Source organism: Hibiscus syriacus, unplaced genomic scaffold, assembly GCF_006381635.1.
Source record: "Hibiscus syriacus cultivar Baekdansim isolate YM2019G1 unplaced genomic scaffold, ASM638163v2 tig00111238_pilon, whole genome shotgun sequence".
NCBI lineage: Eukaryota > Viridiplantae > Streptophyta > Magnoliopsida > Malvales > Malvaceae > Hibiscus > Hibiscus syriacus.
This window is the reverse complement of record NW_024063030.1, coordinates 2,223,292-2,365,297: the sequence shown is the minus strand read 5'-3', so window position 1 is coordinate 2,365,297 and position 142,006 is coordinate 2,223,292. Positions and strand designations below refer to the sequence as shown.

The 142,006-nt window shown below is 35.2% G+C and overlaps 16 protein-coding genes, 3 long non-coding RNA genes, 1 other non-coding gene and 6 pseudogenes across 22 annotated transcripts in view; 11 read left to right on the top strand and 15 right to left on the bottom strand.

The window, feature by feature from the left end:
- LOC120157259 (WAG22 antigen-like) overlaps positions 1-88 on the bottom strand; it is a 429-nt gene extending 341 nt beyond the window's left edge. Inside the window, exon 1 of the mRNA XM_039168453.1 lies at positions 1-88. This exon is cut by the window's left edge and continues 341 nt beyond it. Within this exon, the coding sequence (XP_039024384.1) occupies positions 1-88 (88 nt within the window).
- Positions 89-724: 636 nt separating this feature from the next.
- On the bottom strand, positions 725-2,764 carry LOC120157258 (nuclear pore complex protein NUP43-like). The gene is made up of 5 exons (XM_039168452.1): positions 2,758-2,764; positions 2,027-2,096; positions 1,072-1,319; positions 873-946; positions 725-778 (listed from the first exon to the last, which is right to left on the bottom strand). The coding sequence occupies exons 1-5, from the start codon at positions 2,762-2,764 to the stop codon at positions 725-727; spliced, it is 453 nt and encodes a 150-aa protein (XP_039024383.1).
- An 815-nt stretch (positions 2,765-3,579) lies between these two features.
- Positions 3,580-4,335, top strand: LOC120156838. The gene is made up of 2 exons (XR_005519090.1): positions 3,580-3,791; positions 3,906-4,335. It is a non-coding gene; the product is annotated as an uncharacterized LOC120156838 (long non-coding RNA).
- Positions 4,336-7,588: 3,253 nt separating this feature from the next.
- LOC120157061 (putative GDP-L-fucose synthase 2) lies at positions 7,589-9,032 on the bottom strand. The gene is made up of 2 exons (XM_039168319.1): positions 8,936-9,032; positions 7,589-8,837 (listed from the first exon to the last, which is right to left on the bottom strand). Exons 1-2 carry the CDS (start codon positions 8,946-8,948, stop codon positions 7,894-7,896), a joined length of 957 nt encoding a protein of 318 aa, XP_039024250.1. The 5' UTR covers positions 8,949-9,032; the 3' UTR covers positions 7,589-7,893.
- A 3,096-nt stretch (positions 9,033-12,128) lies between these two features.
- On the top strand, positions 12,129-18,986 carry LOC120157060 (5'-nucleotidase domain-containing protein DDB_G0275467-like). 2 transcript variants are annotated; one of them, XM_039168318.1, is made up of 14 exons: positions 12,129-12,312; positions 12,409-12,442; positions 12,661-12,852; positions 12,964-13,100; positions 13,204-13,353; positions 13,713-13,814; positions 14,330-14,494; positions 14,632-14,742; positions 15,609-15,706; positions 16,357-16,480; positions 16,608-16,697; positions 16,794-16,838; positions 17,284-17,604; positions 18,341-18,986. In XM_039168318.1, the coding sequence occupies exons 1-14, from the start codon at positions 12,268-12,270 to the stop codon at positions 18,368-18,370; spliced, it is 1,644 nt and encodes a 547-aa protein (XP_039024249.1). In that variant the 5' UTR covers positions 12,129-12,267; the 3' UTR covers positions 18,371-18,986. The 2 variants fall into 2 exon arrangements, with proteins under 2 accessions (XP_039024249.1, XP_039024248.1); XM_039168317.1 differs by having other exon boundaries at positions 12,655-12,852.
- A 2,112-nt stretch (positions 18,987-21,098) lies between these two features.
- Positions 21,099-22,501, top strand: LOC120156821 (tetraspanin-8-like). Its single transcript, XM_039168079.1, has 2 exons — positions 21,099-21,683; positions 22,071-22,501. The coding sequence occupies exons 1-2, from the start codon at positions 21,174-21,176 to the stop codon at positions 22,374-22,376; spliced, it is 816 nt and encodes a 271-aa protein (XP_039024010.1). The 5' UTR covers positions 21,099-21,173; the 3' UTR covers positions 22,377-22,501.
- Positions 22,502-23,671: 1,170 nt separating this feature from the next.
- Positions 23,672-32,393, bottom strand: LOC120157257 (annotated as a pseudogene).
- Positions 32,394-35,669: 3,276 nt separating this feature from the next.
- Positions 35,670-38,138, bottom strand: LOC120157256 (annotated as a pseudogene).
- A 2,988-nt stretch (positions 38,139-41,126) lies between these two features.
- On the bottom strand, positions 41,127-43,623 carry LOC120157255 (annotated as a pseudogene).
- A 1,999-nt stretch (positions 43,624-45,622) lies between these two features.
- On the bottom strand, positions 45,623-48,077 carry LOC120157253 (annotated as a pseudogene).
- A 1,260-nt stretch (positions 48,078-49,337) lies between these two features.
- On the top strand, positions 49,338-50,609 carry LOC120156819. Its single transcript, XR_005519087.1, has 2 exons — positions 49,338-49,478; positions 50,137-50,609. It is a non-coding gene; the product is annotated as an uncharacterized LOC120156819 (long non-coding RNA).
- A 5,506-nt stretch (positions 50,610-56,115) lies between these two features.
- LOC120156820 lies at positions 56,116-57,257 on the top strand. The gene is made up of 2 exons (XR_005519088.1): positions 56,116-56,947; positions 57,032-57,257. It is a non-coding gene; the product is annotated as an uncharacterized LOC120156820 (long non-coding RNA).
- A 4,892-nt stretch (positions 57,258-62,149) lies between these two features.
- On the bottom strand, positions 62,150-66,207 carry LOC120156818 (annotated as a pseudogene).
- Positions 66,208-73,024: 6,817 nt separating this feature from the next.
- On the bottom strand, positions 73,025-76,991 carry LOC120156981 (ADP-ribosylation factor 1-like). Its single transcript, XM_039168249.1, has 8 exons — positions 76,578-76,991; positions 76,434-76,472; positions 76,200-76,262; positions 75,503-75,521; positions 74,643-74,754; positions 74,050-74,097; positions 73,433-73,563; positions 73,025-73,279 (listed from the first exon to the last, which is right to left on the bottom strand). Exons 1-8 carry the CDS (start codon positions 76,678-76,680, stop codon positions 73,246-73,248), a joined length of 549 nt encoding a protein of 182 aa, XP_039024180.1. The 5' UTR covers positions 76,681-76,991; the 3' UTR covers positions 73,025-73,245.
- Positions 76,992-79,690: 2,699 nt separating this feature from the next.
- On the top strand, positions 79,691-79,763 carry TRNAF-GAA. Its single transcript has one exon. It is a non-coding gene; the product is annotated as a tRNA-Phe (tRNA).
- Positions 79,764-80,775: 1,012 nt separating this feature from the next.
- LOC120156986 (transcription factor MYB36-like) lies at positions 80,776-82,369 on the bottom strand. Its single transcript, XM_039168254.1, has 3 exons — positions 82,141-82,369; positions 81,831-81,960; positions 80,776-81,600 (listed from the first exon to the last, which is right to left on the bottom strand). The coding sequence occupies exons 1-3, from the start codon at positions 82,274-82,276 to the stop codon at positions 80,796-80,798; spliced, it is 1,071 nt and encodes a 356-aa protein (XP_039024185.1). The 5' UTR covers positions 82,277-82,369; the 3' UTR covers positions 80,776-80,795.
- A 2,966-nt stretch (positions 82,370-85,335) lies between these two features.
- On the bottom strand, positions 85,336-92,786 carry LOC120157071. Its single transcript, XM_039168330.1, has 9 exons — positions 90,228-92,786; positions 89,979-90,083; positions 88,956-89,108; positions 87,880-88,043; positions 87,568-87,715; positions 87,148-87,270; positions 86,928-87,015; positions 85,728-86,139; positions 85,336-85,647 (listed from the first exon to the last, which is right to left on the bottom strand). The coding sequence occupies exons 1-8, from the start codon at positions 92,616-92,618 to the stop codon at positions 85,973-85,975; spliced, it is 3,339 nt and encodes a 1,112-aa protein (XP_039024261.1). The 5' UTR covers positions 92,619-92,786; the 3' UTR covers positions 85,336-85,647; positions 85,728-85,972.
- Positions 92,787-98,378: 5,592 nt separating this feature from the next.
- On the bottom strand, positions 98,379-99,461 carry LOC120157067 (xyloglucan endotransglucosylase/hydrolase protein 22-like). The gene is made up of 2 exons (XM_039168325.1): positions 99,119-99,461; positions 98,379-99,001 (listed from the first exon to the last, which is right to left on the bottom strand). Exons 1-2 carry the CDS (start codon positions 99,389-99,391, stop codon positions 98,414-98,416), a joined length of 861 nt encoding a protein of 286 aa, XP_039024256.1. The 5' UTR covers positions 99,392-99,461; the 3' UTR covers positions 98,379-98,413.
- Positions 99,462-100,917: 1,456 nt separating this feature from the next.
- LOC120157068 (xyloglucan endotransglucosylase/hydrolase protein 22-like) lies at positions 100,918-102,085 on the top strand. The gene is made up of 2 exons (XM_039168327.1): positions 100,918-101,265; positions 101,383-102,085. The coding sequence occupies exons 1-2, from the start codon at positions 100,993-100,995 to the stop codon at positions 101,968-101,970; spliced, it is 861 nt and encodes a 286-aa protein (XP_039024258.1). The 5' UTR covers positions 100,918-100,992; the 3' UTR covers positions 101,971-102,085.
- A 1,466-nt stretch (positions 102,086-103,551) lies between these two features.
- On the top strand, positions 103,552-104,592 carry LOC120157070 (xyloglucan endotransglucosylase/hydrolase protein 22-like). The gene is made up of 3 exons (XM_039168329.1): positions 103,552-103,861; positions 103,945-104,122; positions 104,202-104,592. The coding sequence occupies exons 1-3, from the start codon at positions 103,570-103,572 to the stop codon at positions 104,590-104,592; spliced, it is 861 nt and encodes a 286-aa protein (XP_039024260.1). The 5' UTR covers positions 103,552-103,569.
- Positions 104,593-105,091: 499 nt separating this feature from the next.
- Positions 105,092-105,989, bottom strand: LOC120157069 (nicotianamine synthase-like). The gene has a single exon (XM_039168328.1). It carries the CDS (start codon positions 105,947-105,949, stop codon positions 105,092-105,094), a length of 858 nt encoding a protein of 285 aa, XP_039024259.1. The 5' UTR covers positions 105,950-105,989.
- Positions 105,990-108,385: 2,396 nt separating this feature from the next.
- On the top strand, positions 108,386-109,179 carry LOC120156871 (CASP-like protein XL3). The gene is made up of 3 exons (XM_039168137.1): positions 108,386-108,578; positions 108,658-108,796; positions 108,911-109,179. The coding sequence occupies exons 1-3, from the start codon at positions 108,424-108,426 to the stop codon at positions 109,163-109,165; spliced, it is 549 nt and encodes a 182-aa protein (XP_039024068.1). The 5' UTR covers positions 108,386-108,423; the 3' UTR covers positions 109,166-109,179.
- Positions 109,180-110,389: 1,210 nt separating this feature from the next.
- LOC120157125 (4-coumarate--CoA ligase 2-like) lies at positions 110,390-114,658 on the bottom strand. Of its 2 annotated transcripts, XM_039168375.1 has the most exons (6): positions 113,554-114,658; positions 112,711-112,909; positions 111,028-111,241; positions 110,843-110,945; positions 110,648-110,750; positions 110,390-110,603 (listed from the first exon to the last, which is right to left on the bottom strand). In XM_039168375.1, the coding sequence occupies exons 1-6, from the start codon at positions 114,544-114,546 to the stop codon at positions 110,596-110,598; spliced, it is 1,620 nt and encodes a 539-aa protein (XP_039024306.1). In that variant the 5' UTR covers positions 114,547-114,658; the 3' UTR covers positions 110,390-110,595. The 2 variants fall into 2 exon arrangements, with proteins under 2 accessions (XP_039024306.1, XP_039024305.1); XM_039168374.1 differs by lacking the exon at positions 110,390-110,603 and having other exon boundaries at positions 110,612-110,750.
- Positions 114,659-118,213: 3,555 nt separating this feature from the next.
- Positions 118,214-120,609, top strand: LOC120157006 (annotated as a pseudogene).
- Positions 120,610-133,859: 13,250 nt separating this feature from the next.
- Positions 133,860-138,588, top strand: LOC120157014 (NADPH--cytochrome P450 reductase 1-like). The gene is made up of 17 exons (XM_039168276.1): positions 133,860-134,304; positions 134,401-134,460; positions 134,546-134,622; positions 134,742-134,799; positions 134,927-135,047; positions 135,392-135,461; positions 135,552-135,746; positions 135,833-135,925; positions 136,102-136,327; positions 136,416-136,499; positions 136,585-136,736; positions 137,037-137,133; positions 137,297-137,446; positions 137,529-137,606; positions 137,713-137,835; positions 137,973-138,086; positions 138,493-138,588. Exons 1-17 carry the CDS (start codon positions 133,945-133,947, stop codon positions 138,571-138,573), a joined length of 2,139 nt encoding a protein of 712 aa, XP_039024207.1. The 5' UTR covers positions 133,860-133,944; the 3' UTR covers positions 138,574-138,588.
- Positions 138,589-139,891: 1,303 nt separating this feature from the next.
- LOC120157016 ((DL)-glycerol-3-phosphatase 2-like) overlaps positions 139,892-142,006 on the bottom strand; it is a 4,710-nt gene continuing 2,595 nt past the window's right edge. The window contains exons 5-6 of the mRNA XM_039168278.1: positions 141,297-141,376; positions 139,892-140,286 (exon numbers count right to left, since the gene is read on the bottom strand). Of these exons, the coding sequence (XP_039024209.1) occupies positions 140,160-140,286; positions 141,297-141,376 (207 nt within the window). The 3' untranslated portion in view covers positions 139,892-140,159. The remainder of the gene's footprint in view (positions 140,287-141,296; positions 141,377-142,006) is intronic.

Below are 142,006 nucleotides of genomic sequence, written 5' to 3'. Positions count from 1 at the left end.
CAATCCCCACTATACCATCTACCCTCCCATCCTTTCCATTCTTCTCGCCACCTCCTTCAAAAACTAGCCCTTGATCATGCTCAGTCATACAGAGAGTTTGGACTATGTATCTTGGCTTTGTCGTGGTCGTGTTCCTTTAAACATTAATATTGTATCATCGAGGGATTACATCGAGCGTTTTTAGTCATTTGTTTCATTCCAATTCCATTACGTAAAGGGTTTTATTTGTTTGGGTTTGAGGATATTGATGTACTTCTAGTGTGTTGCTCTTGTATGATCACAAATCATTTTGATTTTTATGTATCTATACTATAATAACAGTATACCGATAATTTCCACTTATTTATTTTGTCCTGGCATATACGCATTGGACTGTTCATAACCTCTGGCTGCTTAGCGAGTGCCGCCTATCAAGTAGTCTAAGACACTCGAGTCAAACCAATTGATTAAAGTTTCTGAAGTCAAAATCAACGGAACCAACTTAGTTTGGTGTAGGTTGGTCTCAGGATTGATTCGAGTGCTTGCTTACTAAAAATTTTAATAATTCCACGTACACAGGTCAACAGAAAACGAGCCGTTTCATTTTGAGAACCCCCAAGTCATTAGTTGTTCTATTTCTACATAAAGAAAACCCTGAAGAATTGCTTAATGAAATTCAACATCCTCAGCTTTACTGATCACGGCTTAATGTTGCATCTCTTACCGTTGTGTTCGTTTCTACCAATCAAGACCTTGTCAAGATGGCTATAGATTCCCATTCCGAGCTACATATGACATCCTGCACGGTATCATTGAATTGTACCTGTTGTAAGGAACTCACTATTTATACTTCAGTGGTAAAAAGTTAGTGAGATTGTGAAGTTTCTATTTACAGAGGGATTCTGCTGATCAATGTCAAAGCATTTAACTGCACAGGGCTCGGCTAGCAGCTCCAAGGGTTCTTCACCTATTCAATTGGTAAAATATTTTATATTTCAGTCATGAGATCTTTTGATGTAAGTCTCAACCTTAACCATTGTTCTGCCCCATATATCACAATTCAACAATACTTGTTGCTTAAGAACTGCTTACCTTGTTTAATAACCGCGAGGATCCCATCTTCGGAGCAGATCATTATAGGTAGAATCCGTGTGGAAGAGATGTTGCTGGTGTTTGAAGACCTTGTGTAGCGATCATACTGAACTTCCCAAACTTCACTTTCAGATAACAAAGAAATTGGAGCCTCACCTGTCCCGGCACCCGAAAGGACAATAGGCTGTTGTTGTGCTCTAAGATCCCAAGCAAATACAGTGCCTGAAGAGCCTCCTGCCTGTGAAACGCTAGAAAAAGTAAAATTCAACAAAAGATCTCAAGCAAATAGAATTTGTTAAAGTATTCTAGCATGGAAGACCAGTAATCACCAAAGAATCAATAAACACAAATTTCAATTCAACAAAACACAAATTGAAGCTTCTTTCCAACATTGTTTAAATGGAGGAAAACTGATCAGATTAGACCTTTCTTGAAGCTTTTTCCAACATCAACCTTTCCTATTGCTTGGATAGGTAAGAAAAAATTAAAAAGCTACGACATAAATAAGTAGTAAAAAAAATTGAATTGGAAGCACAGAATCCCCTGCAAGTAAAACATTGAAGAAAGAACCATTTTACATTATGGGTAGGAATGTTAACCGACATCTGCAAAAGCCATCAGCCATATCCATAAAAGTATTCCACTAATTACAAGATTGTCCTATACATCCTAGAACGAGCTAGCATTAAATCTTGCTATCATTTAGGTTCTGCATAGTCCGAAGCCAGAACTATGTCTGCAAAACCACTACCAAATTAACAGAAGATTTAGAAAATAAGAAAGTGGAAAAAAGAAATGCTATTTTTTTCTATTTTTCGCCTTATTCTTTTTACTTTACGTCTTATGATGATTTCTCATGGTAGCAAAAGAACAGTTGGTTGATCTCAAATGTAACCAGCACTGGCATGATTGAAATGAAAAAGCATAACAATGAGAAAGCAGGCAGCAATCTTACCAGAAAAGTGTGTTTCCGTGATGGGTGAATATCAATTGAGTGAATAATTCCAGATGTTTTTTCTTGGCACCTGCAAGTTAACCATTAAAAAAGGGGATTAGAATAACATCATTTGAAATGATGGCAGGGTGGAATGTTTAATCTATAAATTATAATCAGCGCTATCACCGTTAATGAATCAAAACCGAACAAACGAAATGAACCATATTTAATCGACTTTGTATTGACCCTATTATCAACATTCTGATGTAAATAGGCTAATCACATGAACAAATCTCGCGTTCAGGGAGGAAGAACATGGAGAAATTGAGAAGATGAACAGTAAAAGAATGGTGACAAAAAATATATTAACCTTTAAACTACGCATGAAAAGTTATAATATTGAAATAAGTCACGTAATCACATTGTTAATGAAAAATGATTGAGTGGTAAAAAAATTAATATATAAAATTTAGTGAATAAGTTAAAAGAATAAAAAATAGTGAATAAAAGAAAAGAAAAAATAAAATTCAATACGTAAATTTATAATTTATCAAAAAAAAAGTTACAAAATTGTTTTCTCTTTCTGCTTGTCTGAAATCTGACATTTCCTCAGACATTCTGACTCATCTTGTTCTCTATTATGATAGTCTACTTCTCGGGCTTTGCTTTGATATTGGCACTTGGTATCCCATTTTATAAATATACAACAAACGAAACTCAAACATTAACTTTCAATAAATGCATCCTACTTCCCATCACCGTACACGTGCTATTCATTTTGATTAATAATAAGCCCGTCTCGCTCCCCTCCCACATTAGCTGCCTAAACAAGAAGAATAAGCAGAGATTTTGGGCATGATAAACTAGACACAATGAGAAAGACAAGCGAAGCAAAGACTGGAAAGGGAAAAGGAAATCAACAACGCTTGCGCTTTCTGTTAAACATGGATACGTGAAATCCGTGGTACACATTTATTTTCTATCTTTAAATTTGTTCAACCTCCGTGGAGCTGAATGGCCGAACAACCCCGTTGGTAGGGCATTGGTCCCAGAAAGAGGGCCCCTGGGAGGGGCTAGTCCCACGATAAAAAGATGTAAGTAGGCATTGTTGACCGGAGAGGACCCCAAAGACAGAGACTGGAGTGGATGTAGGTTCATGTGGCTTTAGCCACTTACACCCCTAGAATCCATAAAAACTAATGTCCCTGTTGGGTGGTGGGGGCTTAGGGTTGGCCGTCTCCATAAATCTCACCTCGGCTTTGCTGCTGCTTTGAACAGTACAGTCAGAATGAAGAAGCAAATAAAAAAAAACTTGCACATGATTTTTTTGAACGTTAATTAAGAAAATTAAATTATATTTAAGAGATATATTTATAGTACGAAACATGGGGTAAGGAAGGGATTTTGGGAAATGATAAAGGGTAGGCAAGGAAACAACAAAAGGACAAAGGTTGCTTGCGCAAATCTAGCTAATCTGGGGCTTCTGGGGCAAGTAAAGTGAAACTTTGGGGGTTGAAACAGCTGAAGCTGAGTTGTGGTGAAGGCAAAGCCATTCCCTTTCCCCCTCCAAACCGTACCAACAACACTATCCGCCCTCCCTCCTTTCTTTTGCCCACATTTACTTGGCCTCGTTATGTTTTTAGTGTACATACATATGCGAGCAACCTCATTTCTTCTTCCTCTTCCTTAAAAATGCTATCTTTCTTCCTCTTCACCCTTTGCTTTATAATTTAGGACAGCAAGACCCCGTCCGAGGGAAGCAGATGAAAACAGCAATCAAAACGTACAGACACCAACCTCATGTATTTTTTTTCTCTTTCATTTTTGAACTCTCCGACTAGTTCTTTTGCTGCTTTTCTTTTCACCCTGTGTTTTTTGTGTTATAATGATGATACAGGCTTGTGGTGGTGAGGGGGCGAAAGCTCTCTTCAAGACCGGTGGAATATGGTGACTACTGTTGTAAATCCATCTACAAAGAAATTTGAAGCAAGGTTGAGCTTTTCCATGAAAATTTATGTGAAGCAAATGGGTCCCGGATGCTCATATGAAGAAGCATGGGGCAACTATAAAAGGGATATCATTTTCCTCAAACTCCAATCTTTGCAGCGAGCTCTCTTCTTATTCAGCCTCCGCTGATGGGAGATGGTGGATGTGATGGCGGTGGTGGTGATATTGGCGGGATCGGCTCAATCTCTTACATTGTTCATTTATGAATACACTAAAAAAAATTTTGTTGCCTTATTTTGCTACTTAGTGCTTACATTGTTGCTCCATAATGTTGGTAAAAGGAATGGGTATGTTGCTGCTCTCTTTTCTGATCATTTCCACTATATTTTTACTCTGTTTTTTTTAAAATTTGAGTGACTCTTTTAGCTTTAGTTAGTGTTTGTGCTTTGCTTCATGAAAAAGAAAAATCATGAGAAAGGAGGTTAAAAAATAGAGCAGTAAATAAGTAGGAAGATAATTATGAGGTAATTTTTTGGAGGTACCATTCAACAATGAGAACTTCAATTTGAAAGCTCAATTTTGGTTGTAATTTATCGTGCAGCTCTAAGTAGGAAGATAATTATGAGGTAATTTTTTGGAGGTACCAGTCAACAATGAGAACTTCAATTTGAAAGCTCAATTTTGGTTGTAATTTATTGTGCAGCTCCTGGGGAAATGTGTTGGTCTTTTTTACTGTCTTATACCCATTTCTGTAATGAATTTGTAATTTTCTACTGCATTTATTCTATAGCGAGCACTCTAATGCTTTATCTTTTTGTGATTTTGGTGTGGGGGAAACTGCTGGCCTAGAGAGCACCTAGACTTGGCTGTAGGGCAGGGGAGGACAGTACCCATGGAAGTCTAAACAATGTATTTCAAAAATAAGTTTGATAATTTTAAGCAAAAGGTGAAAAGAAAGACGGGGAAAGACGAGAGAGTAGAGGTAATGAGTGGTGACGACGAAGGATGGGGTTTGGGATTCATGGAAGTGTCCTATCATGTCTACACTGCTCTGCAAATTTTGGGTTTTGCTTCCTTTTTCGGTTTTTGGCATGCACGTGAATCTGGGTTGTGTCTTTTTTGCTTATGTTTAGATTAGGTTAGGCTTGTTTTATCTCATCATTTTTAATAAAGCTCATATGTGATTATATATATATTTGTTTCAATGTTAGTGGTTAGTGTAATCTTTGGTGGATGAGGCTTTTCATTGATGGTAATTCCCAGGAAAGTGATTTCTCGATGATGATTTGATTTATAATTAATCAGAATCATAGTAATGTGTTTATCAGAATGTTTATGGAGATTTATTAATTTGTCTGTGTCAGGTGGGTTCATGTTTTTCTAGAATATTTCAACATCCAAGCATATATTTAGTTTTTCTTCTAAGTTGTGTACCTATTTCATGCTTATTTACATTTTTGGATGATAGTTCTTTCCTTTTTCATATACTTCATACATAATGCATGATAACATAATTCTTTTATAATTTCAGTCAAATAAATAGTTAAAATTATAAAAGAAATAAATAAATTTGACTCAGCATTGAGTCAGGTGGCCGTCCATATCAAAAGAACAGTGTGACACATGTCAGCAAATTTATGATCTTGTCTTATGAGGGGTAGCTGAAGACAGATTTTTAGCAAAGAAATGATTCAATTCCAAACAGTGATTTGATGACACAAATTTCCAAATTTTGCATGCCAAATTGTAATGCAAACAAACCCAGTACTGAGCTGAGCACTTGGTTGTAGGTAAAATGTTGTCTCAGGCTACGTATCCTAGTGCCTATGCTTTGTTTGTTATCCTGAACCAGCTGTGCTATCTTATTTATTTTCTGTACCACTTTTTGCTTGATGTAGTCATGTTTTCCATTATAGCTTAACTACCGTGTTTACAAGTTTAGTTTCTAAACCAATCCAAATATGGAAGCCTATAACCTACTGCTGGATGAATGAAAGGTAGACGCAATGCAAGCATTTATGAGATGAGTAGTAATTAATGAAGAGGGACCCCCTTGCATTTATGCTCATTGACTTTTTTAACTGCTAGGATGAAGATCTATTCATGCTGTTTCTTCTTCATTCAATTGGCGTCGTCACCAATGGTACTTTCGGGACCTCAAGATCTAAATGACCACTGGCTTCTGTAAATTGATTAAAGACAGTTGGATTGGACAGATTATTGATGTTTGTATCATAATTGATCGGCAATTACGGCCAACCATGCGGGTTGTGAGTTTTCCTGCGTGCACATATCAACCGTGTTTAATGTTGAAGATTCCTTTAAATCACACACATCATATTCATGAATATGATTAGTGTTTAAGATTTTAACGTATTGAAAAATGTGTTGCAAACATGAAACACAAGACATTTGATGCTCTCTCAGTCATGATATTCTCTTTCACACATTAGATGAACACAATGCCTCAACAAATTTCAAACAGTGTATGAACCAAATTTAAATCTGTTGCAGTCTAACAAAAATTTCAATTCATCGACAGCAAAAGAAATTCAACAAAATAACCCTTAAATGGAAGTAGAACAGATAACAATAATTCGATGTACTGTTTCACTGCAGGTATTCACAGTTAGATGACTAAAGGTAACTCAGTATACTACAAATACCTACTTCACATTATCCAATTACCACACCAACAGCATTTCACAGTTCAAACAGAACTAGCACGTACTGAAGCGGTAAACTAGAAGAGGGACGCTTAGATTGCCATAGTGAAGGGTGCTAAAGCATCAAATTCATTCTGATCAAAATATAATCCGGAATCCACTTTGGTTGAATCTAGTTGTAGGAAACTCTCTGATGACGATTTAAATGTTTAACGTCTAGCGCTTCAGTCAACAAAATGAAATTTACACTGCAGCAATGAGTGTTTTGACACAATTCCAAAATGGCAAATGCTAAACCACAGCCATGGATGTCCTTGGGGGGGGGGCACCCTGGCAGTTAGATATTCAGACTATATCTTGGATGTTTAGAGTTCAAATTCTAGAATGAGAAGGGTGGAATTTACAGGGTGTTACATATAAAAAGTGTAATGGCATAATAACATAACAGAGAAGGAATCACGGACATGATTATGCATAGATGAAATAAAGTTAGCAAGATTGCATATGTCCCTCTCCCATTCTACACTTTGTGTATCCTACTAGACATACTTTTTTGCGCAACAACAGATGAAACATGAATGTAGTAACATAACGCATACATAAAAGTCTGTAAGAATAAATAAATCATGAAAAGAAAAAAAAATTAGAAAAGCAATGGCTTGTCTCTGAATAATTACCATTCAAGTTGATATATATATCATAGGAAGTATCAAGTGCCAAAGACCCAACAGGGGTGAGGTTTTTATCAACCAACATTTCTCATACATGAAAGTAGTGCTACTACAAAGGCTCAACTACCCCTGGCAGCTTAAAACCATAATTATAATATCATCCCCACATTTCAAAGATTACAAAAGATGTCTTCAGTAATCCTAGTAACATAACTAACGACAGCAAAAACAATTAATTACATGCCTACCAAATTTTACCAGAAACCTAGTTCCCAGTTGTTTCATGGATTCCCTTCAAACAAAGATAAGTATATTAAATCAAAACCATAATAGAACATAACTTATCCAGTTCAAAACTAAAACAAAAAATTAAAGTCAATTCCTCGATAGAAAGTTCAGTCCAATATATCGGAAAGGGATTCCATATGCTCAACTTGGATGCCAGATAATTGGTACACAACTAACCTCAAATTATTCAATGGCACATCCAAACATAGCTTATAGCAGCAACAATAATAATGGAGTAATTGACAACATCACAAAACAACAAATACCCCGATCAAAAAACTCATCAGGGAAAAAACCACCAATATCACCTGCATCATTGCTTGACGTTCTCTAAGTACCATTTGTAAGTATCGACAAGCCCGTCTTTCAATGAGATCTTGGCATTCCAGCCCAATGAAGCAAGCTTCGAGCTATCCATGAGCTTCCTAGGAGTCCCATCAGGCTTCGAAGTATCCCAAACAAGCTCACCTTCAAAGCCAACAACTTCCTTCACCAACTCAGCTAATTCCTTAATAGTAACCTCTTTTCCACTACCTACATTCACATGGTCCAATCCACTGTAATTCCCCATCAAGAAAACCACAGCATCAGCCAGATCATCCACGTGCAAAAATTCCCTTAACGGACTCCCGGTCCCCCAAACAACAACTTCTTTCGCTCCGTCCACTTTGGCTTTATGGAATCTCCGCATCAAAGCGGGTAAAACGTGGGAATTCTCCGGGTGGAAATTATCATTGGGGCCGTATAAATTCGTCGGCATAGCGGAAATAGCATTGAACCCGTGCTGGATTCTGTAAGCTTGGCACATTTTGATCCCCGCGATCTTGGCAACCGCATACCATTCGTTGGTGGGCTCCAGGGGCCCGGATAAGAGCGCGTTTTCAGGGATGGGATGCGGCGCGAATTTGGGATAAATGCAGGAGGATCCGAGGAAGAGGATTTTCTTGACGCCGTGGCGGTAAGAGGAATCGATGACATTGGTCTGGATTTGGAGATTGATGGAGATAAAATCAGCCGGGTAGGTGTTGTTGGCGTGGATTCCGCCAACTTTCGCGGCTGCTAGTACCACGTACTGAGGCTTCTCAGCGGCGAAGAAGGATTCGACGTCGGATTGGCGGGTGAGGTCCAGATCGGCGTGGGTGCGGACAACGATGTTGGTGAAGTCCAGAGATTGGAGTTTGCGGACTATGGCTGAACCAACCAGGCCTCGGTGGCCTGCTACGAAGATCTTCGCAGATTTGTTCGAGAAGAAAGAATCTACGGAGAAGAACATACAGAACAAAAGAAAACAGAGTTATAACTAAGTTGAGATCTGTTGAGGGATCCCATGAAGAAAGACGCGGAGAGGGAATTACCGGTTTCACCCATTGCTGGAGACTCGGGGATGTGAACTGTGAAGAAGGAAGGAGACGCGTGGGATTGAATTTTCAACACCCAGATTTCACAATCTTTATACTTCGATACTGATAACAAGTAAAAGATACGTAATCCGGTCCTCTATGTGATATTTCGTTTTTTTGTAAATCTTAGTGGGCTCAGGGAAGCTTCATTTGCCAATTTTGAGGAAGAGCTGACAAAACAGTTGCGCCCATTAGCTGTATAAAGTATAACGCCAAATTGATTGGGCCAATTTAGAACTTTCTTCCTATAGAAAATGAAACAATTAAAGGATTGGGCCTTAATAAACTAATTAGTTATAAAAGAAGGATGAAGTTTAATAATAAACAATAATTTTGTATAAACATGTAATAAAGAACTTCTTGTTTCGTGGTGGAATACACACAGTGGAGGTATTGATAATTATAAGCAGAGAATTGAATGATCCATATGAGGTGTTGAACAACTCGGTTGATCCTTGTAGCTGGACTATGATCACTTGCTCTTCTGAAAACCTTGTAACGGCCCTGTCACTTCATTTTGTGTGTATGTTTTGGAAAATATCGCACATTTAGGTTGTAATAATGTCATTTGTTTTCTTTTTTCAGGGAAGCTCATGTCGGTCTTCATCAGAATGATAGTAAATTTCAACAATCTTTATCAAAAACTTTGTCTGGGGCGATATAAATCAAGTGGTTTCATTTCATTTTATTTTATTTTTGCAAATTCTGTTTGCTCAGAGGTTTGCACAAAAACATAAACAGGTTTTAAAAGAAAAAAAATATTGTCATTGAATTTGGAGATTATATTTTTTTACCGTAATTTAGCACGGCTCATGTAAATGAAATGGGGTTTGGCAGGAAACCAACGCTAGACTGGAATACAAGAGAATTGCCATTGGAGCAGCAAGGGGGCTTCTGTATCTACGATGAACAATGTGACCCAAAGATGATTCACAGGGACGTGAAGGCAGCTAATAGTCTTCTAGATGATTACCGCGAAGCCATTCATTGTTGATGACTTTGGCCTTGTAAAGCTCCTTGATCATGCTGATTTCCGTGTGACCACTGCACTGTTGGGCATATTGCACCGTTGGGCATATTGCACCAGAGTACCTCTCAACAGGTTAGTCTTTGGAGAAAACTAATGTGTTTGGATTCGGCGTTCTCTTCAGTCTTGATAGAGCTCATTACTGGAATATGGGAAAGTTTTACTTTTTTTTTTTGGTGTTTTGATTTATCTGTCTGCCATATGGGAAAGTTGCGAAAAGCACAATAGGAGCTGTATAGTGTTTTACAACATCAGATGCTCTGCACTCTGGTCCCAGTGAGAGACTGACTCAAAACACAAAGATTTTGCCTTTCCCTGTTAAAAATAGCATTATATTGCAAGAGTTTTTGTGGTGGGAAAGTGAAAGGTAATTAATTGTTAAAAAAATATCTCTTCCACTTCTTTTTTACCTTCCCATGTTCCTTGCATAAAAAATGTCTGATGATGAAATATAGAAAATGTAAAAATTCGCTAAATCACATTCGTCCAATTATGATAAAAAAACAATTATGTAACATAAGATAGAATTATAATTGTAGTTAATATATTTATATGAGAGTAAATTACAAATTTACTTATTGAACTTTACTCTTCCTTCTTTTATTCACTATATTTTTAATTCATTTAATTTACTCATCGAATTTTATAAATTGGATTCTTTTAGTCATTCCACCGTTAAACCTTGTAACAATGCTATAATGTGGATTAGATAATGATTTTTTAATAATTAAAAATAAGGTAAGAGATACATCAGAAAATAAAATACAATAATTAGAAAATAAGATAAATTACACCATAATCACTTAATTCTCTGACTCACCTCTTCCTTTTCGGTCACTCTCCGTCCATCGGTGTCACGCCTCCTTAATTCTTTGTGTATAACCCCTAAATCCTAAAACCCCAATCAATTAAAAAAAACCATGAAAACAATCCTAAAATTTCATCCTTCATTTAATTGTAAGCCTACATTTTTTTAGAAAAATTACAAGGAACAATTTGAAATTCTCAAGTTGTCCAATACATTTCAGGTAATCATGCATTGAAACAAATATAAAACCCTATAACAACAACAAAGAGTGTATCTTTATCAAACTTTTAACCCTAAAAACATTAAAGAAAATAACTCAAAAAATAGGAATTACCGTGACTTTGTTAACAACAAAAAAAACATATTGAGAAATAGCTATATGAGAATACCCGCACTTAATTATTATCTTGATTCTTCGAATTGGAAACTTATACAATACCGCTTCTTTTTCTCCATTTTCTTCCACTTTTTCCTTATGTTTCTTCTTATTGTTGAGTATAAATGGTCCTTCATCAACAACACGGTTAAAAAGCTTATTCAGACAGAGTACAAAGCAATGAGGGTGGACGAAAGGTTGGGGAGACGTGACATCGGTGGACGGATGATGGTCGAAAAGAGAAGGGCGGGTGAAAAAACCTGTAAAGGTAGAGAGGTGAGAGCGTGAGGATGGGGTGGAGTCGTGGAGAGTTTATGGTTCAGGATTGAGTATAATTTTTGGATATGGAGTTTGAATATCATTTTGATTTTCTTTTTTATTCTGCATATTAATAAAACAATAATAATAATGATAAATGTCAAATCATATAAAATATCAATAAAATAGGTTAAAGTGATGGTTTAATATTAAATTATTTCACATTATCTATATGCTAGAGAGAAAACGGCCAAATAAAAAATTTAATTTATAAAATATAATAATAAATTAAAAAATTGAAAGTACAATGAATAAAATAAGAGAGAGTAAAATTTAATGAATAAATTTATAATTGACCCTTTATATAATTATATTGATATTTAATTATCATAATATATAAAGGTCAATATTTAAACTTAAATATTGATAATAATTTTTTTTTCTTGATAATAAAAAATTAGAATAAATACAAACGGAAGATTCACTAGCATATAAATTTAAGAATTGTTTTTTCGCGCAGTTAAAAAAAGAAATCAGCAAATTTAAAAGGTAGTGGAAATATGTTAATAAAATTTTCTATTTTTGGCTTAGGATTTACCACTAGAAGAAGAAATTGAACTAGTAGTATTTATCAAACGAAATAAGCGCAACCCAGAAAAGGCGGATTTGGAGTTGGAACTTGAAATGCTCCTTCAGCCACCGTATTCAAGTTTCCCGTATTTTTCTTCACAGGACTGAAGTTCAAAACAAAAAATAATAAATCTGCTATTTTCCATTTTCCAATCTCGTCGTAAGCTCAGTTGTGTTCCTTTCCTTTCATGGCTTCCTTTCGCAGGCTTCTTCCCCTTTGCTCTTCTCTCAACGTATGTTCATCTCTCGCTCTCTCTCTATTTTTTCTCTCATATTTTTTTAAAACTATTAGCAGCAATGATCTCACTTTTCATGTATCTTTCTTGCAGAGAACGAGATTTTCTTCTTCTGGTGTTCTTTTAGGTTTTCCCCTCCTTTTTATTCTTTTGTTTACTGTTTGTTTGTTTTTTTTAAAAAATCTGTAAATTTGGACTTATATATTTTTGTTTTTGTAAATGTTTCAAATAGGCATGTTTCGATTGCAATCTTATTTTTCTAACTTTTAAATTTATTATGTTCTCTTGGTACAAGTTGTGAGTTGTTGAATTATTTGAGATTTATATTATTGTAAAAAAAAAAAGGATTTGGCGCAAATGTCCGTGGCTACAAGCAAACAGTATCCAAGTTCGAGGAACGAATAAAGCGTGCAGAAGCAGAAACTTCGGAGGCTAATGATGACATTGACAGGATTCGGACGGAGTTTCATGCTGCCAAACGGAGTTTCCTCGAGATTCCAGAAGCACTCAAGGCAATGCCGAAGATGAATCCTGAAGGTTCGATTATGTTCTGTTCCTTTATGTTTAATTTGAATCTGTTTTAGCAGATTTGCGGATCCTATATACCCTGTAGTATTCAAAATGTTTTTCTGTTTGATGTTAATGTAGGTATATATGTGAATAGGGGTATTAGACTGGATCTTATTCAGGTATACGGATTTGATTATGATTTTACATTGGTACATTACTCTGCGAACTTGCAAAGTTTGATATATGATCTCGCAAAGGAACATATGGTGAATGAGGTTAGCATTTATGTGATATTATAATGCAGCTATGTAATTGATCTTTTTTACTGTGTGGCTTATTGTTGGTGTTGACATATTGTTATCTATCGCATTCTTGCAGTTTAGGTATCCAGAGGTTTGTTTGAGTTTTAAATATGATCCTTCCTTTCCCATTAGAGGATTGTACTTTGATAGGCAGCATGGATGTCTCTTGAAGTTGGATTTTTTTGGTTCCATAGAGCTAGAGGGATGCTTCTATGGTCGTCGCCAGGTACTATTAATTATTTCTGGTGACCTGGCTGTTCTGCTTATTGTGCAATGCTGGAACTAGGTTTGCCTTGATGATTAGTATGGGTTATTTATTACCAAACTATAGTGGTGTATGATTGGCAATAAAGGGAGAGAGGAAAATATTAGATAAAACCTGCCATGTTTAATATGAATGGTTTTGACACCTGGGAAGATGTGAGTTTAAAGTTTCTTAAAACTTGTAACAACTCGTCATTTTTATTAATGATCACTAGCAATAGCTTGAGGCTTCTTATCAGTTTGTATCATGTGCATGTGTTGGGAAATTCTTACATGACTATATGAAATATCCTGCTTCTCATTTTGCAACTTATGATGCAGCTTAGTGAGAAGGAAATAGTAGAGACATATGGAAAAAGACATATTGGCCATGACCAGGCACGCCGTCTTGTGGGCTTGATGGACTTTTTCTGCTTTAGTGAGGTTGGTTTCAGTAATTGCATTGTTTGTATGTATAACAATGTTGTACATGTATGTCTAAATAATAGCATATGTAGGCTTTCACATTTTTAAGACGCATCTATGAGTGTTTGTCAGAGCATTATAATCAGATGGTGCTATTTGGGCTAGGGGATTCCAACAAATGCTTACACATGCATGCTAATGTCTCATAATACCTTTTGATTGACTGTAATCTTAGTACTTCTTTTAGTCATTGCTGCTGCTGCCTTTTTCTTCTTCTTCATTCCAATGTTATTGATGAAATAAGATAACAAGTTCACTTTTCAATATATCTAATAAATGTCAAAATATCCTGTCAATTTGAAAATCCACTTGTGGACATTGATATGGATAGTACATATTTCAGGCTTGCCAAATTGTATTATCAGGTTTTGTAAGTATTTTTTGCCTTTTCTTGGACTATTTGCCTTTATGATAAGCACATGTTTTGTTCTATTTTCAAGTTCCTGATTTTTTCCCTTCCATAATCTTTTTAGGCATGTCTCATTGCCGATATTGTGCAATATTTCGTTGATGCTAAACTAGAATTTGATGCCTGCTATGTATATGAAGATGTTAATCGTGCAATTCAGCATGTTCATCGAAGTGGTTTGATGCATAGAGGAATTCTTTCTGATCCTCATCGATATCTAGTAAAAAATGTAAGTATTAATTATTTATGTTTTAGTTATTTTTGAGTGCCTTTTAGTTTCAAAGAAAGACTTCTGTAAAGTTTGCCCTGCCCTCTGTGAAATATGTTCTTTCCTCCTGGGAATGCTAATTTTGGATTATGTTTCAGGGCCAATTATTACACTTTCTTAGGACGTTAAAGGAGAAGGGGAAGAAAATTTTCTTGCTAACAAACTCACCGTATTACTTTGTGGATGGAGGGATGCAGTTTTTGTTGGAGGTATAAATTGCAGTAGCACTGATGCCTTCTTATTTCATAGTTGTTAATCTTAATGGATGATTAATATTTATTGCTTGTAAATTCTGTATTGCCTGTGGTCCATTTTTGAAGCAATACAGAATATTCTTTCTAAAGGTAGAGAAGATATAGTTGATGGAAATATTCTTCAAATACATTTAATCATATCATTGTGGAAGTCGCTCGATGGTGATTGATGATTCTGATTTCTGCCCTCATATTTTACATTGGTTTCATGAACTTCTTGTTGTTGTTGTTTCATCATCGTTATTATTACTATTATCATTATAGAAACATTCAAACAATTTTTTATCAAATTGTAAGGAGGACCTTTTAAATTACATGATATGTTTAGTCAAAATAACTTGGGTGAATTGCACTAAACATCTCCAAACTATGCCCAGATTCTAATTGAGTTATCAAACTATCCATGGGGTTTCAATCAGGTCCTTCTGTCTTTCTAGCCATTTGCTTGAGCATTAAATGTTAGCTCGGGTTTGACATGGAGCATATTCAAAATACATGGATCAAGTTTTAAACACTGCAAATGTTGCATGGACAATTTAGACTTGACATGTTAAAAAACAATGTCATTAAAATTTATTATGACTATTGCGTTCTTTTCTTTTAAGACATCAAATTCTAGCTGCCCATGCCACGTGTACACTATTTAAAATTTGATCCACATGTTTTAAATATTCTCTCTGCCATATCTAAACTAGCATGCCCAAGTAATGTGGATTGCCTGTTAATATTTAATAATGTTTTGGCATGCTCATGTTCTTTCAATTGGTAAAGTTCAGAACTCAGAAGTGTCTAATTTGCTCTAAGTTTGACACATATTTTAGGATTCGACTGATAACAAACATTCATGGAGAGAGCTTTTTGATGTTGTAATTGCAAAAGCCAATAAGCCGGATTTCTATACTTCTGAGCATCCTTTCCGGTTTGTATCTTCAATTTTTTTATATTCTCCACCTATTTCTTTAACATGGTTAGTGATTGAGGATAATTTTTATTTTATTTTTTCTTTTCTGCTCTAATGACATGAGATAGCATAATTGAACTAATTTGGCGACCTCTGCTACAATGGATATGAATTGGTAAAGCACGTGATAAAAATTAGATTATCATGTGAAAATTTGGTGTGAATTGAAGATTTAGTTTGCCATCTGGTGCCAAGTAGACGAGGGAGTGTCTATCAAAATAGACTCGTAAATGTTTTTTTAACCTATCCAATTAATTATTCCCAGTGAAACCTAGCTTTTAAAAACGTAAATAACCCACATAAACTTGGAGTCTTGGACACAAACCTGATCTACAATCTCATGGGGAAATTTGATCAGGTGGCTTTAAAATTTAGAGTGCAGAGGTTCAAAAAAGAGTTCTGCTGCTGAAGAAGAGAATTCTGTGAAATGCTTAAAAATAGAAACGTGGAAGCAGAATTAGGGAAGTTCAATTTTCTTTTCTGCATTAGGTTGTTCTTGTCTTTTACTTTAGTTTTATCCCTTGGCCTTTGTTGTGCACTTGCTAATAACAATTGCATCCTTTTCGGATTCATATTTATTGATCAGTCTCCTGGAACTTAAATTGCAGCTGCTATGACACAGAGAAGGATACTCTAACTTTTACAAAAGTGGATAAATTCCTCAAGAATAAAATATATTACCATGGATCCCTGAAATCTTTTCTCCAAATTACTAAATGGAATGGCCCAGAGGTATATCATATTTTATGTTCTGTAGCATTTTATATGATCTTGTACAAGATTGTTCAATCATGTGTAGCTAGATTGTGGTAAGTTCTTGCTGGTGGGAGTATTTCACTGCTCTGGTTTTCTTTATTAGGTGATGTACTTCGGTGATCACCTATTTAGTGACTTGAGGGGCCCTTCAAAGGCTGGTTGGCGGACTGCTGCTATCATCCATGAACTAGAAGTATGCCTCTTTTCATTCTTAGCTCTCGTCTCTGTGTGTGTTTGTGATGTCTTATAAGACAAACTCTTCATGTCTTTGGGTTGTGTTTGATTGCAGAATGAAATACGCATACAGAATGAAGATAGCTATCGATTTGAACAGGTAAATATTTCTGCCTCTGGGATATATGATATTGTATAATGGGGTTGACTTCCTTATTTGGTTATTTGGCAACTCAAAGGTTGGTTGAGTTGAATGGATTACAATGTCGATTACTTACATCTATTGACTATTTTTTTAATTATTATTATTTTGAATGAAACTTTAGTCGAGCTTTAATAAATCATATAATGCATGACCGTTTGTTCAATACATGGGGATACTATTCAATCCAGTATAAGTTGTCTTCAATATTCATTCTGAGTTGAACCAGCTCATGGGCTGCTTTGTTGCCACCTCTCCTAGTGTGCTGAATTTTGATGCTTCGGACCCCTGAATTCTGTTGACCATTCTATTATTTGCTGAATTCCATTGCTTTTGTCTTCAACGTGAGAATTCAAAAATAGAATTTTGACTTTATCCTTTTAAAAATGTTCCTTCGATGCAGGCAAAATTTCATATACTACAGGAACTGCTTGGGAGGTTACATGCAACTGTACCTAGTAGTAAGAGAAGTGAAGCATACAACTTACTTATGAGCGAATTAAATGAAGAGAGGCAGAAAGCACGCTGTATGATGAAAAGAATGTTCAATACATCTTTTGGGGCCACCTTCCTCACTGACAAAGGTCAAGAATCTGCTTTTGCTTATCACATCCATCAATATGCCGATGTGTACACCAGTAGACCTGAGAACTTTTTGTTCTACTCACCTGAGATGTGGCTTCATGCACCGTATGATATCAAGATCATGCCTCATCATGTGAAGGTATTTCATTAACCTTCTTTAACTATCTACTTAAAACGAACCAACAATCTCTTTGTTTATTTTCTCATTTATGAAAATGATACATGGTATATTTTCTTGTTTTATGCTCTTGCTTTCTGCCATTGTTCTTATGCAGCTAATTAGAAAGATCACATTCCTTAATAAGAGCAAGGAGTCATATAAAAAAAATTAGCTTCCCTTAATAAGAAAAAGGAGCCAATTTTATACCAAAAAAATCCAATAATTATAAACATTACTCTGACAAAATTAAAAATTTAACTTAAAATAACGCCTAGGGTCCTTTTACAAACATGAGGGGAGGGACTCCTATTTCATTGTAGTGTCGTTTTTACGATTAGGCCCATAAAATGTAGCTACAGTGTGGTGGGAGGACTCTTTACACATTCCCAAAGCATCCCCTACCTACACAGAACCTCCCATTGAACTCTGTATCTGAAATATCTGCTTAAAGAAACATAAGCTGAACTCAGAGATACCCAATAATGCATTTTTAAGCTCCTGACTAATTCTCTAATTACTGCACATGGTACATGACCGACTTAAGATTGATCACACACAACCTACAATTTCAACCATATATTTATGTTGATGCCGAGCAAAGATGTTCTACTTACCAACATTTAATGTATCCCATCTTGAAATTTTAATATAGTCAATTTATTGTTGTGATCTCTGATGCTGAATTGTGATCAACATCCCCTCTTCTTTCTTTCAGATTCCCTCGAGTTTGTTCAAAAACCAGTAGTTGTTATTCCTTAATGCCGTAGAAGATGGGCGGACCATTTTGTTCAGCTCCAAATCTGTTAGGTTTATTGATGTTTCTGTCATTAGAGATACCAGGGTATAAAGCTCATTTCCATGATTGGTTGGAAACTAATTCATTTCCATCCTGCATCGTGCAAAGAGATGAACCTGTTGCTCCGAATTTGGTGGAATTTTGAATTTTTACTTGGAAAGATCAGGAGTAGGGAGCCGTTATTGACTAGTTTTACGACGAATTGCCGTTCGGAATCACCGTTGATTTTGTTCCCAAGGTGATTTCTTGTTCTTGAGTTATAGCTAAATTGTTGCATTTGAAGTTCCATCAGCAGCACGAGTGCTGTAGATGTGGCATTGGATCTAGTCTACTGATAGATGATTGCCAAAGCATATTCTAAATTCTTCGACACTTATCCAGCTATTCCATTTTCATCCGTCTGTAACATTCATGGAACATCAATCCAAAGCTGTTTTAACCAACTAGATGTAGTTATAAAAGCATGTCCTGCGCTGCCATATTTGTTAAAGTAGTTGTTATAATCAGTTTCGCTTTTCTGCAATTACGCAAGAATAAGAGGAAGCTCTTACACACTAAAACTTGGAATAAAGGGAAATGTAATCAGGCCAGATTTAGATATTGTATCGAAATGAAAACGTGTTATATTAAATTTTAATCATTCACTTTTAATGTAATTTTGTTCACTTCTAATCATTCATATCATTCCAAAGTTGATGTGGTGGCTACTCACTAGCTATATTTTATTTGGTGATGAATGTGAAGCCTACCTCCTTCCCAGTTTTCTTTCCCGGATATGGTTTTGCAAGTAAACTGGGAGCATTAAGAGGTTCTTGTAACGACGGAGTGGTTTATTGAAATGGAGTAGTAATAGCAGTAGTTGGCTCACTGGAATCGACTATTCTGCTACCATTCTTTGGCTGTTATGGATAGCTTATGTAATAAAGCAAAGGACAAACTACTTATTTGGTACCTATCTATTCATGAGTTTATGTTTTGTTCACTTAATTATTTTTAATTTAAAAAGTATGAGAAATTTTGATATGGTATAAAAACAAAATAAATCCTATACGTTGAATATTAATTTTCAGTGTACTTGATAAAAACCATACATTCGTATATATTGATAAATTGAGGGAAGGATGGGATTACAATGATTTGAATCTAGTTGTGTACTAGTGGAGGTGGATATTATTTGATTATTTAACTTCAATTAATATCTTACAAAAAAATAAAAGTTTTAATTATTTTTTAAAAGAGTAACTTCGTTTTTGGTAGCATGTGAGATGCCTGCTTCTAGGAAGGGCGGAATGAATGGTTGAACAAATCGGGGGGTCACATGTCCTGTCGTGTGAATTAGAAGGTTGGGCAAACAAAGTCATCGGTTCATTGATTATAATCGCCATTTTATTTCAATTTCAACATTCATCTTAATTTAACGTTTGACTTACAGCTTAAGGGTTTTTTTTTTCCAATAAGAAGTTTAATATGGAAGGGAAAAAAATAACCTTTCTTTAAAAAAGATCGCTTAGTTGTTTATATTTTAGTTTGTGTATTTGATTTAATTAATTTTGATATTTTTCTAGTAATTTAATATGGATTTATGATCATATTTTTTTATTTTAATAAATAATATTATTCAAACTTAAAATATTTAGAAGAAACATATCATCTTTTATAATTGAAACCATTCTTTGAATTCTGTATAACTGAATTTCATAAATTTGAGCAAACACAAAGTGAAGCGTGGTTTGGTTGCATATTGCTATTATAGGTTGCGTGCAGCGGATTACTCGGAAGCGATGGAGGTCACGCACGCAGAGCTGATGGAAAAAGTGGGCTTTGAGAAATGCTAGCGTCGACACCCAATAAGCAACTACTATTATTTGCATTTATTACTCGGACCAAATCGTATTTGTTTTTTAAAACTAAATCACAATATTATTTTTTTACGGGTAAAATTTCAAAGTTATAAACATAATAATAAATAGAATCAAAGTTTAGTGTTTGGTGATGGTATAACAAATACAATAATTAAATTAAATTAAATTCACTTATACAAAAACTCTACCGTGATTCCGTATTTATTATAGTATATTTTTATACCAATTTTGCTATAATCGTACTAAATTATACCACATTCGTACTGATGGGTAAAAGAAAAATATCAAGTAAACATGATCAAGGAAATCATCCATAACTTCTACAAAATATTATTTTAATAAACAATATTTTAAGAATATTAATTTTATGAATAATTTTAAAAAGATATATATGAATAATAAAACTCTCATAACATAATATTCTAATCAATATATAATTTTTTTTTCTATAACATGAAGATAAAAAAAAGATATTAATGTAAAAAAACAAAGGTGTTAAAATTAATACAATATATTACTTGACGTAACAATAAAACTTCAATTTTTGAAAAATTCAAAAAGGCCACGTTGGGTGTCGTTTAAAAAATAACAATTTGAATTAAATAAGATTAGTTCCCGTTGATGGACGTGGTGTTAAATCCAAAATAAGGTCACATATCCCACGCGCTTGCATGTGTGAAACGTGTACAGCGCTTGACAATGATTTTGCAGGAGTAACCTCTCCAATAAACCGCAGAGAATTTTCTCACTAACTTCTTCAGAAACTCCCAACTCCTCGTTCCATATATAATCCCCCACGCCACTCTAATGTTTCTACAATTTCATGTTTCCTCTCTTTAGCCAAACGAACAGCAAATCCAGTGAATAGAACCTACCGGGATACTGAAACGATGGCGTTTCGCTTGAGCAACAACCTTGTCGGTATCCTCAACTTGATCACGTTCATCCTCTCGATCCCCATCCTCGGAGCCGGCATCTGGCTGAGCCGAGAAGGCGTGACCGAGTGCGAACGGTTCTTGGACAGGCCCGTTATCGTAATCGGGGTCTTCCTCATGTTGGTCTCCCTCGCCGGACTGATCGGCGCTTGCTGTCGCGTGACGTGGCTGCTCTGGGTTTACTTGGTCGTCATGTTCCTCCTCATCGTGCTGGGGATCGTCTTCACGATCTTTGCTTTCGCGGTGACGAATAAAGGGGCGGGAGAAGTGTTGTCCGGGAAAGGTTATAAGGAATACCGGCTCGGGGATTACTCCGACTGGTTGCAGAAAAGAGTTACTAATCAGAAGAACTGGAATAAGATTAAGAGCTGCTTGGCAGACAGTAAAGTTTGTAGTGATTTCCATGATAAATATCTTAATACCTCTCTCACGGAGTTTTACCAGGCTCACTTGTCAGCCATTCAGGTATCTTAATATATATTATATTGTTTTTCTGAGATGTGAGTTTTCTTCTTCTTCTTCTTCTTAACATAAAAATTGAATCAGAGATATATTACAATTCATATAAAGCTTTATGCTTAAAGGGATCTGGAATGAATACTTTTTGTTAGTTATATTCTTTATGTAATCTATTGACTTTATGTTGATTCTAACTTTAGGAGGATAAAGGTTCTCAACTTTTCTAAAGTGCATATTCATATAAAATATTCTGTTTTCTAAGATTTCTATTTCCTGTAAGATTACGATTCCAAGTGGTTCTCGCAAAATAGATAGTTTAGGGGATCGATTAGCAGAGTGTTCCGTCACAAATTAGACGTATCTTATTTGTTTTTGTTTTGTGTGATTGCACAGTCTGGTTGCTGTAAGCCATCCGATGACTGTCAGTTCACATACGTTGGCCCGACTAACTGGACAAGAGGGAATGTGGCGCCGGCCAATCCAGACTGCAATCTGTGGGATAATAACCTCAATACTCTATGCTTCAACTGCCAATCATGCAAAGCTGGGTTCATAGACAACCTCAAGCGTTCATGGAAGAAAGTGGCGGTTGTCAACATCGTTTTCCTCATCTTCCTTATTGTTGTATACTCTGTTGGCTGCTGTGCTTTCAGAAACAACAGGAGAGACAACGCTTATCATCAAGGCTGGAAGCCTTAACCCTCTTTCTCTGCTTACTTAGCTTCTGATGATTTTGCTTGTTCTGTTTCTATATTTGCATTTGGACCTTTTATTGTATATCTTTTATTTCCTTGCGTGGTTGTTTGCAATTTAGATCGTTCATATATATATGTATAAAAGCTCCAGATATTTGTTTTGTAATTGATGTTGAAAGCTTTCATGTTCCATCTATTGAATGTTTACATACTATGTTTGGTTTGGGGACTCCTAAAGCAAGAGGAGGAATGGGATTTAGGGACCTTCAAACTTTGAATCTTGCCCTTAAGTATTTTCCAATGAAAATTTCCTCTCATCTCAACCAAGTCACAAGTCTTGATATAACTAACCACTTCTTTTGTTCAAACCTTCACATCACTGACTTTAAAGGCTTAAGAGTCTAATGTTTTACGTGGAGACACTATTAGGGCCCAATGGAAATCCCACATTTGCAAATGTGATTCAAAACTAACGTACCAAAAAAAATCTCACATTTCTTCGATTCGAAATTATCTAAAAAAATCTCATTAAATAATGATAAAATAAAATATTATTTTTTAATAATGGATGTAAATAAGATTTAAGATAAATATGTGTCCATCTTAAAATATAAATTTTTTCAATTAATTATCTCACATTTCTTCGATTCGAAATTATCGTTCTCTCTAAAAAAACTAAGTTTAAATAATCATATTTATAAAATATATACGTTATTGGTAGATTAAAAATATTCTAAACATAAGATTCGTTTAAAGCTCTTTTTAAGAGAGTTGTGCACCCTTCCTAAACATTTATTTTTGTAATAACCTATAAAAATTTTGAACCAAAAACTTGAACCGATTCGCATAAATACATATTAAATACATATTAAAGAGTTAATATAATTTATTTATTAAATTTAAATCAAATATATAAGTTATATATTAAAATATAATATCACATTGAACATGATAATAATAAAATTAAATACATATTAAAGATAAGTTTGGACGAACACAGTAAACACATCAAATATGAAAAAAATGAAAGTAAGTCTAATATTGTAATTTAAATTCAAAAGCTGAAAGCATCAAAATCACAGCTTCTACGTTTCACTGCAAAATCACTTATCCAACGCAATTTGTAAGACAAATACATAGTGTTTACCGTTTGGTCTTGCTTTTGAATAAAAAAAGCAGTGCATTTGACGCCGGATAAGCAATAAAAGCTTATTGGTGGAGTTTCTGTGAGCCTCCGATGAGTTCCCTCGGCTCTCATCTCTTGCATTAGAATGAATGGAATTCACAAAATTTCAGCTTTCAATCAACAGTATTGAAATGGTTTACAAAATCTGTGGGTGAAATTGAAATTGTAGCGGAACCAGGTTTATGCATAATTTTCATCGGTATTAGTATATTTATCAGACAAAAGGGGTTGTTGGATCGGACTGGTCTCGTGGTGGATATCTGCCCATTCAATGACTCTAGATCTGTTTCTTTCACTTGGTAGTCTTCGGCTTTTCCCCACAGAACAATATATAAACCACCAATAACGCCAACTGCACCTATTAGGCTGAAATGAAACACACAATGAGACTGCATGCAACTCATATGTCCAAGGAATTTTTTTGCACGAAATGTTACCTGCCCATATAAAGTTTCTCATGCAAGAGCGGCGGAGCCAGTATGGACACAATGACTGTACACAAAGGATTAAACATGGCAGAAAACAGGGGTCCCCTTTGCGCTATACACCAAGCTTGAACGAAGAATGACAGCCCGGATCCGAATATGCCCTATACGGATCATGTGGTTATGTTAGGATGTGATTTTCATGGTATATAAGTGAAAAGAATTCACTTTGCTTTTTGTACATACTACAACGAGACAACAAACAAGCTCAAAACTGGAATGAAGGGTCCAATCAGACCCGGCCCAATAAATGTGCCAGATGGGCCTTGGCCCAGGGCAACATATATTTGAGGGGCATCAGTTTATAAGCCCATATATACATTATATATATATTTGACCCAAAAAATTAGCCTAAAATCCAGTGAAGCAAGCTGCCAGCACCATACACCAACTCAAGCCATCCTTGCCGTAATCACCAAATCTACAAGCAGTAACCCAAATCATCAAAATTCAATATCTACTGAATCATCCCCAAAGTCAAAGAAGAAAAAGCAACCTAAATCCTTAAATTTTTGAGAAAAATCAACAAGAGGACAAACAGGATTCGGTGGAAAAAATAGAAAAAGAGATCCATTTCGAGCACAAAAAAGGGGAAGAAATAGGATTTGAAAAAACCATTCAAGAAAAGGACCATTAGCAAGCGAAATACACGAAAATGGAGTGAGCAAAGGCAACCATTCGATTAAAAATCCTCATCCTATATGAAACACTTGTAACAGAGAGGGTAGGGTTAATTATTTACAGAGATATGAATTTTCCTTAAACAATATCATGCAACCATTTTCTGTTTTTTATTGTTTTTGAATCAAAATAAAAAAGTAAAATAAGGTTAGATGTTTACCGAGGTTATTTGAGTCATCGGAGTCCAAGACCGAAGCTTTGGATTTCTTTCGAGAGGCTGGTCTCATGGCTTTCGATCTGGGAAGACGAAGTGAGTGGAGAGAAGAGAGAGGGCCGAGCGGCTAAGGGTTCTTTGCGTGAGTGGAGTTTAGGGTGTAAATTAATCTGTGACTCACCTTTACATGACAATAGAAGACACGTTTTGTCTGGTAATACGACAATGGTAGCATGGAATTAGACACCTACTCATCTCCATGATTCATTGGTCATTTCGATTTTGTGTTTTGAACATTGCAATTTCCAGATCAATTGATTGTGAGAAAGAACAAGTCAACAACATTAACTTTGGTTACCGGCCAGGTTGTATCTTTCCCTACTAATATATTTGTTTTATTGTTTACATGCTGCTATATTTGTTTTATTGATTACTTTTAAATATGTTACCTCGAAAACAACCATCGGGTACCCAAAATAGAAAACGAAAAAAACAAGAACAAGAAATGGCTAATTCTTTACATAGGTCTTTAGATAGATTTATTATTAGACCGGTTAAACCTTCTAATAATCCGATTGGAAATTCCAATGATTTACCTAATACTTCTAATAATCCTATTGTAAATTTATGGGCATAAAATTATTATTTCGCCTAGGACATTAAAATTCATTGGTCCGGCCCTGGGTCCAGGCTTTGAGGTCTGGTTCGAAAAACAGTGTAACTACTGCCGACTGCAATGCTCCGAAGAAACACATCCAGGCGGATAAGGAAACGTGCTCGGGGTAGCTGGCTGAAGCTGGAACCTGTCGGTAAATATGTAACGATATTATTATTATTAGTGACTGAAATGTTGGACAAGTATTGGATCCAAATACCTGCAAAATGAGCCAAATGGACCAGCAACAAGCGCTTCCAAAGAGAAATAAACAACCCACCAACCAGTGCTCGCCATCCGCTCCATACAATGATTTTACCGGTAAAGCTGCTTCATTCAATAGTTTTTGGTCCCCTCAGCAGCGCCATGAAAATGGCTCCAGTGACGCAGATCAACGTGCCGACTATTTTGCCAATACTTCTCAAGCTTCGAATGTTCACCTTTTCTAATCTATAGACAAACAGTAAATAAACGGTCTGTATGTTTATTTATAACATATTGAAGAGATACCTGTTGGTAAAATAGATTGCTGCAAAACGAGGCGTTAGCACTGACTGGAAAATATTAAATAAAATAATCAATCAGAATGATAACCGTGTCGTGGTAATCCACTGCCTTAGAAGCAAATTCGCCCCGATGTGTGTAATCGCTACAATGGACGAACAACCCCCTGAGGTTAACACGGCTCTCCAAGAATTCGTACACCCGAAAAACTGGAGTGAACTTGGTGGTATTGCTCTTCTCTCAACTCAAACAACACTCAAAAGATAGGAGTGTTTCAAAGCAAATGTTTGCTTGGGATATCTCAAAGTGAATGAAATTGCCCTCTATTTATAGGCTAAATAGTGAGGGCAAAATAGTCACTTCCAAATCACAATTTAATTCTATTAATCATAGAATTAAAAACCTTTAAAAAACTGTTACAAATTGAGCATTACCAACATTCCCCCACTAATGCGAAAGAATTCTTTCGTAAAGATGAGAGCAATGAAGTAAAAACATGAGAAGAGCAATAGCGAGATTAGTTGCTTAAGCACTAGTGAACGTATCTGGAACTAGTACATAGTGATGATGAGCAATCCTTCTCTTAGATAAGTGAAACTAGTCTGGAACTTTCTAAGATTGGGGTAAACTCATAACACACAACTAACCCCTTCATCCACCAAAGTTCTCGATGTGTCTACAAAGAATATATACAAAAGCGTATATATGTTTAGCCCTCTTTCCTCAGGATTCTAATAAGTGTACTAGAAAAACGGCCCAACGTTTTTCATAGAAGGTGGCTAATCCTTCTCACTTACGTAGGTTATTTCATCAAGTTTATATCAACATAAACCACTCAAACTGAGCTATGAAATAATTAAGAGCTTTTATAATAGCTCAACCTCACAAAGAGTATGGTGACTTTCTTCAAGTTCATTATTAATGAACCACCCAAACTCTGGGATAAGAAGTCATTAAGAATAAATATTCAGCCTCATAATTCGGTGAATTCAATATGTCCTTCTCACTAGGAACTCCCATTCAATATGTCCTTCTCACTAGGAACCTCTTGGGTTTGAATTCATTAAGAGTTTAATAAAACTCATCCTCTCAAACGGTAAGTTCATCTAGTCCTTCGCGATTAGAACTACCCACTCAACTCTGGGTTATGAACTTATTAAGAATAGATATTCAACCAAAATCGGTAAATTCATCAAGTCTTTCTCACTAAGACCACCCAAAGCCTGGGCTATGAATTTATTAAGAGCAATTAAGCTCATCCTGGGCATGCACATTATTCATCATAGGGATAGGTAGTAGGAATGTGCACTATGAGTCTTTCCATGGTTTCGTTTGACCACATGGAACTTAGATAACTAAGTTGGGTATCCACCATGAATTCCTCAACCAATGGGCTTTAGGCCCATCCCCCTCGACGAATCTAGGACCAGCTTCCGACTTAACCCTTTGGTAAGCGGATCTGCTAGGTTCCTTTCCGACTTCACATACTCTAAAGAGAGCACTCCATTCTTTATTAAGTGTCTAACTGATTCATGTCTTATGCGAATGTGTCTTTTCTTACCATTGTAAGCTTGGTTCTTAGCCACACATATCGCAGCTTGTGAATCACACAACAATGAAACTGAAGGAGTCGGTCTTCCCACAACGGAATATCTGCTAACAATCTTCTGAGCCACTCGGCTTCTTGCCCAGCTAGGTCAAGAGCTATAAACTCTGTCTCCATGGTAGAACGAGCAATACAAGTCTGCTTTGATGATTTCCATGAGATTGCTGCTCCACCCAAAGTAAAAACATACCCGTCGTAGAGCTTACCTCATCATTATCAGAAACCCAGTTGGCATCACAATATCCTTCTAGTACCGCAGGAAAGCCAACAAATTCAAGTTTCCAATCCAAAGTACCCTTAAGATACTTCAGTAAGCGTTTAAGAGCAATCCAGTGCTCACCACTCGGATTATGAGTATATCTACTTAGTCTACTCACAGCATAAGCAATATCAGGCCGAGTATAGTTCTTTAAGAACATTAAATTCTGATTAATTTAGCATATTATGTTTGGGAAACGCTACTTCCTTTATTCTTAAAGAGATATATGCTAGTGTCACAAGAGTTCGAACAGGGACGACGTCAAAACTGTCAAATTTCTTTAACACTTTCTCAAGATAGTGTGCTTGACATAAAGAAAATCCCTTTCCAGTAATTTTGACTCCTAAGATTACATCAACTTCTCCCAGATCCATCATCTCAAATTTAGTGGACAAGAAACCGTTTGTTTTGTTAATGGACTCAATGTTAGAACTGAAAATCAACATGTCATCAACATACAAAACTTATGATGATGCAATCAGTATCAAACATCATCGAATACACGCAAGCATCCGAACCATTCACAACAAAACCAAAACTAAGTATAGTTTTATGAAATTTCTTGTACCATTGTTCTCATATAGATCTCCTCATCTAGATCTCCATTCAAAAATGCAGTCTTAACATCCATTTGATGTACTTGCAACTTATGAATGGAGGCTAGTGCAAATAATGCACGGATCGTTGAGATGTTCATAATGGGAGAGTAAGAATCAAAGTAGTTTAAAACAAACTTTTGAGTGAACCCTTTGACAACTAGCCTTGCCTTGTACCACTGGATTAAATCATCTTGTCTCATTTTCTTCCGGAAGATTCATTGCTACAGATTGGTTTAAATCCTCTAGGCAAGTCAACTAATTCCCAAGTATGATTAGACATTATCGATTCTAGTTCATCATTAATAGTGCTTTTCTAGAACTAGTATCGATAGATCTTATAGCCTTTTTAGGATCCTTATATAATATTTAAGCTATATGATCAGAAAGAGAGTCTAAATCATTTATCTCAGAAATAAAGGAAGTGATAAAATTTGGTCCAAATAGCCTTTTACTTCTTCTAGTCTCGAAATCAATTTCTTGAGAAGACCTAGCAGAAATACTAGAAGAAGTGGATATAATATTTTCTATTTGAGTTTATGCATTTAATCTACATTTTAAGACACCCCCACATTTCTAACATTTTAGGATATCCATAAGTGTCTTGTAAAACATGTAAACAAATACTCACTCATACTAGAGTAAAGTTTGTTATGAGTTTTAGCCATAAAACTATATTTTTAACAAACTCAAGTTTTGTTTACACATAATTCTCAAAGTTTTGAGAAGTTACAAATCATTAAAATGCATAAACCATTATAAAATAGATAATCTCTTTTCTTTCCTCTACTTAGGAAAATCACTTAGAGATTTAATAGCTACAACACACTTTTAGTAGCAATAGAGTCTATCATATACTCATTCATGATATTCATATTAGCCTTAAAGAGATCATCATATATTTTATTTACTATGACTAAATTTGGTATTCCACTCAACCAAATTAATCTCTACTCTTTTAACTTCTGCACTAAGTTTTAAGAGTTTTTATCTTGTCATAGTATTTTATAAATTGGAATAGTGAGCATAGTAATGAACAATGCACCAGGTAGGTTTCTATGAAAGAGAGGTGGTGCACTAGGCACGCTTAAGTACCAAGTCTTCATAGAACCAATCCTAGACATGCACTTTCATACTCATCACACTATTTTCCAATAAATTATTTATAGATTTTCTCTTTCTTAAGGCTTTCTTAAAGAATTATGCTTGACACTATCTTATTAAGCATATATATTTTTGGGCTCACACTACCACCTTAGCCTTAGTAGTACTATCTTAGTCTTTACTAGTGGTTTTATCTCATTTCATAGTATCCACCGAGTTTTAAAGACTATCTTAAAGGCTCATGCAATCTAATTAATGTATTTAAAAGGCATGAATTAACAGGCAACAAGTCTAAATAATTTGACCTCGCAGGTAGAATCACAATTCCAAATAGACTTGTTCACCATACATACACCATCATTCTTTGCATTATCACTTTTAATCAGCATGATCCCAAAATCCATCGTGACAATCACTTCATCTAAACCAAAGTCAAATGAAGAATATACATGGTTAGTCGCGAAATTAATTTACTAACAATAATTTTTAAAAAAATATTATTGATAGTGACAAGATCCTTATCTTTAGGATTTTGGTTCCTTATCTTCAAGAGATTGTGGAAATCAAACTCAAATTTAACAACTATTCAATTTGGAGAATCTCCTCGTTCAACATCATCACCTCACATGAAAATAAATAGTTGCATCTCCACATGAACCAAAGGTTGTTATTCTCCAAGAGAATCAATTTCCATTATAATGGAGTCATTAAATCATACTCTTTATTGCACAAATATTAGCAATATATACCCATGTATAATAGCAATATATATTCATTAAAATGAGAAATAGCTAATTCACCAATATAGCTATGTAAACACGTTAAAAGCAATAAATGCTTTTTAAAGCAGTGAGCACAAAGAATGCTAATATAGTATAAAGCTAATTGATTTATACATGAAAGGAACCGAAATAATATTCATACCAACATTTCATGCATTATTATGCATTAAAATCCCCAATGAATTATCAATAAATATTGCTTTATTATACTATTTGACTAGTATATATTGATAATAGCCTAATACCATTCGAAAGCAATAAACACACGTCTCCATTATCTTTTCAGTTTTGCAATATAAAGACAATTCATTAAAAAATTATTTGAAAACTAAAACGTTTCCTTGCTTTAAACTCATAAAGTAATGACTAATTAAACGTTTTTTCCGTTCCTTTTGTCCATAAGACCTTATAATACCATTGATGCTTATTATGAAATCATAATACTATTAATGCTTATTATAATATAAAATTTATAAATATTCAAATATTAATGGATTATAAACGACTGTTAAGAAGTATTTAACAGCTATAATACTAATGTTTCCAATTCCATGCATTTTCTCAACTTTAATTCATGCTTTAAAGTTTCCAATATTTAAATGCAGGAAAACAACCTTGTCATGCATGTTTACTGTTTGCTCTTAATAATTATAAATGAATCATGAAATTAAAGCATGACAAATTTCTAAACATTAGCAACCACAAGTTTGTTACCATATTTCTGATCATGGCACTATCAAAGTCCTTTTGATTGCAAGATTATTGAGAAAACATGGTAAATCAACAGACTAACCGAAATCGATAGCCTCAATTTCCTTCTTTAGATATTTTGGTAATCGATGCAAAAACATGTGCCTATCAGATTGTACTGTTGTCGTTTGTAGCAGCAGTATAGTATTTGCTTCTAAATTGTTGGTAAAATAGATTGCTGCAAAACGAGGCGTTAGCACTGACTGGAAAATATTAAATAAAATAATCAATCAGAATGATAACCGTGTCGTGGTAATCCACTGCCTTAGAAGCAAATTCGCCCCGATGTGTGTAATCGCTACAATGGACGAACAACCCCCTGAGGTTAACACGGCTCTCCAAGAATTCGTACACCCGAAAACTGGAGTGAACTTGGTGGTATTGCTCTTCTCTCAACTCAAACAACACTCAAAAGATAGGAGTGTTTCAAAGCAAATGTTTGCTTGGGATATCTCAAAGTGAATGAAATTGCCCTCTATTTATAGGCTAAATAGTGAGGGCAAAATAGTCACTTCCAAATCACAATTTAATTCTATTAATCATAGAATTAAAAACCTTTAAAAAACTGTTACAAATTGAGCATTACCAACAATACCATTATCACGTACCCAACAATGGATGCCATAACAAAAGTGATGGCCGGGACTAGATTTGCCATTGCACTTGCCGTTGCTGAAGTGGCCAAGTATAGACCCTCATAATAGATATTCTGATTGATTGCAATCCTGTATAAACATTCTGACCTTAAGAAAATGGACTCAAAACATATACAAATGAAAGAGAGAAAAAAAAGGTACCCAATAAGTGAGGCTATGAATATCGAAGAAAATCTATTTAGTATTTTAGTCCCATTGAAGGGCAGCCTGATTTCCTCCTGTAGACCAAGGTGATTAATTAATGCTACAAAACATCACGGACAGATGCACGTTTGAGAGCATAGTATTATGCTTGACAACATAGTACTAAAAATATACTTATTTTTAAGAAATAAATCGCTATATCAACCTTGATATGCTTGAGAGAGAGAGAGAGAGAGAGAGTGAAATGCACCTGCATAGATAAGCGACGGGTGCCACCGCCAAAGTAGCGACTGCTTGCCGGTAAACGACGAGGACACGAGGACTCATGCCTTGCAACATAGCTGCTCTGGTGACGAGTGCAACAGCTGCATAGCCCATCTGTAATCCCACCATAGCCATTGCATGCTTGTAATCTCCCCACACACCCATCTCTCCCGATACTAAACACAGGGAAAGACCTAAGAGCAGCAGACCAACGAAAGTGTCGGAAAAATGTTGCGATTATTCTAGATATATAAGCACCGCCAGATAAGCTTCAATTTCTAAATTATATATATATATACGCTTAATATTGAAATAAGTGATTAAATTATGTCTCGAAAAATGTTTTAATTATTAAAGATTTTTTGCTAAAATTAAGTGCTAACGTTTTCTCCGTTACTATTTTAGGTGCTCGAACGTTAAATGTTAAGTGACACATGCCACGTTTTGATAATTTTGAGAATTTTTATTTAAAATAAAATATATTTAAAAAGAAACTTAATTTTTTTTCAAATCTTAAAAAAAACCCAAATTTTTTAAAACTTTAATTTTAATCCTGTTGTAACCACTGGCTGCCACCAACGCCGTTAATCGACCGAACACTCAACAACGTGTGACCGATCAGCCACCCACGACCAAAATCTCCATACTTTCGCCACCGATCGAACACCAAAAAACGGTGTAAATGAAAGATTTTATTTTAAGGTTTTGAAGGATTTATATTTAGGAATTTATAGATTTAGGGAGATTTTTGTTCAATTGGTTGCGAAAATATGGGGGTTTTCGTCGTGGGTGGTTGATCGGTCACACGTCGTTGGGTGTTCGGTTGATTGACGGCGTTGGTGGCGGCAGTAAAGGGATTAAAATTAAAGTTTTAAAAGCTTTGGTTTTTTAAGATTACTTAATAGAGATTTTTAACGGTGGTAACGCCAAACACCTAAAATATTTTTGGAGGCATAATTTGAGCACTTTTTTTGTGTTAAGCCACATGTATATATATATATATATATATATATATATATATATATATGGAACTATATGACAATACATACATTATGAACGTATTTCCATACTTATCAGCTCAAAGGGTGTTTCAAAATTTGATATTTTCCTTTTTTTTTATAAGAAAGTGCTAATAACGCGATTTGTTTTTATTCCATATTACGTAGACTAAACAAAATTAAAGATCATTAAAGATAAATATTACTATTCCTTTGCCAAAATAAACCTTGCTATTTTCATTTTAAGATCTTACATGCACCGCGTGCATGAGTGATATTTTGCAAATCACAAACCAAATTACTATTTATTATTGACCAAGCCATATTCTTGGGCCTACCAGCTGCAATCAAAAGAGTTTTTTTGGACTCTTTTTCCATTAATATATTGTGGTGATAATTTGGTTTGGTTAGCAAAAAAAAAAAGTAAACTATGAGTTTAATATTTAAACTATCAGTTTTGGTTCATTTTAGTACTTAAACTTTCATTTTTTTTTCAAAATCAGACCTAACATTTTGTTTTTATTTTATTTTAATATCTCATTATTAAAAACTTAACTCATTTAGTACCTAAACTATCAGTTTTGCTACGCTTTAGTACCTAAACTTTCAAAAAAAAAATCAAACTTAACGTTAAGTTTTTAACGGTGGTACGAAAATGAAACAAAAACTAAATGTTATATATGACTTTGAAAAAATTGAAAGTTTAAGTACTAAAATAGATCAAAACTAATAGTTTAGATACTAAATGCATTGTTTACCCTAAAAAGTAAAAAAAAAACAAATATCTTGGTTATGGATCAAAACATACAGACAGACCAAAGCCAAGCCCTTCAAGGTGATGTTTGCATGTGGCAATTTGACCTGACAAAGATGAAACGTGGCTTTGCACGTGGTCTTTGTTGGCTACGTGGACTCATGCTCCTCCTGCCTTGCCCTGGCCTGGACATTGGATATAACAATAATAATAATAATTTATATAAATTATAATGTTTAAATTAATTATAAATTCTTATTTTTATATTAAATATGATTATAGTTTAAAATATTTGAAACATACAGTCTCTTAAATATAATTATTATAATAAGTATTATTTTTTTGAAAAGAAACAATAAATATTAAGATAAATTACACATTTAGTATCTTATTATTACTATTGTTTCATTTTAATCATTAAATTATTATTTTTATTTCAAAATTCCATTAAATATTACATTTTAGTTTTATTTTGGTCACTTACTGTTAAAAAATTAATGGTGATATTGATATGGCACCATCAGGTATTAACATATCATCATTGGAAAATATTAAAAAAATACTATATCGATAATTCTATTAATTTTTCAACGATATGTGACAAAAATGAAATCAAAACATAATGTTATAGATGACCAAAATAGAAAAAAATTGATAGTTTAAATACTAAACATATAGTTTACTCTAAATAATATTAAGGCAGTAGAAAGTAGACTTGAAATAGACTAGTTCCTCCTCGTTGTAACCGGCATGTACCCGCTGTGTCATTGACAGCTCGTTCATTCATAGATAGGATTACATTAATGTGACGTTAACATATACGATTTTTATGTAAATTATGCTGTGTAACTAGTTTGTTAGTAAAAGTTAATTAATTATTAGAAACATTATTGTGTCGTAAATTTGACCACCATTAATCACATGATTTATGCTTATCTTTCCACTTCTATCACATATAATGCAATTCTACAAAACCTAGAATTAACTTTGTTTTAGTGACGTTCTTCATCATTTGGGTATTAATAACAGTGCTGTATTTACCAATAGGGTTGGCTCATATTAATTAAATTGGAGTGTTAACCATTTATATTATATTAATCATCTTTATAATATTTATATACATGTAACTAGTTATATAGATAGTTATTTATATATTAAAATGAGATTAGTAATTAATATAATAACATAATTACTTATTTAATTAATTATATATATGGACGAACATATTATTTTATACTAAGATTAAGCTTTTAAAATTTTAGGTGGATGAGAACTTATAAAATTTTCGAGAGCTAAAACAAATTATCAATAGAAAATATAAAAATATTTAAAATATATGATAATTTGAAATTTGTATGAAAACAACTGCCCTGGTCTACCCTCGATCCATCCCTAATTACATGTATAATATTAAATAAATAAGAATTATAAATTAAATTCATAACATTTATATACATAATATCATTAATAAATAATATTTTTATATATAATGTAGTTTTTATTAGTCATATGCTATAGTATAATATCGTTATAGTTTATAAAGTTTCAGAAATATTTAAATATGTTTAAATTTTCCTAATTTAAACTGATTCTATATTAACAAAGTCTGAATATAAAAACATCTAAATTGAAAACACAGAATTATAGGTGGACACCATGCTATTGGGTGACATGAACACAGAGTTACACCAATGAATCATCCTAACATGGTCTTAGGGTTTAATCAATCCATTGTTGTTTTTGTACAACCAGCACAGAATTGTTGCCACCAAAATCAGCAGACGAAAGTAGGTCCCCGATAATTCCAATCTCTTGAAATTCTGTCCATTCATGGAGACCCATGGTCTGGGGATCTTCACGTTTATATCGTCTCCCAACAATGAAAAGCTGGTAATTATCCACAATGGATCGAAGAAAATCTAAAGTTTCAGGTCCATCACTTACCTGTTTCTCAATGTGTGTTATGTATGAACAAACTTCTTTAACATTTCTCAGCATTATCTCATCCTGCATTGTCTCAGTATCATCAGCTAGAATCCTATTTCCAGACGTGAGATGAATTACTGTCAGTTGAACGTTTTTGTTTTCGGACATGCGTATACCTAAAGCAAGAGCCTCCTGGTCATCTTTACCCCCCAAGAAAATAACAGCAATGCTATATGATGAAAAGCCGTCAAACGATGACTGTGAGAAGGAGCGGTTTAAACGGCATCGACCTTCGACTAGGATCCCTATCGAACAAGGAGCCCTTTCAAGCATATTGTAGTTCAGGCTCCTTATGTTTTGATCTTCCGATTCGGTGCTACCATCAAAGTGCCATCGGCGGTGAAATGGAAGTATATAAAGGATGTGTGGTGGTCCAGGGCGAGGTTACATATATCCTCATACATCAGATTTGTCGGTGACACCGCCGTGAATGCTTTTACCGTTACGGATTCCCAGTTGTCCCGCTCGAACCGTTTAAACGAGAGGACAACGTTCTCAGAGTACGATTCGTTGGAAAGGGTGTACTGATTCATGTCATGAGAGATGAAAAGTGGAGTGGCTCGCCCACTGAGCTTTATAAGGTGAAGAACATGAACAACAATGGGACTTTCTGGGGTGGAGGTACTGAGGATGTCAATGATGGAATTGACATTAGCCGGGACATGAATGCAACTAATCATGCGAAGATCCTCGTTGTGCCTGCAATGCATGATGCTCCTTTTATGGTAACTTGCATACTTTCTCGATGGATTGTAGAGGGTTTTCACAAGCATTGGCACAATGCTTGCTACCACAACGACGATTAGAGTCATGCAAACGAAGATAGGCGTTGTTATAACCTGCAATTTTTCGACAATAAGTATGGTTGTGAAATTTACGTAAACCATACAACAGGAGAAGTTAAAGAAACATACATTGCGATCATACATGGAGCTATAGATAGCCATGTCAACGACACCTTTGCTTATCATTATAAAAGCAAACGCCAAAGCATCTCTTGCGGGAATTTATTCAAGAAGGAAAGAATGAAGGAGACTCCAAATTTGACAATTAAAGCCACAATAGCGGAAAATGCTTGGTGTTTGACAAAGGGGCTGCTGTCATTGAGGTAAGTAAAATCAATCCTCATGCCGCATGTTGAAGCAAACAAAGGCATAAGAAAGCCTGAAACAACAGGGTCCAGTTTCTCCACCAGGGCAGATCCTAAAGGGGGTCCATCTTGGATAGCCAATCCCGCTAGAAATGGACCAAAGGGAACAAATATTTTAAAATAAGTGGAAAGCTGATGTGAAACCATGAAGGCCAAAATTGCAGCATAAAGGAAAACACCTTTTATCTTCCCATCCCCAGCTATTTTTCTCACTTTCCATTTCAATAGAGGTCGAAAACAAAACATCAATACACAAAAATAGATTGTTGCCCTTTGGAAATGTATAATAACTCTTTCCAGACCTCGTTTTCGTGCTGCAACCAACCCTTGGCAAATAGTCAATAGAAATAGCGACAACACGTTACCTACGAGGGCCGATGATAGGCTAAGCCTACCGAGTTCCGAATTCAGGAGCTTCAGCTCACTGAGTAGGCTATGTACTACCGGAAACGATGTCGCCGAATAAGCTAGTGCAAGAACGGAAACTTCGTTAATTGCGTTGTAATTTGTTATTTCTTCACGATCGGACCCAGCCATTAACAAGCAAATTATGAAAGGCACCATCACTGTTAGGATACCAATACACATCGTCTTCTTTCCGGATCTGTATGTCATGCTAAAATCCATCTTCACCCCAGTTAGAAATAAATACAACATAAAGCCGAAAGTTGCCACCGAACCCAGAATTGAAACACTCTCCTCAGACATTATAATAAGTGCTTTTTCACGGTCGAGAACCGTAGGACCCAATATTATCCCTGCCTGCATTTACAACAAAAAAAGTTAATTAGGAATGAAGTATTAAAATGAAAAAAAAAGAGTATGCAGACACATACAAGAATCTGGGATATGAATGTAGGCATCCGGAGGCGCTTGAGCACAAAATGAATGGCTTGAGTGAGAATGAAAGTGAGTACAATCTGGAGTTCAAGCCTTGGCGCAGAGTAGTCCAGGATGTTTTCAGGTTTCACATTGGAGAGCAATGTCATCAAGCCAGGTGCGTTGACTTTGGGAGGATAACTAAGACAAATTTCTTCCTCCACTGTTTCCATCGTGTCCCGGGACTGCCTTCAAAGCTATTGAATGCGGTGGAAAGAAAATAGATATAGAAAGGAGATTGAATTGAATGAAATGAACGATGGGAATCATTGCTTATATTAAGTTTCTTGTTTTTTCTAACATGTTTTTTCAGTTTCTTAACTGTGGATTTGCATTTTGGTCTAACAAGTTCTTGTTGTTTGCTCACCATGTATCTTTGTTTGTTCCAACGAACTTGTAATTCTGTTTTAGGATAAACGACGTATTCACCTAATTTTTCATGTAAATTTGTTTTCATCATACAATATTTTTTAAATCATAGTTAAAGTTATGTTTTTGGATTAATAATCGATGTTTAATCTATTTATCAATTATTTAAGATCGAGTTTTACGAAGACCCGTTATGAGGAGGCCCTCCCAACTCAGTTTCTCCATTCACAAATGTTAGGATTCAAATTTCTAACTTTATTTAAGGGATTTAGTGTCTCCTCTCACTATACTAATTAATTATTGATGACAATCCTTAACTATTAACCAACAGGAGTTGATTCAAGTGGTTAGCAGCTCGAGACTCACCCACCAAAATTAGGTGTGTGACGCATGTCAGTCTAGATTAATCAAGACGAAACCTTGGAACTAGGATGATAACCAAAAAAGAAAAATGTAATTAACCACTAAATTTTGTTATAGATAAGATGAAGGTAATATTATAAGTAATGAAAATATAAATTATAAATAAAATTTAATTTTAAAAGAAATTATTAACTTTTATATTTTATAAGAAATTGATTTTTCAATTTTTTAAAGAATCGTTATCGTAATATAATATCAATTTTATAATGCGCGAACCGGACTATCTTAGTGGTTAAAGAGATTATTGTTATCTCTATAAGTTTCAGATTCGAGCACCATAAATATAAAGGTATTTATGATTTCATTGTCAAATTATTGAGAACTTTTAGAACAAATATTATCTAATAATTAACAAAAAAAAATATCAATTTTATATTAAATTTAATATATATTTTATAAACTTTAAAAATTCAATATCGAAAACAAAATATATTAAACCAATATATTTGAACAAACCATTTAATATTTATCCATAGGTACTGCAAAGTGGGCTCCCAACCAAAAAAAATATTTGAGAATTATTTTAAGATCTAAATCATTTGGTACGGTATTCATGAAATTTATTATAAGATGACGAGTTTTATAAAATATATTTAAAAAATAAGTGACTAATTCAAATTATTTATTATATTTTATAGAATACGTTATCACTTGACGATGAATTCCATATACACTATAACAAGTGTCCTAAATCTTAAAATAATTCTTAAATACCGTGTTATTCTAAATTTTCCCCACATGCATTATTTAGCCGAAGAAGTACAAAGTGGAATCCAAATTGAGCTGGGCAATTAAGTTCAAATACAAAAATGATGTAGTAAAGTTTCCCAAAATTTATCACATTTGAGTAAATACGTAGAAGGCTAAGACTCGAGAACTTATTAATAGCTCTTAATTAAAAATCAGGTGTATAATTTTTTTTTTTTTATTTTAAATATTTTAAATATTTCTCATCTAAGATATATATTTAATATTTTTGATGTTATTATATTAGATATCTACACTATTATGGTCATTGGAAAAATTATTATTTAACTCGTGTTGCATTTATTTATATATATATATATATATTAAATTTTTATTTTAAAAAATTTATAATATTATTATTTTTTAATAACCTCATTTTTTTTAAAAAAATATAAAAAAAATTCTTAAAATATCTAATTTTAATTCTCTTATTGTCGCCCACCACTACTAATGCCGTCGCCCTTGCCGGCAGTGATGGTCCCAAAACCTTATACAACAATACTGCTGTCACGATAGCTTGTATCATCGACACCAGCTAATAATCTCTGGTGAATAGTTTTAATTTGCATGTGGGGGTGTGGGGGAACGGTGGAGATAATTTGCAGGCGAAAAGGTGGTTTTAATTTGCAGAAGTGAGGTTTTGATTTGAAAAGGAGAAAGGTGCGTAGTGGGTGCCGCAAGCATTGGACGGCAAGAATTGAGGCGACGGAATTCGTCCGGTCAGTGATGGTCCATTGCGTGTTTGCTTTTGTTTATTGTTTTCTCCTTCGACATCGTTGGAGTTTCAACCGGTCGGCACTATTGGAATTTCGGCCGATGGATAGTGTTAGTGATGATCGATAAACGGGTAAAAAAGAATGACGTAGGAAATAAAGAAGGGTTGGCAATAGCGTAGTGAGTATGCAGTGTCTAACACGTGGCATTTGAGCAATTCAAAATATTTAGTTTAGTTTAGGATTAGCTAATTCAAAACCATGTCTTGTTAGTTGATTTTGTTCACTTTGTATTTTTATTGTGTATTAGAACCACTTTGAATTAGTTGGGGTTGCAACCTTATTACCATACTCCTTTTATTTGTCAATTGCTGTCATCTTATTCAATGAGCTTGCAGTTTGGAGAGACATCTTTATATAGCAAATAACATCGTTACTGGTTCGAATTAATTGTTACTTATAAGAATTTGGCAACATTTTGTTCATACAAGGTTTACCCCTGCATGTTCAGTTAACAGGGAATAGAGTGTGAGATAGTCGGTATGATTTTTTTCGTTAGTAAAACAATATTGGAATGAATATTAAAGTACGATTATGGATTACACATTAAAAGATCCCAGACACCTTGATAGATGCTGAGATAAAAATTGTTGTTGCGGAGCAGCATAGTGTACAAGATAAATCCTGAGTTAAATGTTCATAACAAGCATCAATGTTAAACCTGTCAATTCCGTAAAACTCTATGTTCTGCTTGAAATTTTCTCGCAGTATCAGTGGCACATCCGACGAGAATAAGAATCCAAGTGCCTGCAAATCCTCGGAATGAAGTCAAGTGTGTGGTTTGCTCAATCACGCACCTTGCTGCTTCAGTTCATTAACATCATAAGGGTCATACTGTAGCAAAATGTACTAGTAAATGAAAAATGCGATGATGAGCAAAGAAAACGATGATTTGTATTGGGGCTTAATTAATCCATTGTTGTTTTTGTACAATCAACACAGAATTGTTGCCACCAAAATCAGCAGATGAAAGTAGGTCCCTATAATTCCAATCTCTTGAAATTCTGACCATTCATGGAGACCCATGGTCTGGGGATCTTCACGTTTGAATCGTCTCCCAACAATGAAAAGATGGTACTTGTCCACAATGGATCGAAGAAATTTTAAAGTTTCAGGTCCAATACTTGCCTGCTTCTCAATGTGTGTTATGTTTGAACAATTCTCTTTAACATTTCTCAGCATTATCTCATCCTGCATTGTCTCGGTATCATCAGCTAGAATCATATTCCAGATGTGAGATGAACTATAGTTAGATGAACGTTTTTGTTTTCGGACATGCGTAGACCTAAAGCAAGAGCCTCCTGATCATCTTTACCCCCCAAAATATCACAGCAATGTTATATGATGAAGAGCTGGCTAACGACGATTGTGAGTTGGAGCAGTTTAAATGATGTCGACCTTCGACCAGAATCCCTATCGAGCAAGGAGCCCTTTCAAGCATATTGCAGTTCAGGCTCCTTATGTTTAGATCTTCCAATTCGATGCTACCATCAAAGTGCCATCGGCGGTGAAATGGAAGTATTATAAAGGATGTGTGGTGGTCCAGGGCGAGGTTACATGTATCCTCGTACATCATATTCGTTGGTGACACTGCGGTGAACACTTTCACCGATATGGCTCCACAGCTGTCCCGCTCTAACCGTTTAAACGAGACGATAACGTTCTCCGAGTAGGAGTTTCCGCAAAGGGTGTACTGATTCTTTTCATGAGAGATGAAGAGTGGAGTGGCTTGCCCACTAAGCTTATAAGGTGAAGCACATGAAGAGCAATGGGACTTCTGTGGTCGAGGTACTGAGGATGTCAATGATGGAATTGACATTAGGCGGGACATGAATACAACTAATCATTCGAAGCTCCTCGTTGTGCTTGCAATGCATGATGCTCCTTTTCTGGTAACATGTATACTTTTTCGATGGATCGTAGAGGGTTTTCACAAGCACTGGCACAATGCTTGCTACCACAATGACGATGAGAGACATGTAAGCGAACATAGGCGCTGTTAGAACCTGCAATTTTTCGACAATAAGTATGGCTGTAAAATTTATGTAAACCATACAGCCGGAGGAGTTAAAAAACATACCCTGCGATCATACATGTTGCTATAGATAGCCATCTGAACGATACCTTTGCTTATCATTACAAAAGCAAAGGCCAAAGAATCCCTTGTGGGGATTTTATTAAAGATGGAAAGAAGGAAGGAGACTCCAAATTTGACAATTAAAGCCACAATAGCGGAAAGTGCTTGGTGTTTGACAAAGGGGCTGCTGTTGTTGAGGTAAGTAAAATTAATCCTCATGCCGCATGTTGAAGCAAACAAAGGCATAAGAAAGCCTGAAACAACAGGGTCCAGTTTCTCCACCAGAGCAGATCCCAGAGGGGGTCCATCTTGGATAGCCAACCCCGTTAGAAATGGACCATAGGGAAGCAATATTCCAAAAACAACGGTAAGCTTATGTGAAACCATGAACCCCGAAATCGCAGCATAAAGGCAAGCACCATTTATCTTCCCACCTCCAACCCTTTTTCTCACCATCCATTTTATTAGAGGTCGAAAACAAAACACCAGTATAACAAGAAAGATTATAGCCTTTTCGAAAAGTGCAATAGCAGTTTGCCGACCTCCTTTTCGTGCTGCAACCATCCCTTGGCAAATAGTCAATAGAAACAGCGACAACATGTTACCTATGAGGGCTGATGATAGGCTAAGCCTTCCGAGTTCCGAATTCAGGAGCTTCAGCTCAGTGAGTAGGCTATGTATTACCGGAAACGAAGTCGCCGAATATGATACTGCAAGAACAGAAAGTTCAATTTCGTTGTTCCGCTTTATTTCTTCTTGATCCGACTTAACCATAAACAAGCAAACTGAAAGGCACCAACACTGTAAGGATACCAATACACAGCGCCTTCTTTCCGGATCTGTATGTCATGCTAAAATCCATCTTCACCCCAGTTAGAAATAAATAAAACATATAGCCGAAAGCCGTCACCGTACCCGATTGAAAATCATAGGACCCAACATTACATTTACATCAAAAACGTTAGGAATGAAGTATTAAAAATGAAAAAAGATGTAGGAGAGAGTATGCAGCACATACAAGAATCTGGGATATTAATATAGGCATCCGGAGGTGGTTAAGCACAAAATGAATGGCTTGAGTGAGAATGAAAGTGACTACAATCTGGAGTTCAAGCCTTGGCGCAGAATAGTCCATGGGGTTTCCAAGTTTAACATTGGACAACAATGTCATCAAGCCAGGTATGTTGAGTTTGGGAGGAAAAGTAAGACAGATTTCTTCCTTCACTGTTTCCATCGGACTGCCTTGAAAGCTATTGAATGCGGTGGAAAGAAAAGAGCTAGATTGAGAGGAGATTGAATTGAATGAAATGGACGACGGTAATCATTGCTTATATCAAGTTTCTTGTTGTTTCAAATATCTTTTTTCAGGTGGTTGTTCATTTTGGTCTCACACCACATTTGTTCCAACCAACATACAGTTTTTCAAACCATACACTTAGATTTTTCTTTCTTTCTCATTTTAGGTTTTTGTTTTGTTTGTGCTGATATTATCGCTGGACTTTGAATCTTATTTTATCATAATTGTTGTCTTTTCTTTTCATCCTTTTTTTTGTATTATTTTATTTAATATTTTATTTTTATATTTTATTTTTTCAATGTTAAATTTGATGTTACCTATCCAATTAGTGTTTATTTGGTTATTTTGTTCATCTATCCTTAATTAGTATTCACGATCAATTCTCTCATATTGATAAATGCTCACAATCTCAAATAGGCCACACTTGAATTGTGAAAATGTTATTATGGTTGTATTCATTTTATATCAATGTCGATGATGTTTATTTTTCATTACATACAATAGTGTTGATATATTAATTATTAAACTTTGTTATAGGTTAGAGGAGAGTGAAAGAATAAATAATGAGAAATATAAAGGTTTTATTAATATTTTATGATTTGTAAAAGTGTACTCAAAATTATAATTAAAAAATATTTTTATAATTTTAAAAATAAACAAATAATTTTTATATTTTTTAAAAAAATATTTTTAAAAAAATATTTACATAGAAATATTTTAGAAATATCAAAATAAAATTATAATTATAATTAAAGAGTTAAATAAGATATTATCCATTAATTTAGTATGTCTGGTCATATTCTAAACAATCATACCCATTAACGTAATATAATATTATTTTTATAATAAAAATTAATAATTATTTTATAATTTTTAAAAATTTAATATGAAAATAAATTATTCTAAAATAGTGTAGCGATGGGCTGTGAAACTGAACCTTTTAATATTAATCCCTAGGTACTGCAGAGTAAAAATCCAAATTTGGGCTGGACTATTCTCAATGAGCTGAAGGAACAAATACTTTCCCAAATAGTATTAAAAGCTCATTTGGATGAGCCTTTCTTCAGTGGAAGTCTCCAAATCTCCTCTTCAAATCCCTCATCGTTCTACCCCAATCTTATTTAAAGATTATCCGTCAGTTTAGTTCAGGGTCAGTTAATTTTTAATTTCGACTTGAACTTAAAACCATAAATTGATGCTCAAAATAAAAAAATCGTAAACTTAACTCGATAGAAACTTAAACTCAAATTTGAACCTTAAATAGATGAAAATTTTATATTGCATTTTTCTTAAAAGAATCAACAATATTGTTAATAATTTAATTTTTAAAAATAAATTTTTAATATATATATATATATTTTAAGTTTCCCTCTAGCTTTTTGAGTTGAGTATCAAATAGATTGTTTCGGTTCGTTAAGAATTCGAGTCAAGCTCGATTCGAGTCCATTGAAATCGAGTATTTATCGAACTTTGATCGAATCGATCTCGAGTCTGGCAATCTATCTCGTCTTATTTACTGCCCTAATTGTAATCATTCTTTATATAGCAAATGACATCGTTACTGGTTCGAATTACTTGTTGCTTTATATGAATTTGGCAACGGGTTCTTCATACAACGTTTTCCCCCGCTCTTGGTGCATGTTCAGTTAACAGTGAATAGAGTGAGATACGCGGTATGATTTTTTTGGTTAGTAAAACAACATTGGAATGAATATTAAAGTATGATTATGGATTACACATTAAAAAATTCCAGTCACCTTGACAGATACTGAAACAAAAATTGTTGTTGCACATCCAAGGACAATAAGAACCGAAGTGCCTGCAAATCCTTGGAATGCAATCGAGTGTGTGGTTTGCTCAATCACGCAAATTGCCGCTTCAGTTGTTCACAAACATCGTCAGGGTCCAACTGTATGGAAGTGTAGTAATAATTGCAAAAGGCGATGATGAGCAAAGAAGACGAATTGGGGCTTAATCAATCCATTGTTGTTTTTGTACAATCACCACAGAATTGTTGCCACCAAAATCAGCAGATGAAAGTAGGTCCCGGATAATTCCAATCTCTTGAAATTCTGTCCATTCATGGAGACCAATGGTCTGGGGATCTCCACGTTTGTATCGTCTCCCAACAATGAAAGCTGGAATTGTCCACAATGGATAAAAGAAATTTTAAAGTTTCAGGTCCATTACTTACCTGCTTCTCAATGTGTGTTATGTTTGAACAATTCTCTTTAACATTTCTCGGCATTATCTCATCCTGCATATTCTCGGTATCATCGGCTAAATCATATTTCCAGATGTGAGATGAACTATAGTTAGTTGGAAAATTTTGTTTTCGGACATGCGTAGACCTAAAGCAAGAGCCTCCTGATCATCTTTACCCCCCCAAAATTCACAGCAATGTTATATGATGAAGAGCTGTCTAACGACGATTGTGAGTTGGAGTGGTTTAAATGACGCCGACCTTCGACAAGGATCCCTTTCGAGCAAGGAGCCCTTTCAAGCATATTGTAGTTCAGGCTCCTTATGTTTCGATCTTCCTATTCGATGCTACCATCAAAGTGCCATCGGCGGTGAAATGGAAGCATTATAAAAGATGTGTGGTGGTCCAGGGCAAGGTTACATGTATCCTCGTACATCATATTCTTTGGCGACACAGCAGTGAACGCTTTCACTGATACGGCACCCCAGTAATCCCGCTCGAACCGTTTAAACAAGAGTACAACATTCTCTGAGTAGGAGTTGCTGCAAAGGGTGTTCTGATTCATGTCATGAGAAATGAAAAGTGGAGTGGCTCGCCCACTGAGCTTTATAAGGTGAAGCACATGAAGAGCAATGGGACTTTCTGTGGTCGAGGTACTAAGGATGTCAAAGATGGAATTAACATTAGCCGGAACTCGAATACAATTAATCATTCGAAGCTCCTCGTGGTGCTTGCAATGCATGATGCTCCTTTTCTGGTAACTTGCATACTTTCTCGATGGATCGTAGAGGGCTTTCACAAGCATCGGCACAAAGCTTGCTAGCACAATGATGATGAGAGTCATGTAAGCGAAGATAGGCGCTGTTATAACCTGCGATTTTTCGACAATAAGTATGCATATTGCATGGATGTGAAATTTACGCAATGAGTTGAAAAAACATACCCTGCGATCATACATGTTGCTAAAGATTGCCATCTCAACGATACCTTTGCTTATCATTATAAAAGCAAACGCCAAAGAATCCCTTGTGGGGATTTTAAGAAGAAGGAAAGAAGGAGATTCCAAATTTGACAATTAAGCCACAATAGCGGTAAGGGCTTGGTGTTTGGCAAAGAGACTGTGGGTATTGAGGTAAGTAAAATCAATCCTCATGCCGCATGTTGAAGCAAACAAAGGCATAAGAAACTTTGAAACAACAGGGTCCAGTTTCTCAACCAGAGCAGATCCCAAAGGGGGTCCATCTTGATAGCCAATCCCGCCAGAAATGGACCAAAGGGAGTCAATATTCTAAAAACAGTGGTACCTTATGTGAAACCATGAACGCCAAAATTGCAGCATAAAGGCAAACACCATTTATCTTCCCACCCCCAACCGTTTTTCTTACCATCCATTTCATTAGAGGTCGAAAACAAAACACCAGTACAACAAGAAAGATTGTAGCACTTCTGAAATGTTCAAAAGTCCTGCTCCAACCTTTCTTTTGTCCTGCAATCACCCCTTGGCAAATAGTCGATAGAAACAGTGACAACATGTTACCTATGAGGGCCGATGATAGGCTAAGCCTACCGAGTTCCAAATTCAGGAGCTTCAGCCCACTGAGGGCTATATTACCGGAAACGAAGTCGTCGAATATGCTACGGCAAGAACGTAAACATCGCTTGGTCTGTAACGTTGTTTATCTTCTGGAGCGGATTGAGCCATAAACAAGCAAATTATGGAAGGCACCAACACTGTAAGGTTACCAATACACAGCGCCTTATTTCCGGATCTGAATGTCATGCTAAAATCCATCTTCAACCCAGTTAGAAATAAAAAGAACCGATAGCCAAAATTCGCCACCGTACCCAAAATTGAAACATTCTCCTCAGGCATCGTAATAAGCGTATCTTCATGTTTGAAAACCATAGGACCCAATGTTATCCCTGCTTGCATTTACACCCAAAAAAACGTTAGGAATGAATATTAAAATGAAAAAAAAAAGTAGGACAGAGTATGCAGGCACATACAAGAATTTGGGATATGAATATAGGCATTCGGAGGCGATTGAGCACAAAATGAATGGCTTGAGTGAGAACGAAAGTGACTGTCATCTGGAGTTCAAGCCTTGGCGCAAAATAGTCCATGATGTTTCCAGGTTTCACATTAAAGAGCAATGTCATCAAGCCAGGTGCGTTGGCTTTGGGAGGATAACTAAGACAAATTTCTTCCTCCACTGTTTCCATCGTGTCCCGGGACTGCCTTCAAAGCTATTGAATGCGGTGGAAAGAAAAGAACTAGACAGAGAGGAGATTGAATTGAATGAAATGGACGATTCTGTTTTGTTTGTGTTGATATTATCGTTGTACTTTGATCAAGTGACCGTCTTATTTTATCATAATTCTTGTTACGTTTTTATTAATTTCTTATTCTTCTCATTTTCTATTTTTTTAATTAATTACTGGTATCAGATTTTTTAATCGATTAATTTAGATCGGATATTGCAAAAGCAATGATGACCCTCTTAACCAAATTTGTTTCATTCACAAACGTCAGTACTGAAACCATTGGCCTTGTTTAAAGGAATCTAGTGTTTCATCCTACTAAACCAATCGGTTGTTAGTTCATTTCCTAACTTTTCATTTGAGTTTTTGTATTGTTTTATTTAACAATATTTTAAAAGAAATACTCAATAATTTTTTTCTTATGTTATGATTTTTTTAATATTAGATTTGACGTTATTTTTTCGGTTAGTGTTTTTTTTGTTATTATGTTTATATATCCCTAGTTGGAACTCTCATTCAATTCTTACATATTCACAATTTCAAATATGTCGCAATTTAAAAAATGTCACACATAAATTGTAAAGATGTTGTCATTATTATATTTATTTTTATATTAATATTGTTGATATTTATCTATCATTGCTTACAATAATGTTGATGTATTAATCATTAAACCTTGTTATAGATTAGAGGAGAGTAAAAATATAAGTAATTAGATATATAAAGGGTTAATTAACATTTTATGATTTTTAAAAGATGTTTTATAATTTAAATTTTTTTACAATTTTAAAAGTATATTATAAATTTTTGTAGATTTTTAGAAATATATGTGAAGTATTAACATAAAATTTTAGTTATAATTGAAAGATTAAATGAGATATTACTCATTAATTTAATATATCACTTCATTTATTTTAAATAATCGATAATATAATATAATATCAATATTATAATAAAATTTCATATTTGTTTATAATTTTTAAAAATTTAATATCAAAATAAATTATTTTAAAATAGTGTAGTGATAAGTTGTGAAATTCAACCTTTTAATATTTATCCCCAAGTACTGCAGAACAGCAGAAGTGCAGAGTAGAATCCAAATTGGGGTGGACTGTTCCCAAATGGGCTACGTAGAGCAGTAGTTCAAATACAGTAGTAAAGTTTCCCAAATATTAACACATTTGAGTAAATATGTAGAAGGCTAAGGTTCACAAATTATTAAAACGGATAAAGAAGAAGACGGGGAAATAAAGAAGACTCGGCGATGTCTGCATCTCTGCAACCACAGCCTTTCTTCAGTGGAAGTCTCCAATTCTCCTCTTCTAATCTTCAATTTCGTCATCGCTCTGCCCCAATCTTCAGGTCAATTTCCCTCTACATTTTCTCTATTACCACGTGCTCCGTTTTTTGTTGCATTTTTTTCAGAATTAAGTCAATCATCCTTTAGTAATTCTACTCTCGTGTTACTGAGATAAAGTTGACAATTCATGGCGAATGCTTTTGTATTTTGATTATTATAAAACCGTTGAGTTGTTGATAGATGAAAGTGAAACTGCGGAACAGGTTTATTCTAAAAGTTGTTGCTAGTTGACTATGCTCTTGGACCTCTTGACTTAGCTTGAGAAATTAATAGTTCCTTTGCTGATGAAAACTTTATTTTTCACCATTTGCTGAAATAGTCAAAATGTGTAAGTTAACTGGTTTGTCTCCAATAAACGCCACAGGCTATGATACCATGTTGAACATATACCTTGGGCTTCATATAGGTGTTCTAAGATTTCTCACTTGAATGCTTTAATTTAACGTATTAAACCTTTAGTCTATGAGAATTTATTTACTGAAAATCAGTATTGCGGATTGCCCAGTTATCCAAGTTATGTGATAACTCCTGCTGGTTTGGGCCGATGTTGGACTTTTTGGTCTGTCACTAATGTTGATTCAAAGGTCTAGAACCTAGGAATTGTTGCTCCCAATTGTATCTTTTGGCCATTTTAGTTCTACAATTTCTATCTATTTTCAGGTGGAGATTTGGAAGAGACCAAGATTCAAGTCTAGTTACCAGTAGAACCAATGGTCAAGCATTTCGAATCTTGGCCAATCCTAATGTATTCTTCAACCAAGGCTTCTTCATGTATAAAGCCAGTATATTTGGTTTTTGAATATGGTCAAAGATTTGTAGTTGTAGGTATGTTATTATTGATTTGGTGATTAAGTGCTTCATGATAGTAAAGTTCTCCATGTATAGATGAATATTGGTTGATCTAGAGGTAAAATCTGCACCTGTCTTCATCATGTTGCACAAAATAAAGGTGACCTTGTCATTGTGTTATGACTTCATTTTTATGCAGACAGAAATGGTATATATTTTTTATTATGCTTCATGAAAAACATCCATGGCCAAATGATCTTGTTGTCTGCCACTGGCTGCATGGATTGTCTCTTTGAATCACTCATGGCTGTAAACAATAAATCAAGAAGTGATTGGTATCGAATTCTTAAAGAAAGATATACATTGAGGCATGGTCAGATTGTGCTGTCAATAGCTTAATGAGTATGCAATGTCTGACACGTGACATTTGAGCGATTCGAAATATCTAGTTTATTTAAAGATTATTGTTGGGAAATAAACCGAGTACAATTAATTTTCCTATAACCAGATTAGTGAGAATGCGAAATAAAAGTTGAAAAATAATACCTGGAATTGATAACGGAGTTCAGCCAATTTTGCTTACGTCTCCGGACTGCTGCAGATCTTTTACTAAGAGATAAAATTTACAGGTGTTTACAAAACACTCACTGCTCACAAAAAAGCTCTCTAGTATTGGGAGAAAAATGATTTTTGGGATGGTTTTGAAGCTAAATGAGCTAGGGTATTTATAGTTGAAACTTAGGGACTAATCTTTGAAAATACCCTACAGTGCAATGACTAAAGTGAATTTACCCATTCCTATTTTCAACAAACACCTACCAAACTTTACCAAACTTTGAAAAACATTTTTCAAAAAAACATTTACCAAACTTTGAAAACCATTTTCAAAGAAACATTTACCCAACTTTGAAAACCATTTTCAAAGTTGGTTGCCAACCTTTGGACTTTTAACAATCTCCTACTTGAAGACTGATTTTAATCTGTCTTCACACCTCGATCGATGCAGTAACATTTCTAGTCTTGTTATTCTTGCATGCCAACTGAAGCTGAACACAACTTCAGTTTGTTCGTGGTCACCGTCTTTGTCAACATGTCTGCCGGATTTTGAGCTCCACTGATCTTTTCAAGTTTCAAAATCTCATATTCCAGAAGAGACCGGATAAAATGATATCGCAATTGTATGTGCTTTGTCCTGGAATGAAAAGACGGATTCTTTGCTAGATGGATAGCACTTTGAATATCGCAATACAAGACATTGTTTTCTTGTTTCTTGCCTAACTCTTCCAAGAAACTTTGGAGCCAACCCATCTCCTTGCTAGCTTCTGTAACAGCGACATATTCTGCTTCAGTTGTGGAGAGAGCGACTATCTTCTGTAGTTGAGAAACCCAACTCACTGCAGTTCCTCCTAGAGTATAGACATACCCTGTAGTGCTCATTCTGATGTCAATATTTCTGGCTAAGTCAGCATCTACATAGCCTGTCAATATCGTATCTCTACCTTTGAAGCAAAGTGTTTTGTTTGTGGTACCTCGCAGATATCTGAGGATCCATTTGACTGCTTCCCAGTGTACCTTGCCCGGATTATTCATGTACCTGCTAACAGCTCCCACTGCATGAGCAATATCGGGTCTGGTATATACCATGGCATACATCAGACTTCCAATTGCAGAGGCATACGACACTTTTACCATGTGTGCACGTTCTTCCTTCGTCTTTGGTGATTGTTCTTTGGAGAGTCTAAAATGAACACCTAAAGGTGTACTTACTGGTTTAGCATCTTGCATGTTGAACCTGGAGAGTACTTTGTTGATGTACTCAGCCTGTGATAACATCAAAGTCCCCGACTTTGTGTCTCTCTTGATCCTCATCCCAAGAATCTGCTTTGCAGCACCCAGATCCTTCATAGCAAACTGCTTCGACAATTTTTGCTTCAAGTGTATAATCTCTTGCATGTTTGAGCCTGCAACGAGCATGTCATCAACGTACAACAATAAAATAATGAAGTTATTGTCGAACCTCTTGATGTAGCAACAATGATCTGCTTGGCATCTGGTAAAACCATTGCTACCCATGAAGCTATCGAACTTCTTGTACCACTGTCTAGGAGCTTGTTTTAAACCATACAAGCTATTCTTCAACCTGCATACCAGGTTTTTCTTGCCTGCCTCTATGAAGCCTTCTGGCTGCCTCATATAGATTTCTTCCTCCAAATCACCATGAAGGAAATCTGTCTTCACATCTAACTGCTCAAGATGTAAATTCTCTGCAGCTATAATTTTTAACACCAATCTAATTGTAGATAGCTTCACGACTGGAGAGAAAATTTCATTGTAGTCAATACCTTCTTTTTGCTGAAAGCCTTTGACAACCAATCTTGCTTTGTAGCGTTTGCTCCCATCATGCTCTTCTTTGATCCTGTAAATCCACTTGTTATGGAGTGCTTTTTTGCCTGGTGGTAATTCAGCTAATTCCCACGTCTGATTTGACTTAAGTGAGTCCATCTCATCTTTCATGGAAGACTCCCACTTGACTGAATCCTCCACTTGCATTGCTTCATCATAGCACTCTGGTTCACCATTGTCAATCAACAACAAGTAGTGCAAAGAATGAGAATAACGTTGGGTTGGTTTAGGAATTCTGGAGAAACGTCTCAGTTCTGGTGTGACTGGTTCTTCTTGAACTGTTTCAGGAGCGATCTGAACATCATTTCCAGAAATATCCTCAAACTCAACAAATTTCTTTGTTTCAGCTTCGGTGTTGGAGCTACTTGATTCCATGGTTGACCTATCTTTGTACATCACATTCTCATTGAAAATGGCATCTCTGTTTCTGATGATCTTCTGATTTTCATAGTCCCAAAATCGGTAACCAAACTCATCACCACCATAACCAACAAAGACACATTTGTTGGACTTGGCATAAAGTTTACTTCTTTCAGCAGAGTTTATGTGTACATAAGAAATACAACCAAACACTCTTAAGTGTGAAAGGTTTATTTCTTTCTTGCTCCAAACTTCCTCTGGTATTCTACCATCCAAAGGAACCGAGGGCCCACGGTTGATCAAGTAAGTTGCAGTGTTGATAGCTTAAGCCCATAGAAATTTGGGCAATCCGGCATGTATCCTCATGCTTCTGGCACGTTCATTCATAGTTCTGTTCATGCGCTCTGCTACGCCATTCTGCTACGGTGTCATGGGAACTATTGTCTCCATCTTGATCCCATTGTTTGCGTAGAAATCTCTGAATCTACGATTTCTGTATTCTCCTCCATTGTCAGACCTTAACCGTTTGACTTTTAGACCAGTCTCATTTTCCACCATGGCCTTCCATTTTCTGAAGGTATCAAAGACTTCTGATTTCTTCTTCAGAAAATAAACCCACAACTTCCTTGTAGAATCATCGATGAAGGTGACATAATTATAATGAGCCTGCAAGAGATGGAACTGGAGATGGTCCCCATACATCAGTATGAACCAACTCTAACTTTTCAGCCTTGGGTGTCTTACCAATCTTTGCAAAGTTGACTTTCTTTTGTTTGCCAAAGATGCAATCCTCGCATAGTCTGACATCTATATTCTTTAGATCCGGCAACTTCCCATTTGACAAAAGTGTCTTCATCCCTTTCTCGCTCATATGGCCAAGTCTTTGGTGCCATAGGTTTGATTTTCCATCAGCATCTGCTACTGCAATGATATTCTCTAAATTTGAGGTTATATAGAGAGTACCAGTTTTCTTACCATGAGCAATGATGAGTGCTCCTTTGGTAATCTTCCATTCACAACCTGAAAAGCTTGTATTATATCCTTCTCCATCAAGCTGTCCTACAGAAATCAAATTCCTTTTGAGGCCAGGAATATGTCTCACTCCTGTCAGCTTCCAGGTGGTCTGGTTTGGCAACTTTAATCGGATGTTTCCTTTTCCGAAGATCTTCAAGGTTTCATCATCGGCTAGATGAACCTTCCCAAAATCACCACTGACATAGTTCTCCATGATTTCTCGGCATGGGGTGGAGTGGAAAGATGCCCCTGAATCCAAGATCCATGATTCAATCGGAGTGTTGACGCTTAGAATCATGGCATCACTCCTCTGTCATGTTGGCAGATTCCTGTGCACCGGTATCTTTCTTCAGTGCTCGACAATCTCTTTTAAAGTGACCCTTCTTGCCACAATTATAACAGGTAAAATCTTTCTTTCATGTTCTTGATTTGCCCCTTCTGGATTTTGATCTGCCACGATTTGAATTTCTTTATGAAGTTCTCCCTCTAGACTCCGTGTGTAAGGCTGAGGAGGTTGATGCTTCACCCGATTCTCTCCGTCGAATTTCTTCGCTCAGTACCAGATCTTGAACATCATCAAATTTCAATTTACTATATCCCGACGAGCTGCTAACTGCTGTAACAGTAGCATTCCAACTGTCTGGTAGAGATGATAAGAGAATTAAAGCTCGAACTTCATCATCGAATTCAATTTCTACTGAACTCAATTGGTTTGTGATTGTGTTGAGTTCATTTAGGTGTTGTGTCATCGATGCCCCTTCCATCATCCGCATAATCGCCCCATCAAGTGCACTTTGTTTGAGGCTGATGGCTTCTCATACATACTGGAGAGAGCCGCCATAAGACCCGCAGTGTTCTTTTCCTTTGCTATGTTGAAAGCAACATTGCGGGATAACGTCAGTCGGATAACTCCGAGGGCTTATCTGTCGAGAAAAGCTCAGTCTTCATTCTTCATGCCCTCTGGTTGCTTTCCTGAGAGAGGTTGATATAGATTTTTCTGGTACAAAAAATCTTCGATCTGCATCTTCCAAAAGCCAAAGTCCGCACCATCGAACTTTTCAATTTTCACATTCCCTTCGTCTGCAGCCATCGCTCCCACTCGAATCTGATTTCGTTTGGATCGTTTCTGACAATTCTTGCGAACCACCGTGTATTATAACACCTCCGTCAACAAGCTCGTATCGCCGACAAAATTTTTACTATTCATGAAATTTACTATTCACATGAATAGTAACATCGCAAAAAATTGACAAAATTCACAACCAAAAGCTCTGAGCCAGTTGTTGGGAAATAAACCGAGTACAAGTAATTTCCCTATAACCATATTAGTGAGAATGCGAAATAAAAGCGGAAAAATAATACCCGAAATTGATAACGGAGTTAAGCCAATTTTGCTTACGTCTCCGGACTGCTGCAGATCTTTTACTAAGAGAGAAAATTTACAGGTGTTTACAAAACACTCACTACTCACAAAAAAGTTCTCTAGTATTGGGAGAAAGAAATGATATTTGGGATGGTTTTGAAGCTAAATGAGTTAGGGTATTTATAGTTAAAACTTATGGACTAATCTTTGAAAAAACCCTACAGTGCAATGACTAAAGTGAATTTACCCATTCCTATTTTCAAAAACATCTACCAAACTTTGAAAAACATTTTTCAAATAAATATTTACCAAACTTTGAAAACCATTTTCAAAGAAGCATTTACTAAAGTGAGAATGGTATATATTTTTTATTATGCTTCATGAAAAACATCCATGGCCAAATGATCTTGTTGTCTGTCACTGGCTGTATGGATTGTCTCTTTGAATCACTCATGGCTGTAAACAATAAATCAAGAAGTGATTGGTATCGAATAAAAATTCTTAAAGAAAGATATACATTGAGGCATGGTCAGATTGTGCTGTCAATAGCTTAATGAGAATGCAATGTCTGACACGTGACATTTGAGCGATTCGAAATATCTAGTTTATTTAAAGATTATCTGCCAGTTTAGTTCAGGATCAGCTAATTTAAAACTATGCCTTGTTACTTGATTTTGTTCACTTTGTATTTTATTGGCTGGAGATTCTTTATTGTATTAAAATCACTTGGAGTTGCAACCTTAACCATACTCCTTTTCTTTTGTCAATTGCTGCCATGTTATTCAATGAGCTTGCAGTTTGGAGAGACTAAATACTTATTCTTCATCAGCTCTTTTTGCTAATGCCACATATACTGCTTTTACTGCTAGTAAATTTTAGTTTTTATATCAAATTGTAGTTGAACATGGGGTCTTTTTCTTTTCCATTTTGTATCAAATAGTTCTTCAAGTAAAGGAGATCCAGGTAATGAAGTCTCATGGTTGACCCTTTGGAAGCAAAACGGTTAGCCGCCAAGCAAATGGAACAAATTAAGGCTAAAGAGAAAATAAAGGTAAAAAGGGTTTTATTTTAATGAAAATCTAGCTTATTTTTTATTGTATATCATATGGTGCCACTAAGAAACCGGGGCGTGCAATTGCCTGTTGAATTTCTAATAGAAGCTTTTAAATTGAACAAAATTTTCTAGAACCTCTGTTATCCTTTCATTTTCCCACTTGCACATGTGGTTCTTCCGAAGTCAACTCTTTCCAAGTGTGGTATTCTATCCAAGTTACTACTTAGGCCCCTTCTGTTTTTTCTTGTTCTTCTCATTGGTTTGCTCGAGGTGTGCCAGCAAGGCGGCACGTATTTTGTTTTTACAAGTCTTTTATGGTAAGAGTAGATGGCGTAGTCATAGGGCATGATTTTTGCATCAAATGTTTTTTTAAAGGTGTTTCCTTGAACATTCTTGTTAATCGAGGCGATTAATGGGGCGTGGGCAATGATTGGTCTCACAGCAGGCTAGTTATTGAAGGACAAACAGGAAAAAGTATTCTCGAGCAGGTAAAATGAAGGAAATGGAATAACCCCTTTCAGTTGGCTGCATTGCTAATCGTTGCTCATTGATGGTTCATTTTTTTAACTCAGTTGGCGGGGTATGTGTCCGCGATCATCCACATTTTGTGCGATAGGCTTGGACAATTTGGGCAAAGCAAAGGTCATTCTTGAAAACTATTTTTCATATCAACAGTTCTTTCATCATATTATATTGACTTCATAAGTTTTTATTTGTATGTCCTCCTGCTTTTCACGAACCTGTCAACAAACTGTAATCATTCTTTATATAGCAAATGACATCATTACTGGTTCGAAACTGTCACTTTATATGAATTTGGCAACAGGTTCTTCCGGGACGGAGCTATGTGGCCCCCTAATTTTTTATCATTAAAACGATATAGGAATAAAATATCTATTTAGAACTTCAAATTTTGGTTTTATTTTGATTTTACCCCTCCCATTTCTATTGGTAGTTATACCTTGTCTCCCTTGACTCTGTCCCTGTGTCCTTCATACGAGGTTTTCCCTGGCTCTTACTGCATGTTCGGTTATGGGTGACTAGTGAGTGAGATACTCGGTGTGATTTATTTCGTTAGTAAAACAACATTATGAAGTATGATTATGCATTACGCTTGTGTTGTCTCCAATACTTTCTAGTTGTATTGGTAAGCACATTAAAAGATTCCAGTCACCTTGATAGATAGGTGTATGTTCTAACAGGCATCAATGTTGAACCTGTCAGGAAAAAAACTATTGCTTCCAGAACTAATAATCATTTCTGGAACTCTGTCTCCCTCCACTCCTCAACTTGCTGCTAACTCCTCGGCCTGAAGAAGATTATCCTTTTTTGTACTCTCGAATGTAGGTGCTAACAAGGCTATAAAACTTTCCCAAACCATTTAAACCGGACGAGACGTCTGGATTGATACACAAGGGATCAAAAAGATCCTCAGATCCTTCTTGCTGACAAGGAATTCCAATGAAAATAGCAAAGCAACCAGACTTAATAAAAGCATGGAGTTTATATATAGTGTCAACGACCTCAGAACAAAGCTCTCAGGTTCTTTGCATAATTCTAATTTCTCATACATGAGTTAAAAAAATGATTTTCGGACATGACAAAACAATAGGGCGTCTCAAAAGTTACCTGTAAGAAAGAAGACCAAGATTCCATGAGGGAGTTGGAGTTGGGTTTTCGGTGGACAGTTAAACTGGCTCTGTAAACATGGTTTCCGAGTGTTGGAGAGGTTGAAGGAAAGAGGCCAGGAAGATGCTCTGATCGTATCAACATTATCCTAATTTGGGTTAGCAGTTTTTTTGGGTCTAAATCTTATAACAGTAATAGCAAGTGAAATTCAATGGATTTCACCACTTTCTTACTCTGCACACATCAGGAGTTCCAATCATTTTTGCAGCGTTGGCCCAAACTAAGCCCACAAGCATCCCTAAGTGGTTTTGGGATGCACAAAATATTTTCCCCCAACTTTGCCCTAAATAAGTTTATGCATTTGGAGATTATTTACGTAGATTTAATATTTTTTTTAAATTATGGGATGATTGTAAGGTATAAATATTCAGAATCTTTATCAATTATGGATAACGTACATATATCCTGCAGGAGTTGTTCGAATCCTTAATCCAAATTTTTAAGAAAATAAAATTTTCTTTTTATCATCGAAATCGCTTGATGGATTCATGTAAATTTAATAATTGAATCTTAATATTTATTTTTCAGTACGAAAGCTTGTAGAGCATTCTGAAATTAAAGAGAAAAACCGAAACGTACAAAAAATGTTGTTTTGGGAGCAAACAACAAGCACTGATTAAGGAAAGGGTGCCCCAATTGAACTCCAATAGGGTGGGATGCCCCCTAAAAATGCCTTAGTTTTGTGACTCCCAATGCCCCAACCTCTTATTTATTTAATACGTTGAAGAAAATATGAGAGCAAAGTTTAAATAATTAAAATGTAGTGAGAAGGAACAGGTAAGCATGGTGTTCTAAGCCCTAAAAGGTATGCGCAACATATCAACATCAAAGATTAGAGACAACAGGGGCATGAATGTCTTGCTTTGTCATCTACTTGTTTGCATATTCTTTATACTTTATTCTAATCATATAAATACCTTCCTTCCCAAAGTGGATCCACCTTTGGGTTTAAACAACAATAAAATAAGGATTAAAATATTTTTAATTTTATAAGTAGAATTAATAATTAAATTAAAGAATATAAGATTAATTATAGGGATTCATTCATATATATACTTTTAGCTTTTATTGAATTAAAAGTTATATATTAATTGAATTTATTGAATGATCTTAATTATGAAAAATAATATTCTTTTTTAAAAGATTTAAGTTCAAACAATTACATATGTAATATATATATATATTATCAATAAACTAAAAAATAAACAAATATTATCTAAAAATCTCCTTAAATTATATTAAAAACTTACGCATTAATTAGTAATATTACAGCAAGGGGTTGCACTTGTCTTATTGTGATTGCAGGTTGTGAAAAAAGAAAAGGCATACATAAATGCAAAGGGTAGGAATTTGGTAGGAAAGTAAAATGGAGCGGCCATATGTTACCTTTTAACGGTTGGGGATTCTACCCGAAGTAGTGAGGTGTCGATTCAATTCGGTGGGAGAAGATGCGAGGGTCCCGCTTCAGGTGGACTTGGGGTTTACACTATCAACTTCATCTTTCACTTATTTACCCTTTGAGGTTATGGACTTTGAATATTTCTCACATTTAAATAGTTGCATTTTCGAAAAATTAGGGAGGGAAGACTACGGTGGTTTGGGCATGTCTTTAGGTGACTACCGTCGGATGCGGTCAGGAGGGTAGAGTCGATTACAGTCGATGGTGCCAGAAGGAGAGGACGATCAAGGCAGAAATGGGAAGACTGCTTGAGATCTGATTTGATGGATTTAGCCCTTACCAAGGACATCCTCTGATAGGAAAGTATGGAGCGAGTAGTGTGGGTCACATCTATAGGGTGTATCATATCTCTTTTTTTAATACCTTTGTAGTAATTTCCATGACTTCTACTTTTTATACGTTTCTGTTATTGATATTTATGAAGGCTTAGAATTGAGTTTGCTATCGTTGGCTTCTGTGTATCATTCTCTTCATGTTTTCTCTTTTAAATTTAGTCGGGTCTAATGTTACTGTCTATATACAGAGATTTTTTCGCAGGGTTTTATTTGAAGGGATTACTTCCCATTAAAGACGCGCATAGGATATTAATGACTACATATGAATATTGTTCAACTATGTATTTATGTATTTATTTATACATGCATTGCATTTTTATTTATATTTTTTATTTTCTGACTGCCGGAGGTCTTCCACAAAAGCTCTCTCAACCTGGCGTTGGGACAGCCTACTACCCTACCTCTCCCTTACCCCATTACATATGAAAATTGAGTTTTGTTGTTGTAATTGGTGGACGGCTGTAGAGACTGCTCCATCCCACTTTATTCTTATCCATAATTTTTTATTTTATCATCAATGATTAAATCGTAATATTAAATTATCTCATAATTTTCGTCAATTTCAAGATTTATATATTTCCTATTATAATAATTTTGCGACTCAATTTATATATAATACATTTACCCATAACAATTAAATAAATATAAAATTTTCAATTGACATCTCCCCTCACTCTTAGGTTATGGATTCAATATCCATTAGTTCCATCAACAGTTTTCTTACATGTTCTATTTAAAAATTATACGAAAAAGATGGACCAATCAAGAGGTTGGATTGGACCCCGAATAAGTTTCATATTAGGGTTTGTGGATTTGAACCACAACCAAAAGCTATACATATAACTAAACTAAATGAAATTCATGTGTAAATATTCTATATTGAAAATATGGGTTTATTATCAGTGAAATGATACGAAGATTTAGGAAAATATGAAGGAGAAGAAGATGGGGCATGAATATGGTTTATTTACTACTGTTAATCTCAACCATCCATTTTCACTCGTCTAATGTTCTTAAATCTGTGTAAAACTCTATTAGTTTTATATTATGTAACAAGATTTTATCTCAATTTAATTTAAATTGTAATTTTTTTCCTGAATAAATATACAATATAGGACAATATTTCCAAGTCAGAAAAATTATTATTATTTTTGTCTAAAAGACAATATCCGTCGATAGAACCGACTTTTTTTAAGGGTCGATAAAACAGCCCTACATGCAAAAAGAAAGAAAGATAGATTATTAAAAAAGTAATTAAAACACAAATGATATTTTAAATGATGATAAAATACACAAATGATCTTAATTATAGATCATTATTTTGATTTTGTTAAGTCATAATTATTAAAATTATAAAATTATCAACTTGATTATTTATATATTTCAAAATCGCCGTTTACCTTTAAAATATTAACTTCCTTTTGATTAGATGTTACCCTACTGACTGAGATATAATCAAATAATATCTTCATGGTGTATATTGGCATCGTCGTTACTTTGAAGTATTGACTCACCAATATAATGTTTCAAACACTAACTTGATAATATAATGTAAATAGATATTCGATTCACAAAATACAGCTAAAATGATTATGAGATCATATTTTATTATATCTCAATCAATAAATTAACACCCATCTCAGACGACTGCCAATTTTTTAACAGAAAATGATGAATTGAAACATAATGAATAGCAGGTAATCATTTAATAACTTTCAATAGTCGAAAAGCTCAACAAAATAATATTTTATAATCAAATAATCATTTTATAACTTGTAAAAGTAAAAAAACTTAACAAAACATCCTATAATAAGAGATTATTCGTCCTTTAAACAACGTGATTTGAATATAGTAGAATAAAATAAGCCAATAAATTATGAAAACAATATATAAATATTTGAAATACGTAAAAAGTTATATTTTATTTATGTTTACAGAACTGGTACAGAACACAAAACATATATACTGTTGCCAAAACCGTACTCTGGAACTAATACGTATCCATAATAAAATAAAAATCAATAATATAAATAAAAAAGGAGTTGGAGAGTTGTGTAATTTTACTAAAATTAAGGATATCGTTAATCTATCAACATGTCCATCGCCCTCCTCTAATCAACTCTTTACCTCTCAACCGTAAAAAACCAGTTGAGCATATTTACATCTCTATCCAATACAAATTCCGAAATACCATTCTATCACTTTCTTTTTCAGAGTAAAAAACATTTATTCATATCAAATTTCCTTACTACCGGACCCCATCGTCAACAACTACCTTCACACTACGGGAAGCCAATCTCCATGGCTTCGATTACAGGATTCAGATCAAGTTCGAGTCGAGCGACTAGAGACTCCTCCGTCGTTGGCATTCGTGTTTTCAGCTGTCGTAAGCTTGGAACCAATGCTTTCTCTGTCCATTCTTCTAATCCAGTTCCGCCTGTACATACCCCACTTGTAATCTTCTCCAGAGCTTCATTTACAATCTCGATTGTCAACCTGTCGCCATAATGCTGCAAACTTTTTTCGTTATCAAGTTGGATATATCTTGTCTAATAGGACCGAATCGACAGGTTTAAGACAATGGCCTCGTCCACAAAATTTAGCAGCTCATGGGATGCAATGATGATGATGATGATGATGTTGAGTGGATAACCGTCTGTTTGTCAGGCCATGTTCTTCATGATCGACCGTGAGATCACTGGAATTGTGTGATCCATCTGCTTTTTCCTCCTCCACTCAGCAGCCTCGTTAAGATCAAAAGATAGAGAACCAGATTCCGTCCGTTGTCAACCTGTCGCCAATAATGCTGCAAAACTTTTCGTTATCAAGTTGGGATATATCTTGTCTAATAGGACCGAAATCGACAGGTTTAAAGACAATGGCCTCGTCCACAAAATTTAGCAGCTCATGGGATGCAATGATGATGATGATGATGATGTTGAGTTGGATAACCGTCTGTTTGTCAGGCCATGTTCTTCATGATCGACCGTGAGATCACTGGAATTGTGTGATCCATCTGCTTTTTCCTCCTCCACTCAGCAGCCTCGTTAAGATCAAAAGATAGAGAACCAGATTCCGTCCTCGGCTTTGTTGCTCTGTCCTCATGCAGCCAACTGGCTCGGCGCTTCGCAGTTTTCTCACCAAGGGATAACCTAATTGCCAACCTCCGCTAGCTAAAGTGACAGCTTCTGTTCATCCAGAGAAATATCATTTGATATGAAATTAAGATTACCCGCATCAGATTAGAAGTGAGGATAAAAATGACATTTCCAAGACTGATCTCACGACCATGAGAATCAGCAATTCGACCTCTCTCCGTTGCTCGTTTTATGCTGCCTCTAACTAGCATCTCTGCTTCATCAATATCTTCAAGAACTACAGAGAAAGGGTTTCTCCTCACTGCCTCCGCTATTTTATCCACCACGTTTACCACGGAAACTCACATCAGATTCTCCGTCATCAAGTCTTGAACCAAGACTTATCACAAATGGATGAGCCCCACATACTTGATCTGACAGGGCCAAGGCCATCTTCTTGCCAACCCTGTCAGGCCAGAAAACAAGAGCCAAATGTCACCCTTTGAACCAGTACCACGCTGTTTCCATTGCCTAATCTACACTGTGTCACTGTTGTGGCCACTGAAGATGCTGCATCCCGCTGCCACCACACCTTCTTAGACCCTTGAGGTTTTTGCTCAATGGTAATTTGGGTTGGAAAGGTTGGCGTCCTAGCATACTTGAATGTACAACCTCATCATTGAGAGAGCAGGGGAGCGAATCTCTCGGAGCCCAGAGTTGGCTGATGAAAATTTTGATGGAGTTGCAAGCATGTATCATCCCCCACTTCTTTTGCAATTCTTGAGTCTTCTGCGTCAGATCACCTCTTGATCCTTACTCTGTTATAAACAAACCATCGTAACAATGAAGCTTAGGGGGAATGCATTTACCCGTGCAGATGTTCAACCACACACACACAAAAAATCTAATAAGGCTTAATTTCTAATTGGACTGAACTTGTTACCTGTCTCTCATCTACTGTTTTGACATCACTGTCATGGGCTTGGGCATTCTGCAACCACTGCGGCAATGCTGGCCGAGTTGACTCTGACCTAATATCCGATGAACGTTGCTCAAACTCCTTAGCTGCTACAAGTTTGGCAGATCTTGTTTATAGTTCTGCATGCACTGCGGGCAACAGCCGGTTTTCTGAGCAGGGTCAAAATTCTCAGAGGGTTGCCTTGGTTGAGTTGTAGTTGCAAACGCCTTCAATGGGGAAAGGGACTCAACATAGCTGCCAAGTATCCATTGCTCCCAAGCCTGGAAGATAAGAAGCATATTACAAGTTAATCAACCAACTCACCAGCTACAAAATTGATTGAAACCTGAAAAAGAGTCCCAAATCACAGTTCAAATTGAAGAATCTATGTTTTAAAAAATTGGATAGAACCACATAGAGTGACCAACACAAAGTCAAACGGAAACATGAATGTAAAAGCCTCTTATCGACATGAAGGGACCCTTTTGCGTTAAGCAAGTCCCAAAGCTGACAGGGAAAAATGTTAAAAGTTTAGATCAGAATCTCACCTTTTCCAAGAATAAATCCTTTAGTATCACAATAACCATGGATTCTATAAACACAAATTTCCAGATACCCACTGATATTCTATATTCAACTTGAATTGAATTCCAAAACTTTGAACCTTAACTTTTCCCAGCATCATCTGATCGAATTTAAGCTTTTCAACATTCAAAAATCAAAGCTAAAAATAAACAAACATAAAAAAAAGAGCTTGCCAAGTTGTAAGTACCTAGAGAAAATTCCCGGCGACGGGCTTGGCAGCGATAGGAACAGCCTGCAGAGCCCAGTCGTTCTCCATTGGATGATAAACTGACATCTCAAATAGTTAACAAGTAGCAGTTCCGATCAACCAAACTCTGGCACTCCCTTCTCCAAATCTCCCCAACAGCTCACCCATCTCAACCACTGCAGCGCGCCCGGCTTCCGAGACCGTCTGCTGCTGCTGTTTGAACCCCACCGACAAGACCCACGGCCTGATTATTCTCTACTAACCATTCAAGTCACCCAAATCAAGAATCACCCCTCCACAATCCAAGTTCCCATCATTGCTCCAACTTTAGTGCCCAATTCCTTGATTTTTGCAACCAATTGGGTTTTTATCTAATGCGAAATCTTTCTGCGGACTAACCACCTCAACGTTTCTCAAACCCCGTCGATTTCCTTACTCTCATCTTCCTCAAAATCTCCTTGACAATCAATTCCGGTTTCCGAAGCACCGACCAAAACCGGGTTCATCTTCTTACTCCTCATCAGAAATCTATTACCCGCTTACTTCCTCACTTCTTGCTGGCCGGCTGCCCCTTGCTGTAATCTCGGATTCAAATACAATTTCCGATTAGATGAGGGCGCGGCCACGGTGGAAGCAGGAGCTATGACGGGTCTGAATCCCAGTCCGATTGGACCAGCAGTGGTGGCTGATTTTGAAGTCGTTGAGCTGAGTGATTGCTCAATGGTTGCTTTACAGCTGGACTCGAAAAACTGGCCTCACGCATGACTCTACTAACACTTGGATCATCAAGAATCGATATTATAATTGTTCCAGTTCCACCTTACGTTGATGAGCTTGAGCGCGTTTAAGAGCAGCCATCAATGGGCGCGGCCACGGTGGAAGCAGGAGCTAGGGGTCTGAATCCCAGTCCGATTGGACCAGCAGTGGTGGCTGATTTTGAAGTCGTTGAGCTGAGTGATTGCTCATGGTTGCTTTAAACAGCTGGACTCGAAAAACTGGCCTCACGCATGACTCTACTACACTTGGATCATCAAGATCGATATTATTAATTGTTCCAGTTCCACCTTAACAGCCAAAAGCGGCTGCTGTTGTTGCTCCGGACATCCACGGCGTTGATGAGCTTGAGCGCGTTTAAGAGCAGCCATCAATGCATTGGAAATTGGAGGGTCGAGCCCCGGGCTGCCGCCACTACTGGCGTTTTGGGAAGGGGGACGCTCCAACGCGACGCCGAAGCAAGCTCCAAAGCTCGACACTGCAACGGATGGGAAGAATTGGGGTGGGATTTGATACATGCTTGGCGCAGGAATCCCGAGGGAGATGCAAGGAGCGTTGCCGCCACATGGAGCGGCGTCGTTTGGCCGTGATTCCTACGGCTTGCTTCAGCTATTGAATGGCTCAACACGCTGGCCGCCTCCGCGTCAGGGTCTGTTGTTGGATCGTGCTTAATCCGGTTCTCATTTATTCCACTTTCTTCTTGTTCTTCCTCCTCCTCCTCCTCTTTGGGCATCTATATTCCTAATTCGTTTTAATTTACTATTATCTAAAAGAAAGAAAAGAGTATGGAAATACACAGAGTGAAAGGAATCAGCAAATGAAAGCTTTTTACAGAGAAAAGAAAGAAACTATGAAAGAAAGCATATATAGAGAAGCTTACATGCTGGTTAACTTTTTCACTATATAAATTTATGTTACAAAAATAAATTAGAGATAAATAAATTAGTTTTTTTTTTATTTTGCACTGTGTATAGTTTAAAGATGAAGTTGAAATATTTAAAATAAAATTATAATTTAAAAATCTATTACGTAATTAATTCTCATATATTTATTATGATTTTGTATTTAAACATATTACTGATTAAATTTTATCATTGGGATATTTTTGTTATTATTTCTCTTTCTCTTTTGTTTCGTTAATATTATATAATTTTTTGTAGCTATAATCACATTTTCATTTTCTTATCGTATTTGGTTTACTTAATTCTTTAAAAAATATGATTCATGTTATATAGAGAGCAATAATTATGTATCATAAAATGATAAGGAATTGATTAAACAAACAAATGATGCATTGTAGCATCATTTTTTTTTATTTGTTAACGATGACTTTAAAATATGTTTCAACATGATAGGAGATGCTACATCCGATGATGACGATTGCTATATAGTTGTCCTACGAACTTTTCTAAAAGTAATTAACTAGGCATATTCAATAATCGATTATAACCGACATTCCTAATCGTAATAAAAAAAAGTAAATTGGAGCGTGAAGATCTGTCTCACAGATAACTTGAAAGAACATAATGAAAATAAACTTCGAAGACACAAGGCAAACAACACTTGCAAAAATAAACTCTCGTTTTATTATTAATCAAAAAAAATTCCTCTTCAAAGTGAATGAGATCACCTTTATATAGGATGAAGAGTTCTTGTTGTATCAGACTATGAATAAAGATAACGTTTTGATTTTATCTTAATTTTTAATAAAATAATAAAATAAAAATAAATTTAACATAATCTTAATTTATAGAAAATAAAATTTAATTCTAAGATAATACATATATTATATTAAATTATATCAACAACCAACACGTGAAATGTAATCCTTTTTTTTCGCTATCGATTACTTATCTATTGGTATCAATTTGAGATACCATCGATAAAGAATCGACAGCCAAAAAAAAAAAATAGACTACGTTCATGCGTCGGTTGTTTTAAAATTCATTTAGGGTTGGGTACGTTGAGCACGCGTGAGGAGATTAGTTGTACGAGGAAAAAGGGAGCTCGAGAAACGCGTAAAAAGGAAAGGGAGGCGGTGCGTTAGAGAAAAAGGCGAGTGATGATGAAATTTGTTCCTTTAAGACTCTCGTAACGTAAAGTAGTTGTTGGCATTGCAACTATCAACTCACTTTTTGTAAAGTCGCGAATCCCAAAAAGCCTCTCTTTTTTTTCTTTTAAATAACCATTGCTTCTATCATTCTATTTCTTTTCTCTATTTCCATTTAACTCTTTATCCAATCCCAAATTTACACATCTATAAATTATTTTTAATTATTATAATTAAAAAAAGAACAGTTTCAAATAAAATTCAAAATCCATCTACGTTTATATATTTAAATAACAAAAGCGTGTCAATCACTTGAAAATAAATAACATTATTAAAAGTGAAAGGATAAAGAAAAGATAATACCGTAAAAAGTAAAAGAATAAAAAAAAGTTAAAAAGGACCTTTTGAGGATTAGTTTACTGTATGATTTTTATATAAAAAAATTGATGTGCATCCGGCCGGTCGAACTTGGATACTCGAACGATAAAAGTAATTTGATTGGTCCCAGTCAAATATTAAAAATATCCAAATCAAATGTTGAATTCCAATAAAATTATTATCACAATCATTCTCTTTGGAATAATGGTTCTACTCGAACGTTAGAAGATCAAAATCCCAAAGATTTAAAGCACATCTATCGGACTCAAGATCGAATTCTTTTGAATAGAGAAGGATATACATATATCACAAAGTTCATATCAAATGAAGATAGACTAACACTTCCAATTGATCCACTCGAATAAGTCTTGGAAAAGAAGAATAGCAGAACAATAGACTTATGATTGCTTTTCGAATGGGATCTTATTCTTATTCGGTCAACATTTCTTCTAGATATATGATCGACTGTCTCTTAGTTTACCAACGGTCTTTGAATCGCATCAATATGATATCGGAAACTCAAGATACGTCCATTTTACTGATGACAACGCATGCAGAAATTCCTATACGAGATTTTATAAATATTACAAATTTTTAATATTTTTATTGATTATTAGTAATATAATTTAATATAGGATGATGCATTAATTATATTTTAGGATTATATTCATTATTTTATTAAGAATTAAGATTGAGTTAAAACATTATTCTTAGTTTATTAAGAATTATGATAGAATCGAAACATTATATTTATTAAATTAGTCATTTTACAACAAGGACTCCTCGCCCTATATAAATGAGGCTTCATTCAACTTTGAAAATGGTAGATTTCTTTGATTAATAATACAACGATAGTTCATTTTTGTAAGTGTTGATTGTCGTGTGCCTTCGAAACTTCTTTTTATTAAGTTCTTTCAAGTTTTTTTGTGAGATATATCTTCACGCTCCGGTTTGCCTTCTCATTACGATTAGGAGGATTGATTAGAGCCGATTATCGAGTTTGTCTAGTCAATTACGACTAAGGGGTTCGTAAGATAACTATCTATCATCATCAGCATCAGCTACCCATTCCTTATCATAAGAAATGCTATAATCTATTAAATATGGATGAAAAATAAAAGAATTAACAAAGTAATTTCGTATATAATTTGTTTTAGGATGGAAATGAAATGAATCCCCAAAAGGAAGCTCTTTTACAAACAAAAATGAAAATGAAAAAAAAAGGTTTTAAGCGATCAAAATCTTTCAAGTTTTTCTCTATTTTCATAAAATAAGAAAGAAAAAGAAGGAATATAAAAAAGGTTGGTATTTATGAAGGATAGACCAGACCCCTCTTTCATAGGAATATCTGTCTTCCTTTTCTCTCTCTTTCTCTGTATTTGATTCATTAAGAACAAAAACATCCAACACAATTTAAGTGAAAATTTTAGAATAAGCTTGAGGGAGAAAAGCAACTCCCCCACTAATGGTACGGGATGTTTAAGGCATGACAATCTTAATATATTGCTAAAAAATACGTTATCATAAATATTAATATTTTCGATAAAATTTTACCGTATATTAAGATTGTCGTATATAAGAACTATCAATATGTGGAAAATTAGGGTTTTGTGGCACTATCTCTTTCGTCCCTTGCAAACAAGCATATTCAACTTTTAGGAAAAAGAATATTGAAGAAAAGGCTTTGTAAGATAGATTGACTGACCCTTTTGGACACATCTATGTGAAAAAGCAAGACATGCCTACGTGAGGCACTTAAACCGTACTATTCGCATTCAAGCTATGATATTTGGGTTTAATCAAGGGATAAAAGGCACCCAACTTTCAGAGGGGTCTACCTTGATTAATTAGTGGATTAATAATATTCCTTTTATAACCAATAATTTGAATATAATAAACTACAAGAGATGATCATAAAAGTTAACGATCAATTGATTATAACGTAACTATTCAAATATCAATAATGAAATTTTATTAAACATCAATAATCTCATGTTTATTTTTGGGTAAACTAAATGTATAGTATCTTAATTATCACTTTTCTTCTATTTTGATCATCCAACTATTTTCATTTTCAAAATCATACTTAACGTCTGATTTTGGTTTCATTTCAGTCACTCATCGTTAAAAATTAAAAGTAATATTGACATGTCATCGTAAGTCAATGCCACATCATCATTAGAAAAATAAAAATGCAACGTCGACAGTTCTGTTAAATTTTTAACGGCGCGTAACCAAAGTAAAATAAATATGTAACATTAGTTATACTTTTAAGAAATAGTTTGATGATCAAAACGAAACGTAAATAATAGTTATAATATTAAACACATAATTTAATCTTATTTTTTTCATGGTATCAAATGGAACCAACGAACTTGATAATGAGTTTTTCTTAGATATATCTAAGATCTCTTTACCCAAGCATAAATGAATGCTCATGGAGATATGCTTTCACAAATGAAATTAATGAGTGGTAACGACCATAATGTTACGATTCATTTTGCAAGGACCTACACAATATTACAAGAAACGCAATGAATACGAACATGAGCATAGCCCACTTTCAACTACAATCATAAATGCAAAATTTGGTTTCATGACTCATCTCAGCGTTCAATAAATTGAAGCAATTGCTTTAGGTGGGTGATTCAATGCCACAGGAATCATTGAGAAAGACGGGGGAGTCATCATTTTCATAATACATATGGTCATTATATTGACTGGTCTTCAGTTTATGGGGTAGTATGAGATCCGTTGTTTAATCGAATATAATTAAGCAAAATTGAATGACGTAGTGGTTGGCATTTCATAATTCGGAGGTCTCTTACGGAAGCTGCTCTCAACCTGGTTGGGGGTAGCCTACTATCTTACCTCCCCTTACCCCATACATATGGAAAAAAGGGACAGCATAGTGGTTGGCATCGTAAATGATATTTTTACCCTTGGGAAAGGCAACCACAAATTTCACTTAAATGACAAAAGGAAGGGACAAAATAAAAGCCAAAAGGCATTAATTGAAACCTTTGCAGCATAAAAGGGAAAAGCTGTGTAACTGAAGACTGTGATGGGTACGAACTAGATACAGCTCCAAAAAGGCTGCCCGCAGCTCAAATCTACAGAGGAATTTAGAGTGAACAGGGGAGGGGAGCAAACTGACCAAAAATCTCAGATTTTGTGTTTGTTTTTATGACATGCCCTCCCGTAAAAGCTGAACTCTAAACCCATATATCGCCCAACCGTGCCGCTTAGCCCAACGACAAATCATGTTGCCTTTTGGTTGTTGCCTCACGAGATTTTAAAATACAATTCGTTAATATAAAGTTTAAAAATTATTGTAATTAAAATTTTCATTAAGAGTACAATTTTTTTAAATTGAACAAAATAAGATTTTAAGTTAAACATGTTACAATCGAAAATATTATCTTAAAAGTATAAATATAATAAATATATATGTCGTTAATAAATAAAGACCTAAACTATAAATATATCAAATTTCTCATCCTCTATATTTTTTTTCCTTGAGAGTTGGAGGGTTTTTTGAATTAAAATTCATTGGATTCACACATGAAATAGAGGTGCATATTGCATTGAAAACATTTAACAGATGAAGACGTGAAATTGCTTTCTATTCGTGGTGGCCGGTGGGTTAAGTAGCCTAACTTTTGGTAACGAGAGCCTTTCCCAATGTCAACCATTTAACCTAATTTATAGCTATTTCATTATTCAACGCCCAACATTTCAAACAAGTAAATAGTTAGTTAAACTTGTACCTACATAATTACTACATTTAATTATCTCATAACTCCAAAAATAATATTCACCTTTCAACTATATTTATTTAGTTCCCCGATTCAATTCTAGAAATGAAGGCATGGTTTTACGTTAGAGGCAAACTTATAAATTTTTAAAAGAAAATAGACTTAAACAATTTTAAGAGCACAGAAACGTATTATTAATAGAAAATACACAGAAAAATCTAAAATATAAGAGAATTTAAAATTTTCATGGGGCGACTGTCTCCACCCACTCCCTTGATCCATCCATGATTAAACTCAAGTCATATTTGACTTAAACAATTCGTGTATAGTTTAAATAATTTAAAAGATATTTTATTTCAATTTAATTTTAATATATAATTATATTTATATTGTTTTATTTTTTTAAACTTAAAAATGAGTTGAAGCATACTCAAGTCAAAATATAACAATTTTCAAGGTAAACTACATATTTAGTCATCAAATTATTTGTGTCGTTCTGTTTGGGTCATTCATTTTTTCTAAATCATGCATAATATTATGTTTTGATTTTATTTTGGTCAATCATTGTTAAAAAACTAACAAAACTACTTACATTATATTTTTTAGGCTTTTCAATGATGACTTGACATTATCTTATGGTAACATGTAATTTTTTAACGGCGGGTGATCAAAATACAACTAAAACGCAACATTATATATGATTTTAAAAGAAAAAAAATTAGATAATCAAAACGGAACACCATAAATAGTCGAGTGACAAGATATGTAGTTTACGCAAACTTTTAAAACTAAATTGGACTTAATTGGACACAGCTATAGACACCTCTAGTTCCAACATTGTGAAGGGATTAGGCTAAAGTTGTTTTCATTGATTTCGTTCAAGAAATCAATATTTGTCAAAGCAATAAATGTTAAAAAAAGAAAGAAGAGAAGGGACTTTCAAATAAATCAGCAGTAATGAAGTCCTCACCAATATGCATGCATGTACATTAATGCATTACCCTCTAAATAACCAAATTAGGCAAAAATTAACGATTACGCGCCTGGTATCCCCTAATGAGTCGAAGCAATGAGTTGGGTCTCATTTCCATCTTGTGTCCCCTAATGGACTTCTCTCATGGTACAAACTTTTGGTCGCTGCTTCTGCTGCTCCTGGTGTTTCATCTCTCTCTCTCTCTCTTGAATGTTACTTTTTATTAAATCAAAGTCATTGTGTTTGCCTCATCGTCTAATTGGATGAAAAAGCCCTGTGACAGTATCAGGACTATTTTTTCCATACAGATGTCGCATAACAGATGATTGATTAACATAGATAAAAAAAGAAATGGCTAAATCTTTAACAAAAATTTTACATGTATACCAAATGTTTACCCCACAAAAAATACTAATAAAACCCAGAAATTTCAGCAGGTCAATCAACACAACTTTTTCCATGGATTAAATTTCTGTCACATCATCACCATAGGCCATAACCGTAGCACGCTCCATTAGTATGGATCGAGTAGCTGCAACGCTTCCGATTCTTCATGCCAAGCATTAGCCGCTTCCAGATTTAAGTGTATTGCTCAACCTACAACGATGACCAATAAATTAAACTCGTTTGGGAGTTAAAGAAGAAGATCAAACTAGAAGCAAGAGAATTGTAAAAAGTTCACAGTTTAATTAGGCTAGTGGATTTCAAAAAGCCTGAATCCTCAGTGACCACAGAAAAATCAAAACTTACCACTCCAAGCCTTCAAATAGCCCTTCCCCTTTTATTGCTGATGTTTTAAAAATAGCCCATTGTCGGCTTTTTATCTTGTGCAACTCCAATGACTCTGTAATTGCAGCATCATCAAGTGCACCTGCAAGATCCTGTATAAACCAACAACGTGACATATATAATTACAAGAAACTTCCATAAATTAAAAGTATCAAAGTGGCTTACAATCTTTGATCATCAGATTAAAATGTTAATCCTCTTTCCTCACCCAAATTTATTAAGGTTGAATTCGGGAGTTTAAATTTGAAATAATGGATTTGGATTGTATATTTAGTACCGATATTTGAGCGACAGGGCACACATACAAAATGATTTTCACTACTAATTTACACATGATATGCCTATTCATCCCCTGAATGTCCAGCAAACAAAATCTAAATTCACTCTCAAGTTTATGCTCCCAAAGAAGCATAAGAAACTGCATACTATTCCCTTTCGGGATAAGGGCCTCTAATTCCTCGCCCTTCCGCTCAATGTCAATTGTCAAACATAAGAAAAAAACACCCCACCCCACCCCCCACCCCCCCAAAAAAAAGAGGTTCTGCGCCAGTCCAACAAGAAAAAGGAATAGCCCCAACCTGCTTATTTGCAAAAATCAGAATTGCTGCTCCTCTTAGTTCCTCCTCCTGTAAAAGATTCAGACTTGAAACTAGTCCAGAAGTGGCATTATAAAATATATAAAACAAGCATTGACAAACAAACAAGGAGATTGCAAACACCAAGCATCAGTTGATAGTTACAGTCATATAAACAAGTCATCTTAAAAGCTTTGGTTTATTTATTTTTCACGGGAAACTACAAACTGAAGAAGTCTTTTGAATTTGCATTCAAATAAATAAATAATATAAAAGGAAAGATAATACATCAAAACTATAACAACCTGATATGCAATTGAAAATTTGTAGGGAAATAACATTCTAGGGAGCAGAAGGAATGTTTTCACCTATCCTTCTTTCTTCCTGTCAAACTTCTAAACTACAAAAATTACTACAGTGGGTCCATGATATAAACGTTACAGCCTGTAAATGATCTATACATCATCTTCACAGCAAGGAACATTTATAAGATATACCTTAACAAGATACTCCACCATAATGAGGATTTAGGATGTTTTAAAGAGGAAACTACTAAAATACTGTAAATATGAAGAAATGCATATTGATGGGTTTACCTCCAAGATTGCATGAAATTCTTCTTTAGCTATCACCAGCCTATCTGTGTCACTTGAATCAACAACATAGATTATAGCCTGGGTATTTGGAAAGTAGCATCTCCAATATGGTCTGTAGAGCAAAATGAAATAAGAAATTAGTGGTTTGCTCTAAAGGTAAAGAAAAATACTTATGCAAACATGGAAATGCTAGTAAACAATAATTACAAAATCTAGGTTCAAATTGCATGGTATATGCAGATTTGATATTCTCTCTCTCTGTAAAGCACAGAGTGACCAAGATAACTTGGTATAATTTGTGGCTTTTTAAAGATGTTTGCTTTTGGCAATAATGCAAAAATAAATCCCATTGTCTATCCAATCACAAATTACATAGGATGAGTGTACAAGTTTGTACCTATCAAACAATCTAATATGAATAACTCGCTATTCACTCGGGTTATCGGCCATAACAATTATGTAGGAGAGATGGCCGAGTGGTTCAAGGCGTAGCATTGGAACTGCTATGTAGACTTTGTGCATAATAAAGAATCAATTTAAAGAAGTAGTTGTAAAATTTTCAAGGATAGTTCATAGTCTTTCAAGGGATATATTCCTCAACTACATGAACTGAATGAAGACATACACCTTATCTTTCTCAAATTAAAAGAACTCAAAGGGTATCATACAAGTTTGAGAGCAAAAACTATTTAATTAAATTTTTATGCAGCCAATGCCCAACTGTAGACTCACAAAGACAACTTTGCATAGAGCTTCCGCAAACCAAACACCTTAGAGGAGAATTGCCAGAAGAAAATAAATAAATAAATAGTGGATGAACTTAAAACCAAAGAAAAATGATGCATGTTTAGGGAAGTTACCTGATACTTGTCTGTCCGCCTGCATCAATAAATGGTAAAGATGTCATAGAGACAAGAATTTGACAGCACTTATGCTAAAATAAAAAAGCCTTAATAATAAAAGAAAGCAAAACTGCAACACAAGGTATACTAAATTTGCAGAAATAGCTTTGAATAACAGCACCTACAGCAAGAAAAGAAAAACCTATTCTGTATAAGTTTGCAGAAATAGCTTTCGGATTGGCAGCTAGATGCACAATGTCCCATATAAGTCAAAAGTTTATTTCATCCTGTTTTGAAAAAGTAAAGCTCTGACGATAAAGAGTGATCAGTTTTATATTTGCTTAAAGCTTTTACTTCCTATAATGAATTTACAGATGAGATACTAAGAACAAATATATAAAGATAGGGAAACGAGGCAGAAGAATCATGTAACTTGAGAATTGAAAGCTACTCTATTCAGTTGAGATTTACGATAACAGAAGTCACAATTATCATCAATCAAGCCTTGGATATAAGAAAGCAAGGAGGCTTAAATTATGAGAATACTACCTGTTTGACAAATCTATAAGACTAAAAACTGAGGTGTTATCTAATATGATTTTACTAGATATATGTTGTGAATTTCTCCATCTCTTTACCTTTAAGCAATCAACATTATTAAGAAAATTCACCCTTCATGTTAAAGATCTAGATCAAGAAGCAGTGGTCGGCATACCTAAATCCCAAACTTGAAATTTGATGTTATTGTACTGTACTGTTTCGACATTAAAACCGATCGCTGCACCATGAACAACAAAGCAAATGAAATAGCAATTCGTAAATATAAAAGAGACTCTTTGATCTGCTTAATTGCAAGTACTAACTTCTCCGTAACACATGAGTTGCTCAATAAAGCCATTTTAAACAAACAAAAGAGGAAAATTTTGAAATTTTGAAAAAAAATACTAACTTGGAATAGTCGATACAACTTCACCCATCTGGAGTCGATCTGCAACCAAAATCATGAAATTATAAAATTTCAAAAATGGCAATTGCTCATTTCATAAACCCCGATATAAATCACTAAAAACATAAAAAGGAAGAGAAATAATACAGAGAATGGTGGTTTTGCCGGCATTGTCAAGGCCAAGGACAAGGATCCGAGCCTCCCTGTTACCAAACAGAGAAGAGAACATTTTTGTAAACAGTATACCCATATCATTAAATATAGAAAATCTGGTCTCTCAGAGCATAAATCTGTGATCCGATCTGCAAAGCAGCACCCCTTCTTTATTTTCTCCCTGTACAAAAGGAGAGGGCCTGCTTGCAAGAGGAGTTGAGATCCCGAGAGGGTGAAATTGAGATTTCGAGAAATAGAGGGGGTAATTGCGAAGAATGTAAACTTCTTTTTTATCCCTTTTTTGGCGCTTTCCGATGTCTTCCTGGGAATCGAATCGAAAAGTGGACAAAATGAGGAGGGAAGCAACAAAGAAGAAGGAATGGGATGGAATTCTGTGCAGTATGGAACAGCTACAGAAAATACGTGATTGGGACACGTATTCCTTTTAGGAAAAGTCTTTGGATTTTGTAAGATGCTTGGCGCGGTTACATCTAGACTGCAGTCCTTGAATTGTGGAGGGGTATATGACGGCTAGAGTTGGCTGATTAATAAAGCTTTTATTCTTTTCTTATTCACATCTTTCATACTAGAAAAAATTAAATAAATATATTTAATCATATTTATGTATGAAATAAATAATTTTTTAATAATACGAGATGATTAAATAAAAATAAAAATTTAAAATTACTAATAATAATATATTATTATTATTATATATGTGATTACATTGAATATGTGTTTTATCATTAAATACAAGATTAAAACTTTTACAAATGTCACATTTTATTAATCACAAATGTTAATTAAAATTTCTTATTAACACTCGATGTAGGCAAATAGTTTCTTTCAACCAATGGGAATTTTAAATAAATTAAAAATATTAAACTATTAGTTAAAGATTTTGATATTTCTTATTACTTTTAACAACAATAATAATTGTTTATTTTTGTTTTAAAATATATACCAGTATTTCATCTATCTTTGTTTTTTGCCGACTGAAGAAAAACATATAATTATGAACGGAGTAATCACATGAACGACGATGAAATTAAATTGAAACTTTGAAGGAAGTCAAATATAAATAATAGGGTAAACTATATGTTTAGTATTATAACTATCATTTTTGTTCCATTTTGGTTAACCCAACCAATTTTTTGTTTTAAAATCATATCTAACGTTACGTTTTGGTTTCATTTTGGTCGCCCGTTATTAAAAAAATACCAGTGCTATTGATCTGTCCCCATAAGATAATATTACGTCATCATTGATTTTTTCTTCATGAAAATACCACGTTAGAAGTTTTGTTAACTCTTTAACAATAGGATATCAAAATGTATCGTTATGCATTATTTTAAAAATATATATTAGTTAAGTGAACAAGATAAAATAAAAGTGATAATTAGGACATTAAATGTGTAGTTTACCCTAAATAAAAATAAGATGGGAATTAAAAAATAGTGGAGGGATAAGACTAAAAATGGCTGTCCCTTTTTCTATATGTATGGGGTAAGGGGGAGGTAAGATAGTAGGCTACCCCTAATACCAGGTTGAGAGCAGCTTCCGTGAGAGACCTCCGAATTATGAAATGCCCTCCGTGAGACTCGATTCCACGACCTCAAGATTAAGAACCTTGTGCTCTACCAACTGAGATGGATGATACAAAAAATTTGATGGGACAAAACCCTCCCAACCTGCAAGTAATTCCAGTGGACATGAATTTTGTGAGTTGGCATATATAATTTATACATAATTTTCAAAATATCAGATAAAATCATATGAATTGCGAACGTAAACTTTAGACATTGTTATTTTTGCAGTGAAATAATACTACAGTGCCTGAACCCGTGAACCATTGAGTCTGACATTGTTGCACCAACTTCAATTGTCACGAAGTTTGTAATTATTCCTGAAAATTTTCCATATTAATTCAGTTTAAATGGCACGCGTTTAAAACTGAAATTCATGTATGTCCAAAAAAAAAAAACTGAAATTCCTGTCTATCATCTAAAAAATATAAACCCCAAGTGTTTCTAAAATAATTAAATTTGAGTATAAACTGTTATGGATATAGATATATTGCCAAGTACTGCAGTTAGGGTTGTTGTGCTCCACTAGTATAAGCGTTGGGTTTTGATGTTCAGTGCAGGTTGTTAGGAGTTTATTAGAAACCTCCACAGCACGTCATTCCTCCTCTCTCTTGTATAAGTACATGGTCCTCTCTTGAGGATGTTACATGTTTTATCAATGAGACAACTGAGAGTGCTGCATCTTTTTCATCACAATTCTATCATGAACCGACCAACAGAGAAAATCAATGGCATCACATGTTCCATTATGCCCAGTGTGTAGTACAAGGTGGTCTTATTGTTCCACTCTACCTCGTAAATATAATCCCCGAGCTGCTGCTGCGTCCAATAGAAATTACGGCCTCTCCTGCATGCTAGTCAGAAACGCAACTAGCATCCTTTGCCCACAAACATGTTTGTAACGACGGAAGCCTTTAAAGAGAAACCATGCAGTTGTTTGCACAAAGAAGCAGCACATATTTCAACAGAGGCGCAAAGAATACTTGAAACGTTGAATTCACTAAACGAGCTTACATTCGTTAGCATAAGCTTGAAAACACTCAATGCTTCATGGGCTTCCCTGTTTTGGGCGTATGAAACAATCAAGGTAATCCAAGAAGCCAAACTTCGTCTTGGCATTCCATCGAACACTCTGCGGGCGCGTGGACAGAAGAACAGATTTGGAATACATATCAATGAGAATGTTGGATGTTGTAGTGTCTTCTTGCAACCCGAAACGGGTTCCCGTGCATGATATGCTTTCCCAGGGACGGCTGCTTTGTTTCTTGCGCATAGGTGTAAAACGGCATGCAAATATGAAACCCACGAATTATTACACATTGTTCTCCTCCATGAAAGGTCCTCTGTAGTCGGTGTCTCAAGCTGAAAGGTAGCAGCAACTCCTAATGTAGAAAAATTCTTACAGTGGAGATCATAAGTACAACTGAGATTCCCGCTGTACGTATACAAGGTATTCGTCTTTCAATAGTCTCTCCCATTAGTTTTGTTCAATAAAACTACTTTCCATGAACTTAGCATCTAGCGGGGATAGCTCAGTTGGGAGAGCGTCAGACTGAAGATCTGAAGGTCGCGTGTTCGATCCACGCTCACCGCAGAGCATTTTTTATTTTACGCTAGTTTTACCCCTGGGACTGGGTCAACTCAAATATATTTTAATTTGGTGGTTAAAGGCCCACTGTGACTGGATCATCTCATTGAAGGTCCAAACAAATAATAAAAGAAAGTCTCTCAAATGCACACAAAGATGTACATTATACAAATAATGTATAAGTTATAAATTAAATATTTATATCATGTATAATAATTTTTAATGGAAAAGGAGATTTTGTATGATATGCACGTAAATAAGGAGATTTTGGAATTTTAAGAAATATTATAAAATTGATGGATTAACAAGGTAAAAAAAATTTGGGTAGACTGTTAATTAGGGGGAGATAACAAGTTGTTTGTTTTCTTCTTTGTGAATAGTAATGGATGGAGATGAGCACTTCAACTAGTCTTTCTACTATATGGTTTACCGACCAAAAAGTAAATAAACATTTTTTTTAACTTCCTTTTTAGCGTAAATTTCCAATTGCCAAATAGCTACAACGTAGCCCATAGTTGGTTCATGTATATTCCAAAGGCAACTCAAAATCTCCTTGCTTATTATATAATTCAAAGTTGAAACTTTGACAGACGTTGCAGCACAAACCACCATACTTGTAAAGCTTATTTTATAAGAAAAGTACCATGCATATGCATAACAAGTAACTTGTTTAGGTCCCTCAGCCAATGTATGTACAATGTATGATTGCGCCTCTCATGTGTAGTTTGTTACATGCATCTATTTCTCATGCAATAAATTGTCGGTTGAATTTTAATTCAAACAATGTAAAAGCTTTGATTTGAGTGAGTAATCTCTTTAAATATGAAGTTTAAGGTTGAAAGAACTAACAAGATTTCTGTTTGATACTATTTGAAGCAGTAGAAGAAAGGTAAAGCTGAGAATGAAATTTAACGTGATTATTAGCACGATTTACATTGAATCTTTTGCATTAAACCCAACAGTTTTCTCAATCTTTATCTCCATCACAAATAAGATTAAACATCAAACCCTTATTTTATATCATTGTCTCTAACCTAGCTACATAGGGTAACCTAATTCATAATCCTGAAACACCCCATCGGATTGAAGAACAGAAGTTGAATCCAATGAGTTGGAAGATGCTGATTTTGCATCGAACTCAGTCGGGCACCAAATCAAGCTGTCTTTTGCACCATTCATCTCCTTGAAACAATCCAGATCAGCCATTTGGGCATAACCGGCCGTTTTATCGTTGATAAACTCGTCCACCTGCCCATGGAAGTTCGAAACTGGTTGAGCATCGCCATCATTTCCAGTTCCAAAGAGAACTGAGCCATCTGATGGAGATATTCCATCCAAAGAATTATCCATTAATGCTTCAAGTCCCTTGGCTTTGAAATTTTCAGGATAATCTTGCTGTGCAGGTTGGTCATAGAGATCATCGACACTTTGTTCATTTCCAGGTTGAGGGTTTGGCAAGAGAGATTGCATAAGAAGGTTAGGGTTTCCAGTGGAGGCTGCCTGCATGCTTTGGATCACCTTGTCCTGCAAGGGTTGAATATTCGTAGGCCATAAAGCCGGATTGTTATAGAAAGAGAAAGGATTCTGAAGACTTTGAAGTTGCATATGAAGCTGGAGTCGTTCCAAGGCTGAGTTGCTCAAACCCCGACAGAATTGATTATCATCCGAGGCTAAACCAGTGGACTGATGATCATTAAGGTCTTGATTTGAGGACGACAACCTATTGATGTTGTTGTTATATTGCTTGCGCCTCCCAAGTAGTTTCTTCTTTAATTTGGTGTTCCAGTAGTTTTTGATGTCATTATCAGTTCTCCCAGGCAGCTGTGCTGCTATTATGGACCACCTAAAAATGGTAGATCCAACTCAGTCAAGATTATCCTCAACAAGGAAAAGACGAAGCATGGAAGAGCAAGGAGAGAATATCAGAAACCCTAAAAGATCTGAGACTGACTGTAAAAGATGCAGCTTTTGCATATAATTTTTTGTGAAGGGCAACTAATCTATGGAGGACAAAGAATAAGAAGACAATGAAAGCCTAAAAGTTGGAGAGAAAAAGAAAGAGGGATTGTTTACCTGCTTCCAATACTTATATAGAGACTGCAGATGATGTTGTCTTCTTCTTTAGAGAATCCACCATGCTTGATGTTTGGCCTCAAATAATTCAGCCATCTCAGCCTGCAACTCTTCCCACATCTCTTAAGGCCTATGAAATATATTACCCAACAGAAACACAAGGTCAAGTTAAATCAAAATCTCATAACAACATGCAAATAAGCTCCCACCATACATACATACATATATATATATATATATATATATATATATATATATATATATATCATTAATCAAAAGAAAGTTTTATGTTAGGGTTACAAGTATATACCAATTTTCTGAGGAAGTGCAATCCAATTGCCTCCAGTACCATACTGTTGGATATAAGCCTTGAGCTTAGCATCTTCTTCTGGTGACCATGGTCCTTTTTTCACGTTGGCTTTGTCACAGCAAGGAGCTCGACCCATGTCGTCAGAATTCTTTCTTCAAAGCAAAGGAAAAAGATGGTTAGAAATGGGGGAAAGGAAAGAGCAAGATTTATAGGTAATATATAGTGAGTGACGTGAGTCATTTTGTTCCCCATAAAAATGATTAAGTATTTTTCAAGACCTAACGATTACAAGTTGGCTAGGTAGGGTTGCTGTGTAAATGAATTGAAAATTGTAAAGGACGGCAATACTTTATCTATAATAAAGAAGAAAATGGCCAAAGGTATTGAGTATTCAAAACCTTTTTAATTAGAAGTAGTACCACTCATTGACCTTGTTTTCCTTTCTATAATATTTTCCCTTTGAACTTAGGTCTCTAAATAAAAATTTCTTAATCGTATATTCAAAATTATGAATAGTAAACACAATAATTTCTCTAATAATATTATCTTTATCGTGATAATTATGAATATGACAGTTGATTTTTGACACAAGTAATTATGGTCAATGTGTTTGTCATAGTTATAAAAATAACATTTGATTGATTTAATTACGATAAATTTGATAATAATGATTATACAAATAGAGTCAACATAAAAAGGAAGAAGAAGGAAAGCATGCTTGTGCTTGTCTTTTCTCTTAACCTTAGAATCTATACATTGACATATAAACACTTGCATTTCATCATCAATAAGACCAAAGCTTAAGACTCCTTGAGTGAGAGCTGGTAAAGGGTGGGGATCAGTCCTTTGATAACAAGATAAGCTTAGTTACTTGTTGTGCGTATATTAATAAGGTGGAATTATTGATGCTAATTGCAAACTAATTTGACTGCTTTAGTGAAAATGTTTATCTTATATCAAAACTGGTTAAATTAACTTCAAGGTGGATCTTTTTCTCATCCAAGTACAAGAGATATATGTGTAAACCAACTAGTCCCAATGGAATTTCAGTTTAAACCAACCAGTAACACAAAGACAGCAGTGCATTCTTTATACTTACTATCAGGACTTTGGGGTCTGCAATCTGTGTGCAAAAAAAAGGAGGGTTAACTAGCTAATCCTAACGTTTGTAGTGGACGGATGTAAAATTTTATATTAACGGTGAATATATAAAATTTTCAGGGGACAAATATAAATTATTAATAAAAAATATAAAAAAAATAATAAATATATGAATTATATGAGAATTCAAAATTTTAAGAGAGCTCGATCATCCATGCTTATAGCCAACTGTTGCTTGATATGTTGGAAAAAGGTGTTCCAGTGTACTTCTAACTCATGCAGAATTGTTTTTTTTAGGAACATGCAGAGTAAATTAGTTCAGTTGCTCCATTTCCGTAGAATAATAAGTTTAGGGTCCATATACCCATAGAAAGGACTAACGTGAAGTTAATGTACTTACTTAGGCATTCTTCTTCTAGGGATTGGGTCTTCTAGTTTGCCTTTTTGACCACTTCTTCTAGCTCCAAGCTCTATCACCTAGATATTTTAGCATATTAACTGTCAGTCGATATTATTTGGTTTAGACTCTCTGCTTGTAATTTTTTAAATCAATCCATTTAGCTTTTGCATACGCATTAGGGTGAACATTAGGCATGATAGTAAGGACAATAACCTAGTTCAAACACAAGTATTACTTGATGAATATTTATTCATCTCTAAAACCGCCACCTGTCAGTTTCATCCAAGAGATGATTGGATTTAATTGCCAAGCTATTACGTGTTAATACTTTATAATGATTTATAATGCTATGTAAATGAAACAGTGATGATAAAGTTCAAAATACTAATACATTCTAATGACTTGTGCCTTTCAACAATCAAGTGTAACGACTTTTACACACACAAAAAGTGATCAAAACATATATAGTTTATTCCTTTTATTAATACTTACTTTTAAATTTTAAATTTCATATTATAAAACAAATAATAATTATTTAACTTTTAATATATATATATATATATACTATAAAATTAATAATTGGAGAATGCCATATCAATCAACCATGAACTTCTAATAGTTAATGGACTTGAAACATTAAATTTTAAGAAAAAGATATGTTATAATCTAGCTATACTCCCTCACTTCGAAGTCATCATGCTCTAAAGTCATTTTGTGAAATTCAATAGATCCACATAATAAATCATAAAGTAAATTATTAGATTAGTAATAATTTAAACCCAAATCTCAGTTACCTATATCCAATCGAACCATGACACAATAAGGACACTTTTATCTCATCCCTCTTTCTTTTTCTATCAAAGAAGAATCCATAACTATATCTTCTTCAGTTTGATACGCAAAAAATTTCAATAACTGATCATACAATTACCCTATAAATATATATATTTAAGGTGTAAGGGAAAAGTCAATGACACCTGAAAACTTTGACTCGTAAACAAGAGCGCGTATTAGGTGCATGAGTCGTGAGAATAAAATGTAGCAACGAATACAAGTGTTATATATTAACATGGATTTTTAGTATATTGTATATTTTAATATATTGACATACTCATAAAATGGAAAATTAATATAATAATAGATGATTTGATAAAGTTAAACACCTTTTTGAACAATTCCTACCTAAGAAAGGGGAGGGAAATTTTGATAAAGTTAAACATCTTAATTGAGTCTCTAATGATAATTTATTATTCTGTTTTTGAAAGAAATATTTATGGTATAATTTAGTGACATCCACTTAGACTTACTTTTCATTAAGAAAATAAAATGGTGTCATGGTATTTGATTCCATGGGAGTTTCGAGCCAACAGGGAGTTGGTGAGGCCCATGGCCATGCTAATTCCTACTTAATTCATTCACTTCATTTCTTTAATCACCATAATATATATATACTTCAATGCCACGTTAACTTGATGCATATTATAATAAAGAGAAGAATAAAGTCAACCAGATGTTTGATTAGTGTATCAAAATAATCTTTGTCAGAGAGAGCATAGAGAGAGAAAAACAAACAGGGTTAACTCTGGCGATGGAGCATATATTCCATGGTATTTGTTTTAGTTAATTTTTCATAGTAGAGCAGGTCGACACCTTTCTCCCACAACAAATAGGTCAAAAGCATACATTACCTGGTTTTCCATATCTGAATAAAAAAACACAAAAGTTGAACTGAACAACATTGTCCATTTGGCATCAATCATACAGTGTTTATTCCTCGGCGAAGCATATAGGGCCGCTTCAATTGTTACACAAACTTCACAGTGCAAACATTTTGATATTTCGTATAGCATAGTGTTCAAAGAGACCAGTGGTATGTACACTTATGAACTCTTGGTATTTACTGTGCAGTATTTACCATGCTTTATTAATTACTATAAACTTATATACTTAAGGAACGGGAGTCCCACCTCAAATGACAGATTCATTCACCCCAAATATCAACAATCCTGAGAAGGGGAGAGTCGAAACCTGTTAATGATCAGGAGAAACCATTTATTTCTGAAAAATTGTAGTTAGTAAAACTCACCTCCCCGTTGAATTTCATGGCACTTGTTTGTGTATATTATGCAGTCTCCTTGAGTATACTAATTCAGCCACAAATGTATATCTTGGTACTCTTGAAATAACTTGTGGCAGTACCATACGAGATCCGTTATATAAGAACCAAGGCAAGGTAGTGTGTATCATTAGCCTAATCGTAGATGACGTTTAATCTCTCTTTCATTTTTCCCAGCATGATAGTGAGAAAGTGAAGTCGCGTCAGAATTGAATTTATTCTATATTCATTGCAGCTGCCATGTTTCTCAGCTTCTGAGATATTTCAGAAAAGGAAGGTCTCTCTGCAGGATCATAGGCCCAACACTTTTCCATCAAAGCCTTCCATTCAGGATCACACCATGATGGTATTTTTGGACGTAATGTGTTGTTTACAATCCCCCCTGCATGTTAAAAGAACAAACTGTTGGTAGAGATGACAGTAAAATATCCATTAACAGGCCAAGCTCACATCTGACCATATAATCAGAATGAATCCAAAAACATGCATACTAGAAGAAGACCAATGCTTAAATCAGAAGAGATTTGAAGATACAAGTCCAGTTACTGGAACCAGTCTTTTAGTATGAGATCGACTTCAAAATGTTAAAGGTTATTTTGAATAAAATCTAAAAAATAAAAATCAGATAATCAGAAAGCACAAAACACAAAACACCCTGAATAAATATAACTCAGGTCATTTCTACTTGATGAGGATCCAGTTAACCCTAAGCATACATGGCGCCATTGGATCACCTTCACCAGAACTGGTGTTTTAATGTGAGATCGTCTCCAAAGTATGTTAAAGAAACTGCACAAATTTGGTTTCCCTTGAAAATAGGGTGACAAATTCCCAAACTTCTTTTTTCTTATTTTTCCTACTTTTTCCAGCTATCAAATGAAGATTGATAAATGAAGTTGAACACTTAATAAAAAGAAAATCCAGAGAACCTTCCTTGACATTTATATAAAAAATAGTCCCTGCTAAAGTGATAGGCCAAAAATCACGAGTATCAGGCATAGATCCAAATCTGATGAAGGGATGTTTGATCTTTGGTAGATCCTTATAGCCAAATGCATATGCTGACGGACATGTCCAAAATTTTGTCAATGTAAAGAGTTGACAGAACAAAGATTTTGAGCAGAATGCATGGAAGACGTGCAGCGAGATACTACACAACATGACACTTACCGATTATAGAAGCACAATGAATATCAGCATAAGGTTCTTCGCCAGTGAGTAACTCCCACATAACGATCCCAAAAGAGTAGATATCAATCTGGAGTGCGGTAATTTATGAAATATGAATAAAATCAGCATCTGGCCAAATAAAAGATATAATGTCCCAAGAAGCAAAGGAAACAAAGAACTCATGTTGCAAACATCTGTATCTGTGCACAGATGCTACTACCTTTTCAGATACCATGTCACTTTTACCACTCAAAAGCTCAGGTGCCATCCACGGTAGAGTTCCACGAACACCTCCTGAAACTAGTGTATGCTGTCTGACCTTTGATAAGCCCAAATCACCAATCTAAAAGGGTCCATGCATTGCATGAGTTCCAATTTCGTCCACCATCAGAAAAAAAAAAATCTAATAGTAACTTAAGACTATGGTAAGAGGGCACATGCTATAGAAACAATCTCAAGCTGAAGCTACTACCAAGCTTCAACCATTAAATAAATCACCACAAGTTGACACTAACATCCAGAATTTTCAATAATTCTGGAAAAACAAGAAAATGATTAACTGAAGAACACCAGCCCCAGTCCCTCCAATACCTAAAACCTTAAAGTTTGAGTTCAGAAAACAATATCCAAAACAGTATACCTTGCACACTGGACGTTGTGGATCTCGCATATTTACCAACAAGTTTTCACATTTCAAATCAAAATGTACAATGTTCTTCGCATGCAAATACTCCATGCCAAATGCAACGTCCATGGCTATGATGAGTCTCTTACGACGATCAATAGTCCTGCTCAATAACATTATTGTATCACAAAGATTACTTAAGAAAATATTACATTCTGGTCTACCACGAAACAGAAAAGGTGCATGAGAAGGCAAACAGCACTCAAAACAAACTACAGTGAGGATGCCCAAAACACAACCTGACCACAGAGCTATTAATATGGTTACCTGTCCTTCTTCTGAAAGAACTGCTTCAAAGATCCATTAACCATGAATTCAGAAACAGTAGCTAAGGATCCATCAGGACTATCACGAACTATACCATAGAAGGAAACAACATTTGGATGATGTAATGAACTCAATATCAAAGCTTCCTTCCAAAAATCTGCAATCTGTGGCAACACAGAAACAAAACTTGCAATCAACAATTTATGAAAACTTTCACGCATAGAAGTATCATATATCATGAGAGCTCTGGGAGAAATGAATCCATGGGAGCGAGTTAACAAAACAAAAAAATTGAACTGTATCCCATAAAATATCCTTTTGCTTAGAGGCCACCATACACAGGCATCAACTAGACGAGGATTAAACAGAAATAATAGGACTGAAGAAACATACAACTATATAAGAAAAGCAAATTGCAAAAAGTTTGTCTTCTAGAAACATATGGTAGGATAATCATAATAAGGGCAACAAGGAAGTTCATTAAATTGATAACAAAACCTTTCCACCAGGATCCTGTCAAAGAGGAAAGAAAGAAGAGTAACCGATAGGCAGGATGCGTTCTAGAGAGTTCATAGCTGCAAGCTATTATTTGGCACTCTTTTATGGTGCCATAAACAGAAATGGAAAATTTCAACATCCAAATCAGAAGTTGAATTGCTTCCATTTAATTGAAAATTTTATGAGAATTTTACATTTCTTTTCCCTTTTGGTAATGATCAAGACTTCCTAAGCGATTACATCCATTGAGTGTAGGTAGAGAAAAGGCAATAATTGGGCTTGACAATTACATTTTGGTAATAAAGTACCAACAGCTTTTGTCCTATATGTGAAACCACATAGTAGTTCATTCTTCAAGTTATATAAGCACTTATTTCTAGTTTTTGTGCAATAATTGGTGGAATTGGAATATCAACTAAAAAACCTTTGCTACACAGCCAAACAAATGTGTCATAGCATCTGTGACGAATGAGACGTATCAGGTTAATCATTTTTTCACCCTTTTAATCATCAAGGAGCCTTGTATAACAAGGATAAACTACCAAAGCTTCACAAAGAGAAGTGCTAATATTTATTACCATTCGTTCTCTTTGGGAAGGCCTCCCTGCAAAGCAGCTAGCTTTAATTCTCTTGATTGCTACAACAGAACCTTTCCATTTACCCTGATAAACTGTCCCATATGTTCCAGAGCCCAATTCTCGGATCTCCTCGAGATCATCGTTTTTAATTGTCTGAAGGTAAAATGCAAATAATATCAAAATAAAATATTATCAGATGGGTAAAATAGTTAAAAGATCGGGTTAATTATTGAGTTCGTCCCTATACTAGTATACAATATCTGTTAGTTTGGTACCTAGAGAATTGGAATTTGCAATTAAGCATCTGAACTTTTCATTTTGTAAAGTTTTTGGACCATTAAGAATAACACCGTTAGTTAATTGGCTGATGTGACTAAAAAGCTAAACAAATCATCGCACAAGACAAAAAATTAGGAAAGGAAGAACTGAGAGAGTAAGATTTAAGAAGGTAGAGAAGGAAGCTGGCTGCTGTGCTGGTTCCACTTCCACCCTTCATCCTCTTTCTCCTGATTCTTCCCCTTTCTTAGTTTTGAACCTTTTATTTTTTATTGTGATCTAAAAAGAAAAAAAACAGATTTAACTTTTTTTTAAAAAAAAATTTGAATTCTTTTTAAGAAAAAAACATATTTTTTGAATTATCACTTTTTTATGCTTATAACATTTTTTAATAAAATGGAATTATTTATAATTTTTTTCCTTTTGTTGAACAATTTTCAAGGAACTCTCCTTTTTCTTTGATTTATGTTTTTTCCTGTTTTCATGCAAATAAAGCAATGGACCCATAAGCTAAATAGGATTTTTTTTACCCCACACCATTGTTTGATTGGGCTTTCTGACCATGAAAACTACTTAAACAATGATGTTGATCCTAAGAGCCAAAGTACTTAAAAAATGAAAGTTAAAAGTAACGAACTTTTTAGGTCAATATTAATCCTAAAAAGATTGATGATCTCAAGAAACAATGGTAAGAATAAGAGATAGAAATTAAAGTTAAATGAGGAAAAGGGAGAACAAAACAATGACCTGTAACCCTCTTGCAAAAGCTTCTTCCTCGGCCTTTGTTGGCTCAATTTTGGCCAGGGTTTCGTTTCCATTATCAGAATCCAATTCAAACTCTCCATGGGCATTCTAGAGAGAAAATGTATATTAGAAAGAGAAAAACATGACATTGCATGATGTTCTCCAATATAAAAAAAATATTGCATGTTGTTCTTCAATATAGAAAAAATATTGCATGCTGTTCTCTAATACAGAAAATTTTCTTAATCTCACCACTGATTCTGATTCTTCCACAGCTGCTTCTTTTTCAATTGCATCACGCTTAATGGGAGTAAAATCTTCACATTTGGCTTTCACTTCTTCAACCTCTTCCAAAGCTACTTTTGTAACTGAAGCTACAAAGTCCGGTATGAAACTCAAACAGCTTACAGACAGCTCTGAGTTTTCAGCAGCTGTAGTATCTTTTTCACCAGGTTTTGCCTGGCTGCCACCCTTTTCAGCCAGCTTTAAACAATTTGAAACGTTAGCCTCATTAGATGCTACTTTAGATTCATATTCAGGAATTTTGTTTTGCTCAGGACAGCACACACTTGGAACATCAGAATTTTCCGTCTTCATCACATGGTTTGCTTCATCTTCCATGGGAACAATGTTGTCCTCAATCCCCGACGCTCCAATGACACTAGAATCAACTTGTGATTCCTGATTGTTGCTTGAATCAGATGTATCATGGATTAAAATTGAAGGTTGACCGGGCAACTGAACAGGTTCTGTGGAAGTGGCAAATTTTAGCATGTCTTGACGAGCTTGAACTGGTTCCGTAGTGACAGCATCTTGAGTTTCCTGACAATGAGGACCAACGTCCACCTTGAGAGGATGGACATAAGCAATGTCTCGAACAGCGTTCCCATCAGAACTTAGCACCTTTTGTGGAGACTCAACCCAAGTATTTTGACTATCTGTTGCAACACGATGCTTTGCAATAGCTTCTGCTGGATCCTTAAAAAATGCGGCGTTAACTGCATAATTTACTTGCTGAGGTAAGCTACATGCTTCATAAGCTGGAGCACCATGAGTTTGATTCTGAACATTTCTCCACAAAGAATGCATATGTACATGTAATGCTTGGTAAACATTGTCTCCTCCATATGGGTAAGGATAATTCCCATAACGGGCCGCTCCATGTTCTTCAGGAGGAATGTTCATGTGGGGCGAAGCAACCACGGCTTGATCATTAAATACTTCATTCCCCAACTCAGATCTAGCTCGCTGATTAACATAATTTGAGAGCATATAATGGCCATCAGATAAATTGGCATGCTCAAGAGGTAAATTCATGCCAGTACCATCTACAACATTGTGGTCATTCAATCTTCCAGCTCCATGAGCATGATTTCTTACTTCCTCAACACATGGGTTCAATTGATGTTGCAAATCCCATCCTCTTTCATGACCATGTGTTTCACCATGAGCAGAAGAGGGATCAACTTGGTCTTTGGAATAAAATCCAAGAGGCAATTTTCCATCTGCATTCACCATGAATGCTTCTCGATTCGAGGGGCATTCAGCACCTGGACTATTAACCTGAGGAACAGTATTTCCAATGTTGGAATGCTCCAAATGTGGTGACTGGTTTCGACAAAATGTGACCCTGCCGTTCTCCCAGAGGTGGTTCCCCTCATACACACCATGACTATGAAGGATGTTACCAGGAAAACCACAAGCCTTATCACCAGACATAGCTCCTGTAGGCATACATACTACACTATCGGAAAAATGTGGCTGGTGCTCATACTGGGGATGCCGATTTAATCGCTGCCTTACATATTCTTCTTGCATTCTATCCATGCATTTGTCTTGAAATTCGGGAAAAAGTACCCTGTAGCGAGAAGATGGTGAAGTTGATAGTGTTCTGGGAGTATGGTGTCCATGCTGACTAGGAGAATAGCACACAGGACTCCATGGACCTTCCATTTCATTGTATCTCTGCGGAACATGTTGCTGGAACTGCACAGAACCCAATTGAGGAATAGTAGGACTATGCATGTTATATACTGGTATGGGTATCTCACCACTCCTCTGGATATGAAGCCCACCATCAATACTCATACTGTTAAGGTATTGTTCTGCTAAATGAAAATCCTCAGAAACTGGAGTCATCACAGGTGAGTCACATTTCCTAAAATCAGAACACTCATTTAAACTTTTCAAAGCATCCACAAATCTCCTCTCATTCTCCCTCTCATTCCCATCAATGAATTGTGATAAGCCATCTTGGTCAGGATGTGAAAACAAAAAAATCCTAAGCCTCGTGAACCCATCACTTGAACCCAACTTCTCATACTCTTCCATCATGTTCGTCACATCATCATCATTCACAACTGACACTAAAGCATCAAGATCCTCATCTGGCTGCTGATATTTCAACACTGTCGCTCCATCATAAAGCTCCCTCATCTTAGTCATCAGCTCCTCATAACTAATATTTCTAGGTACACTCACAATTCGAGTTTCTCCACCAACATACCTCAATTTCCCATCATGGGGACGAGGCAAAATGCTACCTAAGAAGCTGCACAATAATTTTACACGAGGGGTTGCATCATTGGAACCAGGGGTGGAGGAAGCCAAGGCAGATTCCGGGGATAATGAAGGTGAATCCATCAAATACACAGCTTGACGATTATGCTGCTGTAGATGATCACTTATTCTTTTACTACAGAAAGAAGGTTTTCGTCACGTCATGTATTTCAATAATACCGAAAACTCTACCCAATACGGAAACCGTTATACAAGTTTCATACTTTTAACACCATGAACAGATTGATTCTCCATCTGGTAACTCAAAAAGAGCACCAGAAATCATCAAAACTCTTAAATTCTCAAATACCACGAAAGAAACAAGAGAGAGAGAGAGAGAGAGTAGAGAAAAATGGAAACCTAAAATGAATCCAACGAATCAAAACCTACAACTCAACTAAATTCGTCGATAACAGCTGAAATAAAACCCAGAAAAGCTTCCAAATATAATAGTTTCCAGATTCAATAAAAAAGCCCCAAATCAGTCTTGATAATTCAAATTAGTTTTAATCAGAAATAAAATTAATCCTTAAGCATAATAAGGGAAAAAATGTACCTGAGAATGGGGATTATTAAAAGAGCGTTTTCTTTTTCTTTTTTCTCTCTCTCTCTTTCTCTCTCCTTGACTAGGTAAGGGTATATTTTGATGAAATGAAGAATGGGGTAATGTGATTAATATAAAGAAAAAGAGAGAAACAAAAAAGAAAAGAAAAACTAAAAGGTGAAGGCGAAGGAGTACGAGGACGAGGACGAGGACGAGGAAGAAGAAGAGCGCCACAGGCAGTTGGAAAAATAAAAATAATAAAACAGAAAATGGGGACATCTTTGGAACCATGACAAGATAGCGCGTCCCACGTGGCACAATCTATCTCTACTTCCTTTTTCCCTCCTTTCCTTTGTTTTCCCTAAATATTTTCAGGGTAAACTACATATTTAGTATCCAAACTATCACCTTTGTTCCGTTTTGGTCATTTAACTCTTTTTTTCTTTCAAAATCATACATAAAATTTAGTTTTGGTTTCATTTTTCGTACCCGCCATTAAAATTAACGATGATACTAATGTATAACTATAAGGACATCATCACTGAAAAAATAAAAATGACACATCATCAATTCAGTTAATTAACGTTAATTTTTAATGGTGTATGACCAAATTGAAACTAAAACATAATATTATGTGTGATTTTGAAAATAAAAACATTAGGTGACTGAAACTGAACAAAAGTTATAGTTAAAGTACTAAACATGTAGTTTACCCTTATTTTTAGGATAAAATATCATATTGGTCACCAATCTATTTTCATGTCGCTACTTTGATCATAATTTTTTTTTAGCAATAACTGTTTTAAAAAAATGGTTGACGATGAAAACAGAAAAGTAATAATAATTTAATGACTAATGAGATAATTTGTTCTTGTTTCTATTTTCATGTAAACATTTTATAGTTGTTTTTATATGAAAAAATAATGTTTTCTTATCTTATCAAGTTAATCATTTTAAGTAAAAAAAATTTATTATTCCATAGTTCAAACGGTTAATAGACTTGTTCTTGTTCAGATTTCATGCAGTATCATCAGTTAACTTGTTCAGTTTGAACTGCTTTATGAAAGATGTAAACTAAGACAATCTTTTGAATTATGTTTTTATTAATCCAATATCAAAATAATGGCAAAGTGATCTAAAGAAAGATAATAAAAAATCAAAGAATAATGAATATTGAAATATTAATATCTAATCTAATTATCCCCAAGTGGCTGGCTCATAAGTCTTTTAAGACACCTTGCACTCTGGGGGTAGACCTTGAGGAAATGTTGGTTGATGGGGAATTTGATTTGCAGGAAGAAGCTCCATTGGACCACACACAAGCATTGGCATTGAAGTTCCTGTAAGAGGCAGTGAAGGGAGCTTGGGTCCAATCGGTCTTAACCAGACCACCTCTTGTGGCCCAGTCATCAGCATTCCACAGGCTGGAGTAAATTCTCATGGGCTGGTTCCTTGGGAATGGGACACCAAGTGATTCCATGTTTTTGAACTCTCTGATGGGTGTACCATCCACAGAGAAGATGGGACACCGAGTTACACATGCCGTTTTTGGCTCATCCCCTTCGGCCACTCTCACTTGATGGTATCCCGACCTGAGATCCAACTTCGTGAAATACTTAGCATTACTCAGCTAGTCGAACAAATTGGCAATCAACGGAACGGGATACTTATTCCTGACAGTCACTTTGTTTAATGCTCTATAATCAACACATAATCTCAAACTCCCATCATGTTTTCTCTGGAATAACACAGGCGCCCCGAAAGGTGACTTCGATGGTCAAATAAATCCTGCTTGGAGCAACTCATCCAATTGTTTCCTCAACTATGCCAACTCCGGAGGACTCATCCGATATGGGCACTTCGCAGGAGGTTTTACTCCTAGGATTAATTCAATCTCATGGTCCACCAACCGTCTAGGGGGCAACTCTTTCAGCAATTCACCTAGCATTACATCCTCAAAGTCTCTCAGCACTTCTTGAACATTCTTGGGCACCGTGCCAAGATTGTCATCCTCTTTGGAAATTGAAAAGACTAAGAAGGAAGGCTCCCCCTTTTTCACCCTCTCTTAAATTGGATAGCGGACAATATCTTCTTCCCAAGACGAGGGAGAATCGTAGCTGGTACCACACATGGCTGCTCCCCCATGAACATTAAACAGCTTGATGTCGGGACATGAATCACCTGGGCTGCTATCATAAAATCGAGCCCTAATACCACGTCAAAATCATCCATGTGGGAAACAGTGAAATCTACACTTCCTTCCCAAGACCCAAGCTTGATACTGACCCTCTTCACACCTCCACATATCGTTGAAGCGGCAGAGTTAACAGCTTTCATTTGTCCCACCTCCTTGGTGACAATCAACTTACATCTCTCAGCTTCCTCTGGAGAGATAAACGTATCTGTGGCCCCTGTGTCGACTAGAGGTTTAGAGGTTTTCCCATTTATTGAGATGTCCACATACATCAATCCCTCTTTGGCTCTTTCCTTAAGTTATTCAACTGAGACTGTAATGCAGTTATGAATCGGATGGAACCCATTCTAGCCGGCTCAAGCTCGGTATCTCCCATCGGAGCGTTCACTCGTTCTCTGCCTTTTGTTGTTGCGACCATGGCATTAAAAGCACTTCGTTGTGGACACTCTGCAACCCGATAAGGTCCATTGCAAAGAAAACACCTTAACAAGGGTCTATTCCCTCCATTGCTCGAGCCAGGACCAGTAGGGACTTTATTTTGAGCTGGGTCCCTTCTAGGGAATCTTCTATTTGCTCCCCAACTCGATGTCTTCTCCCCTCGAGCCAACTTGTTCCCACTAACCTTTTGGGTGTTAGCTCCACTCCTAGAATGCGTCTTGCGCTTTCCAGGATGATCGTTATAATCATTAAGGCACTCGGCAGCAGCTATCGCTACTGTCAAATCTTGAACCTTCTGTCTTTGCAGCTCGAGTCTAGCCCATGGCTTGAGCCCTTCAAGGAAATGAAACAACTTATCTCTTTCCAACATATCCTTTATATCCAACATCAAGGTTGAGAACTCTCTCACATACTCCCATATAGTCCAGTGTGGGATAATTCCCTTAGCTTCTTACGAGCGTTGTAATCTACATTCTCGGGGAGGAAGGAGGTCTTCAACTCCTTCTTTAACGCATCCCAAGTCGTAATGGAGCACACTCCATCTTTGAACTTGGATCGCCACCATAACTTAGCGTCACCACCTAGATACATCGAAGCCATTGCCACCTTATCTTCCTCAGACTCCGTGCGCATAGCTCGAAAATACTGCTCTATGTCAAATAAGAAATTCTCAAGCTCTTTAGCATCCCTCGCTCCATCAAAGCATTGAGGATCAGGGATCTTGGCTCGTACGCCCACTCTTTCAATAGGGTTTGCGGTCAAACTAGCTATCGTTGCCTGAAGCACACTGACTTGAGCCTTCAGCTCATCATACCCAAGTTGTATGGCGCCTATAACATCTCTTGCCTCATTGCCCAAATCAGTAACTGTCTCGAGCAAATCCTCTTGGGTCTCCTCGACTCTCCTCATACGATCACCAGATATCATATGAGCTCTAAGGGCCGCTAGCGCAGCTTCGATCTCTTCTAGCTTCCGTCGATCAACCGAACCAGTCTCTTGCACAACTGGCTCGGTAGCTTCCTGCTCTACACCTCTGTGAGAGCTTGTCGATCCGCCATTTCGTGTGCGAACCATTCTCGGTACAACCGGCTCAGTAACTTCCTGCTCTACACCTATGTGCGAGCTTGTTGCTCTGCCATTTCGTGTGTGAACCATTCTCTGTAACTCGCTGGCACCTCTATGCCTGCAACACAAATAAGCACAATCGTGCCTAAATTAGGAAGAAAAAGAGCACCGATGTGCTGAATCCATAACACCACTGTGCTAGAATTAACGATTGAGCACCTCTGTGCTTCAATTGAGAGCTGACACCTCTGTGTAGCCAAAAGTGATTGAGCACCTCTTTGCTTCAATCGATAACTGACACCTCTGTGCAGTTAAAAAAAATGACTGAGCACCTCTGTGCTTCAGCCGGGAGCTAACACCTCTGTGTAGCTAAGACGATTGAGCACCTCTATGCTTCAATCGAGGACTGACACCTCTATGCAGCCAAAATGACTGAGCACCTTTGTGTTTCAATCTAAAATCTAGCACCTCTGTGCATTAGAAGGATTGAGCACCTCTGTGCTTTTACAAATGACCGAGCACCTCCGTGCTGCGATCTGCGACCAAGCACCTCTGTGCTAGGTTTAGCACTTGTGCACAGCTGTGCAACAAGTAGGTAACAAGCACTATCATGCTTTACTCAACAAAATGAGCACCTCCGTGCTTTTAGTAAACGAACACGCACCTCTGTGCTCTGATACCAAGTGTCACAGACTTAGCCTAGTTGGTTCGGTTGCTAATCCGTGCGGCACTCGAAAGGGACGCTTCCCAACCAAGTCAGCCTTAATCTCGTAGATCTGATCAAACATAAACAAACATCGCGTTAGATCTTTATAGCCATATGGTCATTCGACCAATAATCCGAGCCCGTGGGGCATAGCGGATGCACACCTCAACCCCCGGACTTCTCCGAGAGAAAAATATTTTATTAATAAAAGAAACATCGGGTTACAGAAGACTCACCCACACCATCGATTAGGCCGTAGGGGTGGCCCTCGATGGTGTTCACAAGACACGTACATTTACCTGTGGATCAGCCCAAACTCTGCCGGTTGTCCACCCCCTACATATATGCGAAAACAAAATAATAGAAATGCTACCTATAAACGTTGAAATGCTCGAACATGGGACAGTAAGTCATACCTCCACTCCCTACTTAAAACATTGAAATACTTGAAAAGAATACAAGTTTATTCTACACTGCCACTAAGCCCTATACATAGTTGGCCTTGACGTACCTACCCAGTTGTAGCCCCATAAAAGAGATGGTCACGACAATAAGCACGCGCTAAGTTTTTATAAAGGGGGCAACAGCCAATAAGAATAGGAATAGTAATAGTCTTTGATGAGCTATTATCCAGATTCATTCGTTTGACACATACAAAAAATTTAAGAATCAGATTAAAATATTAAAATCTTGTATACTAAATTATGTTAGATTCCTAGTTTATATTTCATAACCCATGAACGATACAGATCAATGAAAACTAATTTTGAAGGGAGTATAAGTTTTTGTATTTCATGACATATCTTTTTCATAACAACTTATCATATACAACAAAGAAATGAGAATTCTCGAAAGATCATAATTTGGTATGGAGAAAGAAGTAAAAAATGAAAGAATATTGAATATTGATTTTTAATTGGGTCTTTAAGTCCTTAAGACATCTTGCAATCTGGGGGTAGCCCTTGAGGGAATCTCTTGGCGTCTGTGCAGTAGTTATAGATCATGTAGTTCTTCTGCACCCATTGCAGCCTTTGTTGATTAGTTGAATCCATCTCTTGAGAAAACCACGCATTGTTGGTTGATGGAGAATTTGATTTGCAGGAAGAAGCTCCATTGGACCACACACAAGCGTTGGCGTTGAAGTTCCTGTATGAGGCAGTGAAAGGAGCATGGGTCCAGTCGGTCTTAACCAGACCACCTCTTGTGGCCCAGTCATCAGCATTCCACAAGCTGGAGTAAATTCTCATGGGCTGGTTCTTTGGGAATGGGACACCAAGTGATTCCATGTTTTTGAACTCTCTGATGGGTGTACCATCCACAGAGAAGATGATGCGTTGAGGATTCCAGAGGATGGAATAAGTATGGAAATCCGCAGTTGGATCAAACCAGAGATAGAACTGTTGCTCTCTGTTGCCCTTTCCTTGACTGAACACATTGGTGTGGAGAATGTAAGGGTCGCCGCTTAGGTTTCCAAGGAACTCGAAATCAATTTCATCCCATGTTGATCCTTTCGAAGATAACTGCAGACACAAATTGTGAAATATACGGTAAGTACCATCATATTATAAGCCAACGATATCTATCACGTCTTCATAAAAAGAATGTGAAAAAGAAGAAATAATTGGAGAATAACTTACATAATAGGCAGTGACTGTTCCAGCAGAGTTTCCAGGGACAAGCTTGAGCTGCATATCAATCTTGCCAAAAAGATACTCATTCCTGGACTGGAAACCAGAACCTGAAGCTTTATCAAGTGAGAGAGTGAGGACCTCTCCATTGTTAATAATCTTACCACGGCCATCCCCCCATGTGATGTCGAAATCATTGTGAAAGTTGCTAGCACATGCTGCCATGAGACTCCCGAGAATAAGAGGCATAAGCAAGGTAAACTTGAAACCTGAAGAACTCATTTTGTTTACTGTTTTTTGTACAGGTAGCAGGGGGAAATGAGAGAATATGTTGGAAAATGAGAAGTAGCTTGAAAATGTGGTATGATGTTGAGGAGAATGCTAGAGCTTGGCATTTATATAGTAAAAGAAAAGTGCATAGGAAGAGCAAAGGAAGCTCCCTTGAACTTGGTTGTGGACAGTTGTATGAGTATGGTTTATATATAAAAATAGCTGCAATATCGCGTACTGACAATGACCCCACAGAAACACGGTTCATAATGTCACGCGGCTTTACTGGAAAGTGAAGTTCTTTGGGGTAATTGCAGCTCAGATCCTGTCGTCAGGTTAGCTGGCTATTATCAATAGAACAACACCGCCTTTAAGTAACCAAAAGGTTACTAAAAGAATAATACAAAAAGACCCCTTTCATCGAGGAAAAGGATTATATCAGGCGTGAAATTATTTTTACTTTGGATATTTATAATTACATGGTGAAAATATTATACACCAAATCATAAAACATATAAAATTATCTGACTCAAAAACAGTATAAAGTTGTTCCTTTTCTCAGATATGAATTATACATATTCTTCTAGGCTAAAAGCCTTGGGTATCCAACTGTCAAATATGTTTTCTATCTTAATTTAGTTTTAAAGTATAATTTGATATTTAATCAATTATTTAAATTTGACTTATTTGATATAAATTAGTATTTACTTATACTTTTTGGTCTAATTTTATACTTAAAATAAATTATTTATTTTCAATAATTTGAATCATGAAAAGTCCAAAATTGAATATAAAAATTAAATTTAAGTATTTAGTTGGACTGACAAAAGTTTAAGGTCTAAACTAAATCTTAAAACCAAAGTCAAATATCTAATCTAAAGAAAAATATTAAGTAATAATTTAAATTATTTTATAATATAATTGTTATGTTAATAATTATTTGAATCTTGACGTTTACGAATAGAACAAATTAGGTTGAGGAGATTGTCATCACATCTGCAGTACTCGATCCAAATTAATTGATTAATAAATTTTATATTAGTGGTTATAAAAAATAAACTTTTAAGTATCATCAATAATCTAATGTTTAAATTAAAATATTATCTTAAATATTAAATGATTAAATTTAAAAAATAATTAAAAAAACTAACACCGTAAAATTTGGATGACCATTTAAGTAGTTATCTACATTTAATTACAAATCATTTTCAGTGGCAACAGGCAGCTTTGAGTAGATATATTTGGTTACTTGGAGGCGGTGTTGTCGTATTGGTTAGCTAACCTGGTGACAGGAACCGAGCACCAATTACCCCACCAAACTTTACTTTCTAATAAAGCCGCGTTATATCATGAACCGTGTGTCTGTAGGGTGGTGATGGCTGTTACTTGTTAGTGCGATATTTATTGCTATTTTTATATACAAACCATAGACAACTGTCTACAACCAAGCTCAAGGGAGCTTCCTTGGCTCTTCCTATGCCCTTTTCTTTACTATATAAATGCCAAGCTCTAGCATTCCCCTTACCATCACACCGCATTTTCAAGCTACTTACTCATTTTCCAACATATTCTCTCATTTCCCCCTGCTACCTGTACAAAAACCAGTAAACAAAATGAGTTCTTCAGGTTTCAAGTTTACCTTGCTTATGCCTCTTATTCTCGGGAGTCTCATGGCAGCATGTGCTAGCAACTTTCACAATGATTTCGACATCACATGGGGGGATGGCCGTGGTAAGATTATTAACAATGGAGAGGTTCTCACTCTCTCACTTGATAAAGCTTCAGGTTCTGGTTTCCAGTCCAGGAATGAGTATCTTTTTGGCAAGATTGATATGCAGCTCAAGCTTGTACCTGGAAACTCTGCTGGAACAGTCACTGCCTATTATGTAAGTTATTCTCCAATTATTTCTTCTTTTTCACGCTCTTTTTATGAAGACGTAATAGATATCGTTGGCTTATAATATGATGGTACTTACCGTATATTTCAATATTTGTGTCTGCAGTTATCTTCGAAAGGATCAACATGGGATGAAATTGATTTCGAGTTCCTTGGAAACCTAAGCGGCGACCCTTACATTCTCCACACCAATGTATTCAGTCAAGGAAAGGGCAACAGAGAGCAACAGTTCTATCTCTGGTTTGATCCAACTGCGGATTTCCACACTTATTCCATCCTCTGGAATCCTCAACGCATCATCTTCTCTGTGGATGGTACACCCATCAGAGAGTTCAAAAACATGGAATCACTTGGTGTCCCATTCCCAAAGAACCAGCCCATGAGAATTTACTCAAGCTTGTGGAATGCTGATGACTGGGCCACAAGAGGTGGTCTGGTTAAGACCGACTGGACCCATGCTCCTTTCACTGCCTCATACAGGAACTTCAACGCCAACGCTTGTGTGTGGTCCAATGGAGCTTCTTCCTGCAAATCAAATTCCCCATCAACCAACAATGCGTGGTTTTCTCAAGAGATGGATTTAACTAATCAACAAAGGCTGCAATGGGTGCAGAAGAACTACATGATCTATAACTACTGCACTGACGCCAAGAGATTCCCTCAAGGGCTACCCCCAGATTGCAAGATGTCTTAAAAGACTTGTGAGCCTGTGACTTGGGGATAATTAAATTAGATATTAATATTCATTATTCTTTGATTTGTTATTATCTTTCTGTTTATATTTAGAGAATTTTCATTACATTTGTATGTGATAGATTAATAAAAATATATTTAAAAATTTTACTAGTTTGATTTCTCTCCTCTCTCTCTTTTATTTCTTCATATAATAAAAAGTACGTGATTATTTATGATTTTGATTGAAATGCTATACATGTTGTAGTAATTTGATATAAAATTTGTGTGTCGTTTCATAACAAAAGTAGACACTGTCCATGTGATTGCCGCAACCGAGGTAGGAAGAGGAAGAAAAAGTTGGGCTCACCCTTTTTTTTTATAACCACAAGTTTCCCATTAAGTAATCGATTAACTTGAATCGAGTACTATATAGGAAATAATGACACTTTTATTCTAGTTTATTTTATTAACAAACGCCAAGATTCAAACCTATACATTCGCTCTCAATTTTCCTTTTAATCTCTATATACCTTGAATGCTTAACTTCTCTTACATATCGTCCTTGGTCCCTGTTGGGATATAATGTTGGACCGGTATCTGAATTTTAACTCATTACATATTGGATCATCTTAGGTTTTTCAAAGAAATAAGACTTGCCAGCCCAACACTGGGCCGTGCCATTTAAAAGTAGAATGAAGATTGATTGATTGAAGCTATTTTATTTGGGGATAATATTATATTTGTACATGTATATTGATATAATATTTAGTGTAATATTTGTTTTCTTAAAATATTTAATGTCGTATTTACATTTTAATAAATTATTTAATTTAGTACTTATATTTTTAAAAGATCCAATATAGTACTTTAACAAAATATCTTATTTCATTAATATTTTATATAATATTATAATGTTCACTTGACTTTATCAGAAAAATAAATTTCATAATGTTATTAACCTCAAGTATCTTAATGATTCATAAAATGATAGTTCAAGTATCATATTAGATATTTTGATAAATATAAATACTACATTTGACATTTTAAAAGTATAGGTACCAAATTAGACATTCTTTCAAAATACACGCATTAGACTTTTTTTTTAAAGTATAAATAAAAAATAATTAAATAAATTTTCATTTTTTATTCATTTAAAAAACATTTGAAAAAGAGAGAGAATGAATGTTGAATGTCTATAGATAAATTATTTTCATGAATATAGAAAATGGATCCATCCATCTAAATATAATAAATGTCTCCAATCTCTCCATCAATTAGTCGCGGAGCATTTGGTTGACCTTAAATTGATAAATTAGAACCTAAAGCAGGAGAAAAAAGCAGGATGTATTATATTATTGGAGTTGACCAACACGTCGGAGAGGAGAGATTGGTAAAGGGACGGCAAAACTATGAAGTAAACAGGAGAGTTTATGTTCCTCAGACTCATTCTCTGGAAAAGTCGCGTTTGGTTATTTCATAATATTTGCTGTTGTCAATGCCTTAGTAGTTGCTTCCACATCCATACACGATGTCTTTCATCTCTGTATGCTCTTATCTTTCCTATAAATGCTACAAATATCAAACAACATCAACAACAACCAGAATTTACATCAAGAAAATGGCTGCATTTCATTCTCCTTCCACTGGGATTGTATTGTTTTTGCTCGTCAGTTCATCGGTGGCCACCTTATCCGATGGTAACTTTTACCAAAGTTGCGACGTCGTTTGGGGACATGGCATGATTCAGGAAGGTGGCCAACTGCTTACTTTGTCCCTGGACAAAACCTCGGGTTCTGGATTCCAATCCAAGGATGAGTACCTAGTTGGAAAGATTGAGATGCAGCTCAAGCTTGTCCCTGGCAATTCAGCCGGCACTGTAACTACCTATTATGTAAGTCTTTACCTTATTCGTAATTTGATTTAAACTTCAATTCTCTTACACCATTGTGGAAATAAAATTTGATAAATCTTCTACGATGCATGTGTGCTACAGTATTCCTCGATGAGATAGATTTTGAATTCCTGGGGAACTTGAGTGGACAAGCTTACATTCTCCATACCAATGTATTCAGCCAAGGCAAGGTTAATAGAGAGCAGCAATTCTACCTATGGTTTGACCCCACTGCAGATTTCCATACCTATTCCATCCTTTGGAACCCCCAGCGCATTGTGTAAGCAACCAAAACCAAACTGCATTATTTTTCCTGCTAAATATATTCATTTCTATACCTTGTTTATACTGTATATCAGATTCTATGTGGATGACATCCCCATTAGAGAGTTCAAGAACCTGGAGTTCCTCGGCGTTCCGTTTCCAAAGAATCAGAAAATGAGGTTGTATTCTACGCTATGGAATGCCGATGACTGGGCAACTACAGGCGGGATTGTCAAGACAGATTGGAGTCAAACCCCCTTTAAAGCTTCCTATAGGAAATTCGAGGCTGATGCTTGCGTCTGGTCATCTGGTTCATCCTATTGCAGCCCACACAAAGACGCATGGTTTTGGGAAGAGCTTAACTTTGGAAAGAAAGGGCGGAGGAAATGGGTGCAGGAGAATTACAAGATTTATGATTACTGCAAAGACACAAAGCGATTCCCCCAAGGCCTTCCCACAGAATGCGCCTTTTCCAATTTACTCTAAAACCATTACTGATCATGGTTTAAATTGCCACTGTGCATGCACTTTTCATGCCATCATATTACTGCTGCTATTTTACTTCTATTATTCCCTTTTTTACCAACCCAAAACATTATAACTTGAAAAGTGAAATCGAATTTTCTTAGAATTTCCGTTACCGTACATATCAGATACAATCGGTCGTCTCGCATCGGAAATCAAAAAAACTAAAGTCCATTCATCCTTGCAAACTCCGCAGTAACTTCCCACTCATCACTTTCAATTTGAAATCTCAGCATCTTTCTAAATTCCACGCTCGCTCAGCATTTTTAAGGATTAATGCATATATACTAAAATATCGAATCCTTCAACAAAATGTAAAAGGAAAGTAGGAAAATAGAAGCGTAGCATTGTTGAAACAAGGAAAGCACACAAACAATAAATTTCTGAAACTGTAAAAATAGAAGATAGAGAGGCCTAATATTCAATATAACCTCCCATTGCTACAAAGGAGAGCTTAGCTTTAGAAAATGGGCTTTCTCACGAGAACAACAGAGTTGATCACTTCATTTGTGGGATGAAAAACCGAAAGAAGCTCAAAACCAGGCAAATCTACCTCGTCCACAACGGGGTATAAAAATGCTCTAGCACCATTGGCACTCCTCACAAGCAAAAACCCTCCCGCCTTCATGTGCTTCCTTACGTGCCCAATAATCTTTAGTTTCTGATCTTTGCTCATCCCAACCAAAGCAGCCAAAAATATGCAATCATATTCAGCTAACTTCTCCCTTACTTCCATAATGTCACGTGTCACAAACTTCATCCTCTCCTCGAACTTGCTATCCGACGCAACGAGCTGACGAGCCACGTCGTTCGCCGCTTCATCAATGTCAAAGTTGTCGAAATGTGTAGATTTCATGTGATGGGTAGCCATTACAATGGAGGTTAGAGGCATTGGGCCCGAACCAACGAACGCCACCTTCTTTGGTTGCACCACACCATTGTCACAAAGAATTCTATATTCCAAACTGGCCAGCTCAACGTAGTTGTTATAATAAGGGAAGAGATTGAGACTATTCAATGGTCGTGGGATTTTGGATAAGAAAGTGGCGAATTCAAGCTCCAACAAGCCTTCGGCTCGGCCACAAAGAAGTATGAGATCGTCACGAATGTGCTGCACATCTTGGGGTAAGACCTTAACGTCTATATTTGAAGGGAGGGTGCATAGTTTGACGAGGTGAGTGAAGAGGCTATTCACCAGCTTTGATGGCCTTAAAGACTCGAGCTTGGAAATCCTATCATGGATTTGAATGACGCGAGCGATGAGGATTTCAGCCGGAATCTGGGTTTCAAAGTTGGATTGATTTTGGAGGGAAGCCATTGATGAAAACAATAACTTGTGTATCTGGGAAATTGGATTTGGAAAACTGGGAGTGGTTAGAGACTCGTGGATTGAGGGCCGTGCCATTTCAACTACTTATATAATACATACCAGATCCAACGTAAGATGTATTACAAAAAATAAAATGTGTGTTGGTCAATACCTGCCTCATGCTTCATGCCTTCGTATCTAAGACCTCTTATTCTTTTCACACCACCTGTCTAATGTATATACTAAACTACCTGTCTAATATATTTCTGAATAAGAACATATATTTAAATACAGTATATAGGGATCCCGAATCGGGAGCATGTTCACACTTGCAAAAACTAATAGAACTGAAGTGGAGTGAAGGCATGGGAAATGCCTCATCTTTACCCAAGGGTCAAATAGCGAATCTGGGAAGGAAAAGAGGTGAATCTAGAATTTAATATTTTTAAAAGCAACATACGTAATTTGTCTCGGTTCACCATAATCTAAATATTATTTTTGAAGTATACTTAGATTTAAGTTTGGCTTGATCTCCATATAGAATTCACTAGATATCGTTTTTCCTTGCAAGGTATTTTATGCTTTATCTAGGGATGGGCATGATACCCGAATCCGACGGGTTCCGACCCGGTTCGGGTCAGTTTTTTTTAATTAAAAATAGGGTTTAAAACGGGTCGGTCAGATTTTTTTAAAGGTGATGTTCGGGTAAGATCGGGTCCGGGTTAAGGGTGAAAAATATCTGACCCGACCTGAAAAAATATAATTTTACCTTCTATATTTAGGAATAATTACAATAATACCCCTATATATATATTTTTTCAATTAAATAACTATTTTTATTAAATAAAAAATAATATTTTATTATTATTTCGAGTCGGATAGAGTCGGGTTTAAATTTTCTCTCAAAAAATCAAGTCGAATTCAGGTCAATAGAAGAATATAAAATTTTTGGGTCGGGTTGGTCGAAACCCCGTGCCCATCCCTAGGTTTTTCTTACTCCTATGGATGCCTTGGCTTCTAGTATTAAAATTCAAACCTTTTAGAATAATTTTAATTATATTTTTATTTTAGCCATAAATTTAATTTTTATTAAAAATATATAAAACTCGATAATTTTGCTATACCGGAAGTGTACATAATATATATATATATATATATATACTTTGAATTTAGAAGGCAGATAATGACAACCGGAGAGACAGCTTTTATTAACTCCATAATTAGTGTCCCATCTAAATACACTTAGATCAACAGTTTTCCGTCCTAATTCGTTTTTATCATACGGTAAATATTAAAATTAATTTTTTTATGATAATTATTGTGTCGGAGTATGAAACGGAGTAAGTTAAGTCAGCTGTTGATCTTAATAACAACATATGTTGATTACAAAATAACACTGTTGATTAGGGTTTCATCAATTACTCTCATCCCATCGCAAAAAAATATAAATGAAATTGCTACGTCCAATTCATTACTCAGTGGTTGGCACGTCAATTATATCATTTAATTGATCGATTTTTTTGTTCGCAATTATGATGAAATTAGAAATTGTTTTTAGATTGATCAAAATTCAATTATAGAATTTTTTAAGAGCATGGACTGTAAATTTATTATTATATTAATTTATAACTTTTGAAAGGATTGGACTGAAATTTTATCATTCTTAATTGCTCAAGACTTCTAATTACCTTTAATGTTTATTTTTTAAAAATATTTGATAATGAATTTAAATTTCGATTATATCATAGTAGAATATATCCAAACTTCAAACAATACAAAATGTTTTCACTTTTAAAAAAAGTCAAATTTCAAAATTGAACTTAATAAACATCAGTTTTTTTTTCTTTTAATTTCATTCAATTGTTTTTAATTCTTATCGCAAGCTTTTGCATCCAATGTATAGCTACAATATATATAATAAATAATAGGGTAAAGTACACGAACCGACTATTTGATTTGTTAAATCCTCAATTATCAAAATTACAAATATGGTATACTGACTATATAGCATTACTTTCTTAAAACATCGACGTTCATCTAAGTTGAACATTAACTTGTTGATTGATATATCATAAATCTGATCACATAACTATTTGAGTTGTATAGTTGTTTGAGATTCTGATATCAAATTTTATCATATCATGGTTAGCAAGTTAACAGCCAACTCAAACTGTCATCAATTTTTTAACAAAAAATAACGAGTTTGTAACATATCAATAGTTTGGTGACTATTTTATAACTTTTAATAGTTGAGGGACTAAAAAATAATACTTTATAATCAGATGATCATTTTATAAGTTATAGTGATCGAAGACTCAACAAAATAACATCTTATGATCGGGGATCATTTGTGTATTTTACCCTATATACTATATGTATCGTCGTGGAGAATTCCCACACCACAGGTTTTCTTCTGTCTCAGCGATTTTCATTATATATAAAGAGGCAGAACGTTGGATAATTGATTGGAACCAGAAAGAGAGATGGAATCGGGGATTCAGAAAATGGAAGCCTTGCTTAGACTTACTGCGTTATCGATGTTGGTTTTGACTGCTTTCTTAGTTGGCTTCGACTCTCAAAGAAATGTCGTCTTCTACATTGAAAAGAAAGCTTCCTTCCAGGATTTACGTGCTCTCGTGTAAGATTTTTATCTTTTATCACTTGTAAAAGAACAAATACATATGTCTTTTGAATGATTCTGATAAAACTTTTGACAGTGGATTGGTGTATATCGATTCATTGGCTGCTGCTTATAACCTACTTCAACTAAGTTGTTCTTCGTTCTCAGCCTGGTGCAAAGGAAGATCATTGCAATCTTGCACGTATGTAGCTTGGCTTCGTTTTGTTTTGGACCAGGTAGATATTTTTTACCCATCCTCTAATGTTTCATCCGATCCAAGATTATTTAAACCAGAACCACAGTGGTTAGTTCGATATGATGCATCTCTCTCTTTTGAAATGCTTTGTCAGGCAGCAGTGTACGTGGTGTTTGCAGGGCACTTAGCGGCAACGGAGCATTCGCTTCTGGTGGTGACGGGAGAAGAGAACTTCCAATGGGTAAAGTGGTGCAATAAATACACTCAATTCTGCTTCCAAATCGGAGGGTCGCTGCTCTGCGGCTTCGTATCAAGTGTCGCAATGATTTTCATCGCTTCCATCTCCGCTTTCAACTTGTTCAGGCTCTATTTCCCCACCAACTTCATGCACTTGAAGCCCAAATCATAGGTTACTTGTCAACCCCACTTTGAGTTGTATATTATTCATTGACATAAAGAAATATAATAATAATTCTAATAAGCAAGGTTATTAGGTTTTCATTGACTTTGATTATAACAAATACCTTGATTTTTCATTAGTAAAGAGTTCGTATATATGGTTTTACAAGACCTGCTAGAACCTTCCATATGGTTATGCCAGCCTAGACATGCTGGCATTCCAATCCTAACAACCACAGTAACAAATTATTAACTAGCCTCTCAGTGGCTAACGAAGGTTAGGATGATATTAATTATATTTTTAAATTTATTTTAAAAAATAAATTATAAAATCTATCACTTAATTTTTCATTATTATTTTGATCGTTAAAGTTTTTTTTAAATAATTTAATAATTAAACTTTTAATTTTTTTATTTTGGTCACTAAAATGTTAAATCATAAATGAAAAAGTGATATGGAAGTCTGCTGACATGTACTACTTTTTTTAAAATAAAATTTATGTGTCATCCATGTTATTTTCCCTTTTTTATTTTATCTTCTTTATCCAAATTTGAAAGTTTTACAATTTCATCCATATTTCACACTGGTGTTGCAATTATCATTCTTCAACGTCTTCTCCAACCACTCAAGGGATCAACGAGCTCACCTAATTATCTCTTATTAGTCTATCAATTTAGATTTTACCTAAACCATTTTAAAATTAATAAAACTCAACCAAAAACTCAAAAAATCCCAAGCAACTTTGATTTATATATTCAATATCCGATAGCGTGGAATCAAAATATACAACTTAGTTCCTCTTTCTCCACCTCCCCACTCTTGGGATTTGAAGAAGATGTTTTATCATCGAGAAATCAAAGACAATTTAAAACTAGAGTTTCTTCACACACAAAATGAAAAAAAAATTGGGATCATTTTATATATATTTTTTAAAAAATATTTTTTTTTGAAAAAATAGTAGAATAATAAAATTTTAAGATTAAAAAAAATTAATAAAATATACATAAAGAAATTTAACATATATTATAATTTTAAATTTTTAGAGAAAGCGATTGTCTTATCAATCGACCTCGATCCAGAAAATCACCACGATGAATATATTTGGGCAAAGTTGGCATGCACACAAGTAATAAAGCAAAGATTGAAACACCAATTGAATAATAGAAAACGGAGATATAAACACAACAGATGATAGTTTCAACTTCTCCAAACATATGTTCTACAACAATTGTTTCTGTTTTTTTTTTCTTTCCAATTTGTCCACAAAATCATATACATAAAGAACTACAAACATTTTCATGAAAAGCCCCAATAGAGTACCAGTTTCCTCTGATCCTCAACTCTCGGTTTTCCAAAAGTGACAAATTCAATTCCTTGTGATTAAAAATCACCAGCGCAACACATTTAGGCTAGTTGGGTACATCTGCTGATAGCATTTTCTACATGGAATGCGACCGTACATGTCCTCTTTGGGCTAGTTGGGTGCATCTGCAGCAAGCTTTGCTCGTAGGTCTTTCCGCAAAATCTTGCCTGAGGGAGCTTTAGGGATGGCATCCGTGAAGAAAACCTGGCCAAGCCTCTTGTAAAACACAACCTGTGCAATAATAAATCAAACCATGGGAGCCATATACATTATTCAGATAATTGAGTACTCGGTTTAACATTACAAACAACTTTTGGTATTACCTGCTTTGAGATGAATTGTTTAATCTCATCCTCGGTGATCTTGGAACCATTGGATCTCACAACGAATGCAACTGGAACCTCTCCGGCTGCTTCATCTTTCATACTGAAATACATATATGATAGAAACTGATGTGATTGCACGACTCGAATTATTGCTCAACGTGGTTGTGTTAAGGGAGACTTACGGTACAACAGCGGCATCGGAGATGTTAGGATGGGAAATCAACATTGCTTCGAGCTCAGCAGGTGCCACTTGAAAGCCTTTGTACTTTATTAGTTCCTTCAATCGATCAACAATGAAAAGTTCATCATCATCGTCAATGTAGCCAATGTCACCTGTGCGCAACCATCCATCTTTGTCTATTGTTCTCTCTGTGGCTTCAGGATCATTGAGATAACCTAAACAACATCAAATTTATTTCATAATTTATTAGGTGTTTCATCAATTATCACTATATGATTATATGAAATGAAAATAAAGTAAAAAGAATGAAGCTATATTCCATATCCAACGATGCATGTTTGGCATGTCATTCCCCAATCAAAAGCCATTATTGTCTTAGGTAGAAGTCGTAATCAAGAGCTGGGAAAGATGAATTAAAAGACCTTGCAATATATATTCAAAATCAATGTTGCACAAAAAAATCACAATTAGAAACATTGTATTATTGTGCCTAAAATGCATGTGGGATGTCATTCACCATATACAAAGCATAAATATCTTGTATCTACCAACATACGATATATATCACAAGGGAGGACTTTTAAGGATATTAATTAGTGTAAATGAATTTAATAATATTAGTAGAATTTTTCAATATATATTCAATAGAAGTCTTTTTGATTAAAAAATAGTAAATATTTTAATTGATTTAAAATATTATATAATTAATAGATCATGAAATATGAGTTGAATTATTAACAAATATTATAAAACTAACACATATATATATATATTAAAAATGAAATACTATCAAGTTGTTATCAAGGTCTGCAATTTTGAACATTTCTTGTTTACTAATAACAACTTGTGCTAAGGCTTTGACTTTTGGGCCTAGGGGTGTAAACGAGCCGAGTCGAGCTCGAGTATTGCTGAGCTCGACTCGACTCGACTCAAAAACTCTGAAATAGAACTCGATTCGACTCGAAAACTCGCGAGTTTAAAACTTTCAAGCTCGACTCGAACTCGAAATCCTGAACTGAAGCTCGTGAGCAGCTCGAAAAGGCTCGAAATGAAAAAAAAAAAACTTAAACTTAACTCGATTGAAACTTCAAACTCAAACTCGAACATAAACCTTAAATACATAAAAATCTTACTTAATTTTAAAAATAAATTAATACATAAATTTTAATATTATTAATAATTTATTTTCTAAAAAAATAAAATCTTAATATATTATATTTGCGATCTGCTCACGAGCTTTTCGAGTCGAATATCGAGTAGCTCGTTTCGGCTCGTTAAGAACTCGAGTCGAGCTCAAGCTCGAGTCGAATCCATTCGATCCGAGTATTTATCGAGCCTTAATCGATTCGATCTTGAGTAGCTCGCGATCTGTCTCGTCTCACTTACAACCCTATTTGGGCCTGCAAAAGATGCATCCCACCAAACAAATTGGTTATCTAGATGAAGTGTTAAAATTTGACTACAAATTAATAAATGATGTTTTATTTTTATTAGTACGAGATGTAATTGTAAAGTGATGTTTATTTGAAAATTAATTGATAATAAAAATATAAAAAATACACATAATTATCAAATTTGAGATTTAAAAAAAGAATAATATGAATTTTTATTACTGAGATAGTAATCGTTGCATTAATGTATAAAAAAAACTAAATAAAAATGTAAAATTGAAACGGTTTTATACCTTTCATGATCTGAGCACCCCGAATGCAAATTTCCCCCGACTGATTTCGTGGAAGCGAGGCCCCAGTTTGGGGATCCACAATCTTCATTTCCGCATTCCTTACGACCGTGCCACATGCACCAGATTTTGTCTCCCACGGCTGTTTCGCAAAAGCCAAGTTCATGGCCAGCACCGGCCCTGCCTCAGTCATCCCGTAGCCCTGTACTCACCGCCACAAACCCATTTATATTGCGGTTACTCCCCTAACCAGCACCAAAATGCATATTAATGGAACAACAGTTGATATTTTTTCTTTGTTGGGTGGTGCGGGATTCACTCATGCTTTTGCATTTATTTCATGCTTGATTTCCTTTAATTATAAACAGAACTTGGTAGGTCAATTTTGTTTCAACTTTATGTTATGGTAGAGAAGAAGAGTAAAACTCATCGCATCACCAGCATTTATTAGAGGAAATTAATATTGGTGGTATAATTTATTGGAAAGAAAATTATTTTGGTCCGAAAATTTCGAAGAAAATTATTTTAAAAAACAATGAGATTTTTTGTCTTTATCAAATAACGACAATAAGAAACATGGCTGTGCTACCCCATCTGGAGGACTTTTAGAGGCTCTTCCTAGCAATCTGGAGTACTTTTAGAGGCACTTCCTAATAAGATTTCATTACTAATAGGTTTGTCGTTGCATATGAAACCCAATCTACAACCCTCCAAATCTGACATAAATAGAGTTGGATCGAAGGTTTTATGTCAGGAATGAATTTATAAAAAAAATTAAAATTTTAAGGGCCTTCAATGCATCCTAGACATAAACATGTTAACATCAAAGTTAATTAAGCATGTTACCTGTCCCAGTTTAGCGTTTGGAAGTCTGGCTCTAACAGCATCCTCTAGCTCCTTTCCCATTGGAGCAGCGCCGGACATCACCATTCGGATAGACGAAAGGTCGTATTTATGGACGTCCGGAGTCTTGGCAATGGCCAAAACGATGGGCGGAACGAAAGGGGAGATGGTTACCTTGTATTTCTCCACAAGCTCCATTAACGTCACAATCTCAAACTTCTGCATGATCAAGATTGCAGCCCCTACTCTCAAAGAGCAGAGCAACACGGAATTAAGTGAATATATGTGGAATAAAGGCAGCACGCAGAGAATCACATCTCTCTCGTGGAAATAAAGGTTGGGATTCTCTCCATCAACCTGTTGGGCCACGCTTGTTACGAGACTTTTATGAGTCAACATCACCCCTTTCGGTAACCCCGTAGTTCCAGATGAGTACGGAAGGGCCACAACATCGTCTGGGTTGATCTTGACGGCTGGGATTTCATCCTCGTCCACCTGAATCAACTCCGAGAAATGCCAACAACCCTCCGGTGGCGTATCTATCGTCACGATCTTGATGTCGTTTTCTTTAGCGAAATTCTTCACTTTCTCCGCGTAAACCGCTTGAGTTATAAGCAGCCTAGTTTTGGACGCCGTCGCCTGTTTCGCAATCTCCGCCGGCGTGTAAAAGGGATTGGCGGTAGTGCTGATTGCTCCTCGGAACGATGCACCAAGGAAAGCAAAGACGAATTCCGGCGAGTTCTGAAGCAAAAGCATGATAACATCTCCCTGTTGGATGCCGAATTTGTTGAGTCCGGCGGCCACTTTCCGAGAAGTGAGCTCGACTTCGGCATAAGAATAAATCCGACCAGTAGGACCATTGATCAAGCAAGGACGATCTTTAAAGTGGGAAATGTTGTCAAAGCAGTAAGTATGCAAAGGGAGGTGATTTGGGATGTAAATGTCAGGGAGGGTGGACCGAAAGATGAAATCGTGCCGGTCTGGGTTGGCCTCCATTGCCGGCGAGAGTTAGAAAAAGAAGTGGAGCGTGAAAGTACAGGGGAAACAAAAGCGAGAAGGTGTATGTTTGGTGTTTTGCTTTGGGCTGATCTGGTTGGTTTGAGCTTTGGTCTAGGTAATATACAAGTAGGTAATGGTAGAGGGACCTGCTTTGATTAACAAGTTCACAATTTTCAACTCACCAATACTTTTCTTTTTCTTTTGGGCAACAAGTTACCTATTAGCTCAATTCGGTCGTCGTAATCTGTTGTCCGGATCTAAATTATCTATAAAAGTTTAAAATATCTTCTTTTTAAGCAAGTGTTTAATGTTTATTCGGTTATAATTTCTAAAATTAATTTTATTATCACTTTAATGCCATCCTGTCAATAACTGTTAAAAATATATATCATCCAATGGTTGATCGACATATCATATTACTTTTTTATTAATATTAATTTTCCAAAAATTTAAAAAATATTAAATTTCAATTTTTTTAAAAAAAAAATTCCAAATTCCTAAATCCTCACATCCTCTTAAATGGTTAGAGATTAGATGGTGAGCGAAGGTTCGAACAATTTAATTTTGGTTCGGATGGCGGTACAATCTCGCCCACGATGATAGATAAACTATAGTTGGGTAAAAAAATAATCTCATTCGACGGAACTAGCGACTAAATGTTACAATTATTTTGTTTCGGACGACGACATGCCACACGAAGGGAGATGTCATAATGATGTGAGTTTGAAGATAGAATGAGTGTATGGTTTAGAAAATTAATGATTTTGTTTTTTAAAAAATAAAAAATCATGTTATGTGTCAAATACTAATTGAATAATATTTTTTTAACTATCCTTAATGACTAGATACCTTAATCGATAATAAAAAAGGCTGAACAACTATTTTAATAAAATAAACACTTCAAATAAATAAGGAATATAATTTTAGTACTCATTTTTCAATTAAACTAAAAATATATAATCTTGATAAATATATTATTTGATATATTCACTAACATTTTTCTGCACAATAAATATTTTTCACAATCTATCTAGAAGGCTACTCTGCCCATATCTACCCTTAAAATATTAGAAGTAAAGTGATAATCAAAAGACTTGTGAAGAACATTAGATAAAGAAATATAGGGAAATAATGGGGTTTGGTAATAGCTATTGTCAGGTAACAAAATTTTATAGACAACAGCAACCAAATATATATATACATATGAGATAGACATAAATAAAATTTTAAATTTTATATAATTAATAAAATAAAAAAAATATATAAAAAAATAAATTTAAGATAGAATATATACTCATCTTGAACTAAGGATTGATCCACCAGTGAGACCATAGATCATAAACCCTGAAGTGTTTATGGTGGTGATGTATTTTGTGGTAGACGACACGCTTGTCATTTCTTTATGCAAATCAATCCGGACACCATCACGAAAGTAATTCTACCCTTTCTTTATTCTAAACTATGTTTTCAATGTGACTTTTTTTTGTCTTCAACAATCATTTCTTTAAATTAAGGTCACCTTATTCTTGACGAGTTGGATGACCCACTCACACAAGTATTGCACGTCTTCGCATATTAAATTTCATGGTTTTATCTATCAAATTGAAAATAATCTGAAACTTTGTATACGAAATCAAACTTCAATAAATATATTTATAGCTACTCTTTTAAAGACAATCATGTAAATGTTGAGAGGAGTAAAATTATTTTATATAAAAAAATGGCTGTCCTTTTTTTCCATATATATGGGGTAAGGGGGAGATAAGATAGTAGACTACCCCCAACACCAGGTTGAGAGCAGCTTCCGTAAGAGACCTCCCAACCCTTCAATAGTTTGGTCCCTAATTGTACGACAGCTTGACTATTAAGATGAGCGAATTCCCTAGAATCCCATTGAAATAGAATTGGCTTTACGAGCATCAACCAAAGCAATTTAAAATAAGAACTAAAGTCTTTTAAGAGAATTCAATTGACGAAATTACTAGGAAAACTCGAATACTAAAGCATCAACATGGGAGATGTACTTGATCTAAATCGAGCGGAAGAATCCTGCAATCGTCAATTGAAGGCTTAAGCAGTTTGTTACTGTTGTCAGGATTTTTAAGTAAAAATCATAAATTTACAATTGAGAACATAAAGAAAGTCCAAAACTCCACTACCAAATTAGTTGTGAAGTCATTACCCATAAAGGATCCATATTGTTATTTTCTACTTATGACTTCTTTAAGTTCAATTTTTTTACCTGGTTCGTGGTCCCTGGCTATGTGAAATCGTTGATTTGCATATGGAATGAGCAGAAGGTGAGGAAGAAGGTAAAGAAGCAATGGTTGTTAAGTTTTTTTGGTATTCTTTGGTCCGTGTGGACTTCTAGGAATGATGCCGTCTTTAACAGAGCTCCTAATTCTGACACTAGAATTTTTTATGTTATCATTGTGAGGATCGGTTGTTGGGCAAATAGCAATTGGCCTATGGAATTCCCCTATGCGCATGATTTTATCAGAAATCCAGAATCGTTTATTTGGGGTTGATATGTAATTTTAACAGTTGCTTGAGCGTGTTGGAGTGGCTCTTATTGTGGGTTCTAGAGGTTTGAATGTCTTTCAATGTATATTGCTTGCTCTAGTTTTTTGCCTGCTGTGTTGTGGTTCCTGTTTTTCGAAGGTGTGGTTTCTGCTGGAGGGTCATTTTTGTTGGTATTTCAGCGAGGTGATCATATGACAGCCCTGGTGCTTCTTCTCTGATGCATAACGTCTGCTGCTTAGACACGGGGCTGCCCTATGTGAATGCAGGTTCGTGTGATGGGAATTTCGACTCGCTCGACGCCTGGGAGCTGTTGAGTGGTTGAGCTGGTAGTACAGTTTGGTGTCCACCGGTTGAGTTACCATCGATCACTGCATCTTTCTGGAGCTGCTTTCACGTGCTGTATTGGTTGTTATGGTTGGTTCCATGGAGATAGGTGCTGCGTGGTTTAGTCTCCATGTCTGCATTGGGGAGTTTTGTTTCAGTACTGTTTGCGTGCATGGGTGTTGGGATCGCTAAACCAATACACGTCGCTCATTCAATTGAGTAACTTCTTTTAACGGACTACTTAGAAAATATTGCAAAATAGAAGGTTAAACGCTTAATTTTTTTTTATTAATATAAACGCTTAATTCAATCAAATAAATTAGACACTTAAAATAAAAAAAATTACACATTGTAATTTTTGAATTTTGTAATTTTCTATAGTTTAACTTTTTTAAAATTATTAAAATTTATATTTATATATTTTAAAAGTATTTTAAAAAAATACTTTTAAAATATAATAAATCATATAATTTGCAATTTTGCATATTATAAAACAATAAAGAAACATCATGTGGCAGCGTTCTCATATCAATGTTTTATGGCCATAGAGATTTAATAATCAAAGAGTAGGAAGAAATTAAGTACCGAACTGAAAATTTGATATAGTTCGAGGTCCGATATCAGCATTAAGGTTCTTTTCCACTCACTTCCAAAGCGGCAAAACCCCAACCTTTTAAAGCAGCTGCTGATCGTACGCCGGGGAAGCCAAAATCACAACTCAATCTCAGTACAGGACAGCATTACAACAACGTTTTTCCAGAAATTTTCGTCAGCAAAGAGGTAAATTTTCTGATTTTGGAGCTACCTATTTAGAGTAATGTTGAGAAGATTGAAAAAACTTGCATTTAGAAAAAGGCTACAATCTGTTTCTAAAACCCCATGTTCAGTTTTCTCATCTGGGCATCATTCCCAGAGCAATCAGTCAGATTCTGAGAATGAATGGCATAAATTACTCAAACCATTTGACCTCGATGAACTTCGAAAATCATTCAATAAGATTACTCCTTATCAGCTTTCTAAACTACTTGAATTGCCAATTGATGTTCCCACATCTTTGAAGTTGTTTCAATGGGCGGGTTCACAGAAAGGCTATTGTCATACTTTTGACGTGTATTATGTTATTATTGAAAAACTTGGGGCAGCTAATGAATTTAAAGCTATAGATAGGTTATTGATGCAAATAAAAGAAGAAGGGGTCGTTTTTAGAGAATCACTCTTCATTTCGATCATGAAATATTATGGAATAGCCGGTTTGCCAGGTCAGGCTACTAGACTATTATTGGATATGAAGAGTGTTTACTTTTGTGAAACAACATTTAGATCTTAGAATACAGTCTTGAGTATTCTTGTAGATGGGAATTGTTATAAAACTCCGAATGTTTTTTATGACATGTTAAATAAGGGTATATCTCCTGATGTTCTTACATTTGGTTTGGTAATGAAAGCCCTTTGTATGGATAATGAAGTAGATTCTGCATGCTCACTGCTTAGGGATATGACGAGACATTGATGTGTGCCTAACTCAGTCATTTACAATACTTTGACACATGCATTGTCGAAAAGAAACAGAGTTATTGAAGCAGTGAAACTTTTGGAAGAAATGTTTCTGATGGGTTGTGCTCCTGATGTTCAGACTTTTAATGATGTTATCTATGGCCTTTGCAAGCTTGACCGTATCCATGAGGCAGCGAAAGTGGTTGATCGGATGCTTCTCCGAGGCTTCACCCCTGATGCCCTTTCTTATGGGTTGTTAATGCAGGGGTTATGTAAAGCAGGCTATGTTGATGAAGCAAGGGCATTATTACACAAAGTGCCCAACCCAAATGTTGTTATCTTCAACACCTTGATAAATGGATATGTGGCAAGCGGACGTTTTGAAGAAGCTAAGACTGTCATGTATGATATCATGTTAAGTATTGACTGTAAACCTGATGTTTTTACATTTAACATTTTGATTCATGGACTTTGCAAGCAAGGATGTCTATGTTCAGCTTTGGATTTGGTTAATGAGATGGAAAGAAAGGGTTGTAAGCCCAATGTGATAACATACTCAATTTTGATTGATGGATTATGCAAGGAAGGTCGGGTAGAGGAAGTTGGTAACATGCTAAACGGCATGTCAGCTGAAGGAGTCAGGCTGAATACTGCTGTGTATAATACCCTAATAAATGCACTATGCAAGGGTGGGAAAATCCATGAAGCACGGGATTTGTTTGATGAAATGTCAAGAAAAGGATCTAAGCCTGATATATTTACGTTTAATTCACTAATATCTGGTTTATGCAAGGTCATCAATGGAAGCAACATTGGGTCTGTATCACAACATGATGGTTGAGGGTGTTATTGCCAACAAAGTAACATACAACACTCTGATTCATGCTTTTTTAAGGTGGGGTGAGATCCAAGAAGCACTTAAGCTTGTAAATGAAATGTTATTTAGAGGATGCCCCCTTGATGAAATCACATGCAATGGCCCAATAAAGGCCCTTTGTCGAGCTGGGGCAATCGAAAAAGGCTTAGGATTGTTTGAAGAAATGACAAGGAAAGGATTTGTTCCAAGTAACATATCTTGTAATATACTGATAGATGGCTTTTGTAAGGCTAGGAAAGTCGATAATGCACTTGAATTTCTAAAAGAAATGATTCATCGAGGTTTAACGCCGGATCTAGTAACCTATAACAGTCTGATAAATGGTCTATGTAGAACCGGACGAATAAGGGAGGCTTTGAGTTTGTTTGACAAATTAGAAGCTGAAGTAATTTATCCTGATGCTATTACTTATAACACGTTGATCAGTTGGCACTGCAAAGAGGGCATGTTTGATGAGGCCTGTTTATTTATACAAAGAGGCGTGGAGTCTGGCTTCATACCCAATGATGTGACTTGGTTTATTTTGGTCAACAATTGTGTCAGACTGTCAGACGGGGATTTTTCATCTCCATTTATTACCTAGAAAGAAATTTATGTTGTTGAAAGATTCTGTCTTGTTTCGCCTTGGAGTATGCTAGCAAGGTGGAAAGAATTGGTCTTCAAATCGGTCCTGCCAATGTCCATATTCCCTCCATTTGGATAAATGGACTTCTTTTATTCCGTATGGCTCTTATGGTTTGATTTGTCACCTGCAATTGGTTAGTGAGGCAATTCTCTGAAAGAAATCAATTGGCTGATGTTGAAACCTTGCATTTTATTAAGGTAATTTTAAATAATATCCAGTACAGATTATAGGACTTTCCATATATCGATGTTGTTTTAACCATTTAAAATAATATTCAGAGATACAACCTAAGTTGACTACAATACTGCATTGAACCGATCAAGTTAAAGTTGATGAGCTTGCACATGATATAGTGATTGGTTGTCGAATTGTCAAGTCTAATCAAAGACTTGTTTCTATGAAGTTTTCCTATAAGACAATTGTTTTCGTGCTGGCTTTAAGTATATGCCATTAAACCCTAAGTGGTCTCTATGCTATCAATATGCTTAATGTTTTCTTTTGTCTTTTGCATTATCTGACAATTTTTGTTTGTTTAACTTGTATACTTCTCCTTGTACAAAAATTTTGATCACATCTCATTAGGTTGCCCCTTCTGTCCTCTCCCCCTACATTAAAATATTTTGAAATGCATTTCAGTTGTATTCCAGTTTTTGCTTTCCACGTTACTCATAAATTAACCTTATGTTTTCATAGTTCCTTTTGCATGTTAGTGTTCTCTCATAGCCAGCAGCCATACAATCTGTTGGTAGAGTGCTAGACTGGTAGTTCTAGTGGCTAGGGAGATCAAACTCTGGCAACCTCTCTCTCTCTATATATATATATATTGGTAAAAGAAAAACGCTCATATGCTATACTTTCTTTCTGTGACAGGATAAGGGTTCTGTTCTGTTCTGAGCTTTGATTTGAGCCTTGTATTGCTGCTCAACGCAATAACCTCCTGGCTCGAGGACTTGTTCCAATGGGGATGTGCTTTTTTATTTAACCTTAAATTTTGGGGAAACTCGATGCATAAAGGTATATACTGTCAACATGATTTCAAAATTTTGTGCAGGTAGATTGAAATTTCTGGAGTAATAGTGTAGTCATCCAAGTTGTAGATGATGATGAAAGCTTAGGAAGAGTGGAGGTATTAAATTGTAGATTCTTTGCTGTGTTAGCAATTAGCATTTGGTCGTCCTTGCATAAATATCTATCACATGAAACGCTCGATATTTGGATGATAAGACATTTTTGTGATTCGTTGGCTTTTATACTGGCCGAGCCATTAAATAGGGAGGGGGCTAGTAGATGCATTGGCTTCATCGTTTTCCAATTTCATTTGGTTTGTGGTTTATATATCCCCTTTCATGTCAGTGGAGGTATCCTTGCGCAAATATCCATCAAATGCCTTTGTCTATGTTGATCTATTTCATGCTTATGTGCTGATTTCCTCTTTCCATTTATTTCTGTCTTTCATAGTTCGATGCTGCAAATTTGAGGAAGCAGCTTAGATCGAGCTTTAAGGAAAGTGGTGGATCCGTTTTACTTCTGGCAATATTCAGGCATTAGGTCCTCTCCAGAAATTCATTCTTGCAAAACCGGAATAGGATTCTTCGGAATATACTTAGCCATTTGCATCAAGCTCGAACTTCCTTCTTGGCAAGATTGCTGCATTAATAGTATCTGGTTAGTTAGGTTGCACATTTGCCATTAAAATGGAATCCATTGCTATGCTTTAAAGGCCCAAAATAATAGTTGGAAAGCACATTGGGAGAGTGACGGCTTAATTCCTTGCATCTATGGATGCTGCATGCTGAGGTTCCAACCCATAAATGGCTACCATTTCTGTTGCTTTTCTTTCGGCTTAAAGCTAAAAACTTTCGGTGGAACTAAGAACTCTGCTTTCATTTATTGATTTTAAGTTTGTTAAAAAGAACTCTATTTTATATTCGAGATTTATGATTGTTCTATCAAGAGTATCATATGCAAAGCTTAAACTTAAAGTTTCTTTATATTATATTTGGGAACTTGTCTTTTTTTTTTTTTGAACAATTTTTGTCTAAGGGAAAGAGAGATAAATTTTGTTCGTAATGGGTATAGAACCCAAAACTTAAGAGATACGAGAAATGTCAACTAAGAACTTTTAATCATATGATCTAGAGATTACTAACTTAGCTTACATTTCAAATATATATTTAAGCACGTCCACCGTTAGTCATAAATAATATGGTTAGATTCAACTCCCTCGGCTATTTAAATTTGACGAAGTTGTCGTTTTGGGGTCCAATTGATTTTATCCATGTCAATGGATACAGCCATGAATCATAGAGTTTGATTCTTAAGTCTGTTGGTTTAGGGTCCACTTGCACGTCCATCCATTTATTGCTTTAATTTGTCAAACACGGACACTTTTATTAGTCAAATCTCTTGGGCTCCATATTAAAACTAAAAACCCAATATCTTACTATTTGATTACAATGGGCGAGTAATCTTTTAAACTGAAAATAAGCAGATAATTTGGAAAGGAAAGTCATGCTTTTAGTGACGTTTGGTCAAGTTGTAGAAATTGACTTTGTTACCGGCGTGAACACTTGGCCTTCTTCCATGTATAATATCTGTAATTTATACTATAAAAATGAATTGTGAAAATAAACGTATATATTTGCTTATTATATTTTATTTTTTGTTATAACTAGTAATATGATTAACTCAATATGAATTAGACATATACTTTCATTTTTTAAATAAAATAAAATGAATTAAAAATATGTCGTGTTAAAAATTAATTGATTTTGTTAATAATAGTTGGTTTAGTGGGATGATATATTAGATTGTTCAAATAAGGTCAAATGTTCGAATCTTAGCTATTACGAATATAGTAAATTGAGTTGGGAAGTTCGCTCACATAATGGGTCTCTACAAGATCCAATCTGATTTAATCAATTAATAGATTGAATATCATTAGTTAATTCAAAAAATAATAATAATTTATTTTAATTTGATTGTTGAAGTGATTTATAAATAGTTTATAGAATATATTATGAAAAGTACAAAAAATAAATCAGGATATAAAGTTTTTTTTAATATTTTAAATGGTTATAAGATAGTATTTGTTTAAATTTTTTTAATTATTAATAATATGTACACAACCGCTTTAATAAAAGATTTTTAGGAAGAATAATAAAACATTTAAATAGTTTAATATATGTATGAAAAAAAAAGTTGAATAAAATATTTAAATCGTGAATTATATAAAAATCTATATTAGGAACTTACAATGAGATTCTTTCAATTTCACATTAAATGTATTTAAAGGACCTCGGGACTTATGAACAAATTTTTCTTTTCTTTTTACGTCTAACACTTTAAAATAGGTATTTATGTTGTACGACAATCTTAATATAAGAATAAGAAAATATCATATTAGAAATATTATTTTTTTAACATTTTTGATAAAGCGATACCTATAACATTATTTATTTTACTCGAAATATTAATTCCGCTACCTAATTTTTTGTAGAAAAAAATAACATTTTAGGTAACACTTATTATTAATATTTTCGGTAAAAAAGATAATATTTTAAGTATTGATTTACTAAAAATGTTAAACATTTTAGGTAGCATTCAATATTATCACTTTCGGTAGAAAAAATAATATTTTAGATAACGTTTTAATAATAATATTAAAAAATTATTAATATTTTCGATAATACTTTTACTGTATATTAATGTTACGGTTGCCTTGGACATCTTTTAAATAGCCGGCAAGAAAGAAATATTTTCTTTAAGATATCTGATGTAATGCGTTTGTCAGTCCAATTTGATTTTTGTGAAATTATCTCATTTTATTGTTAGTAAAGATACTTCTAAAATACATTTAAAAGTGTATTGATTATGTAAGACTGACAAAAAACTGCTACACAAATTAATTTAAATTTTAATTAAAAGACAGAAAATAATAAACCTAAAATAAGATGTAATTTTAATACATATTTTTACCGACATGGGTTGCTTTAACGCTTAGGTAAAAATATAAATTTGAGTCACCGATAATCACATTTGATTCCTTAAAAATATATTACATATATTATTAATAATTTACCATTATTTTTGCCACAAATTTGTAACATAAGACACCTATGATCTATATAAAATTTATAGGTTAATTTATCGTTAATATTAGTATCATAAATTGATCGAATATCGTTTTAGTTAAAAATAATTAAAAATTTATTATGGGTTAATCAAACGCTACATAATTGTTAGTTTGAGGGTCTAATTATCTAAATATCATTCTAAAAAAATATGACAATTTTTATGAATTTTATCTAAAAAATAAAATAATATTTATCTAAAGGTAAACTATACAGCAATGGAGAATATATTTAGTCACTCAATAAATATCTATTTTAATAAATAAATTTAAATTTTTTAAAAAATTATAAATAAAATTATTAATTTTAAATTATTATAAAATAATATCAATATAGATTTATTGATATAAATTGGACGAGTCAAGAATCAAGCAAAATTATACATTTTAGGTCTAAAAAAATTTGTACAAGATAATTATTATAAACACAAAAGTTACATGAGGACAAACAAAAAGGTCATGAGCTCGAATATATTGCAAGTCTCGAGCACAATTGTCTATTGCATCAAAACTGGGTAAATTATACAAATGGTCACTTATGTTTTGCATCAAAAATGGATAAATTATACAAATGGTCACTTATGTTTGAGTAAGTTTTTGTTTTCCCTACTAAAATTTCAAAAGTTAGTCACATTATCAATATATAACAAAATGTCACTAGCATTGTCGATTTGTAACAAAATGCTCACTTAATATTAACGGTCGTTAATATGAGTGACAAAAAGCTAATGTGGCATGTTAATCGGTTGATCTGGTATTGTTTTTGCCGCGAAGATAATTGATCGACTTCCTATCCCCTCTACAGTCACCGTCTCCAAATTCATAGCTGAAGACAACGCCGACCTCGTGTCGTCGACGAAAACGACCGAGTTCTTGTCCACATCCAAATGGAACCTCCCGGGAGCGAAAAACGAACAACAAGACAAGAAAGGCCCAGAGAAAACTTGAGAAGTTTTTTGCTTTCTAAACCACGCCCAATATGTGCAAATATACTGTACAAACATCGACAAGAAGGTGATTTTACGCAATGCGTGTTACTCAAGATGATGTTAAACTCTTCTTCGAAATAGTCTGTGGGGAGGTTTGTTAGGGTTTTTACATAACTGATACCGTTTGATTATAATTTTACTTTTCTGACACCGTTTGACCAATATTTCCAGAACTAGCACCCTTTCTGCTGAGTTGGCAAAGGCGCGTCCCCGGGGGCGCGCTTTACCCGTGTTTTTCGCTGAGTTGGATGCCACGTGTGAAAGGCGCGTCCCCGGGGACGCGCCTTTGCCAACTCAGCAGACACGTATTTTATTATAATAAATAGTTTATTTTTATTATTATTATAAATTAATAATATATTATGTAAAATGTTTCGATTATAATGTAAGAATTATCAAGTTTCGAGTATTTTTGATTTTGATTATCGATGTATTAATTTTATCAGTTAATTATTTAAATGTTATCAATCAATATAGTCATCTCATATCAATATTTAACGAAAATATTGATGCATAAGTTAATAAATTAGTATAATTACATATTTAATCTTCAAGACTTACATATTTTATAAAATTAGTCTTATTGAAAATTTAATTTAATAAATTTAATCATCTAATCAGAACATGAAATGTGTCATCGTATACATAAATTTTTTAATAACTTTTAATTTGTTTAATTTAATATTTTTCTCTACTTAGAAGGTGGAATTATTATTATATTTTAAAAAAAAATTATAACTAAAAATTAAATATTATATAAATAAATATATTAAATATATTTATGTATTTAAAAGTTAAAAAAATTATTTAGGTGTACATACATTGACAAATTATATAAATGCAATAACATTAAATTATTAGAAATAAAAACATTCATTTAAAAACTTTAATTACATAAGAGTTAACGGTTATATGATGATAACAGAGCTGGACATTTTTTTCTATTGTGCCCGATGTTTCTACAATGCCCACATCGTTTTGTTCTGTTGACTTCTCCCGAATATCCATATCACAATGTATTCTAGTAGATTTTGGACGACCTGAGTCCCTCAATAGCAATGGATCTGGTACAATTGTAAGCCAAGTTTGAATCTCATTTGGGTCTCTTTCGTTTCCTATGGGCGGAAACTCAAATTCATATACCTTGAAAACTTGTGAAAGTTGGTATACGGGATCAACATAATTTTTGTAGTCCAAATGCGAATGTGAGCAAGCAGCAATGACATGAGAGCATGGATATTTGAGTGCTTGAAAGAAACCACAATCGCACCACCTCTCTTGCAGATTAACTCTGAAAGAGTTAGCTTCAATCCCTTGCAGCGGACGTGGCATTTCGGTTACACGAAACAATTCACGGGTGCGAGAAAAATTTGTAACTAACATCCCATTTGATGTAGCCACTTTTTCTGTAAATCGGCTACTAGTCTTGGGTGGTAAATATGTCCGTTTTGCATCCAAGTAAGAGCTTGTCCACCGAGTTTTGCAAAGAGTTGACCCAAACGAAAATAAGTCGTTTTGACCAACGTCGTGACTGGTAAATGACGCACCCCCTTTAAGGTTGAATTTATTGCTTCAGCCAAGTTTGTTGTCATATGACCATAGCGATACCCCCCCGTCATATGCATTTGTCCACATTTCTTTGCTGATGTCCATAATGTACTCGCACCCCTTCTTATTTTTGCCAAACAGCTCTTGTAGCATCGACTCAAACCTTTGAGGTAAGAGTTCGTAACCTAAGCCATTAGGAATATGTAATAGTTAATATGAAGTATAAATAAGTAATAAGAAATTGATAGAAAAATTGGGAAAAAGTAACATACCCATCCGCACGACTAACTGACGTTCATCGTTCTTCTTGTATTTTCCGTAATAGTTTGCAGCAATATGACGGACACAATAACGATGTTGAACATGTGGAGGTCTATACATTGTACCCAAAGAGTCCATTGCTGCTTTTATCCCGGCTCCTCGGTCTGAAATAATGCATAGTCGTTCCCTGGTGACAACATGTAAACGTAAATTTTTAAGGAAAAAAGCCCAAGACTCAGTGTCTTCTCCTTGAACGAGGGCAAACGCAACAGGAAGAATATTGCGGTTTCCATCTTGGACCACAGCCAATAATAAAACTTGCTTGTATTTCCCATACAAGAAAGTACCATCAATTTGGACAATTGGTTTACAGTACTTGACTGCATTAATACACTGAGGGTAAGTCCAAAAGACTCGGTAAAATTGGCAGCGATCGCGAACCATTCGATCATTCACGTAATGATGTTGAGTTTCGAACTCAACAATTGTCCCAGGATTAAGTCTTTGCACAACATGAAACCAATTGGGCAGCTCGTTGTAAGAGGAATCCCATTCGCCATGAAGTTTGCAAATGGCATTCTGTTTTGCCAACCATGCTTTTTTATATGAGACAGTGTACCCATATTGTGACTGTATAGCAGAAATCAACACTGCAACAGCTATATGAGAGCTTTGCTTCACAATGGGCATGATTGCTTGACAAATAATGTTGGAGTCCAAGTTGGGATGATCCTGGTTTATACCTGTTGCACATGTATGAGGACCGTTGTATCTGGTTAGTTCCCATAAGTTGTTCTTCCTCTTCCTCTTTGATACACGGACCATCCATTGACATCCGTTGTGACGTTGGACGCAGTAGCAGACATATTTCTCCGTGTTAGATCGATCAACTCGGGACTGAACTGAGTTACGAATATTGTAACTCTTTATTGCCATCATTGCTTCCTCCTTCGATGCGAACTCCATTCCAATATGTAAATTACCGTCATTGACTGATGATTGAAGTTCATAGTTGCCAACATCAGGAAGATCTGGAAATTCAGGCTCATACATTACATCATAATCAGCCTCATACATATGTGCAGGAAGTTCGGCTGGTGTTGTATTTATCGGAACGTCATCCTCGTCATCATCAGAATGTACGTTAAACTGTGGTGAGTCAGGTTCAACGAATAATCCCGTTTCAGCACCATCTGCACCTGGCTCCCGAAGAGGTTCTTCTGGTGGAGATGAGGGTTCCTCCGATAATCCAATGTTGAGGTCAAATAAGTTCCCACTTGCATGTCCTCCCCTTGAACTTGAGGCCATTGTATCATGTGGGATGTGAATAGACTGTCGTCTCGTTGGCATTTCCATATGTAAGTCGAAAACATTGGCAGATGAATGTCAGCCCCTTGAAGTAGAAGAGATGTTGCCATATGGATTATTGGTGAAGCCACGTGGGTTGAGATCATAAGCAGTTGCAGATGAATGCCTTCCTATTGAACTTGATGGCATGGTATATGGCGTTGGATCCGCCATTAATGATGTGAAATCATTACAGATAAGTTGTGTCGGGCTATCAACTTGATCAGTTTGATATGCAATGCCAAAGTGAGAGGAATATGAGAGACCACGAGTTACACGAACCTCAATAAAAGTGGCATACATTTCAATAAGAGATTGTGAACTCCCCATATGAGCATCAACCATCATAGAAACATCATCATCGTTTGAAAGCTGAAATGATGTATACGTGAGCGGAAAAAGTTCAGTAGGAAATCTGTATTGAAGTGAAGATAGTCTTCTCTGGCCTGCTACACGAATCTTTAACGAAATTTTTGTGATTAACTCCTCAATTGTGATTTCTCTTCAAGGTTAAGGGGATATAATGATCTGACTCAAAAATAACCCCCTCTTCAGCTTCCTTAATTTCTCCATCATACAAAACAACAGCAGAAAGACGACTCATTTTCAGAGAATTTGAGAATTTAGAGTTTGGGAATTTGAGAATTTGAAAGATTGTGAACTGAAGTTTGTTTTGAAAGTTATAATACGTTGCATATAATAGTGTCTATAATCGGTTCACTATTCACATGAAGGCGCGTTCCCGGGGGCGCGCCTTCCATTATTTCGTCAGAGAATATTATCATTGCCCTATTATGTCATTCATGTCCCTCGGGGACACTAGATATATCAGTACCTATTATTTCACTATTCACATGAAGGCGCGTTCCCGGGGGCGCGCCTTCCATTATTTCGTCAGAGAATATTATCATTGCCCTATTATGTCACTCATGTCCCTCGGGGACACTAGATATATCAGTACCTATTATTTCACTATTCACATGAAGGCGCGTTCCCGGGGGCGCGCCTTCCATTATTTCGTCAGAGAATATTATCATTGCCCTATTATGTCACTCATGTCCCTCGGGGAATAACTTAAATTTAACTTCTTTTGAAAGTTCAACAAGTTAAGAATAACTTAAATTAAAACGTTATGTGAAGTTTGAATAAATTAGATAAATGTTATGGATAAATTGAATAAATGTGAAGTGATAAGTTGATTGTGACATTGAAATTGTATGGAATGAGCATTGAAATGTGACATTGAATAAATTGCCAATTCACCCCCCTCTTGGTTGATTACGTCGATCGATGAACTCAACATAAGTTGATTTTAATGTATACGTTTTAATATATATGTTAATGATAAAATCATATGTATGGATAAATTTAATTTCAATTTAAGTATTGTGAACTATAATTGGAATATAACTTTTAATTTCGAATACAATTGGAATATTAAGTTGAAATTTAATGTTAAATTTCGAATACTATAATTTATATTTTAAATTTAAATTTGAATAATATTATTTTTATTTTTATTTTAAATTTCGAATAATATAATTTGTATTTTAAAAACATTTATCAAACATTTAATGTTAAATGTGAATAAAAAATAACATTAAAAAATATGTATGTAACAACCATGAAACATTTAAATAACATAACCAAATTACATAAAATTCTGAAATTTAATTATTTAAATAACATTAAATATAACTGGATCACCGATGTCGTCTTCTCGAATGAGTTCCACATGGCGGTGGTTGCCTATTTTCTTCGTGGAACTTGTTCTTCAGTCTCCTCATCTTCACTATCATCATCAGCAGCATTTTCTTCATTTGGTGTAGATGACGCTGAAGGGGCTGAAGGGCCTGTATAAAATAACGACCTTGGAGGAGTGCTAGTAACAATCCCACCGCTCCCCGGGAACTGTGGAAACATTGGCATCGATGTATGTGATCCAGATGAAGATTGAGGTGTCTGCGGAGAAGCACCACCAGCCAAATAAGATGCATATGAAGCATATGCTGGATCATTAAACATAGTCGTATATGCACCTCCATATGGTATAAAACCCTGCGGGCTAGGCATGTAACCTGGCGGGCTAGGCATGTAACCTGGCGGGCTAGGAATGTAACCCTGCGGGCTCGGAATGTAACCCTGCGGAGATGGCATATAAACTGGTGGGCTTGGCATATGAAGTGGAGGGCTGGGCATGTACCCCTGCGGCATCGACGAATAAGGATGTTGTGGTGGGACTGATGCAGAACCGGTAGCGCCTTCTCTCCGTCCACGCGTCGGGGAGACGATGATATTGAGACGGTTGACGTCTTTCTCGGCGCAACAGCATTTCGTTTTCCATTATAACTGTAGACAAAACAATATAATTAGCAAAAAAATTAATAATTCTAAATAAATAATAATTATATAAATATTATTTTAATAAAAAAATAATATTTACATAAATATATTAATATAAAAAATAATAACTATTTAAAAAAATACTAACATAAAAATAAATTTCTTACCACTAATAACAAATTTAAAACTCAAATAGTTGGAGAATTTGAGTTATATAAGAGAGGAGAAGATGATTTTGGTGTGAAGAATGAGTGAGGGTTGAGGGTGTTTATATAGGGGAGGAGGAGGGGTAGTTAGGAAAAACGGATGTGGGCATTTATGACATTTAATGGAAAGCGCGTCCCCGGGGACGCGCCTTTCACACGTGGCATCCAACTCAGCGAAAACACGGGTAAAGCGCGTCCCCGGGGACGCACCTTTGCCAACTCAGCAGAAAGTGTGCTAGTTTTGGAAATATTGGTCGAACGGTGTTAGAAAAGTAAAATTAAAAACAAACGATGTCAGTTATGTAATTTAGCCGGTTTGTTATTCTATCCACTCTCGAGTTCTGTTTCTTCTATATATCGTGGGGATGCATTTAAAGGGACATCTTTACTAGTGTACGTAGGTTTATCGCCTGAGGTTGTTGGGGGACTATTAACATTCATATCGCATTGCTTCCGTTGAATTTGTAATGGTGACTGTTCTTCCTCTTCGTTAATGTAATATTATTTTCTACATGGCTGAACATATTTTCCCTAAAATTACTAATGATGTAAAGATTAACCAGGTTATTACTAATGATATAAAATATGCTAAAAGATATTGTTGATCAACAGAATGATGTGTGTTTATTACTGTCGAAGTGCAATTAATGAAAGTGGTTTCGAACGAAACTAGAAACGATATTGTGAATTATTTCTTGATAGTTGCCTCTCTTTGGCTATTAAACCTACACGGACTTATCGGAGATATAATCCAAGTTTCAAACCGAGTTTAAAGTTTGGATCCAATAGTTATCTTTCTCGTATTCACATGGAGGCAGAAAGCGCGATTATTGCTCTCAACTGCAGTGGTGTGGTTCTGGGATCGTTGCCTATAAGTTCAGATTCCTGATTATCCCATCAGTTATCAGAACGATCTGCACATTTCTTTTTCAGAATTCTTTTTTTTTTTCTTCGCCATAGTTTCTCTCCAAATCCACCCAGTTCTCGTCGAAAAATTCCAAACGACGGGACATAACACTTTATTCCCGGGAATGTAGACCAGATTTAGGTCGTTTTCGACGACGAAACAAGATCGACGGAGACTGTTATTGTGGAGAGGTGAAGAAGCCGATTAACTATCTCATGTGGCAAAGACAATGCCAGATTAGTCGGTTAACAGTCGCATCAGCTTTGAGTCACCCCACTAACAGATGCTGATGTCGAGGGATTATTTTGTTACAAATCAAGAATGAATGACTAATTTATAACTTTTGAAACTTCAGTGATAAAAATAAAAATTTACTCGAATATAAGTGACCTTGTATAAGTTTACCCTATTAAAATAGATAAAAAAAACATGAAACATTATTAGATAAACTCGACTCACCGCGTCACCTTTAATATCAACCAATAAGATCCATCAAACTTATTTTCTTCTGAGTTAAATCTTTACATATAAATAAGAAATAGATAATTATTCAAAAATTATTTTGAAATAAATAAATAACTAAAATCACTGATGATGTGATAAATCGATCCAATCTAATAATTTATCTACAAATATATAAACACGTTACCTGTATACGGTCTGCAGAACACATGGGGAACTCCAGGCTGAGGGAGTCCGTCAAACATAAGAAAGTGAAATCAAGCACGCCCAAGCAAAAATAATAAATAAACAAAAGAAATTCAGGCAGCCAAAAAAAAAAAAAAACCGGTGCCTGCCAGTGCTACCCATTCCACAAACTTTACTCTTACTTTGTAGGATAATCTACAAATTTGGTACTCCAATTAGTAGTCTATTCTGTTTTGATCACTTAACATCATTATTTTATTTCAAATCATACCTAATATTCTATCATTAAAATTAATAAAATTGTTGACATGACTTTATTTTAAAAAAAATCAAATGATTATATGATATTATCTCAAAGTGATACGTTAATATCATTGTTAATTTTTTAACGGTGGGTGAATAATATTTATTTGCAGGAATTACTTCCTATTACAGACGCGCATATAAATGACTACATATAAAGACTGTTCAACTATGTATTTATTTATTTATTTATTTATTTATACATGCATGATATTTTATCTTTATTTTTAATTTTTTTGACTGTCGGAGGTCTTCCACGGAAATTACTCTCATCCTGGTGTTGGGGGCAACCTACTAACCTACCTCCCCATTATCCAATTGCATATGGGAATAGGGTTTTGTTGTTGTTGTTGTTGATCAAAATAGAACTAAAGTGATAGTTGAGATACTGAACTTATAATTTACCTTATTTGTTATTATATTCTGGAATTTTCTATTCCAAAAATGAAAGGGAATGGGATCCGAGTGATTGGATTTTGTGAATCGAAAAGGATATCATTGTCCAATGAAGGCTTAAAAGCCGAATAATAGTGTTTTTTTTTAATAAAAAAAATTTGTTAATAAAAAATCAATTTAAAATTTAACCATGGTTAACATAGGTGTTAGGTGGGTTTGACTGATCTGGTTTGGTAGGCGGTGTTGTGTTGGCGCTAGCTACCGTCACTCCCTCCATTTTCTAAATGCTCAATTTCTGAGTCTTGCCTCTCCCCTTTTTAAGTTTAACCCCTCAAACAATTCTCTTTCACATCGCAACTCTCTCAACTACCACCGAACTCCATATTTTCTTTTCATTTCAAGAAACCGAGAGAAGTTGTCTGTCCCACGTCGATTCTTGTGCATTTTTGCACTTGCTCTGTTCTCAAATCAAATGGATTCATCGTCTTCTTCTTCTTCCGATTCCTTGAAAGTTTCGCCTCTGGATCTCATGTCGGACATAATTAAAGGCAATATGGACCCTTCCAACGCTTCCTCCGATTCTGCTGCTGAGGTAGCCACCATTCTATTCGAGAACAGAGAGTTCGTTATGATTTTAACTACCTCCATCGCTGTGCTCATCGGCTGCGTCGTCTTTTTTGTCTGGCGTAGATCCGCTTCTCAAAAACCTAAACAACTTAACCCTCCTAAGCCTTTGATCCTTAAAGAACCCGATCTCGAAGTCGATGATGGCAAGAAGAAAGTCACCATCTTCTTCGGTACTCAAACCGGCACAGCCGAAGGCTTCGCCAAGGTTCCACGTTATATATATATTCATTCCCTTTTTAAATTCTCTTACTTATTTTTCTTGATCATTTATTTTCTTAATATATATTTTTTCAATACTCAGGCTCTAGCCGAGGAGGCAAAAGCACGGTATGAAAAGGCAACTTTTAAAATTGTAGATTTGGTAAGTCTGAGTTCGACTTTTCTGTTATGGATTCGAAATTGAATCGGTGGTTTTAACCGTTGATTTTTTTTTGTACTACAAATAGGATGATTATGCGGCGGATGATGATGAATACGAGGAGAAAATGAAGAAAGAGAGCTTGGCTTTCTTCTTCTTAGCCACGTGAGTTATTTCGAATCACACACACGTATATATATTGCTAATTATATTAGTACCTTTTGTATTTGTATATTGATTGGGAATTTTGTTCTGATGATATGGTTAATTTGTTGATATTGTAGTTATGGAGATGGGGAGCCGACAGATAATGCAGCTAGGTTCTATAAATGGTTCACTGAGGTAAATTTTAATTGTAATTAGTCAAACACCATATTTGTTTGTTTGATATTAGCAAATTGTGATAATTTGCTGTTATATAGAGATTTTTCTAATTAGCTATTATTGAAATGCGTGGTTTGGTATTTAGGGAAAAGAGAGGGGAGAATGGCTTCAGAACTTGAAGTATGGAGTTTTCGGCCTTGGTAACAAACAGTATGAACATTTTAACAAGGTTGCAAAGGTGGTTGATGAGATCCTTATTGATCAGGGTATACTTGTTTTTTTCCTTCTATCTTCCCCCTGCTTATATAAATGAGTTCGGTTTTTTAATTGTATTACTTTTTGTCTTAATGGCTTCTTATATGAAGAATGTGTTGATGTTTGCTAAATATTTTGTTTTTACTTGAACTATGATAATGCTTATCGGAGTGTGCATTGCTTGCTCAAATGGATTTTGGAGTTAAAATATCATAAATATTATTTAATTCAGTAAATTGCAATAATGTACATGTATTTAGTTGGGTTGTTATTTAGTTTGCTTCATATTCATCTTCATCTTGTTTTCACCAAATCTGTCCCCTATTCGCTGACATTCCTCATATGATATTTGCAGGAGCAAAGCGCATAGTTCCTTTGGGTCTGGGAGACGATGACCAGTGCATGGAAGATGACTTTACAGCATGGTACTAAGAACTTCAGCACTGTTTTGAATCAGAAGGTTGTTCAGTTTTTTTTTCCCTTTTATCATTTATTGGACTATCTTGCTTTTCTAGGCGTGAATTAGTATGGCCCGAGTTAGATCAGCTTCTACGTGATGAAGATGATGTGACAACTGGTTCTACCCCATACACTGCTGCTGTTTTGGAATACCGTGTTGTATTTTACGATCCTGTAGATGCACCCCTTGAGGAGAAGAAGTGGAGTAATGCAAATGGTCATGCTTTTTATGATGCTCAACATCCATGCAGGTATGCTAGAATATTTTTTTCCGGATGTCCCATTTTTTTTATATGATTCTTTGATAATTCTGACCTTTTCCCACCATAACGTGAAGGTCTAATGTGCCTGTGAGGAAGGAGCTTCATACTCCTGCATCTGATCGTTCTTGCACTCACCTTGAATTTGACATTGCTGGCACCGGACTTTCGTAAGTTGCTTTCTTGAGTCTTCGGCTACTGGATTGGAATTTTTTGGTGTTGCTATAATGCCACCTCCCCCCTGTTATCCTCATTTTCTAATACTAGATGCTGAGTGCAGCTAGCTTTAACTTTTCTTTTTTAACATCATAGTGAACTGTCTTCTCATAATTGTCTTCCTTTTCAGATATGAAACTGGGGATCACGTTGGTGTTTACTGTGAGAACCTTGATGAAGTTGTAGATGAAGCATTGAGTTTATTGGGTTTATCACCAGACACTTATTTCTCTATTCATACTGATAAAGAGGATGGTACGTCACTTGGTGGAAGCTCTTTGCCTCCTCCTTTCCCACCTTGTACTCTGAGAACTGCACTGGCACGAAATGCTGATCTTTTGAGCTCGCCAAAAAAGGTTAGACTAATTATTTTATTGATAAACATAATAACGGTCTTCTCTCTGTGAATAAAAACGCTAATTCTTTAATGAATTCCACTTCCAGTCTGCCTTGCTTGCTTTGGCTGCTCATGCCTCTGATTCAACTGAGGCCGATCGACTAAGACATCTTGCATCGCCTTCTGGAAAGGTAAGAGGAATGAATTTATATAACTATTGTTACCCTATTTTTCTGCTTATTTGTATACCGATACATCCGGCCTCTTATTACACAGGATGAATATGCACAATGGATTGTTGCAAACCAGAGAAGCCTCCTTGAGGTCATGGCTGAATTTCCTTCAACCAGGCCTCCACTTGGTGTTTTCTTTGCAGCTGTTGCTCCAAGGTTGCAGCCTAGATATTATTCAATCTCATCCTCACCAAGGTAATATTATTTATCTTATCTTCTGTGTCTTTGGCCTTGCAAGAGAAAAATTCTATTGTGTTATTTGGCTCCATTTTGGGGTGATGAATCTCATCTCCAGATCAGTTGCGTGTAGTAGTTTACCTCTTGAAGAAAATGACACATCATGATAAGATCATGACGGAGTTATCAAATTCAGCATTGTTTTTTGTAGCATTTCCAGCATTAGCGTCCTTCTAGTCTCTCCATTTTTATGTCTTATTCTAATTCTAATATTTTTAATATACATGCACATATTAACCTTCCATAATCATGCTTCAGGATGGCACCTTCTAGGATTCATGTAACTTGTGCATTGGTTTATGAGAAAACGCCAACAGGTCGTATTCACCAAGGAGTTTGTTCAACTTGGATGAAGGTACTCCTAATATTTCTGGTACTCATTTATGCACAGTCAGGAAGGCTCAAAGTTTTAAGTTATTTTCAGGAGAAAAATGATATCTGCTTCCTGATTGATACCCCATTTGCATCCGTTATTTTCTCTAGTCTAATAATGCAAAATTTCTTTCCTTAAAATACAGAATGCTGTGCCCTTGGAGAAAATCCAGGACTGCAGCTGGGCACCCATTTTTGTCAGGCAATCAAACTTTAAACTTCCTTCAGATACTAAGGTGCCCATTATTATGATTGGCCCTGGTACTGGATTGGCTCCTTTCAGGGGATTCCTTCAGGTAGGTTTTGTCATATTTTCAAGGTTCATCATGTTTGGGCAAATTTTATAAACTAATTATCTCTTCTTTTTTTCTTTTTCAGGAAAGACTTGCCCTAAAAGAAGCTGGCGCAGAACTGGGTCCATCCGTATTGTTCTTTGGTTGTAGAAACCGGCAAATGGTAAGTCAAGCAGTTTCCAGTCCTATGATTAGTTTTATATCTCCAGTGGGTTTAGGGATACATTTGTAGTCTAAACTAGGAAGTTTAATTCAACATTTGCTTTCAGGATTACATTTATGAAGATGAACTCAACAACTTTGTGAACAGTAGTGCACTTTCTGAGCTTGTGGTTGCCTTTTCACGTGAGGGACCTACCAAGGAATATGTGCAACATAAAATGATGGAGAAGGTACTGGACATATTCACATACCACAAATTGTGGGTTAGAAGCTTGCCGAAATTGTTTATTTTGACTAGTTGTACGGTTCAGTTCTCCTACCATTATTTTCATTTGATGCTCTGAAACACGTGTCCCCTTCTTTGCAGGCCTCAGACATCTGGAACATGATTTCACAGGGAGGTTACCTATATGTGTGTGGTGATGCCAAGGGCATGGCCAGAGATGTCCATCGAACTCTACACACTATTATGCAAGAGCAGGTGTGTTTGTTGTACATTTATCTGCGATTATACATACATATAACTGCTAATATGTGAGTGCCAGCCTGCCCTTTCGTTATTTTATATTCCAAAGCTCGGAATATTTTGCTTTCTCAAGTAGAAAAATGTCACATTCATGGGGTGGATAGACGCAAGGTTTTATGTTAGGGGTGTGAACTTAACAAGTTATATTACAAATTTAGGGGTGCGAAATTAGATCATCAATAGAAAATACTTAAAAACTATATGAGAATTTGATATTGTCAGAGGTGCGACGGCATCAACACCTCCCTCTGTCAATCCTTGGTGGTTGGTTCCCTCTTTAATATTGATTGGAAGAATTAAGATATTGAGTTTGTTGTTTTCCGAAGTGGGTGGACCAACTTTGTTGCGTATTTCATTGCAGGGATCACTAGACAGCTCAAAGGCCGAGAGCATGGTGAAAAATCTGCAAATGAGCGGCAGGTATCTACGTGATGTATGGTGATGATTACTATGAAAATAGCCCCCAAAAAAAACATTATAGAAAGTCATATTGTTTGGAGGGAAGAAAGTGGTGAGAAGGGTATTACCATATGTGGGGTTGAATGGGTGGGTGGGAATTCAATTTATTGTGCATCAAAGTTAAAGAAGTGATGTAATTCTTTTTTGAAGTGTTGAAAAATTTTGTACGATGTAATATTTTTATCTAAAAGACATAATGTAACCGGGAGTATAGTAGTGGTATTGGAGTGTCGTAAGGAAAGATCCGGCAGGTCGGTTCAAATGACCTAGCAAAGTGGTGTTGATGACCCTAAATGTTATTTGGTAGGTAATTTTGAAGTTTGGAATCGTAATCCTCAACTCAATGTTTCATTCACCACCGCCCTTAGCATTAATAGAAAGACGTTCTGTTAAATTTTACCCATATCTCGAGTTGGACATAACATAAAAATAATAATGTTATAATTTAAAATATAATTTTAATATTTTTTAAAACTGAATTGATATCTAATAAATTTGTAATATTAATTTAATCAATGGTTTAAAGTTAATAGATAAATTGTTCTAGAAAACAATAACTAATTAAAAGTATACGTTCAGTCCTTAATCTTGTAAAATTAAAAGGCTCTGGTTGATAGGATATTGTTATTTATATTTTTAAATGGTGAGATTTTCAAAATATATATTTTGATTGATTATGTAAAACTTATAAATCTTCAAATAACAAGATATTTAATGATGAAAGGATAATATGACATCCAAATGAAAACAATTAACATCAGTAAAATATCATATTTTGATTGAAACAGTAAGAGAGTTGACAGCAAAAGATAAATAAAAATAACAAATGATAGAGAAATAACCATGAGCTCGTGACCTGAACCTGAAGTGTGATCGGTTGTTGTGAAGAACGAGCAGTGAAACACGTTTATGGTAGATCACCTCTTCCCATGTTTGCCTCACGTTTTTTATTGTCACTGTCATCACCCATAACGCTTTGGCAGGCAAGGTTTGTGCTTGTCATTCTTTCGGATTAACAATAATCAAATTCAATTTAATTTTCTTCACGTCATTTTATATTTGACCAAATAATTAGATCTAAAACTATAATAAATAATTATTTACTAAAATTTCTAAAAGTTTTTGAAGTTTTTCTTTATAAATGAATTCAAAATTTGTATTATATTTTAATTGATATTTTAAAAATAAAAAATGTTATATATTTTATTTGTGAAATTATAAAATTTCCAACATAATAATTATTTCCTTTTAATTTTATCTGGAGAAAATATATATAATCCGTTGTGACGGGTCTTAAATCTAAAATTATAGAGCAAGACATGCACCTTCCATTTGCAAGGAGTACGTTCTCATCTTTTCCCGAAAAGCAAAACACTTGCTTGTTAACCCTTTTCTATTATAAACCATAAATGGAAGGAAAACAATTCGTAATAGTCCAGAGATTAACGTCTAAAGCGTTGTAAGCTCATAAGCATATAAATAATGTCTTAAACCAGACAATGATCAAGGTGTGAAATCTGATCGGTTTAGGGTTCAAACCCCTTTCAATTAGGTGCTGGAGTTTAAGGTTTATGCATTTTCAAAGGCAGGCAAACCCCACTCACTTGGGTTGAAATCCAATAAGGAGCTCAGAACTTGGTCTGCTATAGCGTGGTGGGAGCTGTCCAGTCTTGGATCTGGAACCATTACCACATTCCTACAGTGTGTCACAGAAAAAAAAAACATTAATACGAGGGAATTCGATGGAAAGCTAAGCAAGCTATAGAAGTCTAAAAGCTAAAGGATCAGTTAAATTAGGGATATGTCTTGACCTCAAAAGAAACGAACTAAATGCTTTGCAAACAGACGAACATATCAACCCATTGTCAAGAGCAATGACAGGAACTTCAAGCCTCATCAGAAGCCAAAAAAAGGCTAATGGTGTTAGATGACTGACATGTTCCTATACAAACTAAAACTACATCACATATACAAGTATGTCGCATTTCTAAAACCAGGGGAACATTACAATGATGTCCCAACTCATTAACCACTAGTATTATAAAGCTAAAGAATATCTACAAAAGGTTGAAATGTACAGATAATCTCCCCAATATAGAATCTTAACCCTGGAATTTGATCCAAAGATCAAATACCCGGTATTGCTAAAACTGACAAAGCTATATAGAACCTTATCAATGCATTCTTTAAAGAGAAATTTCGTGCCACGAGTTTAAGCTCCATTTGGTATTAACAGTTCTGCCTCCTTACTAGTATCATGATCCTGTTGATATGCTACAAGAATAGTAAGCCATACATCAACCATTAAGGAATTAATCAGCACATCATGCATCATTCCGAACTTAGATAGATATCACTGAGTTTTGTGATAGAACAGATAACCCTTCCTTTTACCGCTTTATAGAACCAATGGAATTAAGCAAACATTTAATGCCATCGTCTCCACCATAAAAGGAAAAAAGGAGTCCTGATCCTAGCATGCCAAAGGCCTGTCATCTATTCCGTAGGCCAAAAGTTCAACTATCAAAGGCCATCAAGAATTTTGAGACTTATAGAATAAAGAGGTTATTTTATATGAAATTAACCCAAACAGCATAAAAATAACAGAACTAATCAAATTGAGAATACAAAAAGTAAAACTTAGAGCATTAAATCTACGGTAATCAATTGTATTAGTTAATCAATAAAAAAAACAAGTTTACTTACATCCCAGCATTTTTGGCAGCTTGAGCTCCTGCAGGTGCATCTTCAAACACAAGAATTTTCTTGGAATCTATAGGCACAGCCTGTTAATACACAATTTATCCATCAGTTTTTATATAACTTGATCTTGGACCGTTTCAAAGGCAACATAGAAAGGTCGCCACTGAAACAAGACAATTCAGCATGTTTGCATTGAGAAAACTGGGGATAACTCGAATTTGAAAGGAACTGGAAAATACCTCTAGCAATAGAATAAAGTAAGAGAATAAAAACTGCCACTTATATCATTTTATTAAGCACTATTTTAGTTTCTTCAAAAGTTGTGATTCTTGTGAACATTAAGATTTTTCAATCAATTTCTGAAATGAGGTCAGCCTAGGAAAATAAGCTCCATTTGCAATTTGTCATAGGTTCAAGCTAAAGAAATAAACTCCTAGGAAAGCATGGTAGTGCTAAAAAAACAGACAGTCCCTAGATTCTGTAATTCATGAACTGCATGCACTAGGCAGCCCTTTGTTGTTTTTGAATATGACACTTATGTTCATTAATGGTGAATATTAAATTCCAAATGATCTCGAATTGTCTTTCTCTGTGTGTGTTAGTTCTATCAAATTCAAACAAGCAAAGGGTACTATGTTCACCAAAAGTCATTTTCATATGATTATTTCTTACTTTGCTTTACTTCTCATATAACTAAAACACCAAGAAAATAA

Excerpts from the sequence above, each read along its gene's own strand:
- LOC120157258 (XM_039168452.1), bottom strand. Across the intron at positions 947-1,071 it reads CCTCGCGGTTATTAAACAAG|GTGAAGAACCCTTGGAGCTG; the intron begins GTAAGCAGTTCT and ends CCAATTGAATAG. Across the intron at positions 779-872 it reads TTGATCAGCAGAATCCCTCT|GATGTCATATGTAGCTCGGA; the intron begins GTAAATAGAAAC and ends GATACCGTGCAG.
- LOC120157060 (XM_039168317.1), top strand. The coding sequence starts at position 12,268 with ATGGCTTCCTTTCGCAGGCTTCTTCCCCTTTGCTCTTCTCTCAAC. Across the intron at positions 14,495-14,631 it reads ATCGATATCTAGTAAAAAAT|GGCCAATTATTACACTTTCT; the intron begins GTAAGTATTAAT and ends ATTATGTTTCAG. Across the intron at positions 16,698-16,793 it reads CTATCATCCATGAACTAGAA|AATGAAATACGCATACAGAA; the intron begins GTATGCCTCTTT and ends GTTTGATTGCAG.
- LOC120156821 (XM_039168079.1), top strand. The coding sequence starts at position 21,174 with ATGGCGTTTCGCTTGAGCAACAACCTTGTCGGTATCCTCAACTTGATC. Across the intron at positions 21,684-22,070 it reads CTCACTTGTCAGCCATTCAG|TCTGGTTGCTGTAAGCCATC; the intron begins GTATCTTAATAT and ends GTGATTGCACAG.
- LOC120156981 (XM_039168249.1), bottom strand. The coding sequence starts at position 76,680 with ATGGGTATACTGTTTACAAAAATGTTCTCTTCTCTGTTTGGTAACAGG. Across the intron at positions 76,473-76,577 it reads CGGCAAAACCACCATTCTCT|ATCGACTCCAGATGGGTGAA; the intron begins GTATTATTTCTC and ends TTTTGGTTGCAG. Across the intron at positions 73,564-74,049 it reads TGATTTTTGCAAATAAGCAG|GATCTTGCAGGTGCACTTGA; the intron begins GTTGGGGCTATT and ends TGGTTTATACAG.
- LOC120156986 (XM_039168254.1), bottom strand. The coding sequence starts at position 82,276 with ATGGGTCGAGCTCCTTGCTGTGACAAAGCCAACGTGAAAAAAGGACCA. Across the intron at positions 81,961-82,140 it reads TGCACTTCCTCAGAAAATTG|GCCTTAAGAGATGTGGGAAG; the intron begins GTATATACTTGT and ends TATATTTCATAG. Across the intron at positions 81,601-81,830 it reads TATATAAGTATTGGAAGCAG|GTGGTCCATAATAGCAGCAC; the intron begins GTAAACAATCCC and ends TACCATTTTTAG.
- LOC120157071 (XM_039168330.1), bottom strand. The coding sequence starts at position 92,618 with ATGGATTCACCTTCATTATCCCCGGAATCTGCCTTGGCTTCCTCCACC. Across the intron at positions 89,109-89,978 it reads CTTTTGCAAGAGGGTTACAG|ACAATTAAAAACGATGATCT; the intron begins GTCATTGTTTTG and ends TTTTACCTTCAG. Across the intron at positions 87,016-87,147 it reads GTGACATGGTATCTGAAAAG|ATTGATATCTACTCTTTTGG; the intron begins GTAGTAGCATCT and ends ACCGCACTCCAG.
- LOC120157067 (XM_039168325.1), bottom strand. The coding sequence starts at position 99,391 with ATGAGTTCTTCAGGTTTCAAGTTTACCTTGCTTATGCCTCTTATTCTC. Across the intron at positions 99,002-99,118 it reads GAACAGTCACTGCCTATTAT|TTATCTTCGAAAGGATCAAC; the intron begins GTAAGTTATTCT and ends TTGTGTCTGCAG.
- LOC120157068 (XM_039168327.1), top strand. The coding sequence starts at position 100,993 with ATGAGTTCTTCAGGTTTCAAGTTTACCTTGCTTATGCCTCTTATTCTC. Across the intron at positions 101,266-101,382 it reads GAACAGTCACTGCCTATTAT|TTATCTTCGAAAGGATCAAC; the intron begins GTAAGTTATTCT and ends TTGTGTCTGCAG.
- LOC120157070 (XM_039168329.1), top strand. The coding sequence starts at position 103,570 with ATGGCTGCATTTCATTCTCCTTCCACTGGGATTGTATTGTTTTTGCTC. Across the intron at positions 103,862-103,944 it reads TGTAAGTCTTTACCTTATTC|TATTCCTCGATGAGATAGAT; the intron begins GTAATTTGATTT and ends TGTGTGCTACAG. Across the intron at positions 104,123-104,201 it reads TGGAACCCCCAGCGCATTGT|ATTCTATGTGGATGACATCC; the intron begins GTAAGCAACCAA and ends ACTGTATATCAG.
- LOC120157069 (XM_039168328.1), bottom strand. The coding sequence starts at position 105,949 with ATGGCTTCCCTCCAAAATCAATCCAACTTTGAAACCCAGATTCCGGCT.
- LOC120156871 (XM_039168137.1), top strand. The coding sequence starts at position 108,424 with ATGGAATCGGGGATTCAGAAAATGGAAGCCTTGCTTAGACTTACTGCG. Across the intron at positions 108,579-108,657 it reads CAGGATTTACGTGCTCTCGT|TGGATTGGTGTATATCGATT; the intron begins GTAAGATTTTTA and ends AACTTTTGACAG. Across the intron at positions 108,797-108,910 it reads TTCGTTTTGTTTTGGACCAG|GCAGCAGTGTACGTGGTGTT; the intron begins GTAGATATTTTT and ends ATGCTTTGTCAG.
- LOC120157125 (XM_039168374.1), bottom strand. The coding sequence starts at position 114,546 with ATGGAGGCCAACCCAGACCGGCACGATTTCATCTTTCGGTCCACCCTC. Across the intron at positions 112,910-113,553 it reads CAAACGCTAAACTGGGACAG|GGCTACGGGATGACTGAGGC; the intron begins GTAACATGCTTA and ends CGGTGAGTACAG. Across the intron at positions 110,946-111,027 it reads TCCGATGCCGCTGTTGTACC|TATGAAAGATGAAGCAGCCG; the intron begins GTAAGTCTCCCT and ends TATGTATTTCAG.
- LOC120157014 (XM_039168276.1), top strand. The coding sequence starts at position 133,945 with ATGGATTCATCGTCTTCTTCTTCTTCCGATTCCTTGAAAGTTTCGCCT. Across the intron at positions 134,461-134,545 it reads CTTTTAAAATTGTAGATTTG|GATGATTATGCGGCGGATGA; the intron begins GTAAGTCTGAGT and ends TACTACAAATAG. Across the intron at positions 135,926-136,101 it reads ATTGCTGGCACCGGACTTTC|ATATGAAACTGGGGATCACG; the intron begins GTAAGTTGCTTT and ends CTTCCTTTTCAG.